Source organism: Cololabis saira, chromosome 14 (assembly GCF_033807715.1).
Source record: "Cololabis saira isolate AMF1-May2022 chromosome 14, fColSai1.1, whole genome shotgun sequence".
Lineage (NCBI taxonomy): Eukaryota > Metazoa > Chordata > Actinopteri > Beloniformes > Belonidae > Cololabis > Cololabis saira.
In genome coordinates, this window is record NC_084600.1 from 10,344,038 (window position 1) to 10,455,487 (window position 111,450).

The window sequence follows — 111,450 nt, forward strand, 5'->3', positions numbered from 1 at the left end:
CGGGAGCTACTGGCGGTTAAACTTGCGCTAGAAGAATGGAGGCACTGGCTTGAGGGAGCTGAACACCCTTTCATCATTTGGACAGACCATAAGAACCTGACATATATCCAGTCTGCGAAACGCCTTAACTCTCGTCAGGCCCGGTGGGCTCTGTTCTTTGGCCGGTTTCGCTTTACGCTGACCTACCGCCCAGGCTCCCGCAACGTCAAACCAGATCCCTTGTCCCGTCAATTCACTTCTGAGGACCGCCCCAGTCCGGAGCCCATTATACCCCCATCCTGTATTGTGGCTGCAGTGACTTGGGACATTGAGTCATTGGTTCGAGGAGCCCAGCGAGACCACCCTGACCCGGGTAATGTCCCTGATGATTGCCTTTTTGTGCCTGACCCTGTCCGCTCTCAAGTCCTGTCCTGGGCACACACATCCCGGTTTGCTTGCCACCCAGGGGTTGGCCGTACCCTGTCCCTACTAAAGCGCCATTTTTGGTGGCCTACTATGGATGCCGACACTCGTGCCTTTGTGTCCGCCTGTTCTGTGTGTGCCCGAGGAAAGTCCTCCAACCAACCTCCTGCTGGCTCCCTCCTTCCCAGGGAAGATCTGTTATCCTTACCATAGTGGACAGGTTCTCTAAGTCTGCACATTTCGTGGCTCTTCCCAAGTTACCTACGGCATTGGAAACAGCTGACCTCCTGGTGCAACACGTGTTCCGTCTCCACGGCATCCCGGCTGACTTGGTTTCAGACAGAGGGCCGCAGTTCGTGTCACAGGTCTGGAAAGCTTTCTGTCAAGCCCTTGGAGCTTCTGTCAGCTTAACATCTGGTTATCATCCCCAGTCTAATGGACAGACGGAACGAGCCAACCAGGATCTGGAAGCTGCGCTCCATTGTGTTGCCTCCAAGAACCCTTCCTCCTGGAGCACCCACTTGGCCTGGGTTGAGTATGCCCACAACTCCCTGTCCTGTGCGGCCACGGGAATGTCGCCCTTCGAGGGGTCCCTGGGTTACCAACTGCCTTTGTTCCCAGCGGAGGACAACATCTCTGTTCCCTCTGTCCAGGCTCATATGCGGCGCTGCCGCAAGGTGTGGAAGGATGCTCGTTCGGCAATCCTCTGCTCTGTAGAGCGAAATCGGCGATACGCTGACCGGCGCCGGTCCAGAGCCCCCGTGTACCTACCAGGCCAGCGGGTGTGGCTTTCCTCCAAAGACCTCCCCCTGAAGGTGGACTCCAAGAAGCTTTCGCCCTGATATGTTGGGCCGTACGAAATCATTTCCATCATCAATCCTTCAGTGGTCAAGCTGAGGTTGCCTCCTCGCTGGAGGGTCCATCCCACCTTCCATGTCTCCCAGTTGAAGCCTGTGTCATCCAGTCCCCTGGCTCCGCCTGATGTCCCCCCCCCGCCCCCCCGCGTCATTGATGACCACCCTGCCTATACGGTCCGGCGGCTGCTGGATGTGCGGCGTCGTGGGAGGGGCTTGCAGTACTTGGTGGACTGGGAGGGGTACGGCCCTGAAGAGCGGTGCTGGGTGCCTCGGCGCTTCATCCTGGACCCTCCCCTCGTCTCTGCATTCCACCGCAGTCACCCGGGCAAGCCTGGTGGGCCGCCCGGTGGCGTCCCTTGAGGGGGGGGCCCTGTCACAGTCTGTCAGTGTCTGTGTTCTGTCTATTTGTTTGTGTGTGCGTGTTGTGAGTGGGCGTGTACTGTGGGCGTATAGGCTTGGCTCCAGCTCTCAGCTTGGCACACCTGGTTCCAGTTCCCTCGTCTCCTCACCTGCCTGGCGTCAGCTAATCATCCCCAGTCTTTAAATGTTTGGAGATCCTGCAGCGCCGATGCCAGATCGTTTCACAACCCTAGTGTTTGGTAACGCTTCTAGTCAACCTGTCCAGTATTTTTCCTAGTTTATTTCCTGGTTTAGTATTTTTGGAAAACCCAGTTTTGTTAGTGAGTGCTGATTTTGTGCTCTTCATGATTTTTGATTCCTGCCCTTCTCATCCTCAGAGAATCTCTGCCAGCCGTTTGCCTTGCCTGCCTGCCTGCCGACCTGCCACTCAGCCTCAGCCTGCTCACCTGCACATTAGAATCCCGCTGCCCTCCGGATTGCTTTTTCCCGCATTATTTAATAAACACCCTTGGACTTTGTTTTTGTTGTGTTCTGCTTTTGGGTCCGCCAGTTTAACAAATCGTGACAGAGGCAGGATTTATGAAAAAAATTAGTATACGTTTTAAGTTTTCTAGTAATGTCAGATGAAGCGTTCCAAACCAAAAAGAATGAGTCCTCTAGTGTATCTCTCCGTTGGATTGAACAGGCTGTGTGCTGAAAAATGTGCTGCAATTCGGGCCGGAATTTCCCGCGCTGTCCTGTGGATGTGACGTCACATGACGCTGCATGCACGTTCTCCCCCTTCTCCCGTGCCGGCTTCACTGTTGGCTGCAGTACCCCCGACGGCCGTCGTGGTGAGGGGTGGCGCTAGAGAGTCATTTCTTAAAAGGAGCCTCAAGCTCCTTTAAAACAAATAGAAAAAAAAGTGTTTTAATATTTTATTTTCTATACCCACTTAATCTTAACATGGTCACGGGGGTCTGCTGGAGCTTATCCCAGCTCATCCATCGTCCACATGTGGCTCGTAGGGCCACATATAAACAAAAAACCACAAGTGCAATTTAGAATCAGCAATCAGCCTAACAAATATCCTTTTAGACTGTGGGAGGAAGCTGGAGTGCCCAGAGAAAAGACACACAAGTACAAGGAGATCACATAAACTCATAGTTCCTTGGTCCTGAAGTCAAATGAGGAAGCTGCTTGTGAGGCAACAGTGCTGTCCTGAGGAAGGGGGGGAATATAAAAAAAAACAAAAACTATTAACATCTTAAGTCCAATTTGTGAGTTGGTAACTCAGCTAATATTTATAGCCATTCTGCCTGTATTCAATGGGGTTTTGTTGGATTCAGGTGGGACGGGCTCCGACCTCCAGTGTCCCTGACCTGGATAGAGCTGGTATAGAAAATGGATGAATTGGTTTCGTAGGGCACAGTTAAATATTAACCTGGACAGTTTGGGTATTTGCTGTAACGTCATGGAAAGGAGATTTCTTGTCAAATTTTAACTGAGAAAACTCATGTCTCATTTCAAAAACCCCAAAGCCCTGATAAAAGGTGATTTGACTGCAAATGAAAAAAAAAGAAATAAAATAAAAAAAGTCACCCGAGCATGTGATATGATCGCCTCAGACACTGCATCACGTGCTCATGCTGATCCTGGACCTGGAAAGGAAAAGCTTGTCCAAAAATATCCATCCGTTTTCATCCGTTTGATCCGGGCCCGGGTCGCGGGGGCAGCAGTATCAGCAGAGGGGCCCAGGGATTGGGTCGTGGACAGTACTGGAGTTGAGGGGGGATGAGGGGGGATGGCATCCCCCCTGAAATAAAAACGGTCCAAATCATCCCCCCTGTAAAACTGCCATCCCCCCTTTCCATCCCTTATGTCATTTCATCAATGAATGTGGTTTTACTGCTATTCCAACATTTAGAGTCATCACCAGAAAAATAACACCAGAAAAATAACTTATTTGACAATTTTCACCTGTTTCAAGTAAATTTTCACTTGAAATAAGTAGAAAAATCTGCCAGTGGGACAAGATTTATCTTCTTATTACAGGCAAAAAAATCTTGTTCCACTGGCAGATTTTTCTACTTATTTTAAGTAAAAATCTACTTGAAACAGGTGAAAATTGTTGTTTTTTTCCAGTGATGAGTCTTGTTTTAAGTGTAATGAGATTTTTTACTAAAATGAGACATTTTAACTAGAAATAAGACAAATATTCTTATTTTGAGTTTTTGCAGTGATCCATTTTTACTTATCCTGTGAAGGACAGAGTCATATTAATAAGTTCAGAAAAGTGTTTTTTATTGTTGTGTTTTGATGTATTTGATGTAAGCCCAGTGGATATTTAAAGCTTACAGAAAATCCACCATCCCCCCTGATTTTTTTTTTACAACTCGAGTACTGGTCGTGGAGGCCTCCCGCCCAGACCACAGTGCACCAGCCTGTCATGCTCCTTCCTGCGGATGGTGAACCTCCTGGAAGGCAAGCCCAAGTCCTCGTTTCAGGCTTAGCCTGGCCGGGTCCTGTGGGCAAATACCCGGCTACCAGCACTCGCCTTGGAGCCCCGGCCCCAGGCCCGGCTCCAGGGTGGGGCCCCAGTGACGCCAACCTGGGCGACGCAAATGTCCTTGTTGGTCTACTATTCACAGTACTCAAGTTGTAAAGAAAAATCAGGGGGGATGGTGGATTTTATCATATGGGGACAGATAATTTGTGCTGATTACAAATAATATAATATATTACAAATAATAGCAGTGACCAAAACAGCTGCAGAAATACTGCAGGAATGACATAGCAGCAGTTAAATGCAGCCTTCTGTAAGCTTTAAATATCCACTGGGCGTACATCAAATACATCAAAACACAACAATAAAAACAGTTTTCTGAACTTATCAATATGACTCTGTCCTTCACAGGATAAGTAAAATAGATCACTGCAAAAACTCAAAATCTTAACAAGAATATGTGTCTTATTTCTAGTTAAAATGTCTCATTTTAGTAAAAAAAATCTTATTACACTTAAAACAAGACTCATCACTGGAAAAAACAACAATTTTCACCTGTTTCAAGTAGATTTTCACTTGAAATAAGTAGAAAAATCTGCTAGTGGAACAAGATTTTTTTGCTTGTAATAAGAAGATAAATCTTGTCCCACTGGCAGATTTTCCTACTTATTTCAAGTGAAAATGTACTTGAAACAGGTGAAAATTGTCAAATAAGTTATTTTTCTGGTGATGACTCTAAATGTTGAAATAGCAGTAAAACCACATTCATTGATGAAATGACATAAGGGATGGAAAGGAGGGATGGCAGTTTTACAGGGGGGATGATTTGGACCGTTTTTATTTCAGGGAGGATGCCATCCCCCCTCATCCCCCCTCAACTCCAGTACTGACTGTTCATGATGGGCTTGTGAGCCGCTCTGGGTCTGGCCCGTCACCAGGACTCCTCTGCTAGGAGGAGTGTTGAGTGGGTGCATGCCGCATTGTCCTGGATAAAAGTTGACCAAAGGCTGGCGTGTAGCCTGGTAAGACTTTGTTTCAATATCTGGAATTTTGGTAAATCTATCAATTTGTCAGAGGTGTTTAATCCAGGTGTCATAAAGTAAAAATCCTGTCCAGCAGTTGTTCCAACCCTCTGAAGAAGCATGTGAAGACAAGGCTACAGCAATTTCTGCTGTTTGCAACATGGGAATTGGTTATTTTTTTGCCGAGGTGTTTAATCCAGGTGTCATAAAGTAAAAACCCTGCTGTGTTTCTGGATCAGCCTGTACATTTAGAACAGGGGTTTTCACTAAGAACCATCTACCTGCAGAGGAGCTGGTTTAGTATTTGGTTGGAACAACTGCTGGATATGATAAATACTTTATGGCACCTGGATTATACACCTCTGCAATTTGTCATCACATCTAAAACCCAGCAATACCCAACATGGCTCTGCAACCAGATCTGCTTCTGGTGTTCACTTTCCTCTTCCTCTACCAAGAACCGATGCACTAAATAGGCTATGATGTACAGAGCAGTAACATGTTGGAATAAGCTCCCACCACATTTAACCTTCATAAACAATAAAGTTAGATTCAAAAATAAATTAAGAAAAGCAGTACTTAGTGAGGAAGCCAGTTTTAGTTAGTTGTTTTTTTCTGAAATTCTTGGTTTATTCTGAAATTCTGAGTGTGTAAAATTGAATATTTTTGTTGTTTGTTTCTGGTTGGTTTCAACAATTTAAGGGTTGAATTCCATTACATCTCAGATCCTTTTTGTTTAGATTTAGTTGTGTTTTAATTGTAAGGATTGTATTTTATTGTTTTATGTGTGCAATGTTGGACCCCAGGAAGAATAGTCTTCACTGCAGTGAGGACTGATGGGGATCTGTAATAAATAAATGAATAAAACCCTAGCAGGGGCGTAACGGCCCTGACAACACAAAACCTCCACCGCGGGAAGGTGGCGCTTCAGGGAGGATGTCCCAAAATAAAAAGCTGCAGAAATTCAGCTTACACATAAAATTGACAATTATTTATTGTTGCTTTGGCATTTAAAGGATTTAAAATACAATTTTAAAGTGTTTGTGGTATACAGGACTGTCTCAGAAAATTAGAATATTGTGATAAAGTCCTTTATTTTCTGTAATGCAATCATTACAAATCAACTGAAATATTGGAAGCCTTTTATTATTTTAATATTGCTGATCATGGTTTACAGCTTAAGAAAACTCAAATATCCTATCTCAAAAAATTAGAATATTCTGGGAATCTTAATCTTAAACTGTAAACCATAATCAGCTATATTAAAATAATAAAAGGCTTGCAATATTTCAGTTGATTTGTAATGAATCCAGAATGTATGACATTTTTTTTTTCTTTAATTGCATGACAAAAAATAAAGAACTTTATCACAATATTCTAATTTTCTGAGACAGTCCTGTATAATTGTCCTTTTTCCAAATTGGTTCGTCAACACAACAGATCATCATGCTAACATTTAGCTCTTTCAAAAATGTATAAAGCAATTTTTATAAAAAGACCCCCCACATACGCATGTTTTTGATTAAACCATGTTTTATTATTCCTAATATTAGATGTAGATACACAAATCAACAAACATTTTCGATTCGTAATGAAAATGCTCCACAGCACACTGACATCGTGTGGAAGGGTCTGGTGTTACAGACACATACCTGAAAATGGACAGCAGTCGTACTTTTTGCAATAATCTGCATTAGTAACAGTAGTAGTAATAATAACAACAGTAGCAATAATGATCATAATAGCAATTAATAATAGTAGTGGTATTAACAACTCTGAATTACAGAGGAAGGAACAGACATTTGTCAAAAGTCATGAGAAATGAAGGTAGGAGGACAGGCTTATCAAATGCTGCAGGACAGACCACTGGATGAAAAAAATAAAATAAAACAAGATCCCACTGGACAGAATAAATCCTGCTTTCTTCTAGAAGAGCTCAAACTGTTACCAGTCTGTTTTCACTCCAACTCTAGTACTACACATGTAAAAGCTCCTTTTTCTTCATGAAGTACTAAATTGTTACAAGTACTCCTAGTACCATAAACGTATCTCTTTGACATCAATAATGCAATACTTTCCATGATCTGGTCAAAGCTCACCAGCAGCACAGGGTTATTAGAAAAAAAAATGCAATATGCAACATCAAATCACAGCCGGCTGAGAAAAGAAACACTCCCACAAGTCTGGATGGCCAGGGTCACTCTGCGTTAAGGATACAGTACAGTATTAAATAATAATCCATGTGTGAGTGTACGTGGGAGAGGGCTTTGTGTAAAGTATCTCAAGTATAATCATTATTTTTGCTTCACGTGACCAGTTTCATTTGGCCAAAGTAATTGGAATCATTCACATTCAAATGAGCTGCTGAGAAAGTCTGTTGTGACGTCTGTCTGTCTGTTCAGAGCCGAGAAAAGGAAGCCGTAGGTCAGAAAACGGGAGGAAAGACTCTCCTGTTCAAACCTTAACGTATATGCTTCTGGTTTCCAGATCAGTTTAGGTTCAAACTGAAACTAGGAGCTCTGTCACTCAGCTGGGATCAGAAAGTCCCACGGACAGAGACGAGGCAAGTCTGGACTGAATGCTGCTCACTGAACACATTTGTTCAGACGTTTCTCCCGGCTGATTCGTTGTCTCTGAGCAACACCGTGTTCACCTGCAGCGGGAGGATAAGGCCGACCTGTCCCAGCCTCCACTTGTGCTAGTCCAACAGCTGAGTGTGACGTTGCTGGGAGGTAATCGCTCTTAGGAGGCAAAATATACGCACCGGCTAAACCACCTGTTACTTTCAACCTGGAATAAATAACAAACTAACACCTAACCTCTTTTATCATAACCAGCTGGACTCTTCAATCATGAGCCGTTGTCCAATAATCTGCAGCAACAATAACGCCCGGCTTTTACTATTTCTCTGAAATGTGAGATCGTTAAGTTTACATTAACATGTAAAATATTCCAATTACAAAATATGAGTTGGTTTCCAATCCTGAATATAAGGTGATCTGGTGTTTTTTTAGACTATATCAACACAGAACATATGTCAAAGCTTAGACAAACCTATAAATCTAAATTAAGTTATGCCGTATGTGTGAGTTAAAAGCTCACCAATAAGATTTTAAGACATTTCTTCCCTGCCACCATGTGCCAACAGAGCTTTCCTGTGAGTACTGTTAATCATACTGGACCGGCTTTTATTTATTATCCACAGGCATACATTAGGTCATTGCCACAGGGCAAATTTAAACATTCAATTGTTTTCTTTTTGTAAGAAAACTTCCCATATTTGTTTTAATGGGGTGTTTTTTTAAAAAGGCTTCAGTGTAAATGTAGTGGGTTCAAGTAAAGCTCCGGCTCCTACTGTATCTCTGTCAGAACGCACATGAGGTGCATTCTTCTTTACTACCCGTCCTTTCTCTATCTCACATCCACACCCATCACTTCACCTGTCACCACGTCTGTCAGCTGTCCGTCCGTCCGTCTCCCTCGCGTCCCCGCGGTCTGCCACAAAAAAACTAAAATGTGCTTCAGCTATTTATCTACAATCCGCCCCCCATGCCTTCACACTAGTAGATAGAGACATTAGAAATAAGTATTAAAAGACTGAAACGAAACAAAGAAAGATCCGTGGTAATGTAACCTCACATATAGTAGAAACCAAAAAGGAAAAGATAAGTTTTATGAAATCGTTCCAGTTATATTAAGTCGTGTTTATGTCTGGTTTATCTGGCCATGTTTGTTTAGGAACAAATAAACATGCAAAATCCACAGCACCACAACTCACACACACACGCACACTAGAAAACTAACCTCCTCTGCTTTGTACAGAAAAAATGGAAATATGAAAATCAAGCAGAAAAGATCACCCAAAAGAAATGATCAAATACAGGCAAAATTAGATCAAATAAAAAATAAAACCACTTATTAAATATATATATAACATTTTCCCAATGAAACTTGTGATCACTTACTGCACACAGCTAAAACTTGAGTTTTATTCTTGTTGTGAAACACCTCATGAATTCTTTCCTAAAGGAAAAAAAAAAAAAATGCATACAAGGGCAAGCCCAACATTCTCCACTATTTGAACCAAATTTGCTTCTTTGCACAACATAAATCAAAAGTATAGTAATTTGTTTGTTTTTTTCAAACCAGCAATGGCAAAAGATAAATAGTATAATAATAATAATAGTATCAATCAGGTCAATAGCATCAATACCAGGAACATAAAAAGAGACTGGTGTGATCCGTCATAACAGACTGGGGGGATGAAACCGGAGCTCAGCCGTCATCTATTGCTTTACTGGAGTCCCGTGGAGTCGTAGCCATCGCCACGGCTCCACTAGTCCAGACTCACTACTCACTGAACAGAACACACTCTTGCTGAGGAGTCGGTACCGTGGACTGGACCGGACCGTGGCCCCGGCGTGGCCCGGGACGCCGGCTCTTCCCTTCCACCCCCGTTACTGGCTCAGACTAACGGGCCTGACAAGGGATGAGGGCTCTCATTGTTGGATGCAGCTAATTGTGAACCATTGGAATGGGTGAACAAAAAAGTAAATGACAGATAAAACTGATGAGGGAAAGGATGAGACAGAAAGGAAAAAAGGTTTTCTTGTAAGTCACGATGTAGCTGTCGACAAATTCCTTGGGGCCTCTGCTGAAAGCAGCGTTTGTATAACTTGTGTACAACTTTCGTTTCTGTCTGCCTCAAGTCTGTTCAATTTTTGTGATTAATGTAGTTTTCCATTGATTATTGTACAAGTAGTTCTACTTCTTCTTGCTAAAAAAGCTGAACCTCTTCTCGCGGTCCTTCTCTTTGCCGTCTTTGTTCCGCAGGGTGACGCTGCCGGTGTCCCCGGAGCTGGGGGAGATGGGGGGCATGGTCATGGCCCGGCTCAGGGCCCGCGGGCCCCCGGGAGAGTCTTGTGCTCTTGTAGGGATGGAGCTCAGAATGGAGCGGATCCACGAGCTCATTTCCTCCTGTAGAAAGAGACAGAGCTTGGTTAGGATTCATGGTTTCATTGCTGCAGAGACATCGTTCTGTTCTGAGCGTCTCACCTCATCCTTGGTTTGGAACAGGAACTCTTTCCCGTCTCCTAGTCTGAACACACCAGAGGGAAGAATTATTCACACATACAGTAGGAAATACATGATAGAATTGACTACACGCTCCCAGTTTTCAGATTTTACTATCATTTACCAAGTTTAACTGGAGGTTAGTTATTAGGGGTGTAACAATATATCGTGCCACGGAATTTCGCAATACAAAAACGTCACGAAACGTGTCGTGGAGGTGACAAAGTGTATCGCGTTATATTAATTTTATTTTAATATATATTTAATTAATATTAATATTAATCTATTGTGTTGACTAGTAACGCATATCCGACCACGCGTGCCGACCGCGCCTCGACCCGCGGACCAAAATCTTCCTCCGCTCAGAAGAAACTAGTACCGTTTTGGTCCCGATCACGGGACTCTTGGGGGTTTTGAGCTCTGAACTTTTACTTATGTAAGGCTGGTGTAGAGTTAAGCCTTACCTTATTAAATTAAACCTTTTTGGGGTCGTGAGTAGGATAAACACGGGGACAACTTCTGCTGAGTTCCAGTGTACTTTAATGTCCGCTCAACAGTGTAGGATTTTAGAACATCAACACAGCACCTAGTGCCGTACTGTGGCGTATCACTCCGCCCAATCTAAAACAGACTAATCACTACAGATAAACTGACTAGTGTCATTATAGTCCCTGATTTACATCAGAATATAAAGAATATATTTATAAAATAATGAAATAACCTTCTTAACAAAAATAAATCTCCTCTTACACTTATAAGGTGAGCATGAATCAATCTTTTTTATGATGTAAAATTGTATGTATTTATTTACTTTTATTTATTTATTTAATTTTAGTTGTTTAATTTCTGGAAAAGAAAAAAGTCAAATCATACATGAGAGAAACTATTCAGTTTGTGGCTAAATATTTGTACTTGTATGAAACTGAAGATGCATAATGCAAACCTGACATTTACTTTTAGTTCAGTTTGTGGAAAATGGTTGGTCTGGCTTTCTCTTTAAAACTTAAACAGTTATAAAGCATTACAAACTGTAACAATAGGGCAAATGCACAGCATTGTTTTATATTTTGTGTCTTTCAAATAAAAGACCATTTTTTCCAGTCAAATGTTCCTCATTCAAGGTTGTTAAAAGAATACTGCTATAATATCGTATCGTTATCGTGACCTCAATATCGTGTATCGTACCGTATCGTTAGATTAGTGTATCGTTACACCCCTATTAGTTATATGTGCAAAGTTGTCCGAGTGCTTTCTTCTCACCTCAGCTTGAATACATGTTTCCTTTTCTTATAGTCGTGTGCGACTTCACATGCAGCGTCTCCCAGGCTGATGGGAACCTCTCCGTGATACGGAACACCGTTGCTGGCACTCTTACTGTCCTTATAGAAGCCCAGACTTCCTTTTCTTAGGACACAGTACACATTCTGCCAGGACCTGAGGAAGCAAATTAATCAGATTAATATCATTAAGCGTTGAGCATGAAACAGTTGTGACGAGAAAGTTCATTGTCTTTCTTCACTTCAGCTTCTATGTCACCCAATTGCAATAAAGTCCTTAAAAAGTTCCTTGAATTGTTAGAAATGATAAAGAACTCTACAATCAACAGTAAAATACCAGGAGCTGCAGAGATGGAACACAACAAAACAGACTGAGACACAACTGACTGACTACGTTTACATGCAGTCAAAATTCGGGTTATTGCTAATATTCCGGTTACTGAAACATTGGGAATAATCTGTTTCCATGCGTGAGCAAACAGGGTTATCCCTGTATACATGGTAATTAATCATTTGGGATATCTGGATCAAACCAGCGACGCACGGAGAACGTCATGACGGAATTACCGTCATTTCTGCTTCTTCTTCCTGTATCCAAATCCAAAACAAATGCTGCTTTGCGCAACTTTTCGCTCACCTTTTTGTAAATCTTCTATCCCGGTACTTTCTACCGTCTACAAATGCAGAAATGTTCATATCCTTCATTACATTTATGAAGTGATTAGTCTCCTCCTGGTCTTGCGTTTCTCTGTGTTTATAAGAACTTCCTGGACTCAAAAGACCAGGATTCCTTGTGAACAGAACATGTGCAGAAAACAAATTCCTGTTCCGTTTGATGGGGATATTCCGTTTGGCGTTTACATGACCCAATATTCAGGTTTTAAAAGGAGTAACCCAGGGGTCATATTCAGGTTTTTAAAAACCAGAATATGAGCAAATTTGGGTTATTCAAAGGGGTTATTGGTGTTTACATGGCCGTGCAAAACCGGGTTATTGCCAATATTCGGGTTTTAAGAGGGTTATTGATGCATGGAAACGCAGTCACAGACGTCCTCCGTGATTATTACAAATGATCACAGGTCCCCAGATCATTTTAATCCCATGCTAATGGGGCAACACGTTTCACATGTTCCATGTTAAACCAAGTCTTCTCTCACCTGTTAGCTGCCTTTTTGTTGTGGGACTCCATCTCATGTTTCCGACAGAGAATCCCCTCCGTGGGCTCCGGGTCTGACCCGGCTGCCCCCCGGCCCGGCAGCGTAGCCGAGGGCTCCATGCGGGACGAGGCCAGCCCGCTGTCTCTACCCGGCCCGTTCGCAGAGTCCGACTCCGAGCCCTGGGGTCAAACACCACGTGAATATTAGTGGGAGTTTGAAAAGTGCAGTTCTGGACGGATAAAGGAGGTTGCGAAGCATCTGTTCACAGCCGTATGTGAAAAGCCTGAATGATGGTTGCTTTGACGATACTGTATAATAACTTCAGCAATCAGCGGAGAGTGGATTCACTGGATCCACAGAATTGCATGGACATTACTAAAGCAATCACAGCTGCTTAGATGGGGGAGACGTACTGTACTAACTCAGATAACTGTCACACAGAAAACATGCAAGCAACACTGACAAACATTAGGTCAAATATCTGAAATTATAAAAGCTGTCAAAATGTTTCAAGGGAACCTGAAATCAGACTTCTTTTGAACACAAACATACAGTTACAGATGTGGCTCATTCTTACAGGACTGTCTCAGAAAATTAGAATATTGTGATTTTCTGTAACGCAATTACAAAAAAAACAAAAATGTCATACATTCTGGATTCATTACAAATCAACTGAAATATTGCAAGCCCTTTATTATCTTAATATTGCTGATCATGGCTTACAGCTTAAGAAAACTCAAATATCCTATCTCAAAAAATTAGAATATTCTGGGAATCTTAATCTTAAACTGTAAACCATAATCAGCAATATTAAAATAATAAAAGGCTTGCAATATTTCAGTTGATTTGTAATGAATCCTGAATGTATGACATTTTAGTTTTTTTAATTGCATTACAGAAAATAAAGAACTTTATCACAATATTCTAATTTTCTGAGACAGTCCTGTATGTGCGTCTTTGCCTTTCCATTAATCCCCCAGTGATTTACAGTAATTGTAAATTAATACATACCATTTCCCCTCTGTAACTCAAAAATAAAACATTTCACAAGGGCGAACACAAACACTTACAGTTCAGCTAAAAGGATTTAAAACTTTTAAGATCTTTTAGATCCAGTATGCTGACTCTGATTATTAATTATTATTATTATTATTATTATAATCAGTGAATTCACAGACAACAGGATTTCTTTTAATGTGCTCAACTGCAACAAAGAAGGGAAGGGAGTCAGCTAAGAAGCCATTTGTGTTGGTTTAGTCTCCCTCGATAAACCCTTTTCCACAAATAACGTTCATTTAAGCCCATCAAAACTTGACTTTGACAGTCAAAGAAACTACACACATATAAGGGAAAGACTAAAACAAGTCACATATAAAGTGCCAATGAACAGCTACATTTATCACCACATTAACTCTGGGTTCCACATTTACATTTACACTCCTGTCCTGGTCAATACAAGCACATACACAGCAGCAGACTGGCAGATCTGATCCATGAAAGCGACACTTCATGAATCCACATCATGCCTTTCAAACAGCAATGGAACTCAATAATGACACTGTGTAGTTCAGGGGTGTCAAATGTGCGGCCCGCGGGAAGTTTCCAACGCAAAAAAACGAAATGTTAATTTACTAAAAAGGAAGGCATAAATAATTGCCATGAATCGCAGCATATCCGATAATATATTTCTTCTACAAATCCATCGTTATTCCACAAAGAGAGCAGTTTTCGACATTTTTTTTAGTTTTCTAGAATGCATTTACCGATTTTATTTCTTTCTAGACGGTTGTTTATTTTTATTAACTGACTACTATTATATATTTTCACAGGAAAAATATCACTGCTAAAAAAGATGATAGAAGATATTTATTCTGAGAATTTCAGTTTTGAATACGAGGATAGTGACAAAGTAAAACAGTTAAAAGAGAAGTGCTGACTTTTTCGGCACACTGGCGTAAATATCCGCGCCAATTTTTAAAAATAAATACACTTAATTGTACTGGAAAAATCTCTAAATCACAAAGAAACACTCTCGGATGTAATAAGAAAGATTTTGCTTTTAATTTAATTAAATTTCCTATAAAAAAGCGAAATATAAAAAAAACATACTTGTTTCTGTTTATCTTTGTAAAATGATATTAAAAGTATCTTAATTTGAAAAAAAAACGAGAAATTTCAAGAAAAGATCCTCAAGAAATATATTTTACTTAATTAGAGGGTAAACAAAGTGCATATTTCCTTTAAAATGAACTAAACTGATATTAGAGAAATTATTAGAGAAATTAGAGAAAAAATGTTCTGCACCATTTTTGTCATTTTGAGCGTGCGGCCCGCGAGAAAAAAATTGGTCCGGCCCGCCAAGCAAAACGAGTTTGACACCCCTGATGTAGTTCATGGATAAATAAAGTGAAAGCTGCATCTGTGACAGAGGAAGCAGTGGCTCCTCAGGAGAAGGAAAGAGGCAGTGCAGTTGACCAGGAGCTGAGCGGAGACGTGAGAGGAGACGTGAGGAGACGTGAGAGGACGAGGGGAAGCTACGACGCTGACCGAGGCTCGGTACTCACACGCTGCGGCTGCTTTGGCTTACACACACGCTTAGGCTCTGATTTCTGTCCCGCTGACAACGATAGCGACAATGACTGCTGGTAAAAACGCAATAAAACATTGTTAAGGAGTCTCTGTCAGTTGCAGAAGCTTTAAAGTTAGTAAGTTAGTTTGCCCTTTCGTAGTCTAGTGAACTCTAGTTAACTTAGGAATGAAAATAGCCAGTAAAACTCTCAGCATCTGATCAGGTGATATTACATGCCAAACATGAAACTTCACCATTTTTCTTCCCAGATTCAACGCCCCTGAAATACAGGACTGTCTCAGAAAATTAGAATATTGTGATAAAGTCTAAAGTGATAAAGTATTTTCTGTAATGCAAAAATGTCATACATTCTGGATTCATTACAAATCAACTGAAATATTGCAAACCTTTATTATTTTAATATTGCTGATCATGGCTTACAGCTTAAGAAAACTCAAATATCCTATCTCAAAAAATTAGAATATTCTGGGAATCTAAATCTTAGAATGTAAGCCATAATCAGCAATATTAAAATAATAAAAGGCTTGCAATATTTCAGTTGATTTGTAATGAATCCAGAATGTATGATATTTTTGTTTTTTTAATTGCATTGCAGAAAATAATGGACTTTATCACAATATTCTAATTTTCTGAGACAGTCCTGTATGTTGTTTTCATCATGGTTTACAAGATGTCACTTTTTGATAGCAGAATACAAGTAATTGCTAAAAATCTATTTTTCAAATAATCCTTTTTCAATTGAAGAAATACAAATTTTACAAAGCCATCAGATGATAGTAACAGACAATAAGACGGAGTAGAAAAAAAGCCCACCCATTTAATAATAATTGACATGGGAAACCAGATACAAGACAAGACACAGAGACACTTGTCTTACCTGAGATGTGTCGTTGTCGCTGTGGACTCCGTTCACTGAGACGGACTGATTCAGTGTGGTCTGGTCCAGACTGGTTCTAGGTTTCAGCGGAAGAGAACCAGACCAAAACATTAACAATTGGACTTGCTTATATGTTGTTTTAGTTACAAACAGATTCTGCTCTTTGGAATGTCCCTTTTGCTGTACCTGGCTGCAGAATCGTGTACGTGACTTTCTGTTTCAGATGGGGCCACTTCCTCTACTGGTGGTGGTGTAGGAGGCCGCCGAGCTCTTTCTTCCTCCTCTCTCCTCCGCTGCATCTCATGCTCCTCAAGCTAAAAAAAAAGGAAATCAATAATGTTGTTTAAATGTCTTAGTAAATAAACGACTGACTGCCAGAATCACAAGAGACTACTCCTAACCCTGGATTCACACTGAAAGCGTCATAGGCGTCATAGGCGTCCGGCTGCCATTCATTTTCTATGAAAGTCCGAGGTGTCGGGAGCAGCGCGTCCAGAGCGTCAATTTGTGTCAAACTTTATGCAAATGAGCAGCTGCGACGCTGAGGCGGCGTCCAATCACAGACCGGGATTCCCGAAGCAAGAAGCCTCAATGGAGATTGTACTTTCATGTACACACAAACGTACACTCATTCACATGCACACATGACCATAGCTGTGCACTAACAAACTTATTTTTTCAGGAATTAATATATTTCATCCAGCAAACGGCATCTGGCATTTTAGCTGATTTGACTGCCGTTTTTACCTGAACTGCTCATGTGAAACACGTATCTGATGGTTAAGGGGCTGTATGGTCTGAACTATTTTATTTGCTACATCGATCCAACGCAAAATAATTAAAAACCGTGCTTATTAATCACAAAACACAGTTTAAATAATATGACCAAATCCGCTACAACCGGTGTGTCAGTGTTCACCGCAGAACATTTTATTACTTGCGTATAAAGCCCAAAACGGCTTAGCGCCACATTATTTGCAAGACCTGATAGTGCCTTATGTTCCTGGCAGAGCTCTCCGTTCTCAGAGTGCAGGTTTACTCGTAGTTCCTAGAGTATCCAAATGTAGATTTGGAGGGCGGGCGTTCTGCTATCAGGCACCATTACTATGGAACCAACTTCCAATCTGGGTTAAGAAGGCTGACGCCACCTTCACCTTTAAAACTAAACTTAAAACCTTTCTGTTTAGTAAAGCCTATAGTTAGTGTTTAGTAAACCTCTAGCTGGTGTTGGTAAATCTCTAGTTAGTGTAAACCTAGTGTGTTAGAGTCAGTAGTCATAGTTGCAGCTATAGAACAAGACTATAATAGTTAGTCTCAAATATAGCGTCGTGGTAGATATGCTGCTATAGGCCTCTGCTGCAGGGGGGACCGACATGATCCACTGGGCCTCTCATCTCACCCTTCTTCTCCTCTCCTCTTCCCTTCCTCTCTTCTCCATTTCCATTTTTATTTTAAGTATCTCATAGCCATCATTTTTGTCCATCGTTTGCATGTTTGCAGGCCGGAGCCTCGGGAGCTGTGTGCTGGCCTGCGGTAGGGGAGTTTTTACCTGCCATTGTTTATGTAATAATTGCTCGGGGATCATGTTCTGGGTCTCTGGATAGCGTCTAGAGACAACATCTGTTGTATTAGACGCTATACAAATAAAATTGAATTGAATAAGAAGAAGACGCATCTCAACTTACAGTTGTGAGTTTCTCCAGCAGCACAAAGCGGTCCTCCCAAGCTGCAGCAAGTTTCTCAAAGGCTTCGTGGCGCTTGATTAAGCTCTCTACCTCATCCACATTGGTGCCCAGATCTGGGGCCTGCACCAGAGGCTCCTGTCCTGCCAGCCAGGACTCTGCCACGCAGGCATCACGGCCAAACTGCAGCACCTCCAGCACTAAAATGGGAGGGAAGAGTCAGGACAAAGGCAAAGAAGGTGTGCAAATAATGATACATTAGGAAATACAGTATGAGCAACACCAGAATCTGGTTCATATCCGTTAACTTCTAGAATAGCACCAAAAAAACACAGGCCCAACTCGGTTCATAAGACCACCATGTCGGTGCAGGGGAAAGAAGACTCCAATAACTCCATTATATCAGTACGAACAGTTAAAACACAATCTAGAGTCGTATCCATACGCCACTAGACATAAAGCATGAATACCGATTTGTAGGTGGTCCATCTTGTCTTGCCAGTTTTTGTTGATTCTGTCTCTCTTTTCCTGGAGCTGAGCAAGTTTCTCTCGGATCTGTGGGTCGAGGAAAATTTATCAGTGCGTATTCCTTTTAATAATGCTTCCTTTGAACCAATGAGACAAACCTCATCAGCTGCATAGTGATTTTTGTTGATAAGGGCATTCCCCATCTCTGTACAGGCAGTAAAGCTGTCTGCTCTGGTCTCAATCTCTGATTTGATGTCTTGGTGATTGGCAATGACCAACCCTGCAGAAGATACATCCCTGGAAAAAAAAACAGAAAGACCAGAGTCCATATGCATATGGGTCAATGACGAATAAGGATTTTCAACAGGTCAATCTTAAAATAATAAAAAAAAGAATATCTATTGCAGTAGTTCAAACATTAAGAATGTTGTGTACACAAAAAATTTCAGAGTTTTTTGTCAAGATGAATTGGCACTAGCCTTAAAAAAAACTCATTAAAATAAATTAATTTTCTTAACATCTTGACATCTTTTTTTTTTTTTTTTTTACAAGTTTTCAGTATTATACAAAAATGGTTGTTATTTTAATGGTCGCGCCACATGATATTTCATAAAATGGACGTCATCAGTCAAACTTTGTTTGTATATTATGATGGAAATATAAATACAAATGTGTTGCAATCTTATACACTACAAGAGATTTCAGAAATCATGCCAGATAGAAGAAGATTGATTTAAAAAACATTTAGGGCCAAATCCACAAAAGGATTGCGCGGCTTTTGCGGCCGCTAAACCGGTGCAAATGAGACAAAAAGAGAGAGTGTAATTCACAAAGCACCCGCAAAGGGGGAATTGCTCCACAAACTGCGCTGCCAAGCAAATAGTGGCAGTCTGCGCCGGTGCCATTTGCATGCATGCAAATTAGGTAATATTCATACATTCGGCGCAAAATTGCCCCCTTTTTATGCAAATAAGCCTCATTGCAAAAAGCGCCTAATTCACAAAGGCCAGGGCTATTTGCCACACGCAAAAATAGTGGAGCAAATACCGTGTTTCAGAACCATGTATTAACTGCGCGCAAAATCACTCCTCACTCCCCCTGCAGCTCTTTTTCTCTCTCTCTTCAATATGATTCAAGCCTGTGTGATACTGAATGATATTAAGGGTGAAATCTACAGTCAGACATGACTGTAGACAGTCAGATCAAGTGGGGTTGTGGACTTATCTCGGATTTAAAAATAAAAGTAACAGGACGGAGCTCAGGATTCATCCATACAGTAAAGGGGCTGCTTTATTACAAACAATTCCACTATATAAACATATAAATCTAGAATGTGTGTGTTTAACAGCTTAATAATGTCATCACATATCACAACATATATCAGACTTATAATAAAATAGCGCTGATCGTGTCCGAAGCTCAGCATCAGTCAGACTCTCAGCTGCTGCTGCAGATGGAGCCGCGGTGAGTGGGCTTCCCACCCGTCCCTTGAAATACGGAATTGTTACGTAATTGGGAATTAGAATTCATATAAAACAGTTATTTCCGTATTTCACAATCGTCCCATGTGCGTCTGTCACATACGCACACACTAGTTAAGCCTAATTATGCCTAAATAATGGTCCGCGTTAAATCGCCGCGTAACCCACGCCGTATGCTCTGCGTCGATTTAACGCGAAACCATAAATCATCCTTGAGCAGCACTGAGGGAGGAGGGGGAGCGGGCTGCCGTCCCGTCCTCGCACAGTGTCTTGATGATTTGTAATACAGGCTGAGCCTACCGTTAGTTCTTAAACTGTAAAAAAGCTTGGGTGGGGGGACATGCCCCCGCTGTTCCCAGTGGAAATTGCGCCCTTGCGCCTCACGGCGTTTTATTTTCACTCGCTTTATTTTTTATTTCTGCAGTTTTCATTATGGACCAATCTGTGTGCTGAAATATGGAGAACACTGGAAACAGCTCCGCTCACTCACTCAGACAAGTGCAAATTGCACTCAGCCGCAAAACTTTATGGGCGTGTTTGCTCCGGTATATCATTAAAGCAAAATCTTTTGTGAATAGGACCTTAAAGCAGGGCAAATTGCGGGCGCAGATGCGGCGCAATTCACAGCGCTATTTGCGGGCGTTTTTTGTGGATTTACCCCTTAGAGTGATTTTAAAAAAAGTTTTCAAAACAAGAGTCGTGGTTGGACGGTCGCACCACATGACATTTTGATGCTTAAAACAACAACAAAATCCTAAATAACTAGTATTTTTTGAAAAATTCAAGTGAGTCCATATGTGGGACAGGTAGGTCATATATATGTTTTTTTTTTTTTTTTAATCCATTTAAACCTTTTCTGAATTTCTGATTATAGTTACATCCATCATCTGGACTGGGAAATAAAGGATTCACCTGGGACTGTCGTGTGCATCGATCTGCAGGTTGACCCCGTCCATCCAGAGCATGAGGTCTCGCACCATGTTGCAGAAGCGGAACTTCTCCACCGTGTCCAGCAGGAGGAGCCGGCGGGCCTGGCAGGCCTCCAGCAGCCCGTCCCAGGCCGTCGACACCGCATGTTCACTCCTGTGAATGTCATCAGCCTTTTCTCCAGCATAGGCCTTTTGTAGCCGTGCTGCATCGTCCTGCACCTGGTTCACCTGGGAGTTTCAAAAACAAGGGGAGATATTCAGTGTTCAACTCAAATGCCGCTCTTGTTATGTAATAGAGGGTTTGCATCGACGTCACTTCCCCACTGGACCAGCCCCCTTACTCACACTGAGTGGTAAAAACAGCTGCAACTAGTGGAGAAGACGGGATAACAGCTGATTATCGGCTTAAATTAAAGACAGTTGGACTTGACAGTGACCCGTACAGTTACCAAGAACCAGTGGTCCATGGACATTAATATTTGGTACAGTTACCAAGAACCAGTGGTCCATGGACATTAATATTTGGCCACGAATCCAGTTTCCTGATATTTATATGTACTTAATTTCTACACCGGGGAAATACACGAAGCAAAGCTTGAAGGCTTACAAAAGTCTTGACGCTTGGTCCGACTTCAAGGCAGGATTTGTTGTAGAAATTAAAGTGATGAGGACACCGAACTTTATGATTTGACCGTTTAACGTTAGCTACCCAAAAATCCAACATTACCTGATACAAAATGGGAACCGCAAATCCACGTTTTGGTGCCTGGAATCCAGTTGTTTCTGCGAATTGCAGCAATCCATTTGTCTCTTTTAAGCTTAATTTTCGGCAGTCTGTAAAACGATAACTCCGATTTCTTGCTAAATCTACAAATGCCAAAATGTTCATATCCTTCATTACATTTATAAAATGATTAGTCTCCTCCTCAATCCAAAAGTGTGGCGTGGTCTTGCGTTTCTCATGTTTATAAGAACTTCCTGGACTCAAAAGACCAGGATTCCTTGTGAACAGAACATGCGCAGAAAACAAATTCCTGTTCCGTTTGATGGGGATATTCTGTTTGGCGTTTACATGACAGAATATTCGGGTTTTAAAAGGAGTAACCCAGGGGTCATATTGGGGTTTTTAAAAAACCGAATATGAGCAAATTCCGGTTATTCAAAGGGGTTATTGGTGTTTACATGGCCGTGCAAAACCGGGTTATTGCTAATATTCGGATTTTAAAAGGGTTATTGACTGCATGGAAACGCAGTCTATGAGTACAGTCGATCGCACAACAGCTCTTTCCCATTTTAGATGTTTTACAGTTGCTCAAACTGAAAGTCTACGCTGACACTCAGTCTTTCTGACACTCAGTCTTTCTGACACTCAGTCTTTCTGACACTCAGTCTTTCTGACACTCAGTCTTTCTGACACTCAGTGGGCGTAACCCGCTGTGAAGTCGCATCCGTGACTTCATGTGCATTCCCTCTATAAAAAATGTCTCAGACGGTATAACTCACCTGCCCACTGAGGGCCTGGATGTCGTTCTCAGAAGTGTTGTGCTGTCTGTGTAGATGCTGAACGGTGTTCAGGTCTCGGCCGAGGTCCGAGGGCAGTGCTTCTTTCTTCTCCTTGACGCGTCCGAGAACCTCCATGGCATCTTGATGGAATCGGTGCAGCTCATAGGACGCTGCTAACATTTGCGTGCGTGTGTCAATGAGTTCCAACAGATCAGCCCAGGCCTCATTTAAACCGTCCTTCCACTCGGCCACGCTGGCGTTCTCAGGGTGGCCCGACTCAATCAGGTCATCCGCTAAGCCGTTTACACCATCTACACGCTCCTGGCCAATGGTGCTGGTGTCACGAGCAAACTCGCGGAACTTGTCCCTCAGCATCTGTAGAAAAGAAATGGAGGAAGAAATGGAGTTAACATAGTTAACACAATTATTGGCCCTAATATAAGACGACCCTGATTATAAGACGACCCTCTCCTTTTCAAGACTCACGTTTCTTTTTAACACCAAATTCAATTTTTATACAGAAAATGATTACAGTACATCTGAAACAAATGATTATAGCAATATATTCCAGAGAAAAAGCATGTTATTTTGCCTCATTCAAATCATCATCTTAAAGTTTGCATCATAACTTCTCCTCAGCTGCCGATTCACCTGCCGATCTTCCACCCACTTTTCTCCAGATTGTCGCTACGTTTCTCCATTTTTTTGTTATCTCTTCTCTTATTTTCTTCTCTTTTCTTTCTTACCGCTATTTTTTATTTTTCTTCTTCGTGCTACCGCTATTTTCATTTTTCTTCTTCGTGACAGGGGTTCGCTTTGGCCTGGGGAGTTAAGTTCAGCATTGGCTTTGCTCTCAATCAAAAAAAACTATGGGCAGATATTAGCAAATTTATTATTGACTCTTTCACTATAAATTTTAATTTACATTGGGAAAATGTTGTTTTTGGTTTCCATTGTTTCCCTAAAAAAGAAGGAAAATGTTACTTTTTGATAAATCTGTTTTTATTTCTTGCCAAATTTCATATTCATAAGAGTACATTTTCAAAGAAAACCCCTTACTTTTATGTTTTCCAGAAAGAAATGGAACTTTACTTAAAACTAATCACTAAATCATCAAATGAAAAGGCTATTAAAACCGTAGACTTGTGTAATATGTATAATCTTCTTGAATAACGAACATCACCCCTGGTACATGTTCTGTATTCTATTTGTATACTGTTCTTGTATAATATTCTGTGATCATTCTTTTAAATAAAGTTAAAAAAAAAAAACAAAAACAAAAAAAAAAGTTAAGTTCAGCATTCGCTTTAAAGATATCTGGCACCATCTAACGTTGTGAACAGGTATAATGTCTAGAGACCCCGAATATAAGACGACCCCCAATTTTTCAGTCTTATTTCAATGCAAAAAACACTGTCTTATATTGGGGCCACTACGGAAATTCAGCTCGATTTCCCATGCTTTCATGTCTTCAAAGCACAAGACTGTGAAAAAACGACTCACAGTGACATGTTCGTAGTCCTGTCCCAGTTCATGGGAGCCAGCGACGACCTCCCGCTCAGCGATCCACTGCTCCAGGTCGTCCACCTCCCGCTTCAGCTGGGTCAGCCGGAGTCTCTCCTGCAGCCGCCCACGACGCTCTTCAGCCAAGTCTTTCAGACCTGCATACAGCTTGTCCACCTGGGCTTGTCGTAAGGTGATTCTTTCACTGTTTGATAGAAAATGAGAGTCGCATGAGTCCAAACGTTGTTCATAATGGGGCATGTCCTGCAGCAGACACTCAGCACGACTCCACTCGCCACGCCTCGGTTTTGCGCTTCTCCACTAGAGGTCTAACGTGTCGATTAGATACTTTTTCTGTAACTATTCTGCTGAGGTTCTAAGCGGCTGAGTCGGCTGTATCTGACATCATCACACTACAGGCCACCGATTGGTCGGGGGGTTGGAGTCAGACGTCTGAGTCAGGAGGAGGAAATCAGCGGAAGAGCGACTCTTCATTTTATTCAACAGGCAAAAGTCTGTTTCATGATCCAACTCTGAGGGTCAGATGTTCATAAACCTGGTGGCTGAGGAGAGAATTAAAAAGGGATCTAGACGGGCGCTAAGGAACGACAAGATCCACTAGGAGCTCTGTCTCTTCATACAGTAGCTGCTCGTGGCTCAATCAATCAATTACTTTATTTGTCCCCAAGGGGGCGATTAGTTTTGAGACAGGAGAAGCAAAAAATGTTAAATATACATAAAATATACATAATAAGTTACAATAGGTTACACATCATAGTATAGACCTAAGCTTAAGAGGGAAGGCTTTTTCACCCACAACCTTTTCCTTCCGGCATTTAAAAGAACAATAGCGGAGGAACAAAGGAGTGTTTGTATCTGTTAGTCTAAGCAGTAACTGATGGTAGAAACTGAAACTGTTTATTAAGGGATGTGAGAATCAGACAACATGGAGTTTCTTGATCAGCTGTTTGTTATAAAGTTCTTGTAAAGTTTGTTGAGCCGACCCAATGATTTTACTGCTTAGACTGACAACCTTATTGAGCAAGTTTCTGTCTTTGACCTTCAAGGATTGAAACCAACAAATGAAAGAAAAAGTGATGACAGATTCAATGAAAGAACGATAAAACATAGTCATCAGGGAAGAATCCACCTGGAATTTAGAAAGTTTTCGAAGACAAAAAAGGCACTGCTGGCTTTTCTTACATATTGAGTCTGAATTTTTTCCAAATGACAGTTGACCCAGCTGACTTTTCAGCAGCGCCGAGACAAACTAAAAAAAAAAACTTGAAGCTTCACTTGAAGCTTCTTTCACTCTCATTTTTTAACTTGATATCAAACACAAGTCACAGTCCCAGCAGCACATCTATCATCTCCTCCAGGTTCTACATCTTTAGTGTTGTTGTCTTCTTCGTTTAGATCACACAATCAAATACGTCTTCACTCCAACCTCCTACTTCTGATCTGAGTGTCTAAAAAGAAACGATGGCAAGTCGAGTCGCGCTGAGTAGGTACTAGTATAAAAGCGTCATTAAAGATTGAAAAGCTTGTGTGCTCTGACCTCTCGGGGTGTTCGCTGGTGACCATGAGGCGGCTGCTGTTGGCCAGCTGGTGAATGGTCTGGGCGTAATCTTCCAGGGCCTGCTCCAGGGTCTGGTGCTTCTTCACCATCACCAGAGCGCTTTGCTCATCCTGGGAGAACAACGAAGATGTGAATAAGAATCAAACAGGAATCCTGATGTACAGTATAAAGACATTTCATAATCATTTTGAGTTTAATTCTTATTAGCATTCATACTCCACAAGAAGAAGGAATGATTTGCATAGCCCCTTCTGTAGAACCGCAGTTGCTAGATTTTCATTTATGTATCAAGGTGTTGTGCTGCGGAACAGTTTAAAACATCTAAGTGAAACATGCTCAACATTATCTGCATTTAAAAGAGAAAGATGAAAAAAAGTTTATAGATTTTTAATATATCTGTTTTTCATTCACCATAATTGAAATATATTTCTAAGCTATTTAACTGTATTCTGAAGTATCATATAACTCTGAGTTATCAGTAATACTGTAAAGGCCTATGGATTGTGCTTATATGGTTTTGTGAATTATTGTTTTTGATTTTTTTCTTGTTTTTAGGAGGGGGGGTTTTATGACCTCTCCTGCACATCTTTTGTTAATTTTTTTCCTCTGTGTAATGTTCCTTTTTACAAGTGCAAACAATACAGGACTGTCTCAGAAAATTTGAATATTGTGATAAAGTTTTTTATTTTCTGTAATGCAATTAAAAAAACAAAAATGTCATACATTCTGGATTCATTACAAATCAACTGAAATATTGCAAGCCTTTTATTATTTTAATATTGCTGATTATGGTTTACGGTTTAAGATTCCCAGAATATTCAATTTTTTTTAGATAGGAAATTTGAGTTTTCTTAAGCTGTAAGCCATGATCAGCAATATTAAATAATAAAAGGCTTGCAATATTTCAGTTGATTTGTAATGAATCCAGAATGTATGACATTTTTGCATTACAGAAAATAAAGGACTTTATCACAATATTCAAATTTTCTGAGACAGTCCTGTAAAAAAAAAAAAAACACAGAAGAAGAGGAAATAATAACGTTTCATCAATACAAAGAAAAACTGCAAACTGTCCAATTTACATGTAGTCAGAAATTACCTTAGCTTTTTCTTCAGACATCATGTGCAGCTCTTGTTCTCCCATCCAGGCCTCGGCCTCGGCGGCGTCGGCGTAGAACTGCTGAGCACGGTTGGCCTCCATGAGGCGGGCGTGACGTTTGTCCGTCTCTGCGATCAGCTGGTCCCAGAGCTCCTTCAGCTCCACCAGCCGCTCCTCCAGAACAGACTGTCTCTCCCCGTCCACCTGGCTCTGCGTCTGGCCCCGTCGGTGGATGTCATCGATGCGGGGCTGGTGGCCCTGGATCTCCTTATGCAACGTCTGAGTCACAAGAAACACATCACATTTACCTTCACTGGGGACTGGGGGACACGTTAGGAGCTGAACTTACTTAAAGTGTTGTAGTTGTTCACATATGACACACAGTGCAAGTCACTGCCAAAAATAAAACTATGGTAAAAACTACAAACTATGGTAAAAGAACGTTGATATACAGAGCTACGTCTGAATGGAGCCCACTTCCCAAACACTTTAACCAAGCAAATAACATAAAAGAATTCAAATTGTTAGTAAAGAAACATCTCATGAATAGATACATATAAAACTTATTTAATTATTATTAAATAAATAAATAATGTAGATAGTATATATATATATATATATATATATATATATATATATATACAGTGTTTCCCCTACCATTATATAGGCCTGGCGGGGCCGCCAGGCCAACGAGACCCCCCGCCAGGCCTAAAAAAAAAAATCAATGATAATTTACGTTTAGGAGCCTCTGCAGCGCTGTTCTGCAACGGGAGTCAACCTGCTTCGTTGCCTAGTAACGCTGCTGAGAGCGCAGGCATATTATTATATATTATGGGATGTATAGAGTTTGTAGCTAGCCAAAAAAAAAAGAAAAAATATCGCGGGTGACAGACAACATGATATAAAGAAATGTTTCTGCCAGGTCCGTGTGTTTGTGTTTGCATGAGACGCTGCAGGGAAGCGTGAAGGAAAACACAGCCTGAGGACACACCAGGCTTCCGCGGGGTCCTAGCGCCAGCCATGTATGAGCCTGAACCGGTCCGACTGGTGACCCAGTAAAAAACAACGCATTTAAACATCTGGCAGGGATCCCAAATTGCTTAATAACCATAAATACAGCCCTTAGTTGTACCACACTCCCCATGGTAAATTTCCAATTTGTTGTTTAGCTTACATTTTTGTTCTGATTGAGCTTCTTTTTTTGGTAAGCAATAATGACGAAAATAACACAGACAATAGATTGTCTTTCCAGTAGAACCACTAAAGGTTCATTTTTTCCCCAGTCAAATGCATGTAACTCTGTTATAACAAAACGGGAAAAAAAATCTTCTACAATGTTTAAATTATTTATAACTGATATAATCTCAATTGTGAATAGGGATGTTTTGTGGCATATGCCGTCAGCACAAGCAGCCGTTAAAAGAGGACCATCCCAGAGGGTTTACATAGAGATCCCTCGGAAATAGAAAAGATGCTCAATGCTCATATGGGTCAGAGCTTTCAGGCCCGTGACACTTTGGTTAAAGGTTAGACTAAATCTTATTATTTCATTGAAGTGATATCATTCAGCAATATAGGCCTACAATGATTTTTAATGTAAAACTTTGTTATATTGCTGCATATCACATGTCCAATATGCCGTCCCACGCGCCTCGTCTGTTTAGGATTTTTTCGGTGGGTACCACCGGGCCTGAAAAAAATTCTAGGGGAAACACTGATATATATATATATATATATATATATATATATACACACACAAACACAGTATATATAAATAAATAATATAAATAAATGAATATTTATTAAAAATGGCTATTGGTGCAAACTATGGTAACTATTCATTGTTTGAATTTGTTGATGTTATAAAATGTATTGTTTTTGTTTATATCTAAATGTTAAACGGAATTACTTTTTATTTTTTCTTTAGGAATAGGAATCGTTTGGAAAATTTTGCAAACGATTCCAAGGAATTGAAACACTGGTTACCGGTCCTGAACAAGAACCGATTCTGGATTTCCATCCCTAGTACTAGTGAGGCCTAATTCTGCTGTCGTGTACCTGATTCTTCTTGATCAGCAGTTGGACGGTGGGCAGGTCTTTTCCATGGTCTATGGAAGCTGCCAGGGGCATCCTCTCCTTCACCCACAACTGAGACACAAAACAATGACAAAAACCAGGAATCAGTCAAACTGGGACAGAAAGGTTATGCATATTACATTAAACTTTATAAATGTATTCATTTACTGGTGGACCAGTGATTAGTCCTTGTAGCACCCTATAATGTAATAATTTCCTATAATGTAATAATTTCCTATAATGTAATAATTTCCTGAAAATGTAATAACGCCTGAAAATGTAATAAAATTTGCTCTTAACTCAATCTAAAATGTAATAAAATCCAAATCCAATAATGTAATAACTTCCCCAATAATGTATTAAAATATCCTGACTGATATTGTAATAAAATTTTTACCGATTATGTAGTACCTTATTACATTATTGGGAATTTATTACATTTTCAGGTGGGTCTTTTTTTTTCTTCCAAAACTGATAATGTAATACTTGACAAATAACGTAATATATATGTTAATTTTCAGTCCAGAATTCTACATTTTGTGTTTTAAGTACCTAAGAATGTTACATTATATACGCTGGATTTGAAACACCAGAATGACTATTGGGTTAAATTGCAGACTTTGAGTACCATGTAATAAATTCCCAATAACGTAATAAGGTATTACATTATCGGTAAAAATGTTATTACAATATCCATCAGGATATTTTATTACATTATTGGGGAAGTTATTACATTATTGGGTTTTATTACATTTCCGATTGAGTTAAGTGCAAATTTTATTACATTTTCAGGCGTTATTACATTTTCAGGTAATTATTACATGATAGGGTGCTACAGTCCTACTCACAATTTCATCTTCCAGGTCTCTGTTGAACTGATGTGCTTCTTTGGAGGCCATCAGTCTCTGTTTCCTCAGTTTGAGGGGTTCCTGGAGGCTGGAGAAGTTTTCAGTGACGAGCCTTTGCTGACCATCTATTTCTGTCAGCCCGGCGTCCTCCTGGGACAGAGCCAGAGCCTGAGACTGCAGGGCCTGCACCTCCTTCTCTCTGACCTCCATCTGATGCTCCAGCATCTGAACGGGTACAAGACACAAATAAAAAGCATAGGGATGTTAAAAAATCTACAACAAAAACTCACTTAGAACTCAGTGATTTATCTCACATAAATTAGGACGACACCTAATGAAACCTCATTGACTACACTTGTGACATGGAGGGCCGTCTTAAAAGAGGACATTTCAGAAGATGACTGGAAAATATGTGAAAAATCTCAGAAACAAACAGCAAATCTAAAGCTACTCCAATATAACTGGTTAATGCAGACATATACAAATCCTGTCAAAGTAAATAAATATAACAGTAATATACCTGACAATTGTTTCAAATGCAATGAGGTTCAGGGAACATTTGTGAGCTGTGTCTGGGAATGTGACAAAATAAAACATTTCTGGAGGGAGGTAATTAATAAAACCATGCTTCTCCTGTCCTGTATGAATATTCCACTGGAGCCTACGTTGTTATTGCTGCATCAACATCAAGCAGATCTCAATTTGAAACCCCAAGAGCGTAAATTTATTGATTTTGCTGTATTACAGGCAAAAAGGATTATTGCTCTTAACTGGAAGAAAACGGATGCGCCTACAATCGGTGCTTGGATCAACGTTATGGCACAATGTACAGGACTGTCTCAGAAAATTAGAATATTGTGATAAAGTTCTTTATTTTCTGTAATGCAATTAAAAAAAACAAAAATGTCATACATTCTGGATTCATTACAAATCAACTGAAATATTGCAAGCCTTTTATTATTTTAATATTGCTGATTATGGCTTACAGTTTAAGATTAAGATTCCCAGAATATTCAAATTTTTGGAGATAGGATATTTGAGTTTTCTTAAACTGTAAGCCATGATCAGCAATATTAAAATAATAAAAGGCTTGCAATATTTCAGTTGATTTGTAATGAATCCATAATTTATGACATTTTTGTTTTTGTATTGCATTACAGAAAATCACAATATTCAAATTTTCTGAGACAGTCCTGTATGTCAATGGAGAGAATAACATATACATTAAAAAACAAACTCGGGATGTACAAGGAAATCTGGAAACCGTTTAATCAATTCATTAAAAAAGGAGATTTAGATGCTTCTACGGGAGGAAAATGCAGGGCAGGAACCTAAATATCAGAGTAGTGGTTGAACCTCGGAAGGGGAAGGGTCTTGGAGGACGACAGCAAAAGAGTCATTTTAGTTTATGTGTAAGTTTTGTTTATGTATATCTTTAATTTGCTAGAGTTACCATTGGACGGTACTTATAATACTGTCATATTCTACTTTGTACTAATTTTGGACCTTATAAGAAGAGAGATGTAAAGAGAGAATGTCAATACAATATACAATAAAAAATAAATAAATATAAATCAATAATAATAACAATAATAATAATAATAATAATAATAATAATAATAATAATAAATACCTATAAATATTATTATTATTTAATAAATAAAAAACAATAAAATACAATATTTATTGTAATTGTTTTAATATTTCATGTATTCATTGTATTGTGGTTTGTTGTATGTATATTTATGCTTTCGGCAACAATGGTTACCATTCATGCCAATAAAGCCAATTTGAATTTAATTGAATTGAATTTAATGGATGTGGGTTGGGATGGGGGGGGGGGGTTAAGACTATTAAGTCAAAAGTTGTTGTGAAATGTCCTTTATAATAATATCCTGTACGTGAATAAAAAAAAAACAATAAAGATATTGTAAAAAAAAAAAAAAAAAAAAAAAAAAAGAGGACCACACCAAGGCTTTCAAATCTTTTTAACTTAAAAGATAAATAACATTTTGCTAGCACTGCAGCATGCAGTCTACCTGCTGCTTGTTGAGGAGGATGTTGACGCTGGTCAGATCTTTTCCATAGTCGTCACTGTGCAGCTTGCTCTCGAGGTTTTTCAACCAGACGTCCAGAGCAGAGCAGCTCTGAGTGAAAAGCTCTGCTCTGTTTGCATCAAACAAGCACTGGGCCTTGGTGCGGGTGGTGCTCTCCAGCTCCTCCCACTGGCGCTGCAGGTCCTCCAGGGTCTGCTCCACCACCGGCTTCAGCTCGGGCTTCTCTGCCACCAGGGCCTGGCCCTCCTGTTGGACACAACACAAACGCACAACGTTTCATTAAACCAAACATCTGGTGACGGAAATAAATAAGTGTCAGGTTCAGTAATCCCTCGCTATAACACGGTTCACTTTTCACGTCTCGCTGCTTCATGGATTTGCATTGTGCATTGTGTTCTGCATTCTGATTGGCTAAACAGTCTCCCTGCTTCTTCACTTCCTGTGTCAATAGAGTGAATGCGCATGACGTCACAGATGCGACTTCACAGCGGGTTACGCCCACTGAGTGTCAGTAAGACTGAGTGTCAGAAAGACTGAGTGGCAGCGTAAACTTTCAGTTTGAGCAACTGGAAAACATCTAAAATGGGAAAGAGCTGTTGTACGATCGACTGTACTCATAGATTGCGTTTACATGCAGTCAATAACCCTTTAAAAACCCGAATATTAGCAATAACCCGGTTTTGCACGGCCATGTAAACACCAATAACCCCTTTGAATAACCGGAATTTGCCACTCAGTGCGATTATGGGGGGCGTGGTCCAGCGGGAAAGTGACATCAATGCAAACCCTCTATAACGTTGGTCTCTTAGCAACAAGCTGAGAACGGCCAATGAGCTTCAGCAGCAGCTCAAGAACGGGACCCTTTGATTAATCGTTCATTACAGTCTCAAATATAACCAATGGTGGCATGTCGGTTTATAAGAATATTTTTGCCCAGAAGAAAAAAAAAAACGATAACAACGACCCATAAATATGTTCTTCTCTGGAAAAAAACCCACCTGCACCGTGGGCTTTAGAAGAAAAAGACACTACAGAGCGAGTCAGGATGCAGCAGCATCAGAAGAAAAGTGGAATACGCTCCAGTCAAAATCTGTCTTACTGTACTTATTGTATTTTTTTTTCATAATCATTTTTCATTTTCTCCCGTTCAAATCCAATTAATCGGGTCGCGGTGGGGCTGATCTCTGCAATTTGAAGCCTTGTAGAGTAATTGTAAAAAAATAAAATAAAAGGTTGCTACTTCGTGGATTTCCCCGATCACGGGTTCTTTTTGGAACGTAACCCCCGTGAAAAACCAGGGATTACTGTACATGTTTACTAAGTGCATCCACATAAACATGGCCATACCTTATCAATCTTGTCCAGCCAGTCTTTGTTGGAGGCCAACTCTGCCATGAAGGCCTGGTGTTTCTGCCACTTGCTGTGCAGATTTCTGGCTTCATCATAAGACATGTCCTGTGCTGTCAGCATCTTCTCATTGATCCACAAGGTGAGCTATAGAAAGAGATCATTATCAAACAGGGTTGACTTTATATCATTAATATAAATAGATAATACTATCTAAGGATTATTTATTATCATTAAAAAAGAAACATTTCCACCAACAATAATAGACAACTACAAATACAAGTATGAACCATCACCTCTTGTCCATCTTGGAGGAAGTGCTGAAGTTCCCTGTTATCTTTCAGCTTAGCCAGCAGTTCATTTGCAGCTGCTTTATTCTTACCATGCCTGCAGAAGAAAAACAGAAAGCTACAGTAAATATCTGCAAACATTACAAAGATAATGAAAACTTGCATTGATGGCATTTTTCACATTTCTGACCTTTCCTGGATTGAATCCACTTTTTCCTGGATCTTGTCAGAGTTTGCATTGGAGTCGTTAATGAGGCGTCGTCCAGCTTCCCCCACACCGTTTATCTTCTCCTCACTGGCCTCCGTGGTGGTGAGGAAGTCCTCGTGCTTCTTAATAGCCTCCTCTGCAGCCTGCAGGCTGCTGGGCATCTCTGTGTGGGACAGCACGTACTCCTACACACACAAATCAACATGAGATCTGGCCATGAAATAACTACACGCCCAATTATACACCTCATTTAAAAATAGTTTTTAAAGGCCTATATTTTAAAGGCCGACATATTGAAGATATTTACATGTATTTCATACATGTTATGGAGTATTATATATACATGACTGTCTCAGAAAATTTGAATATTGTGATAAAGTCCTTTATTTTCTGTAATGCAAAAATGTCATACATTCTGGATTCATTACAAATAAACTGAAATATTGCAAGCCTTTTGTTATTTTAATATTGCTGATTATGGCTTACAGCTTAAGAAAACTCAAATATCCTATCTCAAAAAATTAGAATATTCTGCGAATTTTAATCTTAAACTGTAAGCCATAATCAGCTATATTAAAATAATAAAAGGCTTGCAATATTTCAGTTGATTTGTAATGAATCCAGAATGTATGACATTTTTGCATTACAGAAAATAAAGGACTTTATCACAGTATTCTAATTTTCTGACATATACATATATATATATATACACACATATATATATATATATATATATATATATATATATATATATATATATATATATACACCGGTGTGTGTGTGTGTGTGTGTGTGTATATACATATACACACACATATATATATATATATATATATATATATATATATATATATATGTGTGTGTATATGTATATACACACACACACACACACACACACACACACCGGTATATATATATATATATATATATATATATATATATATATATATATATATATATATATATATATGTGTATATGTATATGTATATGTATATAGATAGATATACACACATTTATATACATATATATACACCACCAAACACGTATCTCCACAGCTCTCTACATTCATTGAATACATTTTTCTCACCTGGCTGTTGAGGAAAGCTTCTGCCTGTTTTGCATCTCTCAGGAATGTTTGGAAGTCAAAGGCTTGCGCCAACAGACTGTGGCGATTCTCCCACATGCGACGTAACTCGTGCCAGCCGGTGTCCAGAGCCTGGAGCCTCTGGGCCAGGAACATGTGCTGGGCATCCGTCTGACCCTGGGTCACCTCCTCTCCCACGGCCCGCATCTTCTCATAGTCCTCCTTGTAGTTGTCCACCTCGTTCTTGATGCTTTCGTGTTGGGCTAGCAGACTCTCGGCTTCAGGCAGGGAGGTGGGGATGTCCTCCGAGGCCACGGCCGTCTGAGTGCGAGACAGCCAGGACTGGAAGTCGTCCAGATCCCTGAGGAAACCCTGGAGTTTGCTGGCTTCTCCCAACGACTCTTCCCGACGCTTCATCGTTGCATTCAACTCCTCCCACACCTCTTGAATTTCAGCCAAGTGTCCTTGAATCTCGTCCGCCTGATCTGGATGTTCACTGGCAAGCTTGTCTGCCTCATATCTGAGGTCGTCCAATTTACCCTAAAAAGATGCATCACATTTATACAAAGAATTTGAATCAACATGAAACACAAATGAATCAAATGCAATTATTCTGCCATGTATTTATGTTGGGTCTTTTGTTTCAAGCCCCTTGTTACAACTGTGTATATATATACACAGTATATATATATATATATATATATATATATGTATGTATGGGTGTATGCGTATGTACATACATATGTATGTATGTATATGTACATATATATATGTGTAGTGTGATTATGTGTGTAAGTAGATATATACATAGATATAGAGCAGATACAGTATAGTGTAAATAAGTATATTTATATAAATATTTATATGGGCATGTGTACAAATATATAGAAATATTCAACTATGTGTATGTATAAGTATGTGTGTGAGTATAATTACAGTATATAATAATAATAATAATAATAATAATAATAATAATAATAATAATAATAATAATAATAATAATAATAATAATAATAAAAATAGGGGAAGGTGCCGTGCGATTTGGGTGGCAGCCGTGGGCGGGGGCCCCGGCGACCCAATCCCCGGACGACGACTCTGGCTTTAGGGACATGGAATGTCACCTCGTTGGGGGGGAAAGAGCCTGAGCTTGTGCGGGAGGCTGAGAGGTACCGACTAGAGATAGTCGGGCTCACCTCCACGCACAGCCTGGGCTCTGGAACCCAACTCCTTGAGAGAGGTTGGACTCTCTTCCACTCTGGAGTTGCCCATGGTGAGAGGCGGCGAGCTGGTGTGGGCTTGCTAATAGCTCCCCAGCTCAGCCGCCATGTGTTGGAGTTCTCCCCACTTAGCGAGAGGGTCGCTTCCCTGCGCCTTCGGGTCGGGGATAGGTCTCTCACTGTCGTTTCGGCCTACGGGCCGAACGGCAGTGCAGAGTACCCGGCCTTCCTGGAGGCCCTGGGAGGGGTGCTGGAAAGTGCCCCAACTGGGGACTCCATCGTTCTGTTGGGGGACTTCAACGCTCACGTGGGCAGCGACAGTGTTACCTGGAGAGGTGTGATTGGGAGGAACGGCCTCCCCGATCTGAACCCGAGTGGTGTTTTGTTGTTGGACTTCTGTGCTAGCCACAGTCTGTCCATCACGAACACCATGTTCGAGCATAAGGGTGTCCATCAGTGCACGTGGCACCAGGACACCCTAGGCCGGAGGTCAATGATCGACTTTGTTGTCGTTTCATCTGACCTTCGGCCGTATGTCTTGGACACTCGGGTGAAGAGAGGGGCTGAGCTGTCAACCGATCACCACCTGGTGGTGAGTTGGATCCGCTGGCAGGGGAGGAAGCTGGTCAGACCTGGAAGACCCAAGCGTATCGTGAGGGTCTGCTGGGAACGTCTGGCAGATTCCCCTGTCAGGGAGGTCTTCAACTCCCACCTCCGGGAGAGCTTTGACCGGATTCCGAGGGAGGCCGGAGACATTGAGTCCGAATGGACCATGTTCTCCACTTCCATTGTTGACGCGGCCGTCCGGAGCTGCGGCCGTAAGGTCTCCGGCGCCTGTCGCGGCGGCAATCCCCGAACCCGGTGGTGGACACCGGAAGTAAGGGATGCCGTCAAGCTGAAGAAGGAGTCCTACCGAGCCTGGCTAGCTCGGCGGACTCCCGAGGCAGCTGACGGGTACCGGCAGGCCAAGCGGACTGCGGCCCGGGCGGTCGCGGAAGCAAAAACTCGGGTCTGGGAAAAGTTCGGGGAGGCCATGGAGGAGGACTACCGGTCGGCCTCGAGGAAATTCTGGCAAACCATCCGGCGCCTCAGGAGGGGGAAGCAGTGCTCCACCAACACTGTTTACAGTGGAGGAGGGGAGCTGTTGACCTCGACTGGGGACATCGTCGGGCGGTGGAAGGAATACTTCGAGGATCTCCTCAATCCCGCTGACACGCCTTCCGTTGAGGAAGCAGAGGCTGAGGACTCAGAGGTTGATTCATTCATCACCCAAGCTGAAGTCACTGAGGTAGTTCGGAAGCTCCTCGGTGGCAAGGCACCGGGGGTGGATGAGATCCGCCCTGAGTACCTCAAGTCTCTGGATGTTGCGGGGCTGTCGTGGCTGACACGCCTCTGCAGCATCGCGTGGCAGTCGGGGACAGTGCCTCTGGACTGGCAGACCGGGGTGGTGGTCCCTCTCTTCAAAAAGGGGGACCGGAGGGTGTGTTCCAACTACCGGGGAATCACACTCCTCAGCCTCCCGGGGAAAGTCTATTCCAGGGTGCTGGAGAGGAGAATCCGGCCGATAGTCGAACCTCGGATTCAAGAGGAACAATGCGGTTTTCGTCCCGGTCGTGGAACACTGGACCAGCTCTACACCCTCCGCAGGGTGCTCGAGGGCGCATGGGAGTTTGCCCAACCAGTCCACATGTGTTTTGTGGACTTGGAGAAGGCTTTCGACCGTGTCCCACGTGGCGTCCTGTGGGGGGTGCTCCGAGAGTATGGGGTCGGAGGCCCTCTGCTGAGGGCTGTACGGTCCCTGTATGACCGGAGCAGGAGCTTGGTTCGCATTGCCGGCAGTAAGTCAGACCTGTTCCCGGTGCGTGTTGGACTCCGGCAGGGTTGCCCTTTGTCACCGGTTCTGTTCATTATTTTTATGGACAGAATTTCTAGGCGCAGCCAGGGGCCGGAGGGGGTACGGTTCGGGAGCCACTTGATTTCATCTCTGCTTTTTGCAGATGATGTGGTCTTGTTGGCTCCCTCGAGCCAGGACCTTCAGCATGCACTGGGGCGGTTTGCAGCCGAGTGTGAAGCAGCTGGGATGAGAATCAGCACCTCTAAGTCTGAGGCCATGGTTCTCGACCGGAAAAAGGTGGCTTGCACCCTCCAGGTCGGGGGAGAGTTCCTGCCTCAGGTGGAGGAGTTCAAGTATCTTGGGGTCTTGTTCACGAGTGAGGGGAGAACGGAGCGCGAGATCGACAGGCGGATCGGTGCGGCGGCCGCAGTAATGCGGTCATTGTATCGGTCCGTCGTGGTGAAGAGGGAGCTGAGCCGAAAGGCAAAGCTCTCGGTTTACCGGTCGATCTACGTTCCCACCCTCACCTATGGTCATGAACTCTGGGTCATGACCGAAAGAACGGGATCCCGGATACAAGCGGCCGAAATGAGTTTCCTCCGCAGGGTGGCGGGGCGCTCCCTTAGAGATAGGGTGAGGAGCTCTGTCACCCGGGAGGAGCTCGGAGTAGAGCCGCTGCTCCTCCACATCGAGAGGAGCCAGCTGAGGTGGCTCGGGCACCTGTATAGGATGCCCCCTGGACGCCTCCCTCGTGAGGTGTTCCGGGCATGTCCCACCGGGAGGAGGCCCCGAGGAAGACCCAGGACACGCTGGAGTGACTACGTCGCTCGGCTGGCCTGGGAACGCCTTGGAGTCCCCCCGGAAGAGCTGGAGGAAGTGTCCGGGGAGAGGGAAGTCTGGGGATCCCTGCTCCGACTGCTGCCCCCGCGACCCGGACTCGGATAATGCGGTGGACAATGGATGGATGGATGGATAATAATAATGTTATTTAGCAGTGTGAGTACTGTGTGTGAATATTTATAAATACAGGTTAAATGTTCAGTGAATGGGGGTAGGACTAAATAAGTTTACACTTCTTCCTACTCCTTTTTTGGCACATGTAAATCAAGATAGCAAGTTTTAAAGGATGAAATTCTTTGTTTTGTTTTCTTAAACTTCTCATGAAATGTTTTTTGTACAAAAATAAAATAAATCAAATCAAATCAAAGACTGTTGAATCCTATCCCTCCTTACCTGAATAGCCTCCAGGTCTCTCTCCATGCCGGTGAGCTTGCGCTGCAGTGCCATCACTCCAGCCAAGTCATTGCCCAAGCTTTGAGTAGACTCAATTACTTTCGTTTTTTCTTTCATCCAAGTCTGAATCTCATTACACTCAAGGTGGTAATTCTGGATGTTTAGAGCAGACTCTAGGTCCTGTTTCTTTTGTCCAGCCTGTTGCTCAAAGTCTTTCCATCTAGAGAGGACATCAAACACAAGGCTAAAAACGCTAACACACCAAAGTGCACAGTGAGTACACATATGAAGTGTTGAAAGTGGCAGGATTTAAAGAGGGTTAATGTGAGCTCTGACCTGTTGTTCAGCTGGTCTCTGGTCTGGTGGATCTGGTCTTTGTTACAGTTGTCTGAGGTCAGCAGCTGCTCCGCAACGAGCTTCACATCAGTGACACGCGTGCCCAGGCTGTTCATCTCAGGCTCCAGGGTCTCAAATCTGCATTCATGAATAACAGACACATAGATTTCCCTAATTCTTACAACACTTATTGGTATTAAGACCAGTACTCGAGTTGTAAAAAAAAAAAATCAGGGGGGATGGTGGATTTTATCATATGGGGACAGATAATTTGTGCTGATTACAAATAATATAATATATTACAAATAATAGCACTGACCAAAACAGCTGCAGAAATACTGCAGGAATGACATAGCAGCAGTTAAATGCAGCCTTCTGTAAGCTTTAAATATCCACTGGGCTTACATCAAATACATCAAAACACAACAATAAAAAACACTTTTCTGAACTTATCAATATGACTCTGTCCTTCACAGGATAAGTACAATGGATCACTGCAAAAACTCAAAATCTTAACAAGAATATTTGTCTTATTTCTAGTTAAAATGTCTCATTTTAGTAAAAAAAATATCATTACACTTAAAACAAGACTCATCACTGGAAAAAACAACAATTTTCACCTGTTTCAAGTAGATTTTCACTTTAAATAAGTAGAAAAATCTGCCAGTGGAACAAGATTTTTTTGCTTGTAATAATAAGGTAAATCTTGTCCCACTGGCAGATTTTCCTACTTATTTCAAGTGAAAATTTACCTGAAACAGGTGAAAATTGTCACCTTTTTCTGGTGTTATTTTTCTGGTGATGACTCTAAATGTTGAAATAGCAGTAAAACCACATTCATTGATGAAATGACATAAGGGATGGAAAGGGGGGATGTCAGTTTTACAGGGGGGATGATTTTGACCGTTTTTATTTCAGGGGGGATGCCATCACCCCTCAACTCCAGTACTGGTTAAGACCCTTCCAGAATACAGTACAGTACAAGCTGGATATTTGCATATAAGCAAACCCACGTGTTGCGTGCACCATCCTACTGCAGTTAAAGAAAGTTATGAATGTGATTGGTGACTCTTGTATGTTTTGATTTCATCTCTATCAAATCATTTTCTTTTATGTTTGACAAATGCAAGTAATTGAATGTTTGTCATTTTTATTTTAAAACATATTTATAATCTGTGAATTTATTTTCATCAAAACACATTCAAGTTACTACAGAAGAGTATTAGGGCCATGCAGGAGAAAAAATATTTGAGAGGGGAAGATTTTTTTTTATTGTGCACTTCGAGAAAAAAGTCAAAATGTCGAGAAAAAAGTTGAAATGTCGAGATTAATGTTGAAATACAATTTCGAGAATACAGTTCAATATTCGTGAATAAAGTTGAAATCTGGAAAATAAAGTTGAAATACAATTTGGTGAATAAAGTGGAAATGTCTCCTCCTCCATCTAATCCAGTCAGCAGAGCGACTGACAGCTCTGCAGCAGCAGCAGCCGTAACTAACTAACTAACTAACTAACATCCTTGGATTGGAACGTTAAGGGGACGTTTCTGAGGTTATGCAACTGCATTAGTGTGATATGTGTTTCAAATCAATATCATCATCAAATTTGGACTTTTTTCTCAACATTTTGACTTTTTTCTCGAAATTGTACTTCAACATTATTCTCGACATTTCGACTTTTTTCTCGACATTTCGACTTTTTTCTCAAAGTGCACAATGAAAAAATAATCTTCCTCCTCTAAAATATTATTTTTTATTTTTCTCCTGCCTGGCCCTAATATTCTTCCGTAAATTACAGTCATGATTGCATGTACAGGACTGTCTCAGAAAATTAGAATATTGTGATAAATTTCTTTAATTTCTGTAATGCAATTAAAAAAAACTAAAATGTCATACATTCTGGATTCATTACAAATCAACTGAAATATTGCAAGCCTTTTATTATTTTAATATTGCTGATTATGGTTTACAGTATAAAATTAAGATTCCCAGAATATTATAATTTTTTGAAATAGGATATTTGAGTTTTCTTAAGCTGTAAACCATGATCAGCAATATTAAAATAATAAAAGGCTTGCAATATTTCAGTTGATTTGTAATGAATCCAGAATGTATGACATTTTAGTTTTTGTAATTGCATTACAGAAAATCACAATATTCTAATTTTCTGAGACCGTCCTGTATGTGTTTTTCTTCAAATTCAAAATGTCCGTTTTGCTTCTCCTCTCCTCCAGACTGACCTCTGCTGGACGACCTCCAGGTCCTCCAGTTTGGTGGGGATCTCCATGCCGTGTAACCACTGCTTCTTCTCCTCCACCCAGAGATGGCAGGCGTCAGCCTCGCTGAACATGCGGTAGAGCGCCAGGGCGCCTTCCAGCGCCTGACGGCGAGCTGCTGAGAGCGACTCCAGCTCTGCGTAGCGTTGCTCTATAGCAGGCAGACGACCATCCACCTACAATCCAAACCATAATCAGTTAGAACAAAGAGCAAATCGTTTTTAAAGGAGTATTAAAATAAAGCAGACATACTTGAGGCAAATGTATACACTCTTGCGGCAGGACGTTGGCCTGCTCGTGAAGGGAGTCGATGAGCGGGTGGTGGCTCTGGATCTCCTCGTCTACCTCCCTCTGCTTGCGAGCCAGAGTCTGGGTGGAGAACTCGTCGTGCCCGACCTCCTGACTGGACACCTGTCTGAGCGTCTCATTGATCCACGCCTCCATGTCACTGGCATCCGTTTGGAACTGATGCAGGGCCACGGCTTCCTTCAGATTCTGCTCTCTGAGCTTAGTTGACTGAAAATTAGCAGACACAATATTTTAGAGGAGGTAGTTTTACATCGGACAAATAGAATAGAATAGATCTTTATTGTCATTGTCACCAGGTACAACGACATTAAAAATGAAATAAATAAAATGAAATAAAAACAAATAAAATAAAATAAATATATATCTAGACTAGTGGTGGGGGGGAAAAAAAATCGATATTGCAATATATTGTTGCGCTCTCTGTCGCGATAAATACCGTATTTTCCATATATAAGGCGCACCGCATTATAAGGCGCACCAAATATATGGTAAAATACTGTACTATAGTGGCTGGGGTTGAGTTAGTATCTACCTGATGGAGCTGCGCTACAGGAAATGCTACAAAATCCTACAGCAAATGCAAAAAAAAAAACAAGAAGAAAAGTACCGTATGTCAAACTTTATTAACAAAATAAAAACCAGCTTTGCTCCGTCTCGTCAAAGTCACCATTATGCGAGTCAGCGTCACTGCTGTTGTCTTTAACGTCTGTGACGATTCCTGACGTTTTTAGCGCCATTACTTCGGGGACACCAACTACATTACCCACAATCCCCCTGACTACAGTAACAGAAATTACCGTAATGATCACATATAAGGCACACTGCCAGTTTTTGAGAAAATTAAAGGCTTTTAGGTGCGCCTTATAGTGCGGAAAATACGGTAATCGATAAACTGACGGCAAATATCGATATTTTATTACAACACACATAATGGATTTACGCGGTTGTTACCGCACTATTGTTCATGCACTTTGTACTTTGAATAAATGCATAACTACAGACGTTTTCCTTTTTATGGGTATTTTTTCTTTTTCAGTCACATATATCGTGATGTATTGTTGATGAAATTTCTTACAATATATCGAATATCGTAGATATCGTGTATCGTGATATTTTCGTTATCGTGGGCCACATATCGCCACAGTATTGAATCGTGAGTTACCGTATCGTCCCACCTCTAATCTACACACATTCACCCTCCACACATACAACAACACACGGACATTACAACAACTTTCATCAACACACAATCATTTTTGTTATTGCACATTAGCTCCTGTAAATACGATTCCAGTGTCGTCAAACACCCACCTCCTCCAGATGAGCCCACTGTGCACGGATGTCCTGAATCCTCTCGTTGACCTCTGGAGCTCCGAAGTGTCCTTCTGTAACCAGAGCGTCTCCGACAGCGATGCTGTTGCTCAGGGGGCCGTAGCGCGCCGCCATCTCATCCCTGAAAGCCTCGTGTTTACTGAGGAGATGGAGAGCAGAACTGAGGTCCCGCCCGCAGTCTCCACTGGCCAAGATCTGCTCCTGCTCTCTGATCCACGCCGCCTCCTCCCCGACGTCCCACATGAACTGCCAGAGGCGACGCGACTCCTCCAAGCGCTCTCTGCGCGTCCCGGCGAGCTGCCCGAGTTCCTCGTAGGCTGTGCCCAGCAGGTCTACTTTCTCCTTCACCAGCCCAGGTTCACAAGGCTTGTAAGCTGGCAAATAGAAAGGAGCAGGAGTATAAGTAATAGATACAAAGAGATGCAGTATAGGATTCTTCATAGGCAACATAGAACACCTGAAATCTTAAACAAATTCGATCCCAGCAGGTCCCCATTATGCATTAAATGCAAAAAGGAGATTGGTACCTACATACACTGTTTCTGGGAATGTCCCAAGATTGCTAGATTTTGGTCCTATGTGGCTAAAGAATTGAGTTCAATTACAAAGTCTACTATCTGTACAGATCCTGGACAATTTCTATTAGGGCTGCCATCAAAATTTGGAGTATTGGATCCTGGTTGAGCCAAGCTACTTAGTAAGCTTCTCTGCGTAGCTAGAAAATGCATTTTGTTCAATTGGATTCATGAGAAACCTCCATCAGTAACCCAATGGTATAGAGAAATCTACAGAGTTCTTCCGATGGAAAGACTCCGTGCCAAATTAAAAAATAGAGAAGATAACTTCATGAAAATGTGGTGGCCTCTCATAGACCATTTTCCTTTACTTTCTGATGTGCTCAGTGTGTGCTGTTTGTACTACACAATATAACTTTTTTATATTTACATAGTAACTGTGTTGTATCTAAAGATGTGTCGATTGCCCTTTTCTTTTTTTTTTTTTCCTTTTGTTTTTGTCTGTATTGTATTCTGTTTTTGATTTATACCTTTTATGTTAATACTGGAAATAAAAAAAAAATTATATTGAAAAAATAGAACGGAGCAGGAGTGCATAGCATTTAGTTACTCGTGACAGAAGAGAAAAGTTAAAACTGCACGATAGAAGACTTACCCAGTTCATGTGACGTGAAGCGCTTTGCAGCTCCCTGGACTGCCTTGATCCTCTCTGCCTGGCCTGAAATGTCGGCCTCTACCAGATTGTGTTTTTGCAATAGGTCTAACACATCATGCAAATGTTTACCACTGTCCTGAGACTGCAGACGCCCCTGGAAGACAAAGAGAGAATAGACATATAATTCAAAACTCTGTAACACCGTTAATCAGAATCAGAATCATGTTTATTTGGCCAGGTCAGGTCAGACAAGACATGGAATTTGACTCGGTTATTTTCGCTCACTGTACAGTAAATAGGTAATAGACAAATGACAGCTCTTATTAACATATATACAATTTTTAAAAAGTGAAAGGCGCCCCGGTCTGTCCTCACCCCTCATTGCAATATATAAATTACCAATTCTAACTCTAATCATTTTTCCTGGCATTATCATGATATATTGATTCATAGTGTATTATTATATTAAGTTATGAAATCTCATGGGATGTTAAACTATAATATTATTATATATTATAGTATGGTGATATCATTTTGTTATATGTTATAATATTATAAAAATTATTATCTTATATTAGGATATTACTATGTTATTACGCTATATTTATATTTTATCGTGCTACACCACTCTATATGATAATTATTTATTTCTTTACTTATTTATTCTCAAATTAATATTCTTAATCTATGTATCTACTTTCATCATCTTATTTACACGCACACACACACACGCACACACACACACCTAGATACATGTCATTGTGACTGATGTCGTCTTTTGTCGCTGTTTGCACTGTATGTTAATAAATAAATTTAAAAAAAAAAGTGAAAGGTGCAGCAGAATGAGGTAGACATGATTATTGAAAGGTGCATTGTCACAGCATAGGATTGTGTTATTATAATTATTGTTATTATTATTATTGCACGGTGATTGATTACTCTGAGACTCTATGAGTGATGAGAGTTGATCAGAGCAACAGCTTGGGGGAAGAAACTGTCTCTGTGTCTGGAGGTTTTGGTGTAATACGGCTGGAAACTAAGCTGGGTTTATGTGTGAAGAGCATTCAGCATTCCTGATTAGATGGTAATAATATATATTACACATATATACAATCTAGGAGCTATAGTTTGGAGATAAAAGTACTTGAAAAGATCAAGAACGAATGCTTTCTAAATCCCAACCTAAACCAAACAGCAAGCCAGAGACAGACAAACATGACATTAGATAAATATTCATTATAAATACAGTTTATAAACTTTCTGTTTCCTTTCTTTCAAGCGTCTGAAATGTATGATTGTTTTGATTGTTCCGTTTTGTAAAGAATAAAATAAATATTTTAAATACAAATAAAATGAATCAATATTCCTAATCTGAGCATTTTAAGAAGGCCATTTCATGATTGACTGATTAGACTGCTGAGACATTAACCCCATTACGGTTTATCTGAAAAGTGCAGAAGAGACTGATTAACCCACACCTGAGTGCCAGAGTGAAAATGTGACACGGCCATTGATGGCTAAATTTGGAATGAGTCAAAGATCAAAAGCAGCAGATTGTGCAATATCTATTTAAAGAACTGACACTGATTAAACAAGTACATCAGTGAAAGAAAATCCAAGGCGTAAAATAACTAGTCTTCGATATCAAAACAACTACGAGCTTAAGCTACAGGACTGTCTCAGAAAATTAGAATATTGTGATAAAGTTCTTTTTTTTCTGTAATGCAATTAAAAAAACAAAAATGTCATACATTCTGGATTCATTACAAATCAACTGAAATATTGCAAGCCTTTTATTATTTTAATATTGCTGATTATGGCTTACATGGCTGATTTAAAAAAAAAAAAAAAAAAAAAAAAAAAGGTACTGAGTCACGAGTCACATGTGTGTTGGATAAAAGGTTCAAACTTTCTGGACCTTTTATTTTCTGTTGCAGTTTGGAAAACTTTCCAACTTTCTGGAAATGGAGTTATTTATTTGAACTAGGCATGTTGATTGATAATAAGCAGCTAAATGGCAAACAGATGGAAGCACCATTATGATAATCAAGAAATACTTGCATCATCAGTGTGTCAAAGTCAAGATAAATTAAGATAAGAACAGCACCAGATTTACCTGTTAATGCCCTCAATGACATTGTCAGTAAAGCCAGAAAAGACGGGCGACACCAATCAGGCTGGGCCTGATAAAAGCTAATTACAGCAGTTAAGTGGAGACACTAAAGCAGTTGGGGATATACTGTACATCTATCGTAGTTGAGAGGATTAGCAAACTCCTTTTAGTTAATTAGACACTAAACCAACAGCAAGTAGAAACAACAACAGTCATTAAACACATGTTGAAACGATTTCAGCTTTGTTGAACTTTGTTTCTCTTTTAAAAAGTCGTACCTTTTCATCTGCCATCCAGTCCATGATGTAGCGCATCTCCTGAAATAGCCTTTGTAGATCACGATGGGCATTCAGGCGCTCTCTGCGTGCAGCCAGAAGCTCTTTGAGGTATTCCCAGAGTCGAAGCACATTATCCCTTCGTGCCATTACGCGTCGTACATCATGATATCTCTCTGCTTCCAGCTCTTTTGCAACGGACTCCACAGCAGCCACGCGCTCCCAATACGCCCCGATGTCCGTCTCGATGGCTTCGTGCTTTCGGGTGGCGGCTTCTACTGCTCCCAGGTCGGTTCCAAAATTATCCTAGTGACAGAACAAGAGCCCTGACGGTAAACACGAGGAACTGAATTGCACTTGGAACAAAACAAAGATTTGATTCCAAAAATGAGCAGGAAAAGTGGGGTTTTCTACCTGAGACACCAGCCTTTGGTTCTCGCTCAACCACGTCTCCCGCATCGCCGCTTTCCGATCAAAACGGGCAGCGAGCATCTCCAGCTTCTCCTGGCGAATCAGCTCATTCCTCAGTGCCAGCTCACGTTCATGTTCTGCCTTTTCCAGCCGTTCCCATGCCTGCCAGGCGGAGAAAGAACAAACACAGGAAAACACAGGAGGTTAGGTTCTCCTAGCGTTGGTGCTAAGCGCTTTGGCCAACTGTGTTGTTTTTAAAAGTGCTTTATAAATAAAGTTGAGTTGAGATACGGTATTAGTATTTTATGGATGATGTTTATAGTTTTAAAAATACATTTGAAGAGTAATACGCTCAGTACTCGAGTTGTAAAAAAAAAAAGAAATCAGGGGGGATGGTGGATTTTATCATATGGGGACAGATAATTTGTGCTGATTACAAATAATATAATATATTACAAATAATAGCAGTGACCAAAACACCTGCAGAAATACTGCAGGAATGACATAGCAGCAGTTAAATGCAGCCTTCTGTAAGCTTTAAATATCCACTGGGCTTACATCAAATACATCAAAACACAACAATAAAAAACACTTTTCTGAACTTATCAATATGACTCCGTCCTTCACAGGATAAGTAAAATGGATCACTGCAAAAACTCAAAATCTTAACAAGAATAATTGTCTTATTTCTGGTTAAAATGTCTCATTTTAGTAAAAAAAATATTATTACACTTAAAACAAGACTCATCACTGGAAAAAACAACAATTTTCACCTGTTTCAAGTAGATTTTCACTTGAAATAAGTAGAAAAATCTGCCAGTGGAACAAGATTTTTTTGCTTGTAATAAGAAGATAAATCTTGTCCCACTGGCAGATTTTTCTACTTATTTCAAGTGAAAATGTACTTGAAACAGGTGAAAATGGTCAAATAAGTTATTTTTCTGGTGATGACTCTAAATGTTGAAATAGCAGTAAAACCACATTCATTGATGAAATGACATAAGGGATGGAAAGGGGGGGGGGGTGACAGTTTTACAGGGGGGATGATTTGGACCCTTTTTATTTCAGGGGGGATGCCATCCCCCCTCATCCCCCCTCAACTCCAGTACTGAATACTCTCATTTACATATCCTTCCATTCCAGATGGATAGCTGTATATCTATATCATACCTTATTGATGTCAGAGATGAGTTTTCCTTCTCTCGGCATGTAGACTTTCTGATTGTTTGCTCTCATCTTGCTTTGGATAGTAAAGAGAAGAACCTCCAAGTTCCCTTTCTCTGTAAATCTGTGGAGACATGACAGCGATGCTGTTCAGCCTTCTTCAGAAACAGGCTTGAATCTCTGCAGGGCTTCAATGCAGCTAGCTAATACCCACTTTGGTGGCTTCTCCACAGTTCTGTAGGAGTTGAAAGCCTGCAGCTGGTTCTGTACACCGTTCAGTGAGTTAGCCAGTTGCCGGTCGTTGAGAGTCACTATGGTCTGCTGGATCCACTGCAGCAGCTCTGACGCCAGAGTCTCATACTTGTCTATCAGCTGGTCGGCCTCAATAGCATAGTCAAGAACCTGAAACAAACACATGGAGGAAGATTAACCTGCATGTACTCACTGTTTCACTGATGCAACAATGGATATTAAGTATATACATATACACACACACACACATATATATATATATATATATATATATATATATATATATATATACACACACACACACATATATATACACACACACACACACACACACACACACACACACACACACATACACACACACACACACGGATAGAGTGCTAACCTTGCCAATTCGTTTGCCCTCCACTGCCAGGGCTTTCATCTTGGAGAAGTAATGATAGTACGTTGCCACATAAGTGATGATGGACTTTTCATCAGGCTGATCAACATTAACATCTGGGGAAGAAAAAAGCATGTGTATTCATCTCTAGGTTTTTTTTTTTTTTAAATCAGGTAATTTCAGTAAATCAAATCAAAAAGTGACTTGAATGGGAAGTGAAAGTCATTTCCATTTTTTGACATGTTTAATGAGACGTCACACTGGCTGACATGTGATACTGCCTCATCTAAGCCACAAATAAGAGCAACATGTCAGCCTGTTTTAGGGAATTTTTATTATCTAACCTTTTAAGCAATTTAAGAACAATTTCTTGTTCTTAAATAGCTTGCTTCTTAAAAGGGAAAAGCATTTGATCATCAATGTGACTGAAAGGAGAACTTTTTTAAAGACTCACCCTCCGGGTCCAGCAGCTTGGTGAGGCCAAGTTCCTTTTCAGCCACATTAAAAGCATTCTGGAGATTGTAGTGAGCATTGGACCTCTTCAGGTTGTCAAACTCAATGACGTCAGGTCTGCAGGAGATAGGAAACAAGCAGAGTTTTAATAAGATCAGTTTTTGGAATTTCATAGAACCTGAAAAATAGCATCCCCTTCAAGTATGGAGTTTATCCTCTGCTACAGTATCAATCCATTCTCTTTGCAGAGTAGTTGTATACCAATAATATGTTGCACCGGAATTAGGTAAAGTTACGTAAAAACATATTCCATTTTTGGATTAATTTCAGTGTTTACATTTTTCTAACTTACTTAAGAATGAGACTAATAATAATCAATAACCATGAATTGTCTTCACTAAAAGATACAAGGGTATTTTGAACTACCCAATGATCATAAAACCTTTTTAATTCAAATAATATTCTAAATACATGGAACCTAATAAATTATGTTTCTGATACGAAGCAAAAAAAACAACAAATAAATCACATGCTGAAATGACTTCCCTGAACGTCCAAATGGTGGCGTCAGAATTTAAATAATCAATAACCAGTCAAAAGGGTCAATCACTAAACAGAAAGAAGTGTATCATTTCATTTCATTTTTATTTATTCCGATCATGGAAATATGAAAACAAAAAAAACAAACAAGTAAAATGACAACACAATCAAAAGCACAATTACTTAGTTAACGTCACAAAGAAAGAAAAACAAAAAAATCAAAGATAGATCGTCTGTCTCCATACGTATATATTATAAATTTTAACTATTTCATCCATACATTGCTATTTTTTTCCTCTTTAAATTTTTTAAACTGAAATATGTTTATACAGCCCTTTAAATCATAATGTAATGAATTCCATAACTTAATTCCAACAACAGAAACACTCATCTGCTTTAAAGTTGTTCGGGCAAATAGATGATTAAAATTAAATTTTCTACGACTATCTTCATTATTTGAACTGAAAGTAAACATGTATTGTAAGTTTTCTGGTAATGCTTTACATTTAGCTGTTACATGATTGTGAGTATCTGTAACTTAACCAAATCATCAAGTATCACCTTCATTGTATGCATCCACTGTGAGTCCTGATTAATTAATCAATAGTTTCTGTTTTTTACTGGAAGCCCATGTTTAGGCCGGCCACATGTTGGTTTTTCCCCCCACATGTTGTAATGGTCCTGCTACCTGCAGGGTGTGCAGCTGAGTTAACAGGCACGGCTCTTTCAAGAAGATAAATGAGTTATTATTTCTGGGATCTAGGTCATCTTACTCTCTATTTCATTTGGATATTTTAAGCCATTCTGTAGGTTGAGAAAAAGGAAGGAATTTAAATGAAAAAAAGGAAAAAGGTGGTATATCTTAAAGGAACTTGAAGTGGAAAAGATTAGGATAATAAGAAAAAATTATATTTAATTTCAACTTCCACCGAAAATAAAAGAGGTAAACTTCAATAATTGTTGTCTTTTTTTGTGAAAGGGAAATTGAAACTTTGCAACATCTTTTCTTTCATTGTGATTCGGTGCAATATTTCTGCAGTGAGATGCAGAGCTGCTACAGTCCAAGGACATGGAGCTACATTTAACAGTGAAAACAGTTATATTTGGTGTTTTTGTTGAAGACAAGAATTTGGACTTTGTCCTTAATAATTTGGTGTTATTGGGAAAGTTCTTCATTCACAAACGTAGATATTTTAAGACCAAACCGTGTTTGACCCATTGGAGAAATTAGCTAAATTAGCTCTTGAGTAAGTCCTTGAGTCTTGTTAAAGAAAAGAAAGCCCTTAAACTGTTTTCTTTACTTGAAAGATATGATTTAATATGAGATGGCCCTTGTGAGTTATTTTATTTTTATTTTATGTTGTACGATAATTAGATTCTCAGTGTATATTTTGTAATACTGATGTTGCTCAACCCAAGGCAAAAGTTTCTAATTCTGATACGACTATTATGTGCCTTGTTTGTTTGTATCTATGTTTCAATTAAAAAAAATATGAAAAAAGGGACAAGAACAACCCAGAGAAAAAACTGTAACTGGGTAGTCGCCATTAAGAACAGAAGGATTAAAAAAACAAACCAACAAAAAAAACGACTATTTCAAATCTGTTCCATAAAGACAAACAAAATCCTATTGGTTTATCTCACGGTTGCCCGTTGTCTAGTAGAATGTAATGTGCAGCACACAGAGCAGTCACTGACCTGTGTTTGTGCACAATGGCATTGAACGCCAGGCCATCTCGCCAGCTGGTCGTGAAGTTGTGGATGTTGACATTGGGATAACTGCAGAGGTCAGATTAGAGTCATTAATCATTAGCCTCATACAGAAAGATGCATCAACAATATCTCCAGTAGAACGTGACTAAAATGAATGGCTATTCATATACTGGACATTAGCAGAATTTATAGAGGGAATGTGCATGACGTCACAGATGCTGCTTCACAGCGGGTTACGCCCACTGAGTGGCAGAAAGACTGAGTGTCAGAAAGACTGAGTGGCAGCGTAAACTTTCAGATTGAGCAACTGGAAAACATCTAAAATGGGAAAGAGCTGTTGTGCGATCGACTGTACTCATAGATTTAGCAAGAAATCAGAGTTATCGTTTTACAGACTGCTGAAAAAAAAGCTTAAGAGAGACAAATGGATCGCTGCAATTCACAGAAACAACTGGATTCCAGGCACCGAAACGTGGATTTGTGGTTCCCATTTTGTATCAGTTAATGTTGGATTTTTGGGTAGCTAACGTTAAACGGTCAAATCATAAAGTTCGGTGTCTTCATCGCTTTAATTTCTACAACAAATCCTGCCTAAAAGTCGGACCAAGCGTCAAGACTTTTGTAAGCTTTCGAGCTTTGCTTCGTGTATTTCCCCAGCGTAGAAATTAACTACATATAAATATCAGGAAACTGGATTTGTGGCCAAATATTAATGTCCATGGACCACTGGTTCTTGGGGTAACTGTACGGGTCACTGTCAAGTCCAACTGCCTTTAATTTAAGACGATAATCAGCTGTTATCCCGTCTTCTCCACTGTTTCTCCACTAGTTGCAGCTGTTTTTGCCACTCAGTGCGAGTAAGGGTCCAATGGGAAAGTGACGTCAATGCAGACCCTTTATACTTCATGATTAAATCGTCCCTCATATACTCTTATACTGCTATTTTCTCACCCGGCAGTCTTCATTTGGCACCAAAGTAGAAGGGCATCTTTGGCTGATTTTTTCTCTTTGTTGTCTTCTGTTTCCACACTGATGTCCTGAATCTGAATATTGAATAAGTAAAGAGATGTAATTTCACATATTTCATAAATTACTAGAATACAAATTACTTGTGATATTTTAATTGATATATAAAGTAAATGTCAGTACGCAAACATCATTTCAGACAATATTACAACATTTACAAGTACCGTAATGAAATTGAGTCAGGAGGGATTTGGGGGATAAAAGACCTAGGAATGTTCCTAGATAGCTCATTGTAGGGAGGTTTGGGTCTTTGAAAACCTTTTCTTTTCCTTGCAAATAGAGTACACTACATATAAGCTTTTAGCTTTAGCTTTTCTCATGTAACATAATCTTCTAACTCGAACCCTTGAGTATGATGAATAAAGAGGAAACAGGCCGAAATAAAGCATGTAGGCTATTTCAGTCAATTTGCATTCAACAATTTCTATTTACACAAAAAAAGGAAAACAAATGTCAACGATAGTGTTTAATATTAGCATAGATGGGTGTTAATAAACTAAAAGCTTATAGTGCCTGTCAGGAGTACATTTTACCAATCAATAAGGGTAGCAAATGTCATTTTAATGGCTAATTTTATCTAATTTTCTTATCTAATTTTATCTTGTACATTTTGACCATATAGAAACGTAATTCTCATTATGTGTGACATAAGACCTAAAAACAGGCATTGTGGCATAGAATTTTCAAATTGGTTTAATTCACCGTACGAATTGTTACAGATTACTTTTGTAATACTGTATTTGACCTGGTCTTTGTACGTTTTGGCCGTAGAGAAACGTAATTCTTGCCATTGTAAGAATGAGATGTACCTGCTGGATCTACTGCCCTTACTTGTGCTTTTTATTATTTTACCTCTTTTCATATCATTTTATTTCATTATATTTGTTATTTACTGTTTAATTATGTCTTGCCGCTTTTAATGTTGATGTAAAGCAGTTTGAATTACCTTGTGTTGAATTGTGCTATATAAATAAACTTGCCTTGCCTAGTAGCAATAGCAAGTTGAAGAAAGGCATAGCACTTTCAGATAGGGGAGGAAAACCCTATTTCCTCATATGCAGCTTATCAGTATAATTGTCCGATGACCCACAAAGAAAACTAAAATAATAGTACCATATTTTCCGCACTATAAGGCGCACCTAACAGCCTTTAATTTTCTCAAAAACCAGCAGTGCGCCTTATATATGATCATTACGGTAATTTCTGTTACTGTAGTCAGGGGGATTGTGGGTAATGTAGTTGGCGCTAAAAACGTCAGGAATCGTCACAGACGTTCAAGACAACAGCAGCGACGCCGACTCGTATCATGGCGACTTTGACAAGACGGAGCAAAGCTGGTTTTTATTTTGTTAATAAAGTTTGACATACAGTAATTTTCTTCTTGTTTTTTTTTTTTTGCATTTGCTGTAGGATTTTGTAGCATTTCCTGTAGCGCAGCTCCATCAGGTAGATGCGTAACTCAATCCCAGCCACTATAGTACGGTATTTTACCAGATATTTAGTGCGCCTTATATATGGAAAACGTTTTTAAATACATTATTCATTGAAGGTGCGCCTTATAGTGTGGAAAATACGGTAGGTCCCGTATAATTCAAAATCCAAAAAAGTGCTAGAACACATGAAGCGACCCAATGCAACAAAGGAAATTAAGTGGCATTAAGAGTGGGGATAACTGGAATGTCTGCACCACCATTTGATTCCTTACCTGGAAACGGAGGATGATGGTCCAGATGAGACCCAGGGTGAGACGGTGATTTCCATCCACAATGTCGTGTGAGCCCATGTTTTCTAGATGGACCTTTTGCTCCTTGAGAAACTGCAAGGCTTTATCGACATTTTCCAGGCAGTGGATACGCATGCGGCCCTTAGTGGGCTTTGGCTATGAGCAGCAGGAAAAAAAAAAGGAAGCTTGTTAATGTAATAAAATGCATGATGAGGAAAGGGATTGGTGGGAACTTGAAGAAAGAAAAAAGACAAGCAGAAGAAAGAGGAGAAGTAAGTCACACTCAAAAAAAAGAAAAAAAAACGAAGCACATGTATTCTCCTGCCTAAGTGGAGGAGCCTGTTAAGGGTCATGCTGTGGACTTGTGGGTCGTAGTTAGGACAGAAAAGAGGGGTTTCTCTACAGCACTGACCAGCTGTTCTCCTGAGAGCACTTCCAGAAGACGGATGAGCATGCGGCCATCCCGCAGGTCTGTGTACAAGTCGCCAATGCGACAGGTTACTCGGCCCAAGTGAGAGTTTACCCATTTGGTAAACGTCTTCTTTTGTACTGCTTCACGCTCATCTGCAAAGAGAACAGAGGGGAGAAAGGGAGGGGAGAGTTAATCTTAGGGTGGCCCGTTTGTGTTCACAAGGCAACCGTCTGTAGCAGTTTAAAGCTGTTAACAAATGCCATGAGAACCAATTGTTCTCTCATTGGTCAGAAATGAACGAAGGAGTTTCCTCTTCCGTACCCCGGGAAAAACAACAACTATGGAGCATCGTAAGCACAGTTATGAGTGAGTTGTGTCGGTTTCTGTGTGGATTCTGTTCTCACTGCAAACGAACCGCTCCAGGTCTGGAATGGAAGCGAGCCGAGACCACCTCTCCTAGGGTCTTGGCTAGCTTGTTTTGTCCCACTTCCGAGCGCGATTGCTGTGTTCACATGTACCAAACCAACCGATCTTTAGGGGGAAACGCTCCCTGTTTCGGAACAACTGCTCCAAACGGGACAGGTGTGAAAGTACCCAATGATTCAACTAACCTACCCTGACATTATTAGACAAATTTGCAAGATGCCATTATTCTGCAACCATTTGTTTTTTTACTACCCTCCACTGATCAGCCATGCCGTTAAAACTATTAAGAGGTAAAGTAACCCTAACCCACCATGTTACAATACAGTATTTTGATTAAATTATTTGCATTATACCATTCAAATGGATGCTTCTTTGACATTTATACTTTTGCCCCCCTTAGATACCAGTCAGATGGGATCTGTAGACATTAGGGATGCTGCTCTCATATACTCGTACTCGCAAAAATTCTCCGATACCACGCACCGATACTTCATTGTTGTTGTAGTTACTGGTTAGTGACTCTAGGGGGAGATGTTGAGCCGCCCCGCGGCTCCCCGGGTGAGTGTGCAAGGCGGAGCAGCCGCCGCGCCGCCACTGCTCAGCCAGCTGTTACGTGTTTCAGTTTGTTCTATCTTCCTTAATTATACAAACTGGACGGTTGAGTATTACCCTTACTCACAGGGAACTTTATTAAACACTCCACGTAACTCACAGTACAACATAGTCTCATCGCGGGTGCATTGGCTGTTTATGTTCTTCTTCTTCTTCTTCTCTGTTTTATTGGCAGATCGCAACCAACTTTAAGGTGCATACCGCCACCTACTGTACAAGAGTGTGTAACATCATTTCATTTAGTCTGTTTTTTAAATTCTATTTGATTGTTTGTGATGTTTCACATGGACGGCTTCGGGTGGGTGCCGCACATGCTCAGTTGATGTACCTGCGATGAGACTAAAGCGCGGACGAAAGACCGGCCGGCTGAGTTTTGTTTAAAATTTAATTTCTGTTGCAAATAAAACCTGTCTTCCAATTGGTTGCATTTTTAGCCTAGTTATTTTGTGGTAGTAGTATCGGATCGGTACTCGGTATCGGTGAGTACACAAATTAAAATACTTTTACTTGGTGTGAAAAAAATTGTATCGGGGCATCCCTAGTAGACATCTTTGTAAATGAAGCCCTATCATCAAAGAAACCACAGGACCACAACCCACATGGACTAAAACATCCATTGCTATTGTTCCATTATCAGACACTCTAGGACATCCTCAAATGTTCTCTGTCCATGGCCTGACGTGGTAATCATTTGGCCTACAAATTATTAGGCGCTAAGTCACAGTGTTGTAAAACTGGCTGGATGAATGAAACCGGCCAAGTCCATGCAGGGCCAGGTGGAAACCAGTTTGACCAGGATACACTTTTCACTATACACCTCTTCACTAGGTGAAATCATCAGCTCTCGTGGGTTCTCCTACCACTGCTATGCCGACGACACCCAGCTCTTCCTTTCCTTCCAACCTGGTGACACGGTCGTCTCAATGCGAATATCGGCCTGTCTTTCTGATATCTCTGCATGGATGAAGGACCGTCACCTTCAGCTAAATCTGTCCAAGTCTGAGCTTATTGTCTGTCCAGCCAGTTATTCCTTACCTCCAACCCAAGAGAGCTCATGTCACTCCGCTGCTAATCTCTCTGCACTGGCTTCCAGTTGCAGCATCAAGTTCAAAGCTCTGCTTCTGGCTACCAAACCATTACCCAAACGGCTCCTGCCTACCTTCACTGCTTCATCCAGAGCTACTCTCCCTCTACCTTCACTCCTTCATCCAGAGCTGCACTCCCTCTACCTTCACTCCTTCATCTAGAGCTACTCTCCCTCTACCTTCACTCCTTCATCCAGAGCTACACTCCCTCTACCTTCACTGCTTCATCCAGAGCTACTCTCCCTCTACCTTCACTCCTTCATCCAGAGCTACTCTCCCTCTACCTTCACTCCTTCATCCAGAGCTACTCTCCCTCTACCTTCACTCCTTCATCCAGAGATACTCTCCCTCTACCTTCACTCCTTCATCCAGAGCTACACTCCCTCTACCTTCACTCCTTCATCCAGAGCTACTCTCCCTCTCAACAGCTCTGCTCAGCCAGTGAAAGGCGCCTGGTTCTTCCACCACCACGTGGTGTGAAATCAGTATCAGACTCTTTTCCTCCATTGTTCCCCGATGGTGGAACGACCTACCAAACTCTGTCCGATCTACAAGGTCTGGACCTACTTTTAACACCAAGCTAAAGACTCAGCTCTTTAAGGAGAACTTCTGCATCTAGTAAACTTCTCTGCTCATCAGAATTAGTTAGAAGATCCAGTTCTCTGCAGGACCCAGCAGCTGAGTAAGTTTGCATGCACTTGTGACAACATGATTGCATGATGGTGTCTTTTTAGACGTAGCTTTCTTGTATAAAGGGACTGTTGGGCGGAAAAAAACAAAAACATTCCAGTACTGGCATGACAGCACGTGTGTCCAACTGGACTCTCAGCAGTCTGACCAGCACTGACCCAGCTGGAACCTCATCTGTGGTTTCTTTTTTTTTTTTTTTTTTTTTTTTTTCACCTTGTCTGCACACATATTATTGATTGATACCATGACGGTAGAAACCAAAAGTGTATATATGTGCATTATTACTATATGTAATATATACATATATATACGCACACATATGCGTACACATACATAAATATACACATACAAACCCAGTGTTTTTTATTTTTTATTTTTTTTTTTTTGGGGGGGGGGGTGGGGGGGGTGGGGGTGGGGGGGGGGGGGGGGGTGACATCCACTGCCAATCCAGGAAGCAGGAACACACGGAGACACACGTCAAGCACTGGAAATCTGCAACAAAAAACCACAAACAAAGCACGAAACCGGCACGGAGCCAACCAAAACACGAACAGCAATCGACCTAAATCTTGAGATCTGATCGCAGTCTGAGCTAAGCTATCGCTACCGCTACCTAAACCCAAAAACTAGAGAGCCAGCATGCAGGTGAACAAGCCAGTGTGTGTGTCTATGTGTGTGTGTGTGTATGTATATGATCATGCGTGTGTGTGTGTCATCTGTGGTTTCTTGCTTGTGTTGTTCTCTCTAAGTCGCTTTGGATAAAAGCGTCTGCTAAATGACAGTAGTAGTACCGGTAGTAGTAGTAGTAGTACTTTTGTGTACAGACGGGTAAGATGAAGTCATGAGGACTCAAGCCCTTTCCTTGTGTTATTTATTTTACAGATGAGGTTTTTCGTTAAAGGGGACCTATTATGAAAAACACGTTTTTTCTTGTTTTAACATATATAAAGTGGTCTCCCCTCACCCTGCCAACTCAGAGAAGGAGGAAAGCAACCAAATTCTGCAGTGTCTGTTCACCCCGCACGGAGGATCTTCCAGTGTTATGTGACTTCTTTAGAGGCTGAATTTCTGATTTATGTAGAAAAAACAAGCTTTAGATTGTTTTTAAGACATCCAAGGCCTGTTTAAAATATACATTAAATGCCATAATAGGTCCCCTTTAAGTCTTTAAGGTTTCAGCATGGCCAGCTTAGTGAAAGGTTTTCAGCCTTCAGTTTAAAGTTTGCTAATGGCTCTGCTTGTTTTTACATTTCAAAGTACTGTAATGACTTCAGCCATTAAAGAAAAGAAAAGAAAAAAAATACACTGACATTTTGCTCTTACTTTAAGAAAATACCTAAACAAAGAATTGCAATAAATAAAGCTGTAACAGCAGCTCGGACATATGGGCTGCAGAAGTAAGAAGCTAATCCTGCTCCAACACCAGACCAGGTGACCTAATTTCTGAGACATTACGTCTTCATGCCTTATGAAAACAAGATTCCATCAGCATACTGCATTGCACCTTGCATACTTTTACCATGAACAACAATCAAACAAACAAACTCATTGGTACACATCTGCTCCTCTGAGCAGTTTAACAACATGCTGAAAGACAGGCAACACAACATGAAGCAGAATGGAATGAATGAAGCAGTCCTGCCAAACGACTAAAATCACAAAGCCTTATAATGCACTATAAAATAAATCAATCCATAAAAAGCTGTTCATCAAATCTATTTCTAACAAGTTAAGTCCAATCAATTGGTAAAACAGTCATCAAAGCTTGATGTAAAAACCTTATGTTGTTAAGCACCTTAAAAGTTGCAACAATTTGCAAATCAATTGTAGGAATGAAATTCCTGTGATAAGAATCAGGGTCAAAGGGTCCAACAACTTCAATAAAATTGACAAATTTGATACTAACTCCTCCGTGCCACCTTTGGTTGTCATCACCGAAAGTTATGTGAAATATGTATTTATGCAATAGAACATCTAAACCAAAATTTAGTGATGCACCGAAATGAAAATTTGTGGCCGAAACCGAAACCGAAAATAATAATAAACACTTGGCCGAATACCGAACATACCGAACACGGTTCTTCGCAGTTTTTAATTTATTTTGCCAATTTTTTTCACCATTGCATAAATTAAATACATTTGATTTAGGCATGCTTTTCAAAGAAAAAAATCTTTTACAAAATTACAAGGTAGAAAATATTTATTGAACATAAAAAACTGAACATTTTTTTAATTTCCAGCATTATGTTGTTTTGGTTCCACCTCCTGGTGAATGTTAGGTAAAATTCTTATGTGGTTACTTTTTGGTTGGCCAACGATTTATGTGGTGCGCAACCGTTACGGGAGCGGCCAGTCTATTTCCTTGTATTACAATGCCATTATTAATTGTTCGTTTTTTTTCCCACTTATTCCACCGAACACCGAAAGTGTTTTTTTGCCATTTTCGGCCGAACAATTTCGGCTACCGAACAATTGGTGCATCACTTCCAAAATTCACATCAATGTGACGCATTAAGACTTGTTCGCCCGATGTTTGAAAATGTAGTGACAGTCTATCTTGAGAGCAGACAGGAATTTCAGCTGTGCTGCCACTTAAAAAGTTTGACACTAACATTAACTTTCCTAACTTTCCACCCAAAGCTTCTCTAGCAAACTGAAGCAAAGGTCCTGGAATTAAAATTGCACACTCCTGATACCTGAAATTTGAACATTAAAATCCCAAGTAAGCTTTCAAAAGGCCTCATTTCAGTCTGTGTAAACACAAAAGCAGCATGACATGCTTAGTTAAGCCATAAATGTATTGATTTGTCAGAAAGGATAATGCACCGTGTAAAGATTGTTTCAATGCCACGTTAGTAAGTTAGTAAGTTTAAACTTACAATCAAAAGGTCAGGCTCAAATATCTTATACCCGACATGGCGCATATTGTTTCGGTCAATGGTCAGTGCATTATGACAATTCCTCTGAAATATAGATCATTAAGATGTCAATACAACATGTTCTTCAATTCAAATTCATATGACAGAAATTAGGGCTGCTTGACTGTGGAAAAAATAATAAATAAATTATTTAAAACTATTTTTCACTAACTTTTGAGGCTTGTTGCATGACTACAAATTTTAAGATTTCAATGGCAAATTTTAAATTTGGCCTAAATGTGTTTTTAGCACATCAGGAGAAGGCAAAACAGAATGTGAGGCAAAATAACGCTTTCTCCATGGCACTGTTTTTATGATATTAGGATCCAAAATTGGAAACCATTAAATATTAAATTTTTCAGCGCCAACAGATATTGGTAAGAAAGAGGACAGAGCCTAAGAAGGTTTTTCTGGGGTATAAGCATTAGTTATATCTTATTAACAGATAAATATCAAGCCACACCAATGAGCAATGTGTTTTGAACGTGGCGAAATGCCTACAGTACAAGCAACTTGTGTGGTTAAACAGCATTAACCGTCAGCTTCTAAAATAAAAAAGGAAAGAGAATTTTGAAATCTTGCACAGGCGTTGTGTGATGCAACAGCACAGCTCCTAACTTTTGACCACAGTAAAGACATGCATCCTCTGATCCAGGAACGTGTGTACACCTCAGAGATCATTTCTGGTGATGTTGGACTAGAGGCTTCACTCATCCACACCTTAGTAAACCAGAGAAGACAGAGTTTGATTGACTGTTGAATAATTCTCGGTCAATCTCCAGCTCAGCTACAACCTACACTAACTTCAGTACATCTAAAATTTATGGAGAGACAAAAACAGCAAAACAGAAATACCTCCAGTTCAGTCTGCCAAAACTAACTACCATGAAGAATTAGATAAATTGTCCGAATCCAGGATTCCACACCTTAAAGGATTTGCTAAGAAAGCTAAGACATTGCGCCCACTTCTAAAGGGGCATTTAAAGAAAAGAGGTCTGAATATTTCTTCATGTTATAATACTTCGGTTTTAGATTCTTAAAATCTGCAATTTTGAGTTAAAAGAATGTACAAACATAAAACAATTTAAGAAGAAATATAAAGACAGTTTATTTGAGGTATAAAAGTGAAGACTGTGTTTAAAGATCAGCAGCTGTGTGTGTTTTGCAATTTCGTCATGTTGTCTTTGTATGTTTGTATAGATATACGTATTATATTTATATCATAGTTATATTTATATCATAGTCATATTATATTTATATCACAGTTATATTATATTTATGATAGAGCTTACATTTGGTATTAAACAGGTTATTTTTGTAAAATTATATATATTTATTTATACAAATTAGTGTATAGTATAAAACGTAAATACAGGCATATAATTTATGTTTAGTTGTGGAAAGGGGGTGGGATTAAATAAATGTATACTTTCTCCCACTCCTTTTCGAACATGCAACTGAAATATGTTTTTTTATGTGTTTTTTTTTTCTTTATGTGGTGGAATGCCCACCTGTATTTGTTTCTCTTATCTTTTTTTTTTTCGTTTTTTTTTTTATACATGTTCGAAATAAATAAAAACAAACAAACAAAGGTTGGAATTCTGCTGTATAGTAGAAGTTTTTCTAATATAACATTTAAAGACAAAAACTTAACTTAAATTAATAAACAAATGTGATCATAGAAAGAAATGTTATCTCAAAGCAAGTGACATGAGTGACAATGCTGAAAGCTTTGAGTATTTTTTTCTTTGGTTCATTGATTCAATTAATATTTTGGTATCAGATTCAGACAGCTATTTAGTCAAAGATGCCCACTTTAGTTTAGTCTCAGGGCAAGTCTCTACATACTGTAGCAGGATGTGCTCATTGTGCTGATGGTTTGGGGATGTTTTGGGTTTTGAGAACTAACATATTTGTAAAGAACAGACACACTAACACTGCTTTGTCGTTCTAACCCTCTTAAACATGGCACAAACTTATTACTTGATTACAAAAGGACCATTAATTTGTTTGCAGATATTCAATTGACTAGATGGGGTCGGTTTCTTTTACAGGTGGAGTATTGTTCCGTAATCTCCATTCTTGTCATGTTGTGACGACAACCAGCATTGAGGATGAGTCTGTGGGAAAATAAGCCAAGCTTTTAAGAAAGAAATGGCACCACATCCCTGGACTGCACTGCTAATGGCCGCGGTTACATGGTGTTTTTTAATTTGGAATTAATTATTCAGAATTAAATAATTCAGAATTGAACTATTTTCCTTCCAGTTTACATGGAAATAGTAATTCTGAATTGAGGTTTACATGTAAAACACGTTTTACTGGCTTTATCCAATTCCTCTTAAGGCCCGGGGGTTGGGAAGGTTCTGATTGGATAGGGGGACAGACCGGAAGTTAATCTACCGGAAGAAAAACAAACTTAGCCGCTACAACTTTGAAAACCCCCCATTTTTTGTTTTCTGCCATCTGTTCTTATAATTATTTCCAGGTCCTCCAAGCTATTTATTAAATAAATGGTCTCTGCTCTTGACCAGCGTTTACTGCGTGCTGCATCTTGAAACTTTGTTAGGAAAACCAGCCCAGCGCGGAATATAAGCGTCATGGAGACAGACGGGCGAGGGAACGAGCAGAAAGAAAGATCGGAATTAAGAGGAATGGGTGGATACATGATCTAGGAATTATTCTATTCAGATTTAAAATCGGAATAAACCAGCCACTTACTTCGGAATTAAGTTTAATTCGGAAAAATATGTTTTAAAATTGTACTTGACCTCATAAGGTGCTCTTCTTCGGCTTGGTGTATTGAGGTGTATTTATATGTGGTATATTTGCGTAAATATATATAGGTACTTTGTCTGTGTATATATTGACACAAGGCAAATGTGATATAAAATAATTATGCATTACGTAATTTGGTTGGTCCGAGGGGAGGAGGGAGGGAAGGAGGGAGGGAGGGAGGGAGGGGGGTGATGATTGATTTTGTATTTTATTTTGGTTTTTGTGTGTCATACAAAAATGTTATGTATGGAAAAAGTATATTATGTTATCGGTTTTCAACTATTAAATGTCACATACATAAATCAAATAATTAATAACAAAAAAAATAAAAGATGTAATTCGGAATTGCCATTTTTATTCGGAATTAGGTGTTTACATAGTAATTTTTACTAATTTTAAATCGGAATTCATTTTAATTCTGAATTAAAGAGGAATTAAACTTCCCATGTAAACGCACTGAATGACAAGGATACTAAACAAGAGCCCAAGTCAGAAGAACACAGGCGTTAGTCTCTGAGGGCAAACTACCCCAGCTGGTCACATTTGCATGTTACAATATACTGCTGCATCTATGGCACACCAGCTGTAATGTTTGTGCATATACTTAAATGGGGCATTAGCTTTTATTGCCAATAGAAATACTCAGACTCACAAGCAGAAACTTTGGTTGGGAACTGTAAATCACCCCCCCCCCCCCATTAATTTGCCCATCCTCCCTATCAAACCACCTGCCATGCCAACGAACTGGAAAGAAGGGAAAAACCCCATACAAGTTTACTGCTGTCCCTGTGCCACAATAAAGCCTCTTATCACTTTACCTCACAAATACAGTAGGTGACAACAAAAGACCTGTCCTTACAAATAAATAGCTGCTGTCATCTTAATTTTATTTTTAAAAACAGTTGATAACACAAACAAAAAAAGACATTCATAAGGCACCAGTGCATAACAAGCTTCTGTCCAGGTAGTGGGAAGCAGTGTCTTAAAGTCACAATTTATCAAAATTGGTATCATTCATTAATATACAGGACTGTCTCAGAAAATTTGAATATTGTGATAAAGTTATTTTCTGTAATGCAATTAAAAAAACACAAATGTCATACATTCTGGATTCATTACAAATCAACTGAAATAAATAAATACAGTTTAAGATTAAGATTCCCAGATTATTCTAATTTTTTGAGATAGGATATTTGAGTTTTCTTAAACTGTAAGCCATGATCAGCAATATTAAAATAATAAAAGGCTTGCAATATTTCAGATGATTTGTAATGAATCCAGAATGTATGACATTTTTGCATTACAGAAAATAAAGGACTTTTCTGAGACAGTCCTGTATACGCCCCCCAAAAAAGTCAGTGTCAAAGCGTTTTTCTCCATTTTTTTTGGACCAGTAGTTAGAAGAATCATCAAAACCACCAGTGTGTTCCTGCTTCCTGGATTGGCAGTGGATGTCGTCACCCCCCCCCCACCCCCGAAAAAAAAACACTGGGTTTGTATGTGTATATTTATGTATGTGTACGCATATGTGTGCGTATATATATGTATATATTACATATAGTAATAATGCACATATATACACTTTTGGTTTCTACCGTCATGGTATCAATCAATAATATGTGTGCAGACAAGGTAAAAAAAAAAAAAAAAAAAAAAAAAGAAGAATCATCAAAATATTTCAAGAGCATATTTGGGCATGTCTAGTCATTTTGAACATGTTTGCGTCTAGGAAGCTTTAAGTATATGTCAGAGCACGAGTTGGAAGGCCTGTTCCGGCTAGTGCTCTCTTTACAATTGAGGACACTGGAGTTTAGCTCTTGCTTTCTTATTTCATCGTCAAACAGACAACGGCACTGTTGATAATTTGATTATCTGCAGGTAATCTGAACAAATATGCCGCCGGACTGAATAGTGTGTGTGTGGCTCGTAAACCCTGGAATCGTGTTTTGTGATAACATGTAGGCATATTCAACACTAACATTGACTTAGTGGGGCAGGGCTCCCTGACGTCTATGAGGGAAAACCTTATCTCTGTTTAAGACAAAGATTATGCCTTTATCAGTCGGTTCACTGTACTGAGGTCATTTAATGTTAAGCTGATCATTTACTGGTCACTGGACGCCGACATGGTAACCTGGTTACATGCAGGTTTTCAAAATAATAGCCATATAGTCTGCTGAATTGAAATGACCAAGTAAAGAATGTATGTCCTGTACACTTAGTTGAAACAAAACACTGACAGAAAAACTAAAGTAGATTCTAACTTGTGTTGAACTTGCCTTAAGAAGCAGAGTAAAGCACCCACACCGGTTGTCTTGCTGATTCACTAAACCCTTCACATTGCACAAATAAAAGAGTTGAGATGCACCAATTGCAATTTTCTAATTTTATGGAACATTTGACGTGCTGATAACGATTTTGCCAATTCGAATTTTCTTTTTTTTCTTCAGACTGTAAACTGCATATGTTAACGTAAAGGGGACCTATTCTGAAAAACAGGTTTTTTCTTGCATTAACATATATAAAGTGGTCTCCCCTCAGCCTGCCAACTCAGAGAAGGAGGAAAGCAACCAAATTCTGCAGTGTCTGTACAGCCGCTCGGATGAGCCGTCCAGTGTGATGTGACTTCTACGAGCCGTTCAGATTCTGCTCCCGTCGTGACGTAACGCAAAAACAATCAAAAGCTTGACATTCAAGGCTTGTTTAAAATAGGTATTAGATGCCATAATAGGTCCCCTTTAATTAAATTTGAAAGATAGCAGAGGCTGCAGGCTGTGCACTCTTCTGGCTCTGTTTTTAGCCTGTGAACCTTTGTTAGATTTAGAACTTTAAGCATGCTCGGCACAGTGATTTTTTTTTAAAGTGTTGGATTAAGTTTGACATCTCCAGGAGTTGTTTTTTTTTTTATCTTATTTTTGCTTTCGGCTTAAAACCTGTGTAAACATGGTACCATGTGACTTTTCTCAGCATGGTGTACTTACTTATGGAATAATATTTTTTTCCCCCTCTAACGTAGAGGTAAGTAGAGGGTGCAATGCCCAGGACTGACTTAGGTAGGAGCACTGGGTGATAAAATGGGGGAGGGGGGAGAAATCGGGATTAAAAAAAAAAAAAAAAAAAAAAAAAAAAAAAAATATATATATATATATATATATATATATATATATATAAATATAAATAAAAAAAAAAAGCATTGTATATATATATATATATATATATAAAAGATTTTATTCTAATCCGACTAATACTGGCTGATATTGGTCACGGCTAATCAGGCAAAACCCAGAAACCAATGAACTGGTGAATTTGTAAGAAAAAGTTACAAATATTTTACCCAAACAGAAACTGGACGTTATCTAAAACTCAAAAGAAAAGGGTCTGGATTACCCAACTCTAAAAATCACTGATCATCAATAAACAATGAAGAATTTGGTGAAAGCCTAGTTTTCCTTCATCATAATCCCATCTCACTGACAGGAATGTGTGACGTGTTGCTGTATACAAAATATCCTAGTCCAGTACAAGATGAAGCTCTTCCACCACTGACCGTGCCACAGATTAAACCTTGTTTGTGTAAAAAGGGATTTTGTCTCTACAATCAACAGAGATTTTCCTAAAGCACAAGACTGTTACATAGCTGTTGCTCATTTAAGGTGACCAAATAGAGGTAGTGCAGCAGAAAATGAGAGTGAGTACCCCGTTTCCTCCAAACACAACGAGTGGCAATGAGACTAGTGATGCACCGAAAGGAAAAATTGTGGCCGAAACAGAAAATAATAATAAACACTTGGCCGAATACCGAATTAAATACCGAACAATGGTACCAATTTTTTTAAAAGGTAGAAATATTTTTTGAACATGAACAACTGAACATTTTTTAATTTCCCAGCATTTTTTTTAAATATTCCAGCAGACATTATACCAACAAGGCACAATAACTTAAAGTAAATAAATTAGCAAATTATTTTTTTTGGCCATCTTTGAGCTTACATTAGGTCTATAACTGACTGCTGAAAAATTGTAACATATCCTTAAAACAAAAGAAAATGCATTAAAGTGCATTGGAAAAAAAGGGAAAAAGAAGTGGATAAAACAAAATAAAGAAAAAGAAAATCAATCGCTTTCCCATACAAGTATTAATATGGGAAAGGGATCGATTTTCTTTTTCTTTATTTTGTTTTATCCACTTCTTTTGCGTCATCTAAACACGCCGTTATTACAGGTAATTGTTTGTTTTTTACCCCACCTATTCCACCGAACACCTAGCGTGTTTTTTTTGCTATTTTCGGCCGAACAATTTCGGTTACCGAACATTCGGTGCATGCATCACTAAATGAGACCAAGCCCTCTGTGTGACTGTTTTCAATCAAAGACCAGTCAGTGTTTTTGTAGTCACCCTCTTTGTAGCAAATATCCATCCTGCCACTGTAATGGAGGATTTTCCACAGGAAAAAAAAAAGGGGGGTTACAAACCCTAAAATGCCCTACACAGATCAGAGGCTGTCTCTTCATCTATCATCGTCTTCCTCCCCACGGAAAGTTGTAAGATAAGCAAGCAGAGGCTTCCAGCAACAAAGTTGGCTTCACACAACACTGGTAGCCATTAAACGCTGCAATTTTACTTTGTTTCATGTTCTGCCCTGGGGCCTATCTCCTTAGTAAGCCATTCCCTGCTCACTTTCTGATTCAGCTTAACATGACCTTGACTCTGTAAACTCTTAATAGCCTGTCCTTTCCCCACCTCCAGCTTACGTTATGAGGCTCTCGGGTCAACTTCTTCAAAAGAATGAGGGAACAACCTTGTCTGCTTTAACGACGTTCTCTCCATACAGAGAAAATAATCAGAGCAAGGTTTTCATCAGTGGAAGTCTGACTTTTCTCTTTTCACCTCTGCTCTTACTTACTGCAAATTTAGCTAAATGAAATCAATAAATTAACTCTTAGAGATGCTCCACTATATACATGCATATTGCACATAAAATGTTCAACATCTGCTGCCATGCTGCATGTTGACTAGAGGCTTTTGGTCGTCATCCACAAGCATTTTCAACCTTTTAGCACCAATGAATGAACTGCAAAGTTGTTTACAACTTCTGCTTAACAGACACAATAAATATGATTTAATAAGTGGCCAAATTATAGAATGTGAGGGATAGTTTTTCCACTTTTCCTTCATTTCCTAGAATATTTAGGTTTTTAAATACCTGACATGTTTGATCCCATCTCATCATGACAACATGACAGTAACCTGCACATGCAAACTTTACTTTCTCTTTGAGTCATAATTTTGCCTGTAAATATTGTCGAAGTTAAAGCATAATATTATATTATGTTAGCATGTTATCATTTATTTACTAATAGGATTTCTAAGACAGCACATAGTTTGAAAATCATTTCCAAATTACTTGACTTATTCTTTCTACAATCCGGGAAAAGAACATTTTTAAATGACGCAAGGTTAATTGTGAATTCAGTGGTATGAAAATGCAGTTAAATAACTTAATAAGTTAATAAACAATTCGACCAATGGGGACACAACATCCTATAAGTAAAAAAATTATACTGTGCAAGTTTTCGCATATTTAATACATTTCTGCAATTTTTCACATTTTTCACAGAACAAAGTGAAGTAAATGACATGCGGATACGCATGCTTTAACATCTTTGCCTCTGTGAAGGAACCACCCTTCCTTTGACTCTGGAACTAGAGCTGTGGTTAAACACCTGTGGCATGAGTTATTTTTACACACAACAGTTAAAGATAAAATAAAGACTTCTCCCACAACACTATTATGCCTTCTTGATGGCACTGATGCCCTTCAGACACGTCTGCAGGTGATAATAGTAAGGATCAGACGGGACTGGGCCAAGGCCAATCTCTGGACAATTGAGACAGAAAAAAGCACCTTATAACAATAATATAGGCACATTAAGAGTTGGAATGTCAATATTTTAAGTTTTTAAAAAGTCCCTATAACCCTAATGAGCTGTCAATATTAGGAAAAAAAGCAAAGGGCCTTTAGCCTGGGAGTGTGTGACTGAGCGTATGTTGAACCCCTCACCAAGATAATGTGACCCAGAGTTGCACCCGCAGGCCCCGAGAGTTTTGATATTACATTACAATTCATGCTGCTGCTAGACTTGAAACTTGATCACGTTCCAAAATTGATATCATTATAGTTACACATATACAAAAGGTAACAAAAACACCAGCCCAGATCAGATTTTTTCTGTGAGATTTGGCTGTAGAAGTCACATTTTCAGAACTGTCAGAGAATGTATAACTTGACATGACATGAAAGTAGTCAATTTGAAACAGAAACTAGAAATACTTTTTCTTTATTCCAACGGCTCTGAGGGAGCAATCTAAAAGCCTTGTGTAGTTAGTCATATGTATTTGAATAATGCCATGCTGCTAATGCCTGCTGACTGCCAATCCAGCTAAAGTCCACAACTCCTAACCTGTAGCTAGAATAGTGACCCTTTGGACTAGAATCCTGTAGTTAAACATAACCCTTACTGAGCATATATGCACAAAAAACAAGAAACCAAACTCACAATGCTTCTTTTTTTTTTGACTACAACATCTACGACTTCAGAGTTTGTCACCGTTAGGAAATATGAACTTTCACATGAAATGTACACTGTACTTCACATCCAGGTGGTGCAGCGATACCGTACAAAGAAAGATGAAAATGATACAGGGGCATGGTGCAAAAAAAAAAGTTTGTTTAGAAAACAAAAGCTTGATCTGTCTGGCCTAAATATCCTTTTTCAATATAAATCTTCACATCAGCATGTTGTATAACTGAGATCAAACGTTTGCCCAAAAATATTAAGCTCCAACTGTAGAAAAGTATAATCCTACAAAAGCTGTGTGTCAATGAATATGTCATTAAATGTCTACATTGTACATGCTAACCATAGTGTGAATGCTTTAGTTGTGACATGATGCGTAATGACAGACTGTGCAGGAGCCTGTCGTCCTGCAGACACTATGATCTCACTCAAGAAAGGAGTGACACAGAAAAATGAGCCGCAGGGTAGTCAAACTGGAAATGCAAGTGGGTGTTGCCAAAATGTGCCTGTGCTTCTGTATATGACTGTGTATTTACAGCCAACCACCCAGAACACATTCATGCATGGCTGGGAAAACCAGCAAATAACATAAGGTGAACATTTCCCCACAATGTAATGTAAACCTGGTTCATTTCATTCAGCATTATTTGACAATGATGTTAATGGTTGGCGAGGAGATTTACAGAAAAATAATGACATTCTGTCAGCATCCATTTAGTGATTGATCCCTGAACCCTACATGTCCCTGGTAGGTTTCAGGGCTTAGGCCCCGTCCCAATACTCCCACTATCCCTACTTTTCAGCCCTGCCCCTAAATTTTGCGCGTTCCCGTGAGGGTAGTGGTGTCCCAATTCCTCTTTCCACCTAGGGGGAGTGAAGAAAACAAGTGTAGTTGCTATGAATCTGTCCCTACGGATCGAGGGTTTTCGGATGCACACTAGCTGAACTAGGGCCAGAAAAATTTCCCAGAATGCAGAATGCGTCGTCATTTGCGGACTGAATCAAAAAAAAAACATGGCGGACATTTCTAATTTTTTAGTGAATAAAATCAATATTTTGAGTTAGTTTCTGCATAAAAATGTGTTTTGATTACATTTCTAGCGAGAAATATATATTTTACTTTCATAATATTCACTCAGTAAATGTACATAATAGCTCGTTTGCCCGTTGTTGCAAAGTCTTTTTCAAACCTCGCCAGAATAAAGGCTGATTTATGGTTCCGCGTTACACCAATGCAGAGCCTACGGCGTAGGTTACGCGGCGACGCGCGCCGTACGCCGTACGTCATACCCTACGCCGTAGGCTCTGTGTCGATTTAACGCAGAACCATAAATCTGCTCCCGAGCCGGCAGGCAGAAATCCCCAAATTTTCGGAGCAAATTGTTTAACAGGCGTAGCTGCAACTGTTACATTTTATCTATTAAACCAACATTTATCTTCCTAAATGATTTATTTCAGCCAGCGGTAATTCTCCACAGAGCTGCAGGTTTCTCCCCGGGACGACGGCGCAGGTTGACCTGGCGATCACGTCTGTACGTGAGCTGCTGCTGCTGCTGCGCCCCGGACCGGCTCTTATCATCGCCGAAAACATCAGATCAAATTTCTTGACAGGCGTTATTTGGATAAACTGAGCCCAGGTTGGGGATCTTAACGGTTACTTTTACGCCTGAAAAAATATTAAAACTTAATAAAGTGGCATATTAACAGCACTACAGCTGAAATTAAAACAGCTTTTAGCTCTCAGCTTCCTGATTTTAGGGGTGGTGCTGAAAGTAGGAGTAGTGGGAGTATTGGGACAGGCCCCTGGGAAGATTTCAAGTGCCCTAAAATCTGTGGCTTCTCTTTTTTAGGGGTAGTGGTAGTGAGGGAGGGCTAGTCTCAACCTCTGCTGGACTTCTTTTCACTCCCACCTCACACCTTAGCAGCATGGGTGCCCGAGCTTTCAGTTGTACGGCACCCAGACTCTGGAACTCCCTCCCCCCATACATAAGACAAATAGACTCCATCACCACATTCAAAACACAACTCAAGACTCACCTGTTTAAACTTGCCCATTCACTTTGACCGGTCACCACACACTACCTCCCACCATACTGTTCTGTTATCTGTACTGTTGCTCCTTGATTGTATGTATTGTGTATGTGTGTATGTATTATAATTTCTACTTTATTATTATTGTATTTCCTTTATTGTATTGTTTTGTTATTTATTCTGTAAGGTGACCTTGGGTGACATGAAAGGCGCCGTTAAATAAAATGAATTATTATTATTATTATTAGTGGTAGAAAGTAGGGGGTGTATTGGGATTGGCCCTTAATGTTCAAATGACAAGAAGATATCATCCGGTTGCATAAGTTACTGACAATGTTGCAAAACTTGTATATTGGTTGTGAAAAAAAGATACCATCTTTTACTTACATCTTATCTAGTCAAGAAAATGGGTGTACTTAGTGTGAAAGTGTAAACATTTTTTTTTAAACTCGCACACCAGTCCTGTGATAATAAAGATATTGCTTCCCATGGGAGAGATGATACATTGTTTGTTCACCACAAGTATTCCAAACATGTTGAAAGAGCGTTGTTGCCCCCGAAGTAAACTCAAAGACAGTTCTGCTTTCCAGATGCCTGCCAGGGAGGGGCCGGAAGCTGCAAACGCATGATCTTTACACACACTCACTGACATGCAAGTTTCATCCACTATTGCACCCACGCTCTCAGTTACTGCAAATACTTTACCTAACGCCACGTTGCCCTTGGCTTAGAAATACAGAGCTCACAGGAACAGACAGGTGGTTGATATGTGGAAACATTAAACACACGTGGAGATCAGGCTAAACTGATACACCAGGCCCACTAGAAGAGTAAGGATCTTTTTTCTTCAGAAAAGGAAATCAAATTCAAATCAAATTCATCCTTCAGCTTTCAGTGTAATATTTTTTCCCAGTTATCACATGACTCCGTGGTTTCTGCGTGCAGAACCTCCCAGTCCTCTGGGGCATTGGCCAGCAACAAAGTGGTGTATGTTAATAAGATAGAAGAGGACAGGTGGTCAGGTGATCAGGTGCCAGGCTGAAGCTCAAGCCTGGTATCTGCAGACTACAAATATTCTTATTTTTCTTCACATGCAGCCTGAAAGAAGATGATTTAACTAATCCAATAAGGATTTAGGCTAGAAAAAAGCTGGACTATTCGAGGACTCTTTTACATCCCAAACCACCTGTTATAATAGTAGCACTTTGCCAAAAGTGTAATTCTACCTTATGTTCCCAGTTTTAAAAACAGTCTCTTAGAAAATAGGTTGTTGGCTCTGGAAAAATCATCAGTTTTTGTTTTTAACTTTTACAACCGCTTTTGTAAGCCAAACACACACTCCAATGCCTGAGACTCTAAATTTTGTCAATACAACTAAGTGATCAAATTTATTGGCACTGCTAACTAAACCATTGGATATAAATGATAATGCAATTTCCTTTTCAACCACAGACAGTAGTTTCGTGCTTACCTTGCAGCTGTTTAAATCTTCCTTCCAGGATATTTGAGTATTGCACCTGGTTGACAAATGCTGCTGGTGACAAACACGGTTCTCTGTCCCTGTGTTCCCACTCCATCGTGGATGGACTAGATCTCTTTGCTTAATATTCCTCTAAGATACCGAAGGAATTAAAGGTTTCTTACATAGGACAGCAGACAAAACCTCAAAAAAATCATGAAATCCTTCAGAAGGTTTTTTGCAGAAGAAATGTTCTGTATATCCAATATGTTTATACTGCTTTTTTGGGTGGCTTTTTATTCCTCATTAAGGCTCAAAACAAGACTGCAAATGTTCTTCTTCATCTACTGTATGTTCCACTCCGTCCAGTGGAAACACAGCAATGAAGGGCAGTGGCGGCAGAGCTTTCTTCATCAAAGAATACTTTTAAACAAAAGTGAGGGAAAAAAGCATTCTCCTTTTGTTCATTTCACCACTCGTGTCCTTCAGCTGTACTCCCATGTGGTTTTGAAAAAAAAACAACAAAAAAGAGAAAAAGCAAGTAAACCCTGAGTATTCCTTTTTCCTCCAGATTGTGCCGAGCTCGTGCTGAACTAAAGCTCTGCGCAGCGAGAGCTAACCGGCCTCTGTTTGAAAGCTGTGTAAACAAGCTTGCTGTGCTATCTGAAACTGTGCAATTTGCATAAGGTGTGTTTGAGGGAGGAGCACGGAGGAAGAACATGGTGGAAGGGTGAGGGGGAGGAAGGAAGTGTAGAGGTGGACTAAACCATTAGAGCATTTTGCATAGAGTGGCTTGAGGTGGATTATCTAACTCCACCTTAATTCCAGCAGAGAATAGGGTGTGGCCTGTCCGAAGGGGCATCACGGAAATCTCCATCAATCCATATGGAGTGACCTGCGTGATCATCTCCCTGCTGCTATCGCCCTCTAGGCAGCGTCTGATCTCCCTGTTTCAGCGCGTGGGGGGTGCCGTACGGTAAGGCGTTAAGGCAGGAAGGAAGTTGTTGAAAAAGTCTCAGCATTTGAACAAGGACTTTCCTGCCTGAAGAGATTTGAAACTGTCAACGTGTGTAAGCTTTGCCTCGCTGACTGTTACACAGACAGGGCTGAAAACTAGGCAAAGCTTTACCGTTTTTAAAACACATTTCCTGATGTACATATTGCTCTTTCAATTTTTTTATGTTAATATTTTATATTTTACTGCCAAGTTACATGAAAGTTGTAAAACAAGTATATTTTCCCTCTAGCAATGCAACCTTATTTCATAACAAATTTCAGATTCTCCATATATAGACTCATATCGGGCACTTTAAAAACCTCATATTGTACATTTCTGTTTATACATTTTACCTCTTATATATTTTCTTTTATATTTGTATTGTATTCTACCAATCACCACAACAAATTCCTTGTGTGTGTTAACAAACTTGGCAATAAACCCCTTTCTGATTCTGATATTCTGCAATCTATTCAGAGAACAGTCAGCAACATCTAGCCAGTGTAAGGAAAACTTTCAAATATAATTTGTAATTGTACAGCAAAGTTGCTGATTTAAAAAAATAACAAAAAAAGAAAGACAGTTTTAACTCATTAGTACAGGAAATGAAGATTAAGACCATGGCCTCTGTTATAATAAGTTTAGGGTTTTTTAATTTGGTCAGAGGTGAGGGCTTCATCACACTATCTGTGTTTGTTGTTGGGACTTGGCAGCAGGATGGATCTTATTAAAGACCAAAAACTCCAGGCTCTCTGTGACAGAGTGTTTATGGAGGAGGACTAGACTAATGAGATCCCTTTGGAGGAGAAAGAACTAGTGAATTCCAGCGATGCTCATTTAGCATCTCTTGGGCTTGTAGGCTTCTTATATGCCTTGTGTGTCTTAACAACTTTCATACATGCAACACTTATTGCTGAAAACAAAATAAATTTAGATATACAATTAAATTAAGATACAAGATTAACAGCAATCTCATGACCTCATGACTCCTGTTAAACATCAAAATTAACAGAGAATCTCCGAAAGGGAAATATGTGATCATTTGTTGCATTGAGGAATGTATAATTAATGATAATTAATGCTGTCCTGGTCTTTTTAACAAATCCAGCAAGATAGAGGCAGATGGGGAGGAAAAACACTCCTAGAGGGAAAAATAAAGATACATTTATCATATGTCAGCAGATCTTGGAGGCCTAGAGTACGACTGAAGGCCAAATACCAAAGACTGGTGATATATATCTGGTGTAAAGGACACACACAGACACACCCCATCTCAAGTTTCTTAATTCACTGTACGTGCACATCACACATGAAAGACGTGGTGTCAGTATGAAGGAGTTTACTGCATTACTGCCATTTATTGTTTGATAATGTAAGTGAAAGCTTCCGCAAGTATATACGTCTAACTGTTTGAGTTTGCAGCAGGCTGGAGCTGAAAAAACAAATATGCAAACCTGCTTAGCTTGCTGTGCACACCAGGGAGAAGATAAACTGTTATCCATGCAAATTACAATGGTCTTGACAAAGGATAAGGTTGTCAAATGTGAAACAAGTGGCGCATAATGCAGTCACATTAAAGTAAATTATTGCAACTAATTAGACCTTTAAAAAGCCTAAACTAGGGAGTAAGAGAGAAATGTAAGATAGCAGCACCTTACAGAGCACAGAAGACCTAGAGATTTGAGGGGGAGTTGTAAAAAATAAGCAGATGCAGAGCCTGGGGGGGAACTAGCTGCTACAGCGTGTAAAGAATGTGCAGGTCAAGTCCACACTTGTTAAATCTAGATACTATCGCAGACATTCACACTGGAGTCCTCATGCACACATCCAAACTCCTCTGGTAAGACTCGTGCAAAGAGTATCACAGCATGTAATGATAAATAATTACAATAATTAACAATGTATGCATGAAAAATGCATATGCTTTTAAAGTAAGGGCAACATGTATCATGTTTTCCGTAGAGATGAAAAATAGGTTAGGGTTAATTCTGAGCAGAGGCTGCTTATTGACCCCCTCTGCTGGGATTTTCATGATACTACAACTTGTTTTGACTTAAAAATGGAGTATTAAGCTGTAGTTGAATGATGATTCAGAAGGCTCTTGCATTACTTACTCAGAAAACTGATAAACCTTGCTGAAATTATTCATTGGTGAAGCAACTATACAGCTGGCTAGCTCTGTCCTCCTTCTGGAGACATTTCTGTCATGCCCTACTAAGAGAGATTGTGTCTTTTGGGACAGAAACGAAATGTAATCTGTTCCCCAGTCGACAGAAACTAATTAGATCTTTGCACGTTAACAGTAGGTATGTGGTTTTGTCTCAATTTGCATCCGTTTCTTGCATTTCTTAAAGTGTGTTATAAGAAACTAATATACTGTATAAAATTAAAAATTGTATTCCGCATTAAATAATGACAAAATTATATACAACAAAAACTTATAATTGAATATCAATGAAATTGTTACGAGGTGTGTGGTATTTCTGAAGTTCGGCATAATAAAAATAATGATCTTATTAACTATTTTACCTTAAAAGGGAAACGTACTCTGTGCTCTGACTTTACATTTTGCTGAGGGTATCACTTCCTTTATTGTACTGTACATACTAGGGCTGTGCGATTAATCGATTTTAAATCTAAATCGGATTTATTAATCAAGACGATGTTAAAAAAAGGAAAATCGGAAAATCGATTTTCCTTTTTTGCAGCTGGCTGCATGCGTCTAGTCATCTTTGTTTGGTCAAGAAAATTGTAAATGTTGTCACTTTATTAAACTCAAGGAGGATTTACAGTATCTTTCAATTGCACTTCATTCCCAATAGGGAAATTTGTTTGCTATTTTTCTTTAAAAATAAAGATAAAATATTTGAAACAATTTATTCCATTGTCTTTTGTAGTTTTACCAAAAAAATTGAAAATCGGGTTTTCAGAGAAAAGAATCGGGATTTTATTTTTGTCCAAAATCGCCCAGCCCTAGTACATACCATGTTTTATATTGTAGTTCATGTATGTTCTGCCTCTACCTAGATGATGACCATAATCTTGTTTTTCCTACCTGTCTTTATGAAAAATTTAAAATATTAATAAAGTTTTTTTTTTTTTTTTGAATGGAAACGTAAGATACATCAGCCAGATGTTTTTTTCAAAAACACCCGACAGTTTCAAGGTGAAATCATGCGAGCGTGTACCTAGAAGTGCTCTCTGAGGTGAGGGGAGACGTACCTGCGAGAGCTTTAATGCGAGAGCGTTCAAAGAGCCGTGCCGAACTGTTCTCATTGTCCCAGTCCGTCTCCGCCGCCAGATCCCAGCGGTTGTTGATGTCATTGTATTGCTGCTGGATCTCCAAGCTGTCAAAGTCTGTCGGTGATATTGTGCTCATGGTGTCAAGGTGAGAGGAAACACATTCAACCTAAAAAGACAAAAACAGAAACAAAAGAAGCGTCAGAAGTCAGCGGCATAAGCAGAAGACGTTGAATAATAGAAAAAGCTTAACAATACAGACTCTTTGATTTCTGTGTGAGCTAACGTTTAAAAGATCCAAACAAAGATTATTAACACTTCGCTTCTATTTCTTCAGAGGTAAAACCATGCACATCATGTGCCCAACAAAGTTTCCCAGCTGCAGTGCAGTTTAGTTTTATGAGTGTCATATGCAAATAGAAATTTCAACTGTGCAACTGTCTGATTATAAATTTGAGATACTGTAGGTTCAGCAACTGCTCACTAGGTTTAAGTTTATTCTGATATATGACAGCAGGACAACCAACAGCTAGATCTCATCTCATGAAGGTGCAGGTCCCCAACTTGACATGTGACTCATATTATGTGAATATTCAGATATTTATTGGCTTGAGTGTCCGTATGTACAGGACTGGCTCAGAAAATTAGAATATTGTGATAAAGTCCTTTATTTTCTGTAATGCAAAAATGTCATACATTCTGGATTCATTACAAATCAACTGAAATATTGCAAGCCTTTTATTATTTTAATATTGCTCATCATGGCTTACAGTTTAAGAAAACTCAAATATCCTATCTCAAAAAATAAGAATATTCTGGGAATCTTAATCTTAAACTGTAAACCATAATCAGCAATATTAAAATAATAAAAGGCTTGCAATATTTCAGTTGATTTGTAATGAATCCAGAATGTATGACAATTTTTTATTATTTTTTTAATTGCAATTTTTAACAGAAAATAAAGAACTTTATCACAATATTCAAATATTCTGAGACAGTCCTGTATGTGCGATCAGCATTCAGACCAGGTAAGTCAATACTAGCCATGCAACATCCTTTCCTTGTCGTCCTGCTGTTTGTATAAACTCAGCCTCCAGTTTTAAAGCAAGGGTATCTATTATGGTAACAATCGATACTTCATACATATGGAGGCTTTATATCCACCGCCTCCAGCTCCACCGCCCCCAGCTCCACCTCCGCCACTCACAGCTGACTTGCACATTGTGAACCGAAGCCAACTGCACCTCGTCCTCTCTTCTCCATCATTCAGCGTGTGGAACCATTATTCAAGTACAGATCCTCATATCACAACACACCAAATACTACATTCTCAAATTACTATGGATGTACATGTTGCATAAAGGCACTACAGTGGCTGTGGCTATAATAATATATCATGCATACCAATGCATGCTTAGTATTAGGCAAAGTCATAGAAGTGTATGCGCTTTATTCTCTCATTTCAAATCAATCCATGTCATAGCAAATCTACGACAATCACCGTAGAGCCTAAGGTTAGAAAACAATTAATTTAAAAAAGGATTACATTTAACCCTTGTGCTGTCTTTGGGTCAAAATGACCTTCTCCTTCCTTCTTTCCTCCTGCTCTCTCTCTCCTTCTTCCCTTCCTCTTTCCTCCTGCTCTCTCCTTCCTTCTTCCCTTCCTCTTTCCTCCTGCTCTCTCCTTCCTTCTTCCCTTCCTCTTTCCTCCTGCTCTCTCCTTCCTTCTTCCCTTCCTCTTTCCTCCTGCTCTCTCCTTCCTTCTTCCCTTCCTCTTTTCTCCCTTCATTCCTTCCTTCCTTCAATCTTTGTTTTTCCCTTCCTCTTTTCTCCCTTCCTTCCTTCAATCTTTGTTTTTCCCTTCCTTCCTTCCTTCCTTCAATCTTTGTTTTTCCCTTCCTCTTTTCTCCCTTCCTTCCTTCAATCTTTGTTTTTCCCTTCCTTCCTTCAATCTTTGTTTTTCCCTTCCTTCCTTCCTTCCTTCCTTCCTTCCTTCAATCTTTGTTTTTCCCTTCCTTCCTTCCTTCCTTCCTTCCTTCCTTCCTTCCTTCAATCTTTGTTTTTCCCTTCCTTCCTTCCTTCCTTCCTTCCTTCCTTCCTTCCTTCCTTCCTTCAATCTTTGTTTTTCCCTTCCTTCCTTCCTCTTTTCTCCCTTCCTTCCTTCAATCTTTGTTTTTCCCTTCCTTCCTTCCTTCCTTCAATCTTTGTTTTTCCCTTCCTCTTTTCTCCCTTCCTTCCTTCAATCTTTGTTTTTCCCTTCCTTCCTTCAATCTTTGTTTTTCCCTTCCTTCCTTCCTTCCTTCCTTCCTTCAATCTTTGTTTTTCCCTTCCTTCCTTCCTTCCTTCCTTCCTTCCTTCCTTCCTTCCTTCCTTCCTTCCTTCAATCTTTGTTTTTCCCTTCCTTCCTTCCTTCCTTCCTTCCTTCCTTCCTTCCTTCCTTCCTTCCTTCCTTCAATCTTTGTTTTTCCCTTCCTTCCTTCCTCTTTTCTTCCTTCCTTCCTTCCATCTTTGTTTTTCCCTTCCTTCCTTCCTTCCTTCCTTCCTTCAATCTTTGTTTTTCCCTTCCTTCCTTCCTTCCTTCCTTCCTTCAATCTTTGTTTTTCCCTTCCTTCCTTCCTTCCTTCCTTCCTTCAATCTTTGTTTTTCCCTTCCTTCCTTCCTTCCTTCCTTCCTTCAATCTTTGTTTTTCCCTTCCTTCCTTCCTTCCTTCCTTCCTTCAATCTTTGTTTTTCCCTTCCTTCCTTCCTTCCTTCCTTCCTTCAATCTTTGTTTTTCCCTTCCTTCCTTCCTTCCTTCCTTCCTTCCTTCCTTCCTTCAATCTTTGTTTTTCCCTTCCTTCCTTCCTTCCTTCCTTCCTTCAATCTTTGTTTTTCCCTTCCTTCCTTCCTTCCTTCCTTCCTTCAATCTTTGTTTTTCCCTTCCTTCCTTCCTTCCTTCCTTCAATCTTTGTTTTTCCCTTCCTTCCTTCCTTCCTTCCTTCCTTCAATCTTTGTTTTTCCCTTCCTTCCTTCCTTCCTTCCTTCCTTCAATCTTTGTTTTTCCCTTCCTTCCTTCCTTCCTTCCTTCCTTCAATCTTTGTTTTTCCCTTCCTTCCTTCCTTCCTTCCTTCCTTCCTTCCTTCCTTCCTTCCTTCCTTCCTTCAATCTTTGTTTTTTCCTTCCTTCCTTCCTTCAATCTTTGTTTTTTCCTTCCTTCCTTCCTTCAATCTTTGTTTTTTCCTTCCTTCCTTCCTTCAATCTTTGTTTTTTCCTTCCTTCCTTCCTTCAATCTTTGTTCCTTCCTTCCTTCCTTCCTTCCTTCCTTCCTTCCTTCCTTCCTTCCTTCCTTCCTTCCTTCCTTCCTTCCTTCCTTCCTTCCTTCCTTCCTTCCTTCCTTCCTTCCTTCCTTCCTTCCTTCCTTCCTTCCTTCCTTCCTTCCTTCCTTCCTTCCTTCCTTCCTTCCTTCCTTCCTTCCTTCCTTCCTTCCTTCCTTCCTTCCTTCCTTCCTTCCTTCCTTCCTTCCTTCCTTCCTTCCTTCCTTCCTTCCTTCCTTCCTTCCTTCCTTCCTTCCTTCCTTCCTTCCTTCCTTCCTTCCTTCCTTCCTTCCTTCCTTCCTTCCTTCCTTCCTTCCTTCCTTCCTTCCTTCCTTCCTTCCTTCCTTCCCCCAAAGACAGCACAAGGGTTAAAAAAGTAAACCAACAGCTAATAGTTAGATAGAACTTGTCTTTGAAATGAGTCACTGATACAGAATGGGAAGCCTTAATTGAGATGAACTCCCACCATCAGAGAACCATTCATTAAAAGGCACCATTTGCTTAAGAGCATTGACCAGCTTAATACATGTGGTTGAGTAGTCAATACTTGTTCTTTTATGTTTTGCTGTGTCTAGTAGGAGTGGCCAGTTTGCTCACTGAGCTAGGATAAAGACACAAGACGCAGAGGGCACATGCAGAAAAGTGGCAGGTTGCCAGCAGAAGTCTAGGTTTCTAGGTTTCATTTTTGAAGGTATTCCTTAAATGATGCAAACTACCATTTGCATTTTGATAAGGTAAACTAGGATGAAGATTTTAGTTCATCTATGTTAGAATTTGATGGCGCACCTATTAAAAAAAGTGTCCAGGAAATAAACATAGTGGTATCTCAAAGGAGAGCGAGGTTTACCCACTGGGAGATGTGTCACGAATCGATGGGACTAAATACTAGTTTCCTGTTCTCTTGCTCTTGTTACAAATGAGCAGCAGGATGGTAGAGTTATCTAGCTGAATATAAAACACAACCTCTCTCTCCCTGTCACTGTCTCTCCAAATCCAATGCAGTAGGATAGTCTAGAAACTACATTTAACATTCATACTCTTGTGGAAAATAGATATAAACGAGTTCACTGTTTCTCACGCGGCTATACATTTATTACTTACAGGACTGTCTCAGAAAATTAGAATATTGTGATAAAGTTCTTTATTTTCTGTAATACAATTACAAAAACAAAAATGTCATACATTCTGGATTCATTACAAATCAACTGAAATATTGCAAGCCTTTTATTATTTTAATATTGCTGATTATGGCTTACAGATTAAGAAAACTCAAATATCCTATCTCAAAAAATGAGAATATTCTGGGAATCTTAATCTTAAACTGTAAGCCATAATCAGCTATATTAAAATAATTAAAAGGCTTGCAATATTTCAGTTGATTTGTAATGAATCCAGAATGTATGACATTTTTTTTTTTTTTTTTAAATTGCATTACAGAAAATAAAGAACTTTATCACAATATTCTAATTTTCTGAGACTGTCCTGTATAAGAGTCTTAAAATCGCTTAAATCTACAGACCATAACACTGTCCATCATCCCAGCCAGGCCAAGCTACAACAAGTCACACTATTTCTAGCTATTAAAAAGAAAAGAAAAGAATAGGGAAAAAAGCAAAGCTCAACAAATCCCATTAGTGGTAGATTAAGATGTGGCTGGAAATAGAAACTAAATACAGGGATTAGAAGAGACGGCCGAACAGCGCCTCCACGTTCCCCTCCCCCCTGGCGTGTCACCTCTCCGCTCACTGACACCCCAGGACCTGCACCCACTCAGCAATGTGTGCTGTCTTACTGTAAACTATTTTTCTATGTTCATTTCCACATTTACACGACATCAGAAAGCCATATTGTTAGAAGAACTATCACAGTGAACCCTCAAGCATCAAATTTAACACTTTTCCGTTCATATCCTTTGGATTAAACTAGCAATGTATGAAATGAAACTAGTATAATGTATGAAAATGAAAAATGGAGAAGAAAAACATAGTGATATTAAACAAAATAAAAATGATAAGCATGTCTACAGGACTGTCTCAGAAAATTAGAATATTGTGATAAAGTTCTTTATTTTCTGTAATGCAATTAAAAAAAAAATGTCATGAATTCTGGATTCATTACAATTCAACTGAAATATTGCAAGCCTTTTATTATTTTAATATTGCTGATTGTGGTTTACAGTTTAAGATTAAGATTCCCAGAATATTCTAATTTTTTGAGATAGGATATTTGAGTTTTCTTAAGATGTAAGCCATGATCAGCAATATTAAAATAATAAAAGGCTTGCAATATTTCAGTTGATTTGTAATGAATCCAGAATGTATGACATTTTTGTTTTTGTAATTGCATTACAGAAAATCATAATATTCTAATTTTCTGAAACAGTCCTGTACACTGTGTGACTGGTCCAAACAGTAGCAAGAGCCACAAAGGAAACACTCTCTCTCCAACAATGTGTTGGTGGGAGTGTTTCAGGGCGGGGCCGGCAGGGAGGAAGACCAGAGAGGACTCTGGAGTCTGGGCTGGAAATCCTCCCCTTATTATGGTTAGAAAGAGGCTCGGCTCAGAGTCTGCTCTAATCACCCCTCCATGGATCAGACAAACAATCCTCTGACCTACTATGATACTGCACCCATCCTTGCACGCACCCACACATGCAGACAATCCTGGAACACATAGTACAGAATCTACGACCCATTACAATCCAGTACCACCAAACTTACACACACACCTACATCTGAAAGCCCTAGTGAGAGTCAACCCACTCACCATGTGACTAGATACTGGATCAGCAATCAGGGCTCAAAATGGATGAGTTCAAAATGGATTGTCATTCTGGGCTGAATGAAATGCATCCTTAAGGAGTTTTCCAAGCACGTTTCTCGTAAACGTGCAACACCGAAGCCTTCATTCCTTCTTCCAAAAGCTTTCATAATGCAACTTTCAACAATGCATATCGCAACGCGAAAAAAGCAACAAAAAAAATACTTGACGGACAGGGAAACAGAAGTGACACAAAATGGGGGAAAAGACAGGTTCATTGGATTAAAGCCCCATAAAACTCTTATTATATACAGGACTCTCTCAGAAAATTAGAATATTGTGATTTTCTGTAATGCAATTACCAAAAACAGAAATGTCATAAATTCTGGATTCATTACAAATCAACTGAAATATTGCAACCCTTTTATTATTTTAATATTGCTGATCATGGCTTACAGCTTAAGAAAACTCAAATATCCTATCTCAAAAAATTTGAATATTCTGGGAATCTTAATCTTAAACTTTAAGCCATAATCAGAAATATTAAAATAATAAAAGGCTTGCAATATTTCAGTTGATTTGTAATGAATCCAGAATGTATGACATTTTTGTTTTTTTAAATTGCATTACAGAAAATAAAGAACTTTATCACAATATTCAAATTTTCTGAGACAGTCCTGTACATATATTATACAAAAATTGTATCCAACATCTTTATGTTTCTATGCAGTGTGTGTCCTTTCTTGTGTATGAAGTGGCATAAATACATTAAAAAAAAGTAAGTAGTAAGCAGTCAATTTTCTCAAATACTGAGCATGAGGCTGTGTTTCTAGCTCCAACTTTGACAGCTACAGAAATACTACAGTCAATACCTTTTCACAATATTCTAATTTTCTGAGACAGTCCTGTACACATGACAAACCTGTCATGAAAAATTGTGCCTCTGAAAAAAACAGGAGGCTTAAAAGTGGGGCACAGAGGAACGCCTGGAGCCTGCACCCCCGCTCCTGACTGCACTTATACAGATTAGGTTCACTCACACAACAGAATGACAGTGGTTAAGAAAGCAGGGCAGAGCCGGCAGCATGGCAGCCGGCAAGGCCACCTCTTTCTGTTTCCGTCTCTTTCATCCCTCCTCGCTTCACCCAGCTGGTCTGGTTGTCACCGCACCCGTTAATCAGGGAGAGAGGGAAAGAGACATAGAACCCACAATCAGACACCCGCAGGGAATTAGGCCTGTGCACATTGGACAGCAGCACTGCCAATGTGCACCAGGGGAAAAGGGTAGACACACAAACACACACACACATACACCAAAAACCACTCCCTGGAATCCTGGACAAAGAAGCCTTAGGTTTTCCTTACAACAATATTACAATACTGGAATTTCAAATACATATTAGATATGTATTGGCTTAAGGTTTTTCTCCCACTAGGGGAGTTTTTACCTGCCATTGTTTATGTTATGTTTATGTAATAATTGCTCGGGGGTTTATGTTGTGGTCTCTGGAAAGATCCAAGAGACAACTTCTGTTATAATAGATGCTATATAAATAAAATTGAATTGAAATGTCTTAAATATTAAAGTGAAAATATTATAATTAAAATAATTCTAATTTACCCATCGGGCTAAATAAAAATCCACTAAAACTAAAGTAAACAATTGCTTCATAAGTGTAAAGCAGCAATGAACTTCACATTAACAAAATGTATCTATTTTTTTTTCTCCTTTTTTAGGGCCCGAGCACTTACAGTGTGAAGGCCCTGTTGTATCTGTAGGAATTTTCCTTCTTCCAACGAAATGAGGGCATTTTTTCCCCCTAAACGTGCCCCAAAAGTCACCAAATTTTGCACCAAGCCAGGCCAGGCTAATTATTTGATATTTAATGGTTTGCATTATTGGGCGTGGCCTAATGGCTCAACAGCGCCCCCTTGAAAACTTTGTGCCTCAAGCCCCACAATACGGTTTAACGTACATGCACGAAAATCGGTACACACCTGTATCATGTCACAACTTAAAGAAAAGTCTCTTGGCGCCATGGTCGAATCCGAACAGGAAGCCGGCCATTTTGAATTAATCGTGTAATTTTGGCACAATTTATGCCATTTCTTCAGCCGCTTCTGAGCCCGAACCGTAACGTGCACCCAGGTGTTACACATCAAAATGTGCGTCTCCATCCTGCGACAACGCTCATTACTTTTCTCTTTCAAAAGCGTTACTGTGGCGACGCTAGACGCCAAAAAACGCGCCCACCCTTCATCTGATTGGTCCGGACAGAAAAAACTTTGTGCCTCAAGCCCCACAATACGGTTTGACGTACATGCACGAAAATTGGTACACACCTGTATCATGGCGCAACTTAAAGAAAAGTCTCTTGGCGACATGGCCGAAACCGAACAGGAAGTCAGCCATTTTGAACATTTTGAATTAATCGCGTAATTTTGGCGAAATTTATGCCATTCCTTCGACAGTTAATACGGCCCGAACCGTAACGCACACCCAGGTGTGTTATACATCAAAATGTGCGTCTCCATCCTGCGACGATGCGCATTACTTTTCTCAGTCAAAAGCGTTACCGTGGCGACGATAGACGCCAAAAAGCGCGCCCTCCCTTCCTCTGGTTGTTCCATATTTGATAGTTCCTACTTTCTGCCATAACTTTTGAATGGTTTGACATAAAGACTCGTGGGTGGTGTCATCGGATATGGTTTTGAGTCCTTGAACATAATTGGTGCAAATTAGCCCCACCCCTTCATCTGATTGGTCGATATCTGATAGTTCCTACTTTCTGCCATAACTTTTGAATGGTTTGATATAGAGAGTCGTGGCTGGTGTCATCCACTAAATGTCCAGGTCTGAAGAATCTACATCAAGTCATTCAAGCTTCCACTGCAGCCTGAACGTGCACAAGGGTGCGAGGGCCCGTTCATCGCTGCTTGCAGCTTTAATTTTGTTTGTTTTTATTGTTGTATTATCTTTTTTGTCTATTTTCCTTATTATTAATTGTTTTCATCGAATGCTTAGGCCCGAGGGGTGGATTTGGAAGAGGGTGAAAATATGTGTATAATGTTTGTTTGACATCATTGTGGATGCCACCGTTTATAATAATAAAAAAAAAGAAATATAAATAAAAACATTTGATCACAAAAAAAATATATGTATTTCATTTAAGCGAAGTAGCAACTCTATCCCCAAATGAACGTACATGTGATTCAGTGCGTAACTGGTAACAACTTGGTTGTTACCAGACTGTTTGCAAGTATTTACAACTGTGGATTAATTTAGTGAAGTTGCAACTCTGCACTAAACCCATGTTCCAAGAACTAGAGTTTCATGAGTAAGTGGACGCTTGATGGATTGTTTATATGCAGAGGCACTATGAAGCAGAATCAAGGATTAGTAGCAACAGTTGGGTAATTTTTCACTTTGTAAAGTAAATGTCACATTGAGTGCGTTTACATGGGAAGTTTAATTCCTCTTTAATTCAGAATTAAAATTAAATCTGATTTAAAATGAGTAAAAATTACCATGTAAACACCTAATTCCGAATGAAAATGGCCATTCTGAATTAAACTTAATTCCGAAGTAAGTGGCTGGTTTATTCCGATTTTAAATCTGAATAGAATAATTCCGTGATCATGTTACACTCATTCCTCTTTAAATTAATTCCGGTCTTTCTGCGCTGCTCGTTCCCTCACCCGTCTGTCTCCATGACGCTTATATTCCGCGCTGGGCTTGTTTTCCAAACAAAGTTTCAAGATGGCAGCACGCAGTAAACGCTGGTCAAGAGCAGAGACCATTTATTTAATAAATAGCTTGGAGGACCTGGAAATAATTAAAAGAACAGATGGAAACAGGAAACATCAAAATTGTGAGCTTTTCAAAGTTGTAGCGGCTAAGCGGCTAAATTTGTTTTTCTTCCGGTAGACGTAACTTCCGGTCCGCCCCCTTATCCAATCAGAACCTTCCCAACCCCCAGACCTTAAGAGGAACTGGATAAAGCCGATCAAACATGTTTTCCATGTAAACCTCAATTCGGAATGACTATTTCCATGTAAACTCGAAGGAAAATTGTTTAATTTGGAATTATTTAATTCCGAATATTTAATTCAGAATCAAAAAACATCATGTAACCGTGGCCATTGTCATTTGCCTGGAGCGTGGGGTGATGGACTGCAGAGTGTGGGATACAAAAGCTGCCCCACCAAGCTGGCCCCGGCACAATGAAGGAGTCAGCATAGAGCTGCGTCCAGCCGCTCAAGCCTTTCCTGTTTGCAGAGCCGAGCAGCCAGAGGCCTCACATGCATCAGAGGCCTCCACAGGCTGCTGATCCCCGGCTCAATGCCCTGCTGAATAGCACAGCACAGCTCCTTTGTTGACCTGTAGCATCACATTCATCAAACATTCAAGTGACCAGGATGCCCTCAACACACTGACATAGAAGGGCTATTTTGGTTTTGCACACCAATGCTTAATGCAGCACAGCAATATACAGGACTGTCTCAGAAAATTAGAATATTGAGAAAAAGTTCTTCATTTTCTGTAATGCAATTACAGAAAAGTTTAAGATTAAGATTCCCAGAATATTCTAATTTTTTGAGATAGGATATTTGAGTTTTCTTAAGCTGTAAGCCATGATCAGCAATATTAAAATAATAAAAGGCTTGCAATATTTCAATTGATTTGTAATGAATCCAGAATGTATGACATTTTTGGTTTTGTAATTGCATTACAGAAAATCATAATATTCTAATTTTCTGAGACAGTCCTGTATATAACAAATGTTTAAGTTCCCAATTTATATCCTTTTCTAGTTTAGAAACATTTCTTACTTTGATTCCAGGATTCTAAGTTTTTTCTGGATTTTTACTCTAAAAATCTTTTAAACCAAATAACTAATTTCAAGTAAGCTTATCTAAAAGAAAGCATACTGCGATAAAGTAGGTTTATAGCATACTTAAATATAATCAGTACATTTTCTGGGAGAAGTGTGTTTCCTGACAGCTGAGGCTCTATTCATAGCTAGGGTTCATAAACATAGACTGAAGCGCAGTAAGATGGATTCTCTTATATTCCGATCTCTCAAATGTTATGAAAATCCAGTTGCCCTGCAAGGTAATCACAGGTTAGTAGGTGCAAGATGGCAAATCAGATTCATCCATCACATAGCATATTAACTGTACTTACCGGTATACCAATACATGAATTACAGAGGTTAGTGATCCTGTCAATGCTGCTATTCTTGCTAAATTAGTTTTCAGTCCTTTTAAATATCTGTGTCTGAAAAATTACAGTACTAGCATCCTTCTCCAGGACTACCAAAAACCAAAATTAAAAATGTCAGTGTGTAAAACACCAATTCAGATACCATTTCATTCTTAACTTAAAAGGGGACATATTATGAAAAACATGTTTTTTCTTGCTTTAACATATATAAAGTGGTCTCCCCTCAGCCTGCCAACTCAGAGAAGGAGGAAAGAAACCAAATTCTGCCGTGTCTGTACAGCAACCTGGATGAACCGTCCAGTGTGATGTGGATCTACGAGCCAATAAGATTCTGCTATTCAGCGATTTACATAGGTTGGCCTCCGATGCGTGAAACCACGCCCACAACTAACTCCACCGGCCGGAGCTTCCGCCATTTTTTTGTAGCGATGTATCGCGTCATTCAGGCAGCCAATCAGCAAAGAGCCTCATCATCATAGCCCGCCCACTCAGAATCCTGCATAGATAATGAGGTCAGAGAATGGGAAGATAAAGACATGGCTCAGAGGCTGAATTTCTAATTTATTTAGCAAAAACAATCAAAAGCTTGTTTTTAAGACATTCAAGGCCTGTTTAAAATAGATATTAGATGCCATAATAGGTCCCCTTTAAACACTTGTAATCCTATGTTGTTAATATAGTTCATTAGTAAATAATATTACAAAATAGATCAAAGGATAAAATACAAGATGATAGATCATCACTATTGGCCAACAATTGGTGATGTGTCCCAAATGTTCTGTTAGGACCACCCTTATGATAAATAAAACATACTAGTTTAAAACACCACGTTTGGTGAAGAGACAGCTGAATTAGTCAACTAATCAGATATTAAACAACAACTGCAGCAAGAGATATTGAATATTTTGGTCATGTTCCAGTGCTAGACTTCTTTACTTCCATTGTTATATTTGACACCATACAGGGCTCCAGACTAACTTTTTTCACTAGGAGCACAGTAGCCCCTAACTGAAAATTTTTAGGGGCACAATCAGAAATTTTAGGAGCGCACATCGTTTATCGACACGCTAACCAAATTTTTACATTTCTACTACATTTCAGTGTATTAGTAATACGTATTTCATAATAGATTAATGCATTCAGGGATTAAAGCAAAAAAAATATTTTTGACTGAAAAAAATTTTTCAGGCCAGTTCATATTCCCCCTCCATCTATGCGCTGCACCAAGTTAAATGCTGTATTAGCCCTTCTGTTTTCTGTTTTTTATCACCATTTGATTCGATCCGATCCGATATTAATGTGGGTTAGTGTTATTAAAAATGTTTTTTGAGCTGTTGCCTGAATTATACGACTGTAAAATAACTAGTGAAATAATAATTTCACAATAATTATTGTGAAATAACTAAAAAATAAATAACTCAAATGGGTCTTTCAATATCCATTTAAAGTGCAAAAAAGAAGGAAATATCAACAGCTCATGCAGTAAACAAATAATTTTAGCTTGTCTAATTTATTCTGTCACCAGACACACAGCTTGCCATGAAGCATCAGGGATTTTTCAGGTATGTCATGACAAACTGTGTGTCCAATTAACAGAAGAAACCAAACAAGCTATGAACTTCATTGAACTTGTATAACATTTTGAAATTTAAGCTGAAATATCCACTGAACACTGGTTGTGCACGGGTGGGCGTGTGTATGAGTGTGTGTGTCCTTGTCTGTGTGTAAAGTGCCTGGCGATTCAATGATCTGCAAGTTTTGCCCGCACACAGTTGAATGGACACGAAAAGATACATGCGAAAAAAGATCATGTACTTTAACGGCGACGTCTGTAGTAGGTGTAATAATCATAATTTTGTATTACAGTACGACGCGCTCTCCTCACGTGGAGCGCGAGAGCGGGGTCTGTTTCTTAACGCAGCTGGTTGTCTGTGTGAGCGGACGTTAACGCACATGGCAGCATTAACGCAGGCTCAAACAGCAAGTAATTTCCAGCATTAACAGTCCTGCTCAGCCCGCTGTCTGTACGGAGTAAACTGTGGTTCTGTATTTTCTGCGCTGGTTTCTCAGGCGGCCGCTTCCACATGTTTGTTTTCTTCATGAGGGCAGCGGGGGCGGGCGGGGGAAAGAAGCGCAGTGTCCCCGGCTCTTAGTGACCCTTTTTTCAGCATTTTTTCAAAAGAAAACTTAATTTAGTTCGAGTTTTAAAAACCAGCGCTTTGTTAACGCTACCGCTGCTCTTTGACGCCGTGTTCATTGTTTGATAGTTTCACACCACGCGCATGTGTGAATTAAATGACGTGACTACTGGTCCCTCAGTCTCTGACAAGTCGTCTTCCCTGAGGGACGGGGGCGAACCCGCCCTCCTCTGGTTCTGATTGGATAATACCAAGGCTCTGGCTAGATTTATTGGTTTACAACAGCGTCAGTTTAATGTCCAACATGATTTAATTGGATAGTCTAACGGCTGATTTATGGTTCCGCGTTACACCAACGCAGAGCATACGGCGTTGGTGTAACACTGGCAAATTTACTGGTCTCACGTGTGCGAGTGGACATGAAATTCAGTCGCACATACTCAAATTTTGGTCGCAAAATGCGAGCATTTGGTCGCAGTCTGGAGCCCTGCCATACACTTGTTTGGTGGGCTTGTCATACCAAACAGACGCTCGATGACTTTCCAAAAACTTTCCAAAACTTATGAAAAACTAATGCGTGATACCCTTTCACATTTAAAGACTATGAGCCAGAGTTTTGAGTCGCGGACTAAAGAGTTTGCCTCCTTACACCTATGAAGTGAGATCATGGGAGCAACCCAAATTCAGAAAGAACTGTGATTTTGTTCTGACTGTGGAAATCACTCTGCAACCATGAAAATACTTGTGTAAGCTCGGCAAAAGTAACCATTGGCCACGGTTACATGATGTTTTTTAATTCGGAAACAAATAATTCCGAATTAAACTATTTTCCTTCGAGTTTACATGGAAATAGTAATTCCAAATTGAGGTTTACATGGAAAACACGTTTGATCGGCTTTATCCAATTCCTCTTAAGGTCTGGGGGTTGGGAAGGTTAGGATTGGATAGGGGGGCGGACCGGAAGTTACGTCTACCGGAAGAAAAACAAACTTAGTCGCTACAACTTTGAAAAGCTCACAATTTTCATGTTTCCTGTTTCCATCTGTTCTCTTAATTATTTCCAGGTCCTCCAAGCTATTTATTAAATAAATGGTCTCTGCTCTTGACCACCGTTTACTGCGTGCTGCCATCTTGAAACTTTGTTTGGAAAACAAGCCCAGCGCGGAATATAAGCGTCATGGAGACAGACGGGTGAGGGAACGAGCAGCGCAGAAAGACCGGAATTAATTTAAAGCGGAATGAGTGTATACATGATCGCAGAATTATTCTATTCAGATTTAAAATCAGAATAAACCAGCCACTTACTTCGGAATTAAGTTTAATTCGGAATGGCCATTTTCATTCGGAATTAGGTGTTTACATGGTAATTTTTACTCATTTTAAATCGGATTTAATTTTAATTCTGAAATAAAGAGGAATTATACCCAACAAAGCTAGTAGAGCCAATATCACCGCTAGAATATTATGAAGCTCAATATAACAAAATATTACCATATAAAATAAATAAACATTAATACAAATATTGTTTACTGCAGCTAGTAAAGGATTTTTTTTATACAATATTATAATTATTATTTACTTAAAAAGAGCACATTCTTATTGTGCCATTGACTTGCTTTTATAAATTTCTAAAAATAAAAATATTTTTTTTTTTTTTAATATGGGAAAACATCAAATGATAGGGCAGCAAGAAGCAGCTATGTGGTGATATGGTTAAATACAGCAAAGTTTAAAGCGACACTACGTAACTTTTCCACCTTAATATCATATTTCCAGAGTCATTGTGATGGTACATTAACTTCCAACAGGTTTAATGAACCTCTGTCATGGTCTGAGGGGTCTGTATCGCCTTCACTGGCACTATGTAACTTTGAGGTGCATGGTAGGAACCCTGCCACACTAAAAAACTACAAATCTTTACGCTTTGACTGCTTTGCGGCATACGTCACTTCCCCCTCCTTCCCGATTCGCAGTCGAGATGAAAATGGGCGGGGCTTGGAGCTCAGAGCTCCGCAGAAGCTGGTAACCCGTTGCTGTGTTGTGGCTGCAGCAGCTCCACATAACAGACGTGGGGAAAAGATCCTAATGGTTTAACTTTTCACCGATTTCCTGCTCGGAGGCAGAACCACGGAGGCTGAGTATCTGACATAACAGTGTAAAAGAGTGAAAGAGTTGTCGGCTCGCTTGGATCGCGGCTGTAACGACCAAACCTTCCACACAGTAAAGCCTGAATTATGGTTCTGCGTTAAATCGACGCAGACCTACGGCGTAGGGTACGTGGTGACGCGCAACGTACGGTCGATTTAACGCAGAACCATAAACAGCCTTAAACCACAAACACTCACGCAGACCGGGTCGGATCAAAACACGGGTTTTATTCCCCACTTCGCCAGCTAAACGCAGTTGCTGGCCAGCTCTCTGCGGTGCAATTAACCCCAATCTTCAGATAAAACTAGTTTGTTGAGGAAAAAATATTAACTCTTATTTGTAGCTGCAGAGGAAAAAAATAATCTCACGAGGAAAACAAAAATATTGCTCACGCCTCGGAGCCTCTTCAACATAATATAGCAGTCAAAAAAAAAAGAAAAGAGAAGTAAGAGGGATACAAAACATGTACTGTATGTTGTACTATTATACAAATTTATTGAAACACATGGCGAGTCAAACATTTACCAAAGCAGCTGCCAAACACTCCTAAACAAGGTAGCCGGAGACGGTGGTTCTGCAGAACTGCGGCAGTAAATCCTTCTAAAGAGTGCAGCTCCGACGAGGAGCTCCATTCTTTAGAAAGGATTTCATATGGATCCAAACCGTTAATAATCATTATTTTCTCCATATACCGCTCCCTGGCTTCCTTGTTTAAGGTATCCCGTTAAATTCCAGTTCCTTTCCAGCACTTTAACATCTTTTTTTTTGCGTTCCGTCTGTTCACTTGGTGAAACAGAAAAGCGTCCCGTCTTCTCTCAAAACAAATGCACGCGACGGGACAGGAGTTTTCCGGAAGTACGCGCTGGTGCACATGGGAAACGTAGTGTTCTTTCTGGTAAAGCACTACCGCTTTTGTCCAAAAGATGCCGCCAAACTCAGAAAAGCTGAAAGTTACGTTGTGCTGCTTTAAGAGTGTATGCACAATATGGAAAAATAGGTTCAAGAGGGCTCTTCAGTACGACGGAGTATTAGGGCCAAACTAAGACAAAAAAAATAAATTACGAAAATAAAGTCATAACAATATGAGAATAAAGTCATAATGTTGTGAGAAAAAGTCGTAATATTACGAGAATAAAGTCGTAATATTAAATATATTATAAATATATAAATATGACTTCACAAGATGCTCAATATTCCTCATTTTAACACAGGGAGAGGATGCTCTTCCTGTTAGTTCTCATAAATTACCACTTTATTCTCGTAATATTACGACTTTATTCTCATAAATGACCACTTTATTCTTGTAATATTATGACTTTATTCTCATAAATTACCACTTTATTCTTGTAATGTTACGACTTTATTCTCGTAATGATACGACTTTATTCTCGTAATGATGCGACTTTATTCTCGGTATATTATGACTTTATTCTCGTAATATTACAACTTTATTCTTGCAACATTATGACTTTATTCTCGTAATTTTACGACTTTATTCTCCTAATTTCCCATTTTTTTTGTCTTAGTTTGGCCCTAATACTCTCATCGTACTTCAGAATCAGCACTAAGGGAAAACTAAATTCACAGTAGTGTACTATTGCTGAACACTGTTCCAACTACCCAGTCTGACAGTAAAACCATGGCTGCCTCTCATCAAAAAGGCTCCACGGTTCAATCTGTAACTATGACTGTAATACCAGTATGAGTTCAGTGAAATTCTTCAAGATATGAATTATCATTATCACAATATTCATCACACAGGACGGTTGGATAAAGAACAAAAAACCCCAAAACAACCATTCTGATCAATAAATGTTTCTAAATGCAACTTTAGATGCACATTATTTTAACCGTCACTTTAATGTGCAATATAACAGCACATCCTGGAGGCAAGAAGTCAGGCACAACTCCAAGGAGGAAGGGGTTACTAGTTCAACATACTGAACGTGCTGTTCTTTAACCCTCCACCTAAACTAAACCCTCATAATTCAAGGTGGTGAACAGCAACAAGTAAGAGACTCTGTGTCTCCCTCTAGTGGTATAATTCCAGTGTACATCTAGCCAAATATACTGTACCTGCACCAGTTATGAGATTAAACCATTAACATGTTAAAGGAATGACAATGCTCATTCTGTTGAAATGCGATACTGTGATGGGTAAATCTGCACCTTAGCATATACAGGACTGTCTCAGAAAATTAGAATATTGTGATCAAGTCCTTTATTTTCTGTAATGCAAAAATGTCATACATTCTGGATTCATTACAAATCAACTGAAATATTGCAAGCCTTTTATTATTTTAATATTGCTGATCATGGCTTACAGCTTAAGAAACCTCAAATATCCTATCTCAAAAAATTAGAATATTCTGGGAATCTTAATCTTAAACTGTAAGCCACAATCAGCAATATTAAAATAATAAAAGGCTTGCAATATTTCAGTTGATTTGTAATGGATCCAGAATGTTTGACTTTTTTTTTTTTTTTTTTTTTTTTAAATTGCATTACAGAAAATAAAGAACTTTATCACAATATTCTAATTTTCTGAGACAGTCCTACATTCAACACATGCCATCTACCAAAAACATTTTGCAGAATAGTCACAACTACCCATTGTGACAAAATTACACTAAAGGACTTTTGCTGTCTCTACAGCAACGACCCCAATAAAAAGTGCTTAGGCAGGGTTCAAACAGCCTTTACCTCTCCTAGAAAAAAACTTCTGATTGCATCTGAGCGAAACAAGCCCAATCCACAGAGACCCTAATCACACTTCAGGATAATTTCATAAGACTATGCAGGAACTTCAGATGTTCTTTCTCCAGGCCTGGAAGGTTAGAGCTCTGTTGATTGCACTGGTATTATCTATGCAATATTATATTATGGCTGATCAGTGCTGCATAGTACATACATAATTGTGTCTGTGGAAAGATAAATTGGTATTCAGTACACAATATATTTGAGAATTAAAATGGGTGGGGAATGTTAAATAAACATTTTTAATTAAAATTCTTCAATAGAAATTAGAGTCATTTATTACTCATAAAGGCCTTAATGCATGAATAAGAGACCATTTGAGCTGCAGAACTAAACTACAAACACAATATTTTGTTTCACAATCCAATGCTGTTCAACTCTTTTTTTTTTTAGATTATGTAGTTCTGGAACTGAAAAATGATTATCTAAATATGAAATATACAGCGTTTTTACTTGATAGCAACTCATCAAAACATAAAAATCAACCACACTTCCACTCAGACAATAAAAGCACATTAATTAATATTAAAATAAACATGAAATATAAGGTTTTAAAAATATCATGTAAAATGCAAACTAAAAATAGAGTCCAGTTGTGGCAGAGGTGAGTGTGTGAGACTCAGTTCAGGAGGCGTTAAATATCATGTGATATCATGTTACCTCACCAATTTTCTGTGCATTTTATACATAATTTATAGAAGTATAGAGATTAAACTTGTGATTTCATATCGGCATAGTCAAAACTTTAAGAATTAAAGAAGCACAAAGGAATGTTTGCAAGTTTTAGCTCAGAGCTGCCTCTATAGGTGCAGAGGTGAAATCACCTTTATGACAGTGTCTGAGACTTATTCTTCTCTCTTGTTTTGTCTTCTGCCATTACTTTCTTGAGTCTATAATACCTGGTACACACATGTTTTTAGATTGTCGCTGAAAAATAATTGTCAATTCTGAAAGAGAATAGTGTAATAATCCTGGAGGACTGTACATCATATCGGGGCCTTTAGTTGCCACTGCCATGATGTCCACATGTCAATGTCTGCCATAGTGGTGGAATACAGCTGTCAAAAGAGACAACCAGAACACGAGCCCCAAGTCACATTCAGTGGTTTTTTGCCAATAGTGTGGACAGGAAACTATGAGGGTTAGATATTTCCCAAAAGCAATCAAATATTCCTTCAAATAATGACGAAACAGAACTTTTAACATGAACCAAAAATCCTTTAGCTGCTTTAAATGAGTACATGAGTACACATTATGCTTGTCTTTCACTCTGCTCACTTGGTGAAGGAAAAAAAGAACTGAAAATATTAATCACACTGTAACAGAAGCGCGTGTGGACTAAGAAGGTAAACTCTAATGTGCTCATATTTCTGCTTGTTGTCTCTATTGCTTAATAAATACAGTCACAGACCAAACCTATCAAGTCAGTCTAAAGGCTATACTGTACACAACGTTGCAGTAATTACTTAAATCAAAATGACTTTTTAACAGAAGCAGTAAACCATATTACGAATATGTGAAAACAATTAATAAGTTTACAGAAAATGTGACATGATGAAGAGAAAAGAAAGCTAATTCTCAAAGAAATCAATTTCTAGTTGGCCTGTAAGCCTGTGAATTAGTCATGAGTATTAAGTTCAGATAAAAACATGAAGTACTGGAACAAGACCCATATAGTAACATTTAGTAATGTGATCCCCCCTATGATGAAGAGACCACAACCTTGATTTCACAAAACATCCACAGCTTTTATCAATGTCCCTTAAGAGAAAGTCCAATATTTCCCATGGTACAGTCTAGCCAAAATAACCTTCTAGGTGTCATGATTGTAGTCTTAAACTTCTTTGAACTATAAAGATAGTACCAGTAGTTATGTTTCCTCAAGAGCCAGAGCTGTCATTTGTCTATTGCCTATTTACTGTACAAGTGAGCGAAAATAACCGAGTCAAATTCCAATGTCTTGTTTGACCTGACCTGGCCAAAAAAACATGATTCTGATTCTAAATTCTTCCATCAAGATTTCGTAAGATGACCAGAAGTTATCATCAGTTTTACAATACATTACAGGACTGTCTCAGAAAATTAGAATATTGTGATAAAGTCATTTATTTTCTGTAATGCAAAAATGTCATACTGTACATTCTGGATTCATTGCAAATCAACTGAAATATTGCAAGCCTTTTATTATTTTAATATTGCTGATCATGGCTTACAGTGTTAGAAAACTCAAATATCCTATCTCAAAAAGTTGCAACATTCTGGGAATCTTAATCTTAAACTGTAAGCCATAATCAGCAATATTAAAATAATAAAAGGCTTGCAATATTTCAGTTGATTTGTAATGAATCCAGAATGTATGACATTATTATTATTTTTTTTTAAATTGCATTACAGAAAATAAAGAACTTTAATATTCTAATTTTCTGAGACAGTCCTATACACTTACTACTCTGTCAATCGAAGAGAAAAATGTCCTGTTTTTCCTTTTCTGCCACATGTTTGATGTGGGTTCTACCATGAAACCTGGTTCCATACATGTCTACTCGAGGCTATACAGCTCTGATCTATGTTGTCAATAATAGCAAATGTGAGAAATTTGCACATTTAAAAAAAAAAAAAGATAACTAATTAGGATTCATATTAATAAAGGCAACCTTTAACACACTTTTACGTGACAGATTGTAGTGTGTCTCAGTGTAGGCCAGCCAGGCACGCAGTTGAAATCTGAATTCTCTTAACAACATAACCCACACACATGGGAGATAGAGGGAGAAAACACCAGAGCTTTACAAGATGCCAGCAGTGTAAAAATACCTCCAAAAAGAAATCAGGGGCTCAGCAACAAGACAAGGCTAGTGTGGTTTTCCCCAGTAGATGCTGAAAAGCAAAGATCCACAGACACACGCAGATAAAAAATGTGGCTGCGTTTTGACATCGATTCAAACAAAGGCGAGAAGAGACACATGCAGAGAGAGATGGCTCCCAATAAATAAGGCTCTGTCGGCTCTGTCTCTGTCTCAAACAGGCAGTTAACACATCACAAATATAAGCACATGTATGTATTCTATTGTTGGAGAAAATGCAATAGAAAAGCGCTACCTTTTTGACTTGGAGAGCTAATAGTAGCGGCGAGGCTAACAGCAGTCACCTGCGTTGGTTGAACGGAGAGCCTGAATTCAGCCTTACTGACAGGATGATTTATGGTTCCGCGTTACATCGACGCAGAGGCCTACGCCGTAGACTACTCCAAACCATACAGCGTAGGCTCTGCGTTGGTGTGACGCGTGACCATAAATCAGCCTTACGGGGTATGCTCTGCGTCGATTTGTGGGCAGCCTGCTGGCAGCGGAGAGGATACAAAACACACAAAAAACCCCCCACTTACCCCGCAGTTCTCCGTCTGCCAATGATATTTTCTCGCTGGATGTTATATTTCACCATACATTAAAAAAAAAAAAGGCTTCAGACTCGGCTTTTAGATGCTGATGGCGCTGGCTGTGTTTTCAGGTCCGCATCCTCGGAAAGAGCTGTTTCCTCCGCTCTCTGGTCGCAGCCCGCGTTACGAAACCACGCTCCCTCTCTGGCTCTGGCAGGGCTCACACTCACACACACACACACTAGAGGCATCCGGGGGGAGACCCAGGAAAGCTAAGAAGCCCCGGGTGGGTGGGTGTCCGGGTGGGAGAGGGGTGGTCTAGGACACGGAGATCCGCAGCAGCAGCAGCCTCTCTCTGACCTCCTCCTGCGGCCGAGCTGCATCCGAACGGCCGCTGCGAGCCTGCCGACTCCCGCTCCTGTGACTGGAAGAGTGGTGGTGGAGCAGAGAGGGGAGGTGGGGGAGTGGAGCAGAGGGGAGTGAGGTGTAGGTGGGGGAGTGAGGTGTGGGTGTAGGTGGGGGAGTGAGGTGTAGGTGGGGGAGTGAGATGTAGGTGGGGGTGTAGGTGTAGGTGGGGGAGTGAGGTGTAGGTGGGGGTGTAGGTGTAGGTGGGGGGTGTAGGTGGGGGAGTGAGATGTAGGTGGGGGGGTGAGGTGTAGGGGGAGGTGTAGGTGGGGGGTGTGAGGTGTAGGTGGGGGAGTGAGATGTAGGTGGGGGTGTAGGTGTAGGTGGGGGAGTGAGGTGTAGGTGGGGGTGTAGGTGTAGGTGGGGGTGTAGGTGGGGGAGTGAGATGTAGGTGGGGGGGTGAGGTGTAGGGGGAGGTGTAGGTGGGGGGTGTGAGGTGTAGGTGGGGGAGTGAGATGTAGGTGGGGGTGTAGGTGGGGGAGTGAGGTGTAGGTGGGGGGGTGTGAGGTGTAGGTGGGGGTGGGGGGTGTAGGTGGGGGTGGGGGAGTGAGGTACCCACCCCCACCTACATCTCACTCCCCCACCTACACCCCCACCTACACCTCACTCCCCCCCACCTACATCTCACTCCCCCACCTACACCCCCACCTACACCTCACTCCCCCCCACCTACACCTACACCCCCACCTACACCTCACTCCCCCACCTACACCTCCCCCTACACCTCACTCCCCCCCACCTACACCTCACTCCCCCACCTACACCTACACCCCCACCTACACCTCACTCCCCCACCTACACCTACTCCCCCACCTACACCTACACCCCCACCTACACCTCACTCCCCCACCTACATCTCACTCCCCCACCTACACCTCACACCCCCCACCTACACCTCCCCCTACACCTCACCCCCCCACCTACATCTCACTCCCCCACCTACACCTCACACCCCCCACCTACACCTCACACCCCCCACCTACACCTCACACCCCCACCTACACCTCACACCCCCCACCTACACCTCACTCCCCCACCTACACCTCACACCCCCACCTACACCTCACACCCCCCACCTACACCTCACTCCCCCACCTACACCTCACACCCCCACCTACACCTCACTCCCCCACCTACACCTCACTCCCCCCCACCTACACCTACACCCCCACCTCACTCCCCCACCTACACCTACACCTCACACCCCCCACCTACATCTCACTCCCCCCCACCTACACCTCACTCCCCCACCTACACCTCACTCCCCCACCTACACCTCACTCCCCCCCACCTACACCTACACCCCCACCTACACCTCACTCCCCCACCTACACCTCACTCCCCCACCTACATCTCACTCCCCCCACCTACACCTCACACCCCCCACCTACACCTACACCCCCACCTACACCTCACCCCCCCACCTACACCTCACTCCCCCACCTACACCCCCACCTACACCTCACACCTACACCTACACCTTACACCCCCACCTATACCTCACCCCCCACCTACACCTCACACCTACACCTCACCCCCCACCTACACCTCACACCTACACCTTACACCCCCACCTACACCTACACCCCCACCTACACCTCACCCCCCCACCTACACCTCACACCCCCACCTACACCTCACTCCCCCACCTACACCTACACCCCCACCTACACCTCACCCCCCCACCTACACCTCACATTTCTGAGCCTTCACATGCTCATGTTGTTGGAGCTGAAACAGCTAAAGAAAGGAAATGTTTTTCCCTCGGCGTGATGCTGTCCCTGGTGCTAACGCTACAATATTTCACATTCCAATCAAATATATAAACATACACACTTGTCTGTTAATTAAGGGCCACATTATAATACAGTCCACTGACACACACATTCTACTGATAATAAATATTACAAATCAAAAGCCAAGTCTCAATGCCACATTCTTGACATTTGCATCCTTTTCCTCTCCATTCATTCCATCAGGTGAACTTGTAGGGCCGGCACTGGCACTAAATTATTCCTGACACACTACTGTATGCTGCACCTGAATGGCAGGTTTGAGACGTAAAGCAAGTCACCAAGATGTGAGTTATTCATAAAGCCTGAGAGGGTACTCATGCAGGAGATTCTGTGGACTGGGACAAGAGTTGTTCCTTTGGCTTTTCTCACCAAGGCTAAATGGATTTGATGGTTGGGGCAGCGTGGTGTCCTAGTTACTGGCTGTGGCCTCACAGTAACAAGGTTCCCAGTTTGACTCTTGGTACAGGTCTTTCGCTGTGAGGTTTGCAGGTTCTCCCTGTGCTTGTGTGGGTTTTTGCCAGTGTACTCCCACTTCCTCCCACAGTCCTGAAAACAGGAATATAAGGTTCACTTGTTATACGAAATTGCCCATATGAGTGAGTGTGCTGTTGGTGCTTTGTATGTGGCCCTGTTATGGAATGGCGACCTGTCCCAGGTCCAGGTGTACCTTTGACTTAATCTGGGACAGGCTCCAGCAGACCCACATGACCCTGAATAAGCAGGTATAGATGATGGATAGGGCTGGGGGTCCATTCAAATGTCATGAATCGATTCGATTCCAATTTTTAAGATTCAGAATCGATTATCAAGGTTTGTTTCGATTTGATTCGATTCGATTCCGATATCGATTTGGGTTAGTGTTATTAAAACTGTTTTTTGAGCTGTTGCATGAATTATATGACTGTGTAGTTCTGCAACATATAAATACTAGTATTATATTGAGATTCAACAGCAAGTATTGGCAGCTAATGATGCTGTAAGGACCAATCACCTCCCAGAATGCTGATAGAACTGCTTTCAGAAACATCATGTGGCAGAATTACCAAACAGATCCAGGGAGGAAACAGAGACGGATGAAATCGTTTTTATTTTTTCCCACATTCCATTAAATTTATTTCATTTTTGGTCTATTTCAGTTTTTAATTTTTGAGAATTTGGTTTTCAGCATTTTATGCAAATGTAACCACAAGACAGTATATAAAGTAATGAAATATAGACAATTTATGCAATTATAACTGAATACTTTAATGTTTTCATACCTTTAAACATATTTAAAGGCAAAAACATGGCACCAGTTATTCTTGTGTCCAACAAAAAATTCCTTTTTTGAGCATAAACAAAAAAATACCAAAAGTTGTAATGATGAAAAAAAAAATCGATCTTTAGACATACGAATCGATTTTTAGGAATTAATATGATAATTGATTTAGAATCGGAAAATCGATTTTTTTCAACACAGGCCTAATAATGGATGGATGGATGGATAGGTAGGTGGATGGATGGATGGATGGATGGATGGATGGATGGATGGATGGATGGATGGATGGATGGATGGATGGATGGATGGATGGATGGATGGATGGATGGATGGATGGATGGACTGTTGCACTGTTTGTCCACACTGGTTACTGCCTATTTAAAATAAATGGGCAGGAAATAAAAAGAGTATATGCCACTAAATTCCTGGGGGTCCATATTGATGACTCTCTCAATTTTAAATGTCATATTGACCATTTTGTAAACAAACTGTCCAAGTATGTTGGCTTGTTCTACAAGATCAGACACTTCCTTCCTCTGTCTGCCCTTCTTACGTTGTACTAAACTCTCTTTGAACCTCATCTCAACTACTGTAATGTGACATGGTGCAACACCTTCACAAGCCATCTCAAAAAACTAGTATCTTTGCAAAAGAAAGTCATACGGGCCCTGTCTTGGTCAGAGATAAATTCCCCCACCCACCCTCATTTTCACCGCTTTGAGTTGCTAAGACTGGCTGAGTTAAACGATTATCATAATGCTTGTCTTATGTTTCAAATTGTCAACAGGCTCAACCCTAGACTTAGTAGTCTTGTGCCAATCTCCAGTCCTCAGCACACACACACCAAACAAGAATCAAACCACCCATATTAGGGAAATGTCGCCGACATGTGCGCGCCAGTATGAGTGTTGTTTTCAGGGGGCTGCAGATTTGGAATAGGTTTGATGATGGTGTTGCCTTCTATCTCCAAGTTTAAAAGACAACTAAAACATAATCTTTTACTAAATTATATATTATATAAAAATGCTTCTTCATGGACTGCTGGGATGTACAGTATGTGTATGATTGTATGTGTATGTAATGTTAAGTATGTATGTTAAGTGTATTGGTGTACTTTGTATGCATTTATCCACCACCTCTTTACAGATGGTAACTGCTTATTCCATTGACTGTACCACTACCGTTATATGAACTATGGGCCCCCACCTATAAGCTTTCCTAGCTTCCTTGGGGGACCCATTCACTCTACCCACTTAATTCGATTGTATTATTGCAACTATTATTATGGTATTGTGAATAAATTCACACTTCAAACTTCAAACTGTTGCACTGTTTCTTTTTTTTCCAATGTACTGTATATACTGTTCATATTTTTTAATTATACATATTTTTTACTTTTGACTTTTCTTTTACCCCTCCCCTGCATGTGTGTGTTAAGTGTACTGCTGCCAACAAAGAGAGTTTCCCCACTGAGGGAGAACATAAAGGATGCTGAATGAGAAATGATCCCTACTCAGTACTCGGTTGACAGGGAATCAAGAACACCCAAACTCTTCCACCGTAATTACTTTCTTGGAGGAGTGGCTCCCTGTTGTGCTGCCTGTTTTCTGCAGGGTGTGTACCATATCTGTGAGTATGGGTGTAGCTCCCCAAAATAGTGGTAGTGGCCAAGCTTTTATGGAGATGATGGGTCTCTGAGGGAAGGTTGAGCACTTCACAAAGTAGCATGCTACTCATTAGAAGCAGTTAGTGGTCATGAGGAAATTCTACCGTGTTGTTGGTGTGGTTTGAGTCTTTTGCAAGCTTGGTGTGAATGTACTGTGTTATTGTAACTGAAACGGTTTAAAAGGAAACACTCTTTTCCAATGCGTCTGTAGTATCAGTAATAATAATTTTGCACAATCAACACATATCAGAAAATTACCTGACTCAGCACACTCATTTCAGTAAAGTGCATGGAAAAAAATTGATATTGTGATTTTTTGGGGGGATTTTTTGCGTTTTTTTTGTGTGTGTGGGGGGTTGTTAAAATAGCCTTTGGCATCCAAACTTTTATATTGCTTCGAAAAGTCTTCGAAAAGGTTAATTGATGATTCTAAATTGCCCGTAGGTGTGAGTGTGAGTGAACTTGGTTTGTGTGTTTATATGTGGCCCTGCGATGGACTGGTGATCTGTCCAGGGTGTAACCCCTGCCTGGGAGATTTGCGAGGCCCTGTGCAAAATGGCTGGGGGGGGCCTCGCACGTGAGCGTAGCGAGTGAGCGCAAAATTTTTTGGGTTTTTCGGGTCAGATCGGGTGTTTATATGCGCAATTTTAACTCTCCAATTAGCAAAATACTGGATACCTTCCCCTGCCTCATCATCATCTCTTGCCTCGACGCGGGGCCCCACGGGTGCTTGAGACCCGGTCGGATCGGGGATTTTTGTAACAAATTTATCAAACGAGCCTTTCAGAGAGGCATTTAAACTCTTCCATTTTCTTTAGTTTTTTTTCTTTTTTCATCCCCTGATGTAAACTTCCTGAATCTGTCTTGTTCTCTCAACATTGTGTGACAGTTTGTTCCAACTCCACCCGTCTGGATCAGAGCAGCTTGTGTCTGCGCTTGGTCTGATCAGTTGTATTGAACAACAGACACGCGTCATCCTTGCACATATATTTATTGATATGCACAGACTAGTACATATTTAGGTCTGTAATGGAACGTGACTGTTGATATTTATAAGGGAAAGAAGGAAAAAAAAAAACGAAAAAAAATAAATAAATTTGAAAAAAAAAAAAAAAAAAAACGGCCCATAGCGCGAGGCCCCTTGGGGCGCGAGGCCCCGCACGGTTTGCACACCCCTTGCGGCGGCCCTGAATATGGATGATATTTTGTTTGTTTGTTTTTAATTGGGGGGCTCAGCATTCATCCATCCATCCATCCATCCATCCATCCATCCATCCATCCATCCATCCATCCATCCATCCATCCATCCATCCATCCATCCATCCATCCATCCATCCATCCATCCATCCATCCATCCAGCCAGCCAGCCAGCCAGCCAGCCAGCCATCCATCCATCCATCCATCCATTATCTATACCCGCTATATCCTTTGCAGGGTCACGGGGGTCTGCTGGAGCCTCTCCCAGCTAATGTTCAGACGAGAGGCAGGGGTTACACCCTGGAAAGATCACCAGTCCATCGCAGGGCCACATATATACACACAACCATGCACACTCACACTCACACCTACGGGCCATTTAGAATCACTAGTTAACCTACTATGCATGTTTTTTGGACTGTGGGAGGAAACCGGAGTACCCAGAGGGAACCCATGCAGGCATACTTTATTTGGATTTTTGAGTTGAGCATGCCACTTTTCTGGCCGATGATATAGACTTGGGAAAAGAAACTCCTGGCAGGGCATCCCCCAGCTAATTAGGTTAGCTGTCCATAGTTCAATAACATGATTGCTGTATAGACAGAAGAAAAGATTGGGAGAGGCTACCCACTCTCTGAAGGTCTGTTGGCAAACAAACAAATGTTTGTTATTTAGATTATCATCTAAGACATAATGTCATTCAAAAACTGAGAGAATCCAGATTTTTTTAAATGTATACATGGCTATAATCTTCAACTCATTCTGCTCTGGTCAAACCTACAGGAATACTTTATGATTCAAATACAGGACTGTCTCAGAAAATTAGAATATTGTGATAAAGTTCTTTATTTTCTGTAATGCAATTAAAAAAAACAAAAATGTCATACATTCTGGATTCATTACAAATCAACTGAAACATTGCAAGCCTTTTATTATTTTAATATTGCTGATTATGGCTTACAATTTAAGATTAAGATTCCCAGAATATTCAAATTCTTTGAGATAGGATATTTGAGTTTTCTTAAGCTGTAAGCCATGATCAGCAATATTAAAATAATAAAAGGCTTGCAATATTTCAGTTAATTTGTAATGAATCCAGAATGTATGACATTTTTGCATTACAGAAAATAAAGGACTTTATCACAATATTCTAATTTTCTGAGACAGTCCTGTATGTCAGTTTGTTGCTGCATCAATAAATGCATGAAAAAAACTCTACCAAACAAAGAATATAGTTAACACAAGTGGGTGGAGAGAGAGACATTCCAGCTTAGTATCAGCAAATTGTTCCTGGTCCAGCATGGGGGCACATTAGTGCACATAGTATGGGTCACTGGCACATCAGGAAAGACACAGTTAATGATGATCAGTTTGACATCTGATGACATCTGACTGTTGTCAAAAGAAGATGTGATCTGTCATCCATAAATATCAATCTGTCCAGGTGTTTTTCTGCGTATATCACTTTTTCCCCCACTCCATAAGACTTTTAAATAAACAGAACCCGTTCCCTGTCTACCCATGACAATGACTGTCTACAGTTCTGCACCAAGCACTTTGAACTCTGTCTGTATATCTGTATGCTCTTTTGAGTACCAGCGTTTTAGTTTTTAGCCTAGTGTCCTTATCTTTTAGTGTTTAGAGTTTTTAGTGTTTTAATTGTTTTTATTGCTTGCTTTGAGCCATTGGCAACGAAATTTCGTTCAACTTGTACTTGGACTTTTGAACTGACAATAAAGTGAACCTTGAACCTTGAACCTTTTAAATATGTTGTTTTTCTACCAGTCTCAGTCAAATTCAAGGGTGAAATGGTTAACAAGGCATTACATTCTGATTCAGTGTTCCAACTTTTTGGGGGATTAGGTTCAGATTTTCTCATGATTATATGTTTATATGTTTACCATGGTCTGTTTATATGATTCAATTCAAATCAATGTTATTTATAAAGCATCGATTAGGCTGCAACACAAGTTGTCTCTAGGCAAGAGACCCAGAACATCCAGACATATGAGGATTGTACTACAAGTTCTTATCTGCACATCCAGGCCTAAATGTTAGAGGCTTTGGGACTTTACACTATCACCATGACAACTGGAGTACCTTTTTAGCAATTATGCCTCTGAACAAAAGTGCTTAACTATTTCAGTCTGACCGGGGCAAAATGTTTTGAATCATATTCCATCCTGTAACCACGTGCCCTCATCGGACACCTTAAATAGTAAGATGAACGCTCAGAGATTAAAAGGAAAAAGAAAAACTTTTTCAAATGTGTATGAAGTTAGTGGAGAGCTCCGCTTTGACTGTGGTCTGATTTTTAAGTGGCATAGTCTCTTTTGAACATTGAATAACACTCACAACATGAAAACACAACGTTGCTTCTGTCATCTCAAAAATATGGAATTCCTAATCCAGGAATCTGGTCAATTTAATTCAGTGATACAAATATATATTTGTCCAGCCATGTGATTTTGTGTATACATATTTTAATCTTTAACAAAAGAGTAACATACCACACATACAATGCATATGTTTCAGGAAAGAAAAAAGCGAGTTGACGTGGATTTGCGTGTTACTAACTAGGGCTGGGGATCGATTCAAATGTCACGTATCGATTCGATTCCGATATTGATTTAGGTTAGTGTTATTAAAACTGTTTTTTGAGCTGTTGCATGAATTATATGACTGTTATGCAACATATTAATACTAGTATGATATTGAGATTCAACAGCAAGTATTGCAGCTAATGATGCTGTAAGGACCAATCAGCTCCCAGAATGCTGATAGAACTGCTTTCAGAAACATTGTGGGTCAGAATTATCAAACAGATCCAGGGCAGCAAAATGAGACGTATGAAATCAGTTTTATTTTTTCCCACATTCCATTTTTATTTTTTCCATTTTCGGTCTATTTCAGTTTTTAATTTTTGAGAATTTGGTTTTTAGCATTTTATGCAAATGTAACCACAAGACAGTATATAAAGTAATGAAATATAGACAATTTATGCAATTATAACTGAAAATCTTTCACACCTTTAAACATATTTAAAGGAAAAAACATGGCACCAGTTATTCTTGTGTCCAACAAAAAATCCTTTTTTGGGCATAAACAAAAAAATACCAAAATTTGTAATGATGAAAAAAAAAATCGATCTTTAGACATATACGAATCGATTTTTAGGAATTAATATGAAAATCGATTTAGAATCGGAAAATCGATTTTTTTTTTCAACACAGGCCTATAACTAACCAGAGGCTGCAGAGTAACTCCAACAAGCCTCTGTCCAAATGTATAATTCAGTGCGGGATAAAAGAAAAACCTAGATGTTCAAAAATCAGTCATCTGAGCTGCAGGCTTGTGTGTCACCATTGATAGCACACACACACACACACAAACACAGAAGCTGTTTACTGCTGGCCCCTGGACCCTGGCCCCTGGTCCCCACCTCTGCTCAGAGCCACGACCAGCAGACGGCTCATCCACAATCCTCCATGACAAAGGGAAAGAGCTGAGCGCAGGATATCAGGCTGCCGCTGGCTGCCAGAGTGGCTCCAGCACAGTGAGTTTTGCAGATTGCAGCAATTTGAGCTAAACCCCCCTCTGTCTGCCGGCTCTAGCGGGGACATGGGCGGGCGGGGTCATCCCTGGTGCATTCAGGGACCAGGGTGCTGCCGGGGGGGGGGGTTAGGCTGGGGAAGCTGCTTCCACTGTAAACCTTTAGAGCTGGGGGCGCATGTGATTCTTGTTTTTGTTTTTCCAGCACATTTATGTAAGTGACTGATATTCCTAGTAGCTGAATCGTATGGATCTAATCCTGGTCTTTGTCTGGACCCAAAAAAACAGATAAAGAAACAAAAAAAAAAGGGTTTAGTCTAGATATAAAATGTCAACATGGTAATACCAAATTTGAAAATAAATGCAAATCTTTCTAATTAAGGGAAAAAGATTTATAAAAACACATTCAGTCATTTAAATTCAGTCCATTGTTTTCATGCTCACACAGTTATCCAAATATTACTGTGTTCAGTACAGTAACAAGAATACTGAGTGTTCATTTCGGCAAGGCAAGTTTATTTGTGTAACACAATTCAATACAAGGTAATTCAAAGTGCTTTACATCAACATTAAAAGCAGCAAGACACAATTAAACAGTAAATTGATTGTTAGATTGTTACCTAGTAAACTTGTAAGCATGTTTAAAATAAGAGTAAGTAGATATGAGCTTCGAGGGAAACATATGATTGAAAAACCAACGTCTAGGACTAAAATTAAAGATCAATGTATTACTGTAAGGGGTGTAAATATATGGAATGCACTTGCTGAAAAATTGAAGATGTGCCAGTCGATTCATGCATTCAAACGTTTGTTTAAGTTTAATGTGTTTGAGAAATATGAGGGATCCAGTAGATGATACTATTACGGAATTATGTTCGGGATTGTGTAAACAATATGATTTATTTTTTGTACTATGTTTTGTATGTTTGATCTGAATAAGTTGATCATGTGAGAAGGGTAGGCGTAAATAAGCAATAGCTTCAGCCTATTCCTTTTCGGTTAGGTCTCTCTTTTTTTTTTATGTGAACTAATGCTTTCAGTTGGTGTCTACATTAAGAATGACCTGACCAAAATAAATATATTTTCATTCCTTCATTCATTCATTCACTCAAATAACAAATAAAATGAAATAAAATGATAAGAAAAGAGGTAAAATAACAAAAAGCACAAGTTGTTAAACTGTAAGGGCAGTAGAGTACAGCAGGTTCATCTCATTCTTACAATGGCAAGAATTACGTTTCTATACGGTCAAAACGTACAAAGATCAGGTCAAATACAGGATTACAAAGGTTATTCTTTATTAGCAACAACTCTGATGGTCTGATATCAATTTGTCTTCAAAAGTTGGTGATGGAATAACAGCGAATAAATCTTTTCTCATGTAAAAATAAAGTGCCACTCTTAATATACATCAAAGTCTTAGGTCTTTGGTTGCCTTTTTTTTCCTCCAGCTCTATAATGTAATCTGTTTTACAATGCTACATTTGTAGAAAATCCATTGAAAGTACGTTTTATAAATCAACAATCTTGTTTCCTAAGTAGGTCATAAAACACTCCAACATGCAACGCTGCCTCCCCTTTTGCTCCACGCCGTATAAAGCAGCTACTGCCATGACATCCATATTGATGACTGAACTATTCTGAAATGACTGAATGACTGGCTTAATCTAATTCATTAGCAGACTCGGGTTTTTACGAGGCTGCACTGTAAACGTCATGGAAAACAATGTTCTTGTGCTCCATGTTTACAAGTGGCAGAAATTTCCAAGGCATTTTAATATCACCATTATCTTGCCATGTCATATTTGTCCCACAAAACCAGGGCAAGTTATACCCCACCAACAAAGTTTAGCAGCAGTCTGCAGCCACCACTTCCCAGTGGGTTGTAGTCCGGTCAGCGTGGCCTACTTTAAGATATTTATATCCCTAATGCAGATTTTTTTTATTTTTGTAAGTTGTCTCCAAAGGACAACTATTCTATTTCTGGTTTGGTTCTCGCTCATCCCCTGCCTCTCCTGTCCCGTTTCTCATCTCTCTTCCTCCCTAAACTAGTTGCTGGAGGTCACCCTGCCGTTCTACTTCAAAATTATATAATTATTAGACAGAACGAAACCAGGACAGCGAGGAGCCGTGGTAGCACTCTCGTGCAACGTGACTTAACTGAGCTAAGAGGATAAGGACCGTCGTTGGATTGAGGCAAAGAGAACAAGTGTCACTTTTGGGAGTTATATACCCATTTCTGTGTGTGCGCGTCAGAAGACGAGCTGTTTGATTAGCAGTGGGAATCATCATACACCAGTGCTTTCATTCATGCCTCCATTCATAGTTGCATCTTTTATGGATGTAAAAACCTCTTACATTTTTAAACTAATACATTTTATTCAGTTTAGTCAAAGTTAGAATTCATTTGTGAAAATATTCACGTGTCTTTCCACAACGGAGTGTAAAAAATACAGGTATTATTTATGAATGCAATGAATCCCCCACAGCATGTTTCCCTCACAACTTTGGAGTTGAGAAAAATAAATAAATCAGTATATTGTCTGCAGTGAACGAGCAAAGAGAATCTTTACAGCCAAACACTCATCTTAATAAGCTTTCCTTTTTTTTTACGTTTTTTTTTATTGAATTTTTGGT

The 111,450-nt window shown here is 39.9% G+C and overlaps 1 protein-coding gene across 9 annotated transcripts; it reads right to left on the reverse strand.

The window, feature by feature from the left end:
- Positions 1–6,641: 6,641 nt before the first annotated feature.
- sptbn2 (spectrin, beta, non-erythrocytic 2) lies at positions 6,642–99,374 on the reverse strand. Of its 9 annotated transcripts, none has more exons than XM_061739637.1 (40): positions 98,949–99,374; positions 77,224–77,410; positions 54,427–54,578; positions 53,997–54,170; positions 52,217–52,308; positions 51,251–51,331; positions 49,014–49,129; positions 48,563–48,675; positions 48,140–48,327; positions 47,932–48,049; positions 46,765–46,923; positions 46,354–46,656; positions 43,963–44,116; positions 42,772–43,166; positions 41,404–41,667; positions 41,116–41,327; positions 38,876–39,013; positions 38,540–38,759; positions 34,259–34,795; positions 33,153–33,355; positions 32,969–33,059; positions 32,673–32,819; positions 31,308–31,571; positions 29,269–29,493; positions 28,403–28,492; positions 26,345–26,623; positions 25,225–25,355; positions 23,667–23,871; positions 22,164–22,538; positions 20,644–20,888; positions 18,409–18,547; positions 18,253–18,337; positions 17,786–17,982; positions 16,287–16,414; positions 16,101–16,176; positions 15,198–15,272; positions 12,634–12,812; positions 11,460–11,633; positions 10,182–10,224; positions 6,642–10,103 (listed from the first exon to the last, which is right to left on the reverse strand). In XM_061739637.1, the coding sequence occupies exons 2-40, from the start codon at positions 77,378–77,380 to the stop codon at positions 9,891–9,893; spliced, it is 7,137 nt and encodes a 2,378-aa protein (XP_061595621.1). In that variant the 5' UTR covers positions 77,381–77,410; positions 98,949–99,374; the 3' UTR covers positions 6,642–9,890. The 9 variants fall into 9 exon arrangements, with proteins under 9 accessions (XP_061595621.1, XP_061595620.1, XP_061595619.1 ...); XM_061739636.1 differs by having other exon boundaries at positions 15,198–15,275; XM_061739635.1 differs by having other exon boundaries at positions 38,540–38,792.
- Positions 99,375–111,450: the final 12,076 nt, after the last annotated feature.

Excerpts from the sequence above, each read along its gene's own strand:
- sptbn2 (XM_061739633.1), bottom strand. The coding sequence starts at position 77,380 with ATGAGCACAATATCACCGACAGACTTTGACAGCTTGGAGATCCAGCAG. Across the intron at positions 48,676-49,013 it reads CAAGCTGCTGGACCCGGAGG|ATGTTAATGTTGATCAGCCT; the intron begins GTGAGTCTTTAA and ends TTTCTTCCCCAG. Across the intron at positions 32,820-32,968 it reads TCCTCCAAGATGGACAAGAG|CTCACCTTGTGGATCAATGA; the intron begins GTGATGGTTCAT and ends CTCTTTCTATAG.